Source organism: Lepus europaeus, chromosome X, assembly GCF_033115175.1.
Source record: "Lepus europaeus isolate LE1 chromosome X, mLepTim1.pri, whole genome shotgun sequence".
NCBI classification, from domain to species: Eukaryota; Metazoa; Chordata; class Mammalia; order Lagomorpha; family Leporidae; genus Lepus; species Lepus europaeus.
The window spans coordinates 126,858,121-126,965,186 of record NC_084850.1 but is presented as its reverse complement, the minus strand read 5'-3'; the positions used below and the strand labels follow the sequence as shown (position 1 = coordinate 126,965,186).

General features: G+C 45.1%; 1 protein-coding gene across 1 annotated transcript; it reads left to right on the top strand.

The window, feature by feature from the left end:
* Positions 1–48,113: 48,113 nt before the first annotated feature.
* Positions 48,114–97,911, top strand: SMS (spermine synthase). Its single transcript, XM_062183796.1, has 11 exons — positions 48,114–48,263; positions 70,258–70,378; positions 72,524–72,617; positions 73,501–73,565; positions 77,677–77,852; positions 79,837–79,991; positions 82,179–82,268; positions 89,212–89,326; positions 91,159–91,238; positions 96,263–96,378; positions 97,399–97,911. Exons 1-11 carry the CDS (start codon positions 48,215–48,217, stop codon positions 97,436–97,438), a joined length of 1,101 nt encoding a protein of 366 aa, XP_062039780.1. The 5' UTR covers positions 48,114–48,214; the 3' UTR covers positions 97,439–97,911.
* Positions 97,912–107,066: the final 9,155 nt, after the last annotated feature.

Sequence of the window (107,066 nt, the reverse complement as noted above, 5' to 3'; positions counted from 1 at the left end):
CGTTCGTTGCATGAGCAGGTGTTATTCCGGCCACAGGACCACAGACTGGCTGAAAGAAGGAAAAAATATCAAAAGAGGACTTTGGTTGCTCCCGAGCCAGCAGGCTTACAGGTCAGAGGGGACTGACAGGCTCAATCAAGCTAGCATTGAATAGCCAGGCATGGGCAGGTCCAAATAGGGAGCAAGGGGAGGTCCAGCCAAAAGGGAGAAGCAGGTAAGAGCAGAGACCGTTCCCGCTGGGGCCACAGACGCCCAGCTCTGGGAGCTTTTCTCGCAAATAAACTTGTTTTCGCCTCCACAATCTCCCAGAGTTTTCTCTTTTCATTTCTTTACTAAGCAACAAGTCACGGACCAGGGGTTGCCACTCCCCAACTGGGACGCCTGAACTGAAATTGTCTCTAGTTTGAAAAAACACTTGGGGCTGGCGTTGTGGGTTAAAGCCCTGGCCTGAAGCACCGGCATCCCATATGGGCGCCGGTTCTAGTCCAGCTGCTCCTCTTCCAATCCAGCTCTCTGCTGTGGCCTGGGAAAGCAGTGGAGGATGGCCCAAGGACTTGCACCTGTGTGAGAGACCGGGAAGAGGCTCCTGGCTCTTGGCTTCGGATTGGCGCAGCTCCCACATTGTGGCCAATTGGGGAGCGGACCAGCACATAAAAGACCTCTCTCTCTGCCTCTCTTCTCTCTGTAACTGTCTTTCCAATAAATAAAATAAATTTTAAAAATAGTTTAAAAAAAGAAAAAACACTTGTCATTTACAAAGGAGGCTGTTATTATTTTACTTTTTCAATTTGGTAACATAGTGAAGTGAGTCTACATCTCATGAACTAGAGTGTTTCAATAATTGACTAAATTCGAGTGCTTAAATCATTTCTGCCCATAAGGTAGTTTTTTTCCTGTGGAAATGGTGTTTTTCTGCATGAACATATGCCATTATCTCAGGGAACTGTTCTTGTCAACTTCCTGATTGAATTTCTTTTCTTTTGTGACTCATAGATTTTTCAAGCATTGATTTCGTACATTTCTTAAGATTTCTCTTTAAAGGCTAAACACATTCCGCCTTGGGACAAACATCCTGATTTTTGAGAGAACCTGTCTTCCGCTCCCCTCTCACACTGTGAGGCCCCAGGTCCTCCCTCCCAGAGAACCAGCACCCGTGCGTGTTGTGTGTGAGCCAGTCCGTGAGTGAGGAAAATAAAAAAACCCACAAAAACAAAAAAAAACCAGCAAAACTTCATCTGTTACCTGACCACTAACTGTGGAACACTGTGTTCCGTGGGAACTTGTTCTGAAACAGTCATTTTTATTGTCATAATTTAAACCATGGACGTAAAGGGGTACTAAAGATATTGTGAATTTGTATTTTATTTCTTACAAAACCTTAGCAGATTTTTCTATTCATAGTAAATGATGAGTGAAAAAGAAATTGACTAACTGTGTTTCCCACCCCATTTCAAATGGGTTCTTTTGAAAAAAAAAATGTTTAAGGGCTGGCTCTGTGGTATAGGGGGTAAAGCCGCCACCTGTGGTGCAGGCATCCCATATGGGCGCCGGTTCAAGTCCCGGCTGCCCCACTTCCAATCCAGCTCTCTGCTATGGCCTGGGAAAGCATTGGAGGATGGCCCAAGTCTTTGGGCCCCTGTACCCATGTGGGAGACCCAGAAGAAACTCCTGGCTCCTGGCTTTGAATCGGTACAGCTCCGGCCATTGCGGCCAACTGGGGCGTGAACCAGTGGATGGAAGACCTCTCTCTCTCTCTCTCTCTCTCTGCCTCTCCTTCTCTCTCTGTGTAATTCTGATTTTCAAGTAAATAAATCTTAAAAAAAAAAAAGTGGAGCAACCAGGACTTAAACCCACACCCATGTGGGGTGCCGGCACTGCAGGTGGTGGTTTTACCAGCTGTGCCAGAGTGCTGGACCCTTAAATGGGTTCTGAGCTCACTGTAGTTGGATTTGAAAGTTGCCACATTTGAGAGCATGACTCTTGTAAATATGTTACACTATGGTTAAAAAAAAAAAAAGCTGCTTTTGTCTTGCTCATCCGCAGTCTTCAAGTCACTGGAACTGATAGAGTTTTTAATTCATTTAGCAGATACCTAATAAACATCCATTGTATGCTGGGCACTGATCTAGGCTCTGGGAATGTGGCAGTTAAAAAAAAGACGATTTTTCTCTTTTGTATTTTGTAAGAAAAAATAGCATTTATTTTTAAACTAACAAATGTATCTTGGGCACTACTAAGTGTTGCAAACATGGAGTGGCAAAAGGTTAAGCCAAAAAAGTTAGCATAAGTCAAGGCTTAGATTCGTGAGAATGTGGACTTAAGCCTCTTCCCAAATGGAAAGTTATTGAAAATTTCAACCAAGAGAATACCATGATAAGACTTGCATTTTGGATGCACCACTTTGGATAAGGGTAAAGCATGAGATGGGAGTGAAGTGAGTTTAACAGCAAAGAATTTGGTTAGGAAACCATTTCAGTAATCTCCAGCAAGATGTTGGTGCTATAGACTAGCAGGAGAAATCAAAAGAGAAGAGGACAAGCTCAAATGTAGAGTCTGCTATATTTGATTGTTAAGTATAGATTAGGTTCAAGAAAGAATGAAGAGAGCAAATGATGGCAATGTCATTAACAGGGCTAGGGGATGCCAGAAAAGGAGCAGTTCAATTTGTAACTCTTGAGTTTGAATGCCTGAAAGACTTCCAAGTGGAGATGGTGAGGAGCCGGTTGGATGTACAGATCTAGAACTCAGTTGCGGATACGATCTATGAGCTAATGCATTCCAGGTATACAGCTGAATCCATGAAAGCAGATACAGTTTGGAGAGAATATAGAAGAATGAAGAGAGGGGAGGGGAGGGGAGGGGAGGGGAGGGGAGGAGAGGAGAGGAGAGGAGAGGAGAGGAGAGGAGAGGAGAGGAGAGGTCTTGAGATAAAGATCTCAAGGACATCAGCTTTTAGGAAGAGGAAGAGGAAACTGAGGAGCACTAGCAAATTAAAAAAAAAAAAAAAGAGCCACGAGAGGCAGTGCGGTATTAAAGAAGGGAGAAAGGAATATCAATAATGTGAGATGTTGCTGAGAGAGAAGTGGTGGAGGATGAGGACTGGGGACTGTCCCTGGGATTCAGCAGGAGAGGTCATAGAACATCCTGGGAGAGCAGCCCTAGTGCAGGTGAGGAAGCTGATCCAGCTTAGAGCAGATGGAAGAGTAGGTGGGTTGTATGCAGGTGAAAACTCCAAATACAGACATGCCATCGAAGTAGATTTGGAAGGAGAGGAAAGAGTTCATGGGAAATACGTATTATGAGAAAACTGCACATGGATTTCAAAAAAGCTTTTGCCCCAAAATAAGCATATCTTTTTAAAAATATTTATTTATTTATTTGAGAGGTAGAATTATAGAAAGTGAGAGGCAGAGACAGAGAGAAAGGTCTTCCGTCCGCTGGTTCACTCCCCAGATGGCCACACCAACAGGAGCTGGGAGGGTCAGGTGCATGCTTTTGGTGCTGATGGAAAGGACTGGAGATAAAATGATCAACAAAGGAGATGGGGTCCAGAGCACAAGTAGAGTGGCAACCTTGAGTACGAGGGACTCCCTCACTGGGTGCATTTGCAATTGTCTGTAAAGGTGATGGAGACCCTCACATGGGTCTCCATCAAACAAGCATCATTTGAGTCCTAAGTGCCTAGCACAGTGCTCGGCAAAGAGGAAGCTTGTGGGAAATCTGCTGAGAGGGAGATCTCACAGGGCTGCGGGCAGAAGGCTGGCTGGCACCACTTCCAGATGAGAACCGCCAGCCAAGAGGCACAGGAGGAACAAGCACGGGGTGCTTAGTTCTGGTATAATCCCTCCAAATCCTGACTTTGAGAATGTTTTGTGATTGCCTTGGTTCTCAGGAAATAATAATAATCTCCAGAATAAGCCATTGTGACGTAAAACATACTTTGAGCTGAAAGCATTTGAGCTCCCTTCCCCATCCCCTCTAAGAAGTCATTTCTTCTCTCAGAAGCATCCCCTGCCCCTCTCCATTACATCCTAAGATGATATACGAGGGCCTTTAGGAAGTTCATGGAAAATACATGAGAAAATTGCACATGGATTTCAAAAAGCTTTTGTACCAAAATGAATGTGAATGTATCTTTTAAAAATATATATTATTGGCCGGCGCCGCAGCTCAATAGGCTAATCCTCCGCCTTGTGGCGCTGGCACACCGGGTTCTAGTCCCGGTCAGGGCACCGATCCTGTCCCGGTTGCCCCTCTTCCAGGCCAGCTCTCTGCTGTGGTCAGGGAGTGCAGTGGAGGATGGCCCAAGTCCTTGGGCCCTGCACCCCATGGGAGACCAGGTGAAGCACCTGACTCCTGCCATTGGATCAGCGTGGTGCGCCGGCCGCAGTGCGCCAACCGCGGTGGCCATTGGAGGGTGAACCAAGGGCAAAAAGGAAGACCTTTCTCTCTATCTCTCTCTCTCACTGTCCACTCTGCCTGTCAAAAATAAAAAAATATATGTATTATTTATTTGAGAGGTAGAGTTACAGAGAGGGAGAGACAGAGGGAAAGGTTTTCCATCCGCTGGTTCACTCCCCAAATGGCTGCAATGGCTGGACCTGGGCCAATCCGAAGCCAAGAGCCAAGAGCTTCTTCCAGGTCTCCCATGCGGGTGCAGGGGCCCAAGGACTTGGACCATCTTCTACTGCTTTCCCAGGCCATAGCAGAGAGCTGGATTGGAAGAGGAGCAGCTGGGACTCGAACTGGTGCCCATATGGGATCCCAGAACTGCAGGCTCTGACCCCCGTAAATGTATCTTTAAATTTGTTCTACACAATATCTAAAGTCCTTTTGTACTCAATTCTAACTATCTCCTAAGTACCCAATTCTAACTGTCTTCTACGTGACATTTAAATGACCTCTCAGACCTACGTGTGTAATTAAATTTGTTTCTTGCTGATTTTTTAGAAGATTTCTTTATTTATTTGAAAGTCAGAGTTACACAGATTGAGAGAGAGAGAGAGAGAGAGAGAGAGGTCTTCCATCAGCTGATTCACTCCCCAATTGGCTGCAACAGCTGGAGTTGTGCCGATCGGAAGCCAGGAGCCAGGAGCCTCCTCCAGGTCTCCCACGAGGGTGCAGGGGCCCAAGGACTTGGGCCATCTTCTACTGCTTTCCCCGGCCATAGCAGAGAGTTGGATTGGAAGAGGAGCAGCCGGGACTCGAAGCGGTGCCCATATGGGATGCCGGCACTGCAGGCAGCAGCTTTACCCACTACGCCACAGCGCCAGCCCCCGTTTTATTTTTTATTTTGTTCTGTTTCCAAAGTCAGCACCTTTTTTGTTCCACAACTTCCTATGAGTGGAGAAGATGAGAAATTTGAAAGAGCTGCTTCTTGGGTTTGGGCAAATTATATCTCTTAATTCTTCCTGTGTAAAGTGAGCATACATCTGCAAACTTTTGCTATGTAAACTGAGATGATTGTACAGTAGGCACTCAATCAATCTTACTCCCTACCCTTCCAGGACCAGTTCAAGTCCCACGTCTCTTAAGACAGTTTCCCTCATCACCCCCATGACGACAACGTATTTTCTGTCACACCATACCTTTAGCTCAAGGCCTTGCTCGTACTTTACCTGCATTAGTTCCCCACAGTAACCTTCCAAGTGATTATTTTCTTTATGCTGCAGGTGTGGACATTTAATGAAGTTGAATGATATGACGACTGTTACACAGTCAGTCCATAGAAATACCAGGATGCAAACTCGGGCTCTGTTAGCCAAATTCTGTTCTTTGTGTTGCACCATGATTTGACATTTCTTCTCAGGTAATTGTGCTAACATATACAAACATGAGTGACCATGTTAATCAACGTCAGTGGGCAGTTCAGTGGCCTCAAGTGCATTCACAGTGTTGCGCACCCATCACCATCATTCCTCAGCAGAGATTTTCATGTTGCAAACCTGAAACTCTGTATGCAGTAAAGGACAAGTCCCCACACCTCCTTGCTCCAGCCCCTGGCACCTACCCTTCTACTCCCTGTCTCTGTGACTGTTCTACTTGGCTCATATAAGTGGGCTCATACAGTATCATGACCACTTTGTAGAGTCATCCATGTTGCAGCATGTATCTGAAGTTTTATAAACATGTGCCTATGATACTCACATGTACCCTCATGTGGCCTATTTCTTTTCCTGGTTTTTAAACTGCTTGAGGGCGGAGATGCTTTGCTGTTCTTTGGCATCAGCTCCCTCATAGTGCCTAATTCACAAAGTGCCAATTACGGCTCCTCAGTGAATGGGCCCAGGTCACTCACTCTGAAGCACAAAACGATCCCCCTCGTGTGCTGTACTCTCCAGTTGCATCCCTGCTCTCAGCTATTGCGGACAAGAAGATGGACGAGCATCATCGTTCTCTCTAGTGTGTCAAAGAGAGCCTGACAAGAAGAATCCCAGGTTGAAGCCTGGGAAGCCCATGAAGTTTAGGCATGGAGAACTAGCTCTCTGCCTGTGTAAAAAATGTCTGCGATATTCAAAGTGGGGAAGGGACCTCATCCTTTGTTAATGTGAGCTGGATGAGAGTTTGATCATGTTTCTTAGCATCCCCTGAGAAAAAGAAGAGAGATTTGTCACATTATGGTAAGAATGACCTTTGGATTACCAGTCATCAATCCTTGATGGCATCTGAAAGATCAGAAGATCTATTTATCTTGTCATGCTATTTGATGGGTATATAATTCCTGTAAACATTACAGGATAAATGGCAGAAGAAATATTTGCAGTACAGGTTTTAGCTCTGCCACCCACTTGTGACTTTGAGAAGGTGAAAACTTTTTGCATCCCTTCTCACTGGCAAAGCCATGCTTCCACTCCTATGAGGCAGCAGAGCTTCAAGGGCAAATCTAAGCTCAGCCTAGGAAGAAACATGACCAGATCAAGGAAGCCCCAAAGGAACTCAACATTCACTTCTCTGACTGGCAGGAGCAGCTGTTAGACCGCGTGAAAAAAATTCCAAAGAGCGTGTCCAAGTGCAGAAGCCACTTGTTCGCAGGAAGAAAGGCCATGCTGCATTCAAAGTCAATTTCAAGCAAGCAATAGATGCTACTGAAGGGATTCAGCCCAGCTGTTTCTGAGCAAGGACCTCTAGCACATTTTGGAGAATGGTGATGGGAATTGCTTTCCAAATGGAATAACTGGACGGAGCCTAAAAAGTGAAGTTGTTTAATGATTTCCCTCTGTGTCTGCAAAAATATTAGCACATCTTTTTAAACATGCAAGGTTTGCAGAGATAAGGTAGCACACAGGATTAAGGAGAAAATCAAGTAGGTTGTTACTTTAGCAGCCCTCATACAACTTTAACATACATACAGTTGTCTTACATAGTATATAATATTTCTGATACTGGCTTGTGTCTCTTCAAAGTTCATTTTGTATTTTTTAATCAAAACAAAATCTAAAGAAGAGGTAGCAATCTAGAATGCTCATAGAACTTTTGTGGTATTATAATTTATTAAACTGAGGGATATTCTCCAAAAACGAATTGCACACATGTTTGGTTGTCCACCCCAAAGTCATTGCTCACCCTCTTCCCTTTTGGCAGGGTCTGTTTCCAATGATAGAGGCCAAAAATGCCAGATATGCACTCTTCCCACCCCGCTCCCCCTCTCCCCGCCATCTCTATCTCTGTATCTCTCTCTCTCTCCCCCCCAGCTTCCTTTTCTTCTAGAAAGATTTGCCTTCCTGATGAAAGTGAAAGATATCCAAGGAGAGCTTTCTCCCCTTTCTCCCTTCCTTCCTGTTATTTCACAAGTGTTCCATTTCGTGGGAACTGTAAAGGCCAGGTTGCAGCTGTTAAGCAGGAGCCCGAAGTGCACATGCTGAGGATGGCATCACGCAAGCATGGATACCATCTTGCCTGGGACTATTGACCTCTAAACATGTGATAGGCATGACAGTATGACAGCCTGTTGCAAATACCACTTGTCTTTGGCTATTGTTCACAGCTGAAGGTATCTTAACAGATTCAACATGATTTTAAATACGGTACATGAAGAAAATATTTCCCACCAAATTGGCACTAATTTTCCCATAGTCATTGTAAAGGTTTGTTCCTGAGCATAAGCATATGAGAAAATCCTCAGAATGCTGAGATGAAGGGAGTCAGCCTGGTTAGACCCCCCAATGGTTACCCTGGCAAGTCTCGAGTACTGCAGGCCAGGAAAGAGTTACTCGTGAAGTATGAGGGAAGACACACAAGAGTGAAAATACCTTTTTGGCCAGCACAGTTGTTAGCATGCAATCTAGAAATAATTGCTTTGCCTCTTAAGGGCAGAGCAAAACTGCCCATCTAAATTAGTCAAGGCTTTTCTTAAGGATTCCACTTTAAATGTGCACTTTATTCTGATTATAATGGAAGTTTTAAATTGTCCTACTTGAAATGTCAGGTAAATTGTTCAGATTGAAAGTAGAATTCCTAAACACAGTTTCAGTAATGCTTGAGAAATCCCAGACATCTGACCTTGTATCTTACATGTTCTATTAAGAAAAGCTATTTGCTGATAAGACTTTGTTATTCATGGTAATTACTTAATGAACAAATCCATTGTTTACACTCAATACTTTGCAAGAAAAACATCTTCATTAAAACTTTAGATTAGGGCCTTAGCTGTGGCATAGTGGGTAAAGCCACCACCTGCAATGCCAGCATCCCATATGAGTCAATTCCAGTCCCAGCTGCTCCACTTCTGATCCAGCTCCCTGCAAATGCACCTGGGAAAGCAAGGAAGATGGCACAGGTGCTTGGGCCCCTGCCACCCCCAGGGGAGATCTGGAGGAAGCTCCTGACTCCTGCCTTCTGCTTGGCCCAGCCCCTGCTGTTGTGGTCATCTCTGGAGTGAACCAATGGATAGAACATCTCTCTGTCTCTGACTTCCAAATCTCTTGTTAAAAAATAAAATTTTAGATTATTGTATGTACACATTTAATTTACATACTTGGAATACTTTATACTTCTCAAATGACATCCTTTTTTTTCCATTTATTTGCTGTGACATCAGTTTTTCTTAAAATGTATCATGTTGAGTTGGTTTATTTATTTATTTATTTGAAAGAGTTACACAGAAAGAGGAAGAGAGGCAGAGAGAGAGAGAGGGAGAGGTCTTTTATGTACTGGTTCGCTCCCCAATTGGCCGCAACGGCTGGAGCTGCTCCATTCTGAAGCCAGGAGCCAGGAGCTTCTTCCAGGTCCCCCACATGGGTGCAGGGGCCCAAGGACTTGGGCCATCTTCTACTGCTTTCTCAGGCCATAGCAGAGAGTTGGATGGGAAGTGGAACATCCGGACTTGAACAGCGCCCATATGGGATGCTGGCACTGCAGGTCGCGGCTTTACCCGCTACGCCACAGCACCGACCCCTCAAGTTGAGTTTTAAAAAGTGAAGTTTATGTGACAATAGTTGTTAAAGGACAGTGGTGTCAAGAGCTGTGTCATTTGGATGTAACTAACACTTATGCAACAAAATGAAATATCCCCTTTGTAGCATACCAGGCATTCTCAATTGGGATGACTGTGTCACCCAGAGGACATTTGGCAGTGTCTGGAGATATTTTTGGTTGTGTTGGGGCTCAGGAAATGAAATTCCAAAGTGAAGGCTTCAAAAGCAAAGTTTCTTTCTGACCTTCTGCCCTCTTGTTTCTCACCCCTCATTCTTCCCGTAGGCAAGCCACAGAAAGAATTCCTCTTCCCCAAGTCAGAGCATCTAATCCAGAGGCTCCTTTCCCCAAACCAGCCATAAAACCTACAGTTATTAATCTAGCTTTTACCCATCTGGCCATGAAGACGTTTTTTGACCCTTCTTGTTTGATGATGGGTCCTGAGACCTTTGCAGAAAGCGACGTGCTCCATACTCAGAATGAAGGAATGCTGTGCTGAGAGGCCGGGAAGAATCTGAACATTGCTGGGGTCCCCGCTTAATATATTTCCACGAAATCCTGTCTTTCTTGTCCAATCATATTTCTCCACATCTGTCAATGCTTCATCAAGACTAAGCATGAAATTAGACGGGTCACCCTGGGTTTTGGGTCTTCACTCTGAAGACTCCTGTGTCACATAAAACTATGATCAAATCAGTTTGTTATGCTTTCCGTCCTGTTGCAGAGGTCTCAGGATTCTTTATGACACACAGAAGAGGCATCACCCCATTTTCTGCCCCTGCAGTTGTCATACCTTGAGTGCGGTGGTGCCAGTAGCATCCACGGGTAGAGACCAGGAATACTGCTAAGTATCCCGCAGTACACAGGACAGCCCTGCACAGGAAAGGATGCTCTGCACCTTGATGTTTAAATTACAACACAACCGCTTTTCAGCCTTTTGGCTAAGATCAGGTGTAAAATACAACATATTGGGGCCAGCAATGTGGCGTAGCAGGTAAAGCTGCCACCTGCAGTGCCAGTATCTCATATGAGCGCTGGTTCGAGTCCTGGCTGCTCTACTTCTGATCCAGCTCTCTGCTATGGACTGGGAAAGCAGTAGAAGATGGCCCAAGTCTTTGGGCCCCTGCACCCACATGGGAGACCTGGAGGAAGCTCCTGGCTCCTGGCTTCAGATTGGCTCAGCTCTGGCTGTTGCAGCCACTTGGGAAGTGAACCAGCAGCTGGAGGATCTCTCTCTTTCTCTCTCTCTCTGCCTCTCCTTCTCTCTCTGTGTAACTCTGACTTTCAAGTAAATAAATAAATCTTAAAAAAAAAAAATAGGGCCAGTACCTGGCTCACTTGGTTAATCCTCCTCCTGCGGCACCAGCATACCATATGGGCACTGGGTTCTAGTCCCGGTTCCTCCTCTTCCAGTCCTGCTCTTTGCTGTGGCCCAGGAAGGCAGTGGAGGATGGCCCAGGCTCTTGGGCCCTGCACTCCCATGGGAGACCAGGAGGAGGCACCTGGCTCCTGGCTTTGGATCAGCGTAGTTCTAGACGTAGCGGCCACTTGGTGGGTGAACCAACGGAAGGAAGACCTTTCTCTCTGTCTCTCTCACTATCTAACTCTGCCTGTCAGATAAATAAATAAAATTTTAAAAGTAAAAAAATACAACAAAATGAGTAGGCATTTGTCCTAGTGGTTAAGATAAGGGTTGAGAGGTCTGTGTCCCCTATGTTAGATTCCCAGTTCTGACTCCTGACTCAAGCTTCCTTTTTTTTTTTTAAGGATTTTAAAAATTTATTTGAAAGGCATAGTTACAAAGAGAGAAAGAAAGAGAGAGAGAGGGAGAGAGAGAGAGGTCTTCCATTCACTGTTTCAGTCCTTAGATGGCCGTAACTGCTGGAGCTACGCCCATCCAAAGCCAGGAGCCAGAAGAGAGCTGGATTGGAAGTGGAGCAGCCAGACTTCAACTGGCACCGATATGGGATTTGAGCACTGGCGCTGGCTTTACCAGCTACGTCATAGTGTCAGCCCCTGAAGCTTCCTTTTTATGCAAACCCCGGGAAGGCAGCAGTGATGGCTCAAGTAATTAAGTTCCTGCCACCCACGTGAGTGATGTAGGTTGCGTCCCCAAATGCACAAAGCATGGTGGTTTAACTTGCTGTGCCACAACGGTGCCTTCCCACCCCTACCATGAATTCTGCTCACTAACGTGACAGTATGTTCACAATTTTAAAAATACTGTATTTATTTGAAAGGCAGAGATAGTAAAACAGACTGACAGAGAGATCTCCCAGCTGCTGGTTCACTCCTGAAACGACCACAAAAACCTGGGTGGGGCCAGGCTGAAGTTGGGAGCCAGGACTCAATCCAGCTCCTCACATAGGTGGCAGGGACCCAGCTATGTGAGCCATCATCTGCTTCCTCCAAAGGTCTGCATTAGCAGGAAACTGGAATCACGGGCTGAGCCAGGACTCAAGTCCAGGCACTCAAAAATGGGCCTGGGGCATCTCAAGCAGCATTTTAACCACCATGCCAAACACCTGCTCCTTCACAATACATTAAGTGGGGGGAAAATGCAAGTGAAAAGGAGAGACACAATAAAAACACCTTGAAAAATAGGAGGTAAGACTGTGTCGATACCTATACATATATGTAAGTACGCCTGAAAGGATATTGTCTCCAAAGATAACCGGTTATCTGGAGTAGTGGGATTACAGAGGGTTTTCCCCCCACTTTGTTTATACATATTTTTTATTTCTATAGTAAGTATGAATTACCTGCATTTAAAAATGAAATATTAAAATGTTGGCAATGCCTACAGAATCAAACTATAGATCTTACTTTGATTTTGGTTTTTGTTTTGTTTTGTTTTGCATGTTGCTTCTTGTATTGTTCGATTTGAATTTACTTATTTCACAAGAAAAATGATGAGCCAATAGAAGAAAACACCATCCAGTGTCCTCTTCAGAAGAAACATCTTAGGTCAGTTTACTTTCCTTCCTTAAAATACCTGTCTCAAGGACAGGACTTTAGCCCAGCAGTTAAGCTACAGGTCAAGACCCCTACATTTAATATCATAGTGCCTAGATTTGAGTTCCTGCTCCACTCCCAGTTCTAGCTTCCTGCTAATGCGCACAGCAGGACACAGCAGGTTGTGGCTCAAATACTTGGGCCCTGCCGCCTACTTGGGAGACCCACCTTGAGTTTCTGGCTCCTGGCTTCAGCCCTGGTCTAGCCCCAGGCATACCTGTCACAGACAGAATGGGCCAGAGTATGCTGTAAGAAACAAGCCCAAACAACAAAGCCGTATCTCCTACTTGTGCCACGAGTCTGCCACAGGTTGTCTAGCAGCTCTACCTATCATAGTTAGCCAGCAAGTTCATGTGTGGACCAGCCACCATGTCAGATTTTGCCAGTTGCCATGCTAAAAGTAAAAGAGCTCTGGAAAATCACACATCAGCAGCACAACTTCCCAGCCTGCAGGTTATGCTCATTTTAAAGGCCACAATTATTCACATGGTGTATTCAACAAGAAGGGTACCATGCAGTGGTTATAACAGCTTTGTGAAAATAAAAGGAAAAATAGGATCAAAACCACATTGAAAAAGCTTTTCAAAATGAAATCAAGAAGCCATCAAGGGAGAAGGTCTAGGCACGACTCCAGCTGCTGCCTAGGAATGTGAACTTTAGTTACCTTCTGACTGCAGGCATCTAGAACATAATTACATTAGGTTCAGAGACTCAAGCTATCTATCAAGAGGTTATCTGATTTCTACTTAATGGACATTTTTACTAAGTACAAAAGGACTTCAAAAAATTCTTGGAAAGATGGAGTTAAAAGATAAAAATAAGAGGCCAGTCTTGTGTCATAGCACATTAAGCTGCTGCTTATGGTGCCACAGCCAAATGGGCACCAGTTTGACTCCTGGCTGCTACACTTCCAATCCAGTTCCCTGCTGACAGCCTGGGAAAAGCAACAGAAGATGGCCCAAGTGCTTGGGTCCCCTGCACCCATGTGGGAGACTTGGATGAAGCTCCTGGCTCCTGGCTTCTACCTGGCCCAGCCCTGACTATTGTGGTCATTTGGGGAATAAACAAGTGGATGGAGGATATCTCTTTCTTTCTTTGCGTTTCAAATAAATCTTTCAAAAATAAGAATAAAAACTTTATTTCTCAACAGAAACTCCATCAAACTGAAGACACTTTTGTAAGTGATTATATCCATGATTTAGTCTGCCCCTAAAGAACCAAGGGTCCTGGAAATGTAACCACATCAATGGAGGTTTTTAAATGTATTAATGAGAGAAAAATGGGTGCCCTTTTCTTAAGATTATGACACAAAAGGAAATCAAAAGGAACCAAATCATCACTGTAAGGTGGATGCCTAATTTTTTCCTATTGAAACTCTTGCAAAATCACCCTTGTTTGATGACAGGAATGAGCTTTGTCATGGTGGAGATGGACTCTGATAAAGCTTTTCACAAAACTTCTGCTAAAGCCTTGGCTAACTTCCTCAGAATACTCCCATAAAAAGGGAGAGGTTATCATTCTTTGCCCTCTAGAAAGCCAGCAAGGAAAATGCCTGGAGCATCCCAACATCTCTTGCCATTACTTTCGCTCTTGACTGGTCCACTTCCACCTCTTGGTAGCCACTGCTTTGATTGTGCTTTGTCTTCAGGACTCCACTGGTAAAGTTGTGTTTCTCCTCCCGTTAGAATTCTTCAAAAGAAATGCTTCAGGATCTTGATCCCACTTATTGAAAATTTCCATTGAAAGCTTTGCTCTTTGCAGCTGATCTGAGTGCAACAGTTTTGGTACCTGCTAAGCAGTAGATTTTCTCTACTTTAATTTTTTGGTAAGAATTATGTAAACAGAACCAGCTGAGATGCCTATGATGTTGGGGATTATTTCTGCCATTAATTGTCAGTCCTCTTCAATTGGGACACAAACAGAATTCATTTTTTTCCTTGTAAATTGATGTGAATAAGTCTGCTGCTGGGTGCTACATCTTCAGTGTCATCTTGTCCCTTCTTAAGACAAGTTACCCATTTGTAAACTGCTGATTTCTCTGGGGCCTTGTCCCTACAAACTTTTTATAAAGCATCAGTGATTTCGCCATTGTTCCATGCAAACTTCATAAATTGGATACTTGTTACTTCAGTTTTAGCAGAGAATTCTGCTAAATTCTGTTGTTCTGATAAGGGCTCTTTTTAAACTGTTCCTTGGAAGTGGCTGAATCAGAGATTCTTATTTTCCCATAAGAAAATAATTTCAGACGTGTGACAGAAATTGGCAGTAAATGAGCCAGTGAGGTTTAATGAAGAGAACACACCTGGAAGCCAGGCAGGCATCTCAGTAAAAAACAGGTCCCAGTCTGCTTTCAGCCTGGAGTTTTTGTGAGTATTGGCCCACTGTTTCTCCTTCCTTCTCCCTATTCTTCTGGGATATTGCTGAGGGGAGGACTTTCTGGTGGAGTCCCTGAAATTACTCCCATGGCTTTATCAATGTGTGTTATTGGCCCCAATAATCCCCCTGGCTCAGAGCTGGGAAGATGTCCCTGAGGTGTCCCGGGGGAGGGCTGGGACCCACCTACAAGGTTATTAGACATAGAACTTTCAGTGTGTAAATGCTGGGCTGCTTCCAAGACATGCTTCTCTGTTTCTTCCCTCATTCAACCCCAGGAACTTCCTTGTCTCCCTCCTTCACCCTTGGCCTCTCTCACCCACATAGGCTAATGTCTACCTTCGTCTCTAATGAAACTGCTATCCTTCTTATGGCCCCAGACTAGATCCTGCTCGGACATGTTGTGAATGTTAGTAAGTTTCTTTTAGTGCAAAAAAATTTTTAAATCTCTGTATAGTTTTTTTTCATAGCACACATCTAAATACATTCTTTTCTTTATCTTCTATCGCATAGCCCCTATCACACAACACCTGTTATTTCTTAATTTCAGTAGAAGTTCCCAAGAAAGGAATTTTTATCACTTTGTATTGCTGACTCATTTAAGCTCCCAGTTTTCCTGCTTTCTTTGGAATACTGATTGAGAGATAACTGAACCTGTGTCTCCCCAATTGCAATTCCTAAGATCCCCAAATAAAATCCTTTTTAATTTTGTAGTTTCTGAGTTTGGAATGATCAACAGGTTATATTTAATGAATGAAACCAAATAACTCAAAATACAGTATTGGCAGAACTGTATCAACAAATCTGAAATTACAGTGGTCACTTTTTTAAATCCTTATTTATTTATTTGGAAGCCAGAGTTACAGAGATTTCCTATCCATTGGTTCACTACCCAAATGGCCACATTGATCAGGGCAGCACCAGGCCAAAGCCAGGACCCAGGCACTTCTTTCAGGTCTCCTATGTGGGTTCAGGAACCTGGGCCATCTTCCGCTGCTTTCCCAGGCACATTATCAGGGAGATGGATCAAAAGTGGGGCAGCTCAGACTTGAACTGGCACCATCTGGAATGCAGGCATCTTAGCTGGCGCTTAACTCAATATACCACAATGCCAGCCCCCACAGTGGTCGTATTCATGGCACCTGCTACCCTAGTGTGGCCAACTTTGTCTTGTTAGATACAAGCATTACAGAAAATACATGGATATATCAGTTGGAAACCGAAAACCATGAGCACATTTGGGATGTGTTCTTTGCACAAATAGTACTGATGCTTTTGTTGACCGTGTATGACAAACAAAAGGTTAGAGGAGCATGCAATACATACTCATACACAGGTAGCAGTGTTTCACATTTACTCCAGATATTTTCTTCTGGACAACAAAAATATAGCTTTTTTTCTTTCTCTCTGTTTTAATCTACCTTGTAAACCTCCATCACCCCCTAGGTAGAAATGAGAAGGGGGACAGAATTGATATAAATTTATTAACCTCAATTCAATCTTATAATTTAAAATGTCTTTGCCTGTAAATAGTCTACTTGGATGAATGAGTTGTGTTCAGCCAGTAAGAGTTCTACTCCTCCCTCTAATCCTCTCCCAAATGGCATCCTGGTGTGTGTCCTCCTAGCAGCAAAGGGCTAATGTTCATCCTCCCAAAGCAAAGCAAGAGCCAGCCCATCCCCTTTCTGGTCCTCTGCTTTCTCATCAAGCTAGCTACCATACTTCCTGCCCTCATACTCCAACCTGGAAGGAGGATGTGAGGAAAACTGTGTTTCACCACCTGCCTCCCAGCCTAGCCTGTCCCTCTCTTTTCCCTACAATTGCATGCAGAAGGGAGCAAGGGTGCTGTTCCCTCTCTTCCGATGGTATGAGGGACCTCCCTTCTAGCTTGCATGCAAGGCCTGTGTATTAAAAGGCTGCTTTGTTATTTAGAAAGCCTGTTCCTCAAGAAGTCTAGGTTTTATGTAAAAAGAATATCAGGAAAATTAGCTTTGAAGCAAATGAATGGCCTCTCTGTTTTAGCCAGCACCTGTCTGTTCTTTCTTCCTTGGGACACTAAGCTTGATGACTGCCGGAAGGCTACTAAGAAATAGAATTAAAAGGCAGAAATCAAAATGTGTTGACTTAGTCCTTATAAAATGTGCTCACCAAAGAGACAAGATTGGATGAACTAAAGCAATTAGGCACTCATCTTCTTGGGTGTCTTATGAGATCTTTTTTCTTCTTAGAGACAAAGTATAATTTTCAAAAATATGACCCCGGCCGGCGCCGTGGCTTATCAGGCTAATCCTCCACCTTGCGGGGCCGGCACACCGGGTTCTAGTCCCGGTTGGGGCGCCGGATTCTGCCCCGGTTGCCCCTCTTCCAGGCCAGCTCTCTGCTATGGCCCGGGAAGGCAGTGGAGGATGGCCCAAGTCCTTGGGCCCTGCACCTGCATGGGAGACCAGAAGCACCTGGCTCCTGGCTTCGGATCAGCACCGTGCGCCAGCCACAGCGGCCATTGGAGGGTGAACCAGCGGCAAAAAGGAAGACCTTTCTCTGTCTCGCTCTCTCTCTATCCACTCTGCCTGTCCAAAAAAAAAAAAGACCCCAACGAAAAAACAGAATAAATGCATCACAGGCTTTATGCAGCGATGAGGGAACCAGCACGATGATAAATCTGGTACAAAGGAGAATTCAAAAGACAGAGGTTTATATGTATGTTAAAAATGGAGAAGCATACCAAATGTTTGCTAAGTTAGAGGCAAAACAGGGCAATAAAATCATAATCCTTGAGGATATCAGTCCTACCACACAGAAATCGTTTGCGTCTCCACTGGATCAAAACCTCCAAGTTAACATGTCTGGGCCTTAATGAAGGAACAGTGCATTCTAAGAACTGGATAATCCCTGGGTGGGCTCTTTAGTTAAAGGTCTTTAAATAAAGCTTCAGTGCTGAGGTTAAAAGGACAAGCAGTCATCCTTTCGCCTTGTTTCTAAGTGTTAGGTAGTTTTTCTTAACACAGTCAAACACAGCACATATCCCACCCACCTTAACTGACATAAAACTGCTCTGGGAAAAGCTGATAAAGAGCCACGAATGGATTTATAAAGAGCCTACAGAAATCAAAGCTGAGGATTTAAAGCAAGGCCACGATTATGCCTCAGGGACACAACTGTGAATAGGAATCTTTAAAAACCTTCAACTGTGATTTTTGCTCTAAGCCTACAGATTTTCAAGACGTTTAAATTATATTTTCCTTAAAATTGTAACCTAAAAAGACCCAACTGGGCTCGAACAATTCCAGTACCTAATTAGATTATTTGGTTAAATGAAACCATATGGGCATAGAATATTTATTTTTTGATTGCTATAGGTTATGTAGGTTGCCACAGCCAATGAAATTATGCTAACCTACTTGGTTATTGAAGTGGCAAACACTATTGCATCAACAAGGCATACTCAGAGTTGGCTTAACTTTCAGGAATTTAGCACGGTTTATATGTAAACCACCCTCCAACTGATAGTGTTTTCCAAAATCTGATTTTTTTAAAATCTCATAGCAGCTCAGTTGTAATACCATCCTCCCTACTCAGATGGTTTTGAAAAGTGTTCTCTTGGATAGAGAGCAATCGAAGAAAGTGAATATTACAATAGAACAAAGTCTACTCTGAATAGCAGGTTCCCCGTGGAATTTTGTTTTCTGACTAAAGAGCAGGATCATCTGATTAAAGAGCTCAAATTTTCTGAAACTTTCTATTGAAGTCTCTGGTGGGTAACATGAGCACATTTCCCTATTAAGGGTATTCAGCTGTGGAAAACACCAGAACGCACACAAAAGTTTTCTTTTAAAAGTTGGATACGGTGTAAGACACTGTATGTTAATGCAGACATGAGAAATCTAAAGTGTTGTGCACAGACTGCTGGGTTCCATGTTTTTCCTGCAAGAAAGCAAAGGCAAGCATTTAACAAAGCATTGTGACTCCAAAGCACGAACACAGCTAAGAAATGTAAGTAACCGTGTCGCAGCGACACAGGAACATAGGTTTCTGTTGGCTAATCCAAATAGATAATTAATCATGTTCCTGACAGTGTGGAATGCAGATTTGCCTGCTATGTGCAGACACATTAGCAGGCAGGCCCAGAGCTTTCTGGAAGATTGGAATCTCAAGTGGCTCGAGCAGATGTAGGTTAGTAACTCTGCGATCTACAGATTTCTTGGACCAGTAAAATTTCAAAATAATATTGAAAAGCAGCATGGTATTAACAGAGTTTCACTTTGACAAATGAAAGTGTTGGGAAAACCACTATTTATAATTGCCATCATTTCCTAAAAGAAATGGTTTCAGACTCTGATTTCTTTCTTTTTCCTTTCTTTCTTTCTTTCTTTCTTTTTTTTTTTTTTTGAAGCTAGTTCATAATTGATTTCTCCAGTGGATTTGAGGGTCAAGATACCTTTAGATAACTGCTTTCTCGAGCTTTTCATTAGTAATTAACAGGCTCAGTGAAGTACCTGCCTTGGCCAATTAAAATGAACTTTACTCCTGAGACTCGGCAATGTGGCTGGAGTAGACTTTGGTTCTAAATAGGAGATTGGTGCCCGAGAAGTTTTTCTTTGGGATCATCTTGTCTTAAGGAGGATATTTTCAAATGGCAGGGAGATTCCAACTCAGGCATGTTTTCAGCTTTCTTCTGCCCTACCTGATGGCTAAACAATAATTAAATGAAATAATAGTCTCCAACTGCCTGTTGCTAAGAGTGCTGGGCCAAGCTGTAGGGGAAAATTTCTCCAACTTAACTCTTCATATAGTCTGAGAACCTATCAAAAGGATAGATTTTCCTGGGCTTTTGTGCCTTAGGCTCTGAACGAAGTCAGAGATGCCAGCCCTGGAATCTCAATTTTTAAAAAGCCACGCCCGCCATGGCTCAACAGGCTAATCCTCCGCCTTGCGGCGCCGGCACACCAGGTTCTAGTCCTGGTCGGGGCACCGGATTCTGTCCCGGTTGCTCCTCTTCCACGCCAGCTCTCTGCTATGGCCCAGGAGTGCAGTGGAGGATGGCCCAAGTCCTTGGGCCCTGCACCCCATGGGAGACCAGGAGAAGCACCTGGCTCCTGGCTTCGGATCAGCGCGGTGTGGCGGCCATTGGAGGGTGACTCAACAGCAAAGGAAGACCTTTCTCTCTGTCTCTCACTGTCCACTCTGCCTGTAAAAAAAAAAAAAAGCCAAGCCTGTGATCTTGATACACACAGTTCATGGACTCAATCTTGGGAAAAATGAGTCTAGGAATTGTAAAGAAGTAACATTTTCAGCTTCAGTAGTGACATACCAACTAATTTAGATCAGTTTTCCAGATGGATATAATATATGAAACATCTTAAATACATCAACAAGTTAACAGAATATTGATAAGTTATTGGGTTGAAATCCAGAAGAATTGTGGAAATCCAGAGCAGTAAGCCTGGTACTCTGGATTGTTTCTGCCTTGAAGTCATTAGCTGACTTTTCAGCAACCTCTTGGGACAAGGAGGACAAATGTCATCGATTAGAATTTGTCAAGGTTGGAGACCTGGTAAATCAGTCCTCACTCCAACCCACTCACTACATATACACCCTAAGAGTAATGGTGAATTGGAAGAGGTTTACTTAGAGAAATCTCTGTTCATGATCTTGGACTAAGGTGACCCTGGAAAAGTAAATGGATATTATCTCTAGAGGTAGATAACATCAACTTGTGCCTCAAATTATTTTGAGAAATAATGTTTCATATGATGTGTCCAGCACACAAAGATAACCAGGTCTAATAGAGACAGACTACTTGGCGAAATGAACAACAAAACAAATTCACAGACACTCCAGAAACTGGATAAATTTAAATAAGCATTGAGTATGTTAAAAAGTTATTATAATGCTCTGGGTAGATAGATAAATAGACAGATAATTTATTTAAAATGCCAGACGATCATAGTATGAAGATTTTTGGAAGGGATTAAATGGGGTTTCATGTTCTAAATTCTTCACATTATCCAAGAGGAAAGAAAAGGTATCATTAACCTTATGTATTTATAAGTAAAGAGTATATACCGTGGGCCGGCACTGTGGCGTATCGAGGAAGGCTGTCCCCTGCAGTGCCAGAATCCCATAGGGGCACTGGTTCGAGTCGTGGCTGTTCCAGTTCCAGTCCAGCTCTCTGCTATGGCCTAGGAAAGCAGCAGAAGATGGCCCAAGTGCTTGGGCCCCTGCACCCACGTGGGAGACCTGAAGAAGCTCCAAGCTCCTGGCTTCGGCCATTGCGGCCATCTGGGGAGAAAACCAGAAGATGGAAGATTTCTTTTTCTTCTCTGCCTCTGCCTCTCTGCAACTCTGCCTTTCAAATAAATAAATAAATTTTAAAAAAAGAAGAGTATATACTGTGATCCTAGAATGATCAGAGAAAGAATAGCAAATTAAATTAAAAATAAATAGTAATTTAAATTAAAAGAAAATTTTAAAAATCGAATAGAAATTATCAGTCCCAAAAAAGGCAAGGAAGTAAATAAAAAGGAACACAAGAGAGGAAATAGACAGGAAAAGGTAAAGTATGTAATAAGATAGTTCATTTAAATACAGCATCAGTTATACTGAATGTAAGTGGACTAGATTTTCCAGTGAGTAAACAAACTGTGAAATGAAAAACAAAGTAAAACTCAGTTATGTGTTGTTTAAAGAGGCACGCTCAAAACAGAATGAAGGAATAGAGAGAAATGACAAATACACTACAACTGCCAGCTAAAGGAAAGTTGACATAGCCATGTTGGAATCACACAAAACAGACTTGAAGAAAAAACATTATTAGAAATAAAGTAAGTCACTTTTTAATAAAGGTTCAATTTACCTGGAAGATAGAACAAATTTGTACATAACTAATAACACGGCCTCAAAGTACATAAATAATGATTGATTATGCATCAAGGTAAAAAAAGGCAATCCTCCATCATAATGTAAGATGGTAGTACAACTTTCTTAGTAACCAAAAGAACCAACAGACAGAAAATCAAGAGACACTGGAGCACAATCCAGAGCTGATTTCAGGTCTAATCAAGGAGAATACCAGACGAGGTCTAAGTCCAGTGGGACAAAGCTGAAGTCCAAGGAGGACCCCGCCCAAGTGAATTCCTCCCAGAGAGATGAAGCAAGTTCTGACACGAGAACTTGCTTCACTGCTGGGGCAGGAAGTTTGTGTACATCTTGCCCAACATGGTTTCATGTTTTCTAAGGAGCAGTGAGTGCTGAGTGCTTGGGAGTTTGGGGACATTTTGTTCTTACTTGACATTGTATTCTGAATGTGGAGAAGTGCTAACAAGTAATGTTCTATTATTATTTAGAGTAATGGATCATGAAACATTGGATTTAGACTTGTTCGCGAGGACTATGCACTACCTAGAGACTAGATTTTATTTTGCACTCCATAAGTGGATTGTACTTTTAGTTATCTCTGAAAGGGAGGGTTGAGTATATTCACATAGAAATAATGTATATGGAAATTCCGATGACCAGGGGTTTAGAAGTGTCAGAGGCCACTGATTACTCCCTGAATCCATTTTCCCTTTCTGTTTTTTCAGTAATAGAGCCCCCTTGAATGTAAGCTCCTCACTTGGTGGCTCAGCAAGATATTACACGTCGCAGGCTCCCTTGAAGGCAGATGCGGCCACGTGACCGAGAGTGAGTCAATGTGATGTGAGCCTGTGTGTTGTGGAGAAACAAAGGCTAGTTGAAAAGGTGAGGGTGAAGAAGGAGCGGTTGTTGCCAGTCTTGATAGTAAGCTCAGGGGTCATTTTGACAGTCTTGATAACATGAAGCATCACAAGAACCAGGCAGACAGTGGTGGTACCACTGATAGCTGATGAAGTGGCCTGTTACCTTGTGTGTGATGCTTACAGTTCTTTATCTCTGGGTATACCTCCCTCTGGAATTCCATGCCCATATTTCCAAGGATTGGCTAGAATCTCTCCTCCCTCTCTCTCTCTGGAGATCAATGGGTTCCTCAAACTCAACATTTCAAAGTTCTTCTCCCAAAATTTCTTCCAGCATTCTCTATTCCTTTATCATCATACAGTTTTTCATAAACATGACCTACATCCAAGCTTTGCCCTCTCTTTTCATCACAAGTGCTTGAATCCAGGTCTTCGTTGCTTGTTACCACAAATATTGTAATAATCTCCCTTCTAATGTGTTTCTGTGATTTCGATGCCCTTCATGCGTTACAGTGTGCTCAGGGTACCTTCTCCAAAACACAAACTTGATCATGTCAGTTCTGCTGTTTCTTCACTTTCTCTGACTTCTTGATGCTAAGGAGCCTAGGCTCAGAGCAAGTCCAGTCGCCTTTGGATTCCTATCAAGCTCCACAGCGTGCTATGGGCCCTGGGAAAACAGGGCTTTTATAGGCACAGCTCCTCTGCCTGGAACATCCTTGAACTCTTCACATGACAGACACCTGCTCAGTCTTCAAAGTCCGGCTTATGTGACTCAATGGAGTATCTTCCCAGTATCCCTGGCTTACATGTTCATATGTGATAAATGAATAACTGAATTAAACAGCACTACAAACCGAATGCTAAAGAACACATGCAGCAGAAAATTTCGCAAGTGTAGAATGTTACAGCTGAAAAGAGAGTTTACAGATTTTAAAGATCTCCTAGGGGTTGGCGCTGTGGCGTAGCGGGTAAAGCTGCTGCCTGCAGTGCCGGTATCCCATATGGGCACCTGTTCAAGTCCTGGCTGCTCCACTTCTGATCCAGCTCTCTGCTATGGCCTGGGAAAGCAGTAGAAGATGGCCCAAGTCTTTGGGTCCCAGCACCCACGTGGGAGACCTGGAAGAAGCTCCTGACTTCAGATCAGCCCAACTCTGACTGTTGTGGCCATTTGGGGAGTGAACCAGTGGATGGAAGACCTCTCTCTCTCTATGCCTCTCTATAACGCTGCCTTTCAGATAAATAAATAAATCTTAAATATATCTTTTAGACGTTTTTAAGATGAGATTCAGAGATAGGAAATGGCTTACCTGGAATCAGACAGCAGAACTGGAAGTAAAACATGGGTTTTCTGTTTCAGTTTGTGGTTATATTTTTCTTACACTTTTCTATGAATGCATTACAATAATTTTTTAAAAGATTCATTTATGTATTTGAAAGGCAGATTTACAGAGACAGAGGGAGAGAGAGTAAGAGATATCTTCCATCTGCTGGTTCACTCCCCAAGTGGCCACAGTGGCTGGGGCGTGGCAGGCCTGGAACTCCATCCAGCTCTCTGACATGGTTGTGGACCCCCAAACACTTGGACCATGTTCTGCTTCTTTCAAGTGCATTAGCAGGGAGCTGGACCTGAAGCAGAGAAGCTGGACTCAAAGCAGTGCTGATAAGGGATGCTGCTGTTGCAGGTGGCAGCTTAATCCTTTGTGCCACAAGGCCAGTGCCTTAAAATAATTTTAATGGAAGAGTTTGTTTGGAAAGTTGAGTTTAACAGCCAAATGTGAAAATTTAAACTCAGGTCCTTAGGGGATAATTTTTTCTTTTCTGTGGCTCAAGGTTGTTATGTTTCCTCAGCAGAATCCTACTATGGATGTTTCTGTTACTATTCCTTTGAAAACTTGGCTGTTTTAATCAAATGTAGTATCTGAGAGCTAGGGTCCTGATATTGGCAGCACTGCTCACATTCTGGGAAGCTTGTGTTCAAGAATTCTAACTTGGGGCCCTGACACTCTGCCTGTAATTTGACTATATAATGTCTTACCAGATGAAACCAATATATTTTCCCTTATGGACATTACAGTTTTAAGAAGCTGGAAGATTCATGTTAAGTTCTTAATTCTGAAGGTGAAATCTGTGCTGTTAGACAAATTTTCACATTAAAATTCTCTTTGAAGAAAAAAAAAAAAGAAAGTTGAGTTTAGGAGTTTGGATGCTTCAGCTTACCAACGAGGTTTCACTTTATGCTATATAAGAAATGATCAAAATGAGATCTTGTCACAGAGATAATTAAATAATTATGAGTCGTGCTCCCAGAAAGATTGATAGAGATCCTGTGTCCACACCAATGTGAGCATTAAAAATCATAGATCATCCACTCCAAGGATAGTAAACATTGTTTTTTTGTTTTGTTTTGTTTTTGACCTACAGGTATTTTGGTAGCCTGCCTTCTCAGAATAAAAATAAATTAATTGCATTGAAAATATGGTTATCAGAATATTAAAAATTATAAATGTGTGATGTCATAATGTGTTCCTTTCTAAAATCTTAACAAGATTTAGTAATAAGTATAAATGATATTTCAATATATCCACAGCAATTGTCATGCAATATAAAAACATTTGTGCTTTCTATTGGTTACGAGTCATCGGTCTTGCTAACATGACTGTGGTTTAATGCTTATATTTTCAGTTAAAGAAAACACTTTTGTCAGAGATTAGTGAAAATAAAGAGGAAATCTCTTTCTCTTTCAAGTTCACTGATGTGTTAATCCCCATGTTAAGAATCCTTGGGTTAATCCAATCCTTTTATTTGAAAAGTGAGACATCTTTTATCTCAGATATATAAAATGGGTTCACAGAAAATTAATTCAAAGAAAACCATTGACAGGTCTGTGAAGTTTGCCCTTTCTCAGCTCAGCACAGTTCCCACAAGGAGCTTGGATTTAAAAACAAACAAACAAAAAAAGATTTGGAAAGAGATTCTTTTCAAACAATTTCTGCTTTCTGCTCAGTGCCCATGGTCCCTGATGCCTGGCTGACAACACAAAGGCCCTTGAGCACAGGGAGAAGAGATTTAAGAACTAAACTCAAACTATCCTGCCACCATACTAACAACAAAAAGAGAGCTGATGCAATGAATCTTTGAAGAAATATTAGCAATATGATGTCCCAATCTGTTCTAAGGAACAGAATGCCCAGCACTGGGTTGGACTGATATTGGGCGGAGCAAAATCTGGAGCAGCAGAATCTTTCAAACCTTTTAGATTTTGAGCCCTGGTAAAAAATAAACTTTTCATTGGGACCCATCTCATGCATGCATGTATACACATACATGTGATTCAGACAAAAGTTTCTCCAAACTTACTTTTCTTAGTAAGTGGTGGAACCCACTGATATTTTTTATTCTGTTATTTCTGTTTCACCCAAGAAATGCTGGTCAGTGACTCACTACTCATGACCAAGGACTGAGTTGCAACTCATAGTTTGATAAACATCGGGCTGGATAAACTCCAAAGACTCTCAATTTCCAAGATTCTATGCTGTATGAATGGATCATATAAATAAGTACATTGTTATAAGAGAGACAAATGTTTTCAAGAAATGGCTTTCTTATTTATTTTTTATCTCCAACTCTTTATGTTTTGAAAAAATTTAAAATTATAGAAAATTGAAACAGTACAATAATTGTCCAATATTGTTCAAGGTTGACAATTACTTTACCGTATTGCGTTTTTTCTGTATTCACACACACACACGCACACACAAGTTTATCCAAGTTACTGTTGCTAAGTCATTTAAAAATAAGTCCCAAGTATTATGATCCTATAACCTGAGACTAGGGATATTCTCCTACAAAGTCACTATATTATTATTATATCTAAGAAATCTAACATTAATCTAACAATACTATTTAGTGTGCAGCTCACATTCAAATTTTCCCTATTTTCCACAAATATCTTTTATAGCTGCTTCTTTTGATACAATCAAGGACCATGCAGTGCATTTTTTTAAACATTTGTATATTTATTTGGAAGGTAGAGTTATGGAGAGGCAGAGGCAGATTGAGAGAGAGAGAGAGAGAGAGAGAGAGGTCTTCCATCTGCTGGTTCACTCCGCAGATGGTCGCAATGGCCCCAGAGCTGGGCCAGGCTGAAGCTAGGAGCTTCTTTCGCATCTCTCACACAAGTGCAGGTGCCCAAGGACTTGGGCCATCCTCTACTGCTTTCCCAGGCCATAGCACAGAGCTGGATCAAAAATGGAGCAGCCAGGACTGGAACCAGTGCCCATATGGGATGCTGGCACTGCAGGCAGCAGCTTTACCCGCTACGCCACAGCACCACCACCTCCTGCCATGCAGTACATTTATTAGCTGTTTCTCTTTAGGATACTTTAATCTTAGTCTTTTATGACACTGATTTTTTTTAAGTCCACTCTGTCTTGTAAAATGTCCCACAGTCTAGATTTACCTGATTGTTTCCTTTTGCTAAGGTTCAGGTGAAATCTCTTGGACAAATACCTGTGTGATGCTAAATACGTACTGTATGTGGTAGCTGATCCCCCAAAGAGATCTTTATGAATTCTTTTCCCCTCTGTACACGCCTGCCTATTTCCCCACTCTCTAGAATCGGGCGTAACTTGTGCTTTGACCAATAGGAATGGGGCACAAGTGACATTGTTGTAGTTCTGGGAGTTGCTTCTTGGAGGACTGGCAGATTCTACTTCCTGCTTCTTGGAGCTCTAGGCCACAAAGAGAGATCTAAGGCATCCTGGTGAAGAGAAGACCAGCTGAGGGTGACTGCAGCACCTTCCCTGAGACTGCACCATCCTGGACGTCCAGTGCAGTCCAGTGGAGCCTTCGGCTGACTCCAGCACCAGCTGCCATCTCACTGTGCCATATGAGAAACCCGGAACAAGAACTGCTCAGCTGAGCACAGTCAACTCACAGAACAGGAAGAGACAACTTCAAAAGATTGTTGATTGACATAATTTCAGACTCAGAGAAAAATTACAAGAATAGTACAAGGATTTCCCAGATAGCTGAAGTCTCCAAACATAGATGCTTCACTATACTCACTTCATTCTTTTCTCTCAAGCTCTGCCCATCTATCATTATCTCTATATTTCTTTCTTATATGAAATAGTTAATTAACATTGATACAATACCACAGTCTAACCTACATATCCGATTAAGATTTCATCAGATATCCCAATAATGTCTGACAGCAAAACAAAACAGCATAAAACATAAAATCGCAAGATACGTGTTGCCTTCAGTTGTAAAATCCCTTTAGTCTCCGTTCATCTGGAAGAATTCCTCATTCTGTGTGTTTCAGGATATTGATATTTGTCCAAGAAGTCAGCCAGTTCTTCTGTAGGCTGTCTTGCTTTCAGTTTGTCTGATGGGCCTCATGATTAGGTTCCGCTTATGCAATTTTTTTTTGTAGGAATTCCACAAAAGTGATGCTGGGTCCTCACAAGTGCCTCACATTGGGAGGCACCAGCTGTCAGTTATACCCATTATGGACAATGCTAACTTTAATTTTTTGGTAAAGTTAGTATCTGCCAATAACTATTTATTTATTTTTATTTTTGACAGGCAGAGTGGACAGTGAGAGAGAGAGACAGGGAGAAAGGTCTTCCTTTACCATTGGTTCACCCTCCAATGGCCGCCACAGCTGGCGCACTATGGCCGGCGCACCGCGCTGATCCGAAGCCAGGAGCCAGGTGCTTCTCCTGGTCTCCCATGCGGGTGCAGGGCCCAAGGACTCAGGCCATCCTCCACTGCACTCCCGGGCCACAGCAGAGAGCTGGCCTGGAATAGGGGCAACCGGGGTAGAATCCAGCGCCCCGACCGGGACTAGAACCCGGTGTGCCAGCGCCGCAGGTGGAGGATTAGCCTATTGAGCCACAGCATCGGCCCGCCAATAACTACTAAGTTACAGGTTTTCCCTTTGCAGTTAGTTATCATCTGCTGAAGAGATACTTTGAGACTGTACATATATCATTACTATTCAAAACTTTTATACACTAGTTTTGGCAGGCATTAATGATTCTCACCTGAATCCTTTATTATTTTGATGGCTGCCAAATAGTGACCTTCATATTTCCATCATTCTCCCTACATTTATTATTTGGTTTTCTGCTATAAGGACAACTTTTCTGTTCTTATTTATTTATGTACTTGTTTATTTGTTGATTAGTTTATTCATTAACTTGGACTCATGGATTCTTTATTCAATAAATTATAACTCTTAATGTTGTTATCTCCTTTTATTATCAAATTCTTCCAGAGTTGGCTCATCTTGTATTTTCCCTGTCCCAGCCCTAGAACCAGACATTTCTTTAAGGATCCCTGGTTCCTTTCACTGGAGGATATCATTTAGAAATTAAGGTCTGGGGGCCAACATTGTGGCATAGTGGGTAAAGCCACCACCTGCAATGCCAGCATCCCATGTGGGCGCCAGTTTGCGTCTAGGCTGCTCCACTTCCAATCCAGCTCCCTGCTAAATGGCCTGGGAAAGCATCACTTTTGATGGGTCAAGTACTTGAGTCCCTGCCACCCATGTGAGAGACCTGCAAGAAGCTCCTGGCTCCTAGGTTCTCCCTGGCCCAGGCCTGATCATTGCAGCCATCTGGGGCATGAACCAGTGGGTGGATGATACTCTCTCTGTAACTCTGACTTTCAAATAAGCAAATAACTTTCTTTAAAAAACAAAATGAAGGTCTGGGTTCTGGGTGCATTCACTGTTACTGGTATCTCATTGCTTCTAGACAAAGCTGGGAAGTAAATTTTTGTACATATGCACATACACACAGGTGCACACACACATGCATACACTTATGTATTGAATGCATTTACAAATATGTTAAAATTCATGACTTTTTACTGATTCCTACAATTCTATTCTAAAACAGTGGTGTTCAATCTATTCTTCCCCCTTGCCACAATTGTAACTGCCTTTTCCAACAATGAAAAATTTGGATCCCATTTCCACAATATATTTACTTATTTACTTAATCCTAGAATTCATAGCCAGTAGTTACAGAATTATGAACTCACGTGTATGAAAACAAAGAAAAGAAAAAGAAAGAAGGCTTTCTGACGAGAGTTCAGTATTTGTTTAGAATTCTTCTCTTTAACCTGAGGGCATGTGGTCTAAATGCTATGTATAAAAATTACCTGGATTAAATGCCTCCTTTCTGGTGCGTTTTATGTGCTTAAAAAATGCTTCAGTTCATTTGTTTCTGTTTGGATTCTACTTTAAGTTCCCTTCCAACTCCCCACTGTTATTTTAAGTCACTAAGTGGCGGCTTATCTTGTAGCAAAGGAAAACCCCAGGTCCCACTGCATCATATCAGAAGGCGTATAATGTCAGTTTTTAGTGATGGGAGTTGGGTCCTTTGGATAAGGTCTTATCTACCAGACCTTTTCATTATAATTAATAACTAATCTGCAGGAGGTCTCATTTTTTTCATTTACTCATCCTATATCAACTTATAACTATAACTACCACAATTAAGGAACCTTAATTCAGACTTACCTTTTTCTTTGTGGAAATGGCTACTTTGATGCCACAGGAATACAGAGAGAAAGCAAGCTTTTATTGACTGATTACCCAGTGGGTGGGCTCCACAGCTGGCAGGGAGGGTGGGGATCCAGCTGTGATGAAAACGATTAATTCTATTTGTAGTTCAACCGAGTCTGGGCTAAAACAGAATGCTACAAATTCTGTCTAGGTTTGTCAAAGTGTGATTCTGATCCCAAATCACAAGATTCAGAGAAAGAAAAAGGAGAGGAGAGCAGTCTTTTTAAAGTTTTTCATATGGAGTTAAGATTGGGTGCCCACTGAGAAAGAAGTCTGTTAAGGACACAGTTTTTCATTTTAATAGTAATGCAATGTTTTCCTAGATGGATGAACATCCTAGTGTATAAAATTAGTGGCATTTATGCTTCCTCTTGGTTCCATGTCTTTTATTTGTTTTAAAAGATTTATTTATTTATTTAGAAACTCAGAGTTACAGAGGCAGAGGGTAAGACACAGAGAGAGAGAGATCTTCCATCCACTGGTTCACTACCCGGATGGCCACAATTGCTGATGCTGGGCCAGGCAGAAAGCTGGAGCCAGGAGCTTCATCCAAGTCTCCCATATGGGTGGCAGGGGCTCAAGGACACGGGCCACTTTCCACTGCTTTCCTAGGCCATTAGCAGGGAGCTGGATCAGAAATGGAGAAGCTAGGACATGAATGGGCACGCATATGGGATGCCAGCACTGCAGGTGGTGACTTTACCTGCTGCACCACAATGCCGGACCTGGTTCCATGTCTTTTAATTTCTGCTTTTAAATATATTACTTGAGCATATTCAAGCAACTAAATCACATCTTTTTTAAGATTTTGTTTTTATTTTATTTATTTAAAAGAGTTAGAGAGAGAGATCTCCCATCCACTGGTTCACTCCTCAAATGGCCACAATGGCCATGGCTGGGCCAGGCTGAAGCCAGGAGCTTCTTCAGGGTCTCCCATGTGAGTGCAAGGGTCCAAGCACTTGGGCCATATTCTGTTGCTTTCCTGCATTAGCAGGAAGCTGGATTGAAAGTGGAGCAGCCAGGACTTGAACCAGTGCCCATATGGAATGCCGGCATCAGAGGTGGCAGCTTGACCCATTATGCTACAACGCCAGCCAGCCCCCTGAATCACAGACTTATAGTCCAAACTTAAAGAAGTTCATGGCTATATTCCCTGTGCCTAGGATGACACACAGTAGGGAATGAGTGGAAATTCCCCATTTTTTTTTCATTCCTCACAGATTTATAGCAAGCCCACTCCACTGTTTCAATGATCATAGGCATCAAACTACATTGGACTAGTCAGTTTCTGTAGACTGATTGAATTCAAATGTTTGTTTCCTATGCACTGATTTAACATTGAAACGTGCTCATTTTGGGCAGCCAGTGTCTCAGCATATTAAGCCACCGCCTGTGACTCCAGCATCCCATATCAGAGTGCTGGTTCAAGTCTTGGCTACTCTGCTTCTTCCTTTTATTTATTTTTTAAGATTTTATTTATTAGAAAGGAAGAATTAAAGAGAGAAGGAGAGATCCTCTGTCTGCTGGCTCACTCTCCAAATGGCACTAAAGTCAGGGCTGGACCAGGCCAAAGCCAGGAGCCTGGAAGTCCATCCAGGTCTCAAGCTTGGATAGCACTTGGGTCCAAGCTGGGCCATCTTCCACTGCTTTGCCAGGAGCGTTATTAGCAGGGAGCTGGATCACAAGTAGAGCTGCTAGGACTGCAAAGGATGCTCATATGGGATGTAGTGTGCAGCATAACCTGCTGCTCCCCAACGTTTTCCCCAATAGTCCGCTTCTGATGAAGATTCCCACTAATGCATCCTAGGAGGCAGAAGAACATGGCTGAAGTGCTCTGCCCACTGCCATCTATGTGGGAGACCTGGATGGCGTTCTGGGCTCCTGGCTTCAGGCTGGCCCAGACATAGTTGTTCCGGTATTTGGGGAGTGAACCAGGAGACAGAAGATTCATTCTCTCTCTCTCTCTCTCTCTCTCTCTCTCTCAAAATCTCTGTCAGGCAGCCCTTGAAATACATGAAAATAGGGGCCAGCACTATGGTGCAGTGGGTTAAAGCCCCAGCCTGCAGCGCTAGCATCCCATATGGGCGTCAGTTCGAGTCCCAGCTGCTCCTCTTCCTATCCAGCTCTCTGCTATGGCCTGGGAAAGCAAGGGAAGATGGCCCAAGTCCTTGGGCCCCTGCATGCACGTGGGAGACCCCAAAGAAGCTCCTGGCTTCGGATCAGCGCAGCTCTGGCTATTGAGGCCATTTGGGGAGTGAACCAGTGGATAGAAGACTCGCTCTCGCTCTCGCTCTCGCTCTCTCTCTCTACCTTTCTCTGTAACTCTGTCTTTCAAATAAATAAAATACACCTTTTTAAAAATTACAGGGCAAATACTAAAAGGTATTTCGCAAAAAAGAAAATCTTCAATTAAACCACAAATTGCCTGTGGAATACAAGATCAGTATCTATGATTGATTAATTGATTCAAAATGTGAGAAATTGAAACTATTTCTCTTTCAGTTTTAGATGATTTATGTGCTATATGACACTGCCTAATTAATAGTCTGTGTAGGTTTTGACACAAAGAACTCCCATATTTACAATGAAATGCCAACACATAGCCTTAAAAACATATAGCATAGATATTTTCAATTTTCTACATCTGTCAAAGAAGAACTTCAGTTAGGACTGATAAAAAGCACCACAAGGGAGTCTGGCTTTTGGCTGAAAAGTGAAGGCGCCAGTTAAGAAGCCCGCATCTGGCACTGGAGTACCTGCTTCAACTCCCGGCTTTGGTTCCTCACCCCAGCTTCCTGCTGATGCAGCCCCTGGGAAGCAGCAGTGATGCCTCAAGTACTTGGGACCCTGTCAACGATGTAGGAGACCTGGACTGTGTTCCTGTCTCGTGGCTTCAGCTCTGGCCCAGCCCCAGCGGTTACCCACATTTGGAGAGTGAACCAGCAGATGGGAGCTCTGTCTCCGTCTGTGTCTGTCTGTCTCTCGGCCTCTCAAATAAAAAATATCTATATATCTGACTATTAGAAAATTTTAAACTGAATCTGGGGCTCTATGGGACAGCACTGCTGTGCGTCAGCCAACATAGACATTCTACTTTGGCAATACTCCAGTAAAACATTGAAAAAACAGGAAGTAAACTTCTTATAGCTTAATAAATAATCTTATTTTCCAATTGGGATAATTTTTCTTATTATTCACTCATGAAAGACCATGGTGTGTCTGAGACTTGCTTGTAACTGAAGGGTTTAGAGCCATGTATCTTTGGAGAAAAAATAGCAGTTCAGTGAGAAAAACCAGGTTAGGACCAGAAAAATCTTTAAGCTGTATGTGGCATTTGATCTTTATCCTGTAGGCAACTGGCAGCCACTTTAGAGTTTTATCCAGGAGTTGTTGCATCATTAGATCTGTATTCTGGAAAGGCAACTATTGAAGCATGTAGGTGGGGTGTGCATTGTGGGAAGCCAGTTATTACTGCACAAGATATAAAGAATAAAGGCTCAAAGTCAGATCATTGGAAAGAGGAGGTGGTAGAAGTGATGAGCTGGACTGAAGGAAGATTTGGTGACAGATGGGGCGTGGGAAGGAGGCAACAATGAGTCCATAGTGTGTGATGTGGTCAGCTCTGTGGGCACTGGTACAGTTTGTTTGTATTCAGTATTTATGAGCATATAAATGTCTCAAGTTGGAGATTACACAAAGAACATCCAGTTGGGGAGGAAGGTAAAGAGCTCAGTCTGGTTGTTTGGCTTTGAAAATGTACAGGTGAAGATAACGAGCAGACACACCAAAGTGCTGGGGCAGAGTAGGAGTCAGAGAAGGAGACCTAGAAATGTTCAGCACACAGGTGGCCAGCATGGCAGACATGGATGAGATCCCCTGCATGGAGGTTGTCTACCTGGCTGTACCTTGGAAACACCTGGGGAGATTGACAGCCTACAGTGCCCCATCCCTACCACTGAAAGGCAAATCAAGGACGGGACTCAGGGAGCTGGTCAGGCAATTTTTTAAAGCTTCCCAGGTTTCTCCAATATGCAGCCAGATTTAACACCCATTGGTACAGGCTAAGGAGAGAAGACCTGCCAAGGATGGAACTCTGGAGAAGCACAAGAGTTAGAAAACATAGACAAGGGTGAAGTTTAAGAAAGCCCTGGCAAACCGAAGCAGGAGAACCAGAAGACAGTGTGTCATGGAAGCCACGAGGAGAGGAGGAAGCAATGAAGAAAGACAAGGACTGAGAAAAGGTAAACAAGGATTGCTGAATGGGGTGGAAATCCAACTGTGTTGCAGAAACATGTACGCGTGTGTATGTGTACAGTCCACGTGAGTGGGAGGTTTGTCCCATGATCCTGAGCAACAAGTGAGGAGGAGGGGAAGAAGTGAAAGGCTGCACTGATGCAGGGCAGGGAGTCTGAGACACAAACGATGAGGACCTGGGGAGTTGAGGACGTGATGAGACGGTGGCTGAGGTGACGCACCAGGGGGACAGCCCTGAAGCAAGCAGGTGAGTGACCAAATGAGGACACAGGGTGACCTGATCAAAGGTCACCTCCTCCACACCCGGCTGCTCCCACATGTGTATCTGGAATGACTGGAGCCGAGAAGCTCAAGGAAGTGCGCTGGGGCGTTGGCCCCATCATCTGAAGAGACGCTGAAGCTGCACCCAGGATTAGCCAAGCGTTGGGGTCATGCCAGGGCCACAGTTGTCGGTGAAGGTGAGCAGGCACCTGGGGGCCAGGGCAAGAATAATGGGGCTGAATGAGGCATGGATCTCCTGAGGGAGGAACATGTTGAGGGTTTTTTTTATTTATTTAGCATAAGGATTATTAAGTTTGTGAACAATGGGCTGTACGTATCCTGTTTTCTCCAACCCTGCAGTTTAAAAGGCAGAACGTTCCCTCTAACTCAAGCTTGCTTTAAACATGTCTCAGGCTTGGCTGTGTCACATCCAACTAAGCTTCAAGAACATTGCCTTTTTTCCCTTTTCTTTTGTAACATTCTTATATTTTCTACACATTTGCTATTTTTGATAACTTTTAATTTTGATATAAACAGAAGCACAGAAAAATTGCAAAAATAATACAAGTGACTCCTTTATATTCCTTTTACCCAGACTGAATCATTGTTGACATTTTACTCCATTTGCTTTATCGGTCTTTCTCTAGATTTTTATTTGTTTGTGCATATTTTTCCCAAACCATGTGAGAGTAAATTGGAAACATTATACCTCTTTGCCTAAAATGTGTAATGTGGAATTCCTAAGAGCAAGGACATTCTCTTATTAATCACAGTACACAGTGAAAGTCAGAAAATTTCACATTTACACAATGCTATCGTCTAAACCATTTTGCTCACTTCTCCCAACAACACCTCTTATAGCTTTTCTTCTTTCCTGGTCATTGTGACTTAGTTATCACATCCCTAATTGCTTTTCATTCAGAATAGTCCGTTAGCCATTCCTGTTGTTTCTTGGCCTTGATAGTTTTGAAGAGTAGAGTCCATTTATTTTGTGGAAAGTTTCCTAGTTTGAGTTTGTCTGATGTTTTGTCCAGATTGGAATCAACCTGTTCATTTAGGCAAGACCACTGAAAGGATGTTGAAGTTCCTGTTGTATCACAGCAGGGGCCCACATGAGGCCAATTTGGCCTGATTGGTGATCATATCATTGCTCTGCATTAGCAAAGTTCTTTTAGCTGCCTTTTCTTACATTTGGCATGCATCTTTGCAGTAAAATTTTCTTTTTTTGCACAAGCAGAATAATCCAAACTTCCTAAATTATTTATCAAAGAGTAATGACCCAGTTTTTTTTAAAGAAGTTTAAAATAAAATACATTCATTTTTACTTGTAGAGTTTTCTCTTTATTTTATTTTTTTGACAGGCAGAGTTAGACAGTGAGAGAGACAAAGAGAAAGGTCTTCCTTCCGTTGGTTCACTCCCCAAATGGCCGCTACAGCCAGTGTGCTGCTCTGATCTGAAGCCAGGAGCCAGGTGCTTCCTCCTGGTCTCTCATGCGGGTGCAGGGCCCAAGCACTTGGGCCATCCTCCACTGCCTTCCTGGGCCACAGCAGAGAGCTGGACTGGGAGAGGAGCAACCAGGACAGAATCCGGCGCCCCAACCGGGACTAGAACCAGGGTCTGCTGGCGCCACAGGTGGAGGATTAGCCTAGTGAGCCGCGGCGCCAGCCGAGTTTTCTCTTTAAGACTTCTTTATGTATTTGAAAGGCAGCGTTACAGAGCGGGGGAAAGAGGAGAGCTTCCGTCTGTTGATTCACTCCCCAAATGGCTGCAATGGCCAGGGCTGGGCCAGGCCAGAACCAGCAACCAGGAAACAGGAACATCATTCAGGTGTCCCACATGGATTCACCTTCCACTGCTTTCTCAGGTGCATTAGCCGGGTGCTGGATTGGAAGTGGAGCAGCAGGAAAATGAACCGGTGACCTTATGGGATGTCAGCGTCGTGGACAGTGGCTTTAATCTGCTCTGCCACAGCACCGGTGTCTTAGATACACTAAAACAAAATGTACTATTTTCAGATAATCATGAGAAAATTATACATTTGTAACCAAGTTTTTAAAAAATGTAATTTAAGATTCTTACAGCACAAAGTTCCTGACACAAGGAATATACTTTGAAAATATTAATATTGATGGTCCAAGTCCTTGGGCTCCTGCACCTGTATGGGAGACCCAGAAGAAGCTCCTGGCTCCTGGCTTCGGATCAGCAAAGCTCCAGCCGTTGCAGCCAATTGGGGAGTGAACCATCAGATGGAAGACCCTTCTCTCTCTCTCTCTCTCTCTCTCTCTCTCTCTCTCTCTCTCTCTGTCTCTCCTCTCTCTGTGTAACTCTGACTTTCAAATAAAAATAAATAAATCTTAAAAAAGAAAATATTAATATTGGAGCCAGTACTGTGGCACAGTGGGTTAAAGCTGCAGCCTGCGGTGCCAGCATCCCATATGGGCACCAGTTTGAGTCCTGGCTCCTCCACTTCAAATTCAGCTCCCAGCTAATGCGCCTGGGAAAGCAGCAGAAGATGGCAAAAGTGCTTGGGCCCCTTCACCCATCTGGGTGACCTGGAAGAAGCTCCTGGCTCCTGGCTCCTGGCTTCTGGCTCCTGGCTTCAGTCTGGCCTAGCCCTGCTGTTGCAGCCATTTATGGAGTGAACCAGCTGATGGAAGATCTCTCTCTCTCTCTCTCTCTCTCTCTATGTAACTCTTACTTTCAGATTAATTAATTTAAAATATTAATATTAATATTAATACATGCTTCAAGTGCAAGGCTTCTGCGATTAACACTGTAATATGCCAGGCAATATACAATAAGAAGGTGCTTCAAAAAGTTTGTTCAACATGTAATTAAAAGATAAGTTTATATTGGTACAAAATAGTTGTGAAATCCATGCATAGTTTTTTCATGAACTTTTTGAAGAGCCCTTGTATTATCTGAAGACACCTATGGCTTAGTAAAGAGGAGTGAAATATCCGTTGCCACATCAATCCCAGTAGTAACAGCTCCATGATGATTTTAGGCAGATACTCAGAACCTTATTGAGAGGGGTGTCATGGGACTGGCTGTGCCAAGGGCATAAAGTTGAATCTGGAGCCAAGAAGATTTAAAAACATGAGCTGTGTCAGCACGTATAAATTCACTTCTTTGAAGAAGCTGAAATGGGATCCAGGAACAGGAAAAAATAATATTTATTGTTTTGCCTTTGCATGCCAAAATATAATCTTGCTCGTTCTTCTACCCTTTCCTTAAAATAACAGTTGTCTGCATGGAGAATGAGCATGCTTTAAATGAGCCATTCAGTGCTTTTTGTTTCTGTGAGTGTTTCCAGCATGAGAGGTCACCAATTCAGCTGACTTTGAGTCAGACTGACCCACCAGCCAAGTCTCATCTGCCACAGGCTGACTGGAGACCTTGAGCAAGTCACTTGGGCTCTGTATTTAAATGGGGGAATAAACTTTGCTGGCTTGGATTAGAAATAACACAGATACAGAACGCACAGAATATTTTACAGATTCCTTGGGGCCATGCTGGGCCTTCAGTCATGCCAAATGGACGGAGGACAGTCTTACCATAAGTTTTAGTTTAATGAAAAGATCCCTGGCCTGGGAACTGGGATAATAGGGTTCTGGTGCTTGAGCCTTCATTGAACCAACAAAGTCCTGATCTTGCCCTTGTCCCTCAAACTCAGGTGACTGTAGCCTCAGGAAGGAAGGAGTGTTGGCAACAGAGGAAAGGTCAAGTTCTCAGGGAGCTAGCACAGTGATGCCACTACAATAGCATGCTGTGGGACCCCAGGGTGAGTGAGGGAGCGAGTGAGTGAGCCTCTCTTCCTGTGCCAGCGCTTGCACTTGAACTGGGCCCTGAGGGCTCGCATGTGGATTTTTGCCACTGGAGACAGGAGGGTGTTTCAAGCCAGGACAGAAATCCAAGATCTAGCAGGTGGAAAGGCAGGGTGCTGCCACCCCTGCCAAATGGTGCCTCACATCCCATCCTACCACAATCAGCCTCCAGCACTGCCTGGAACTGGTGAGTTGTATCAGATACATGTTTTGTTTGTTTGTTTATTTGTTTAAATTCAGAGTTACAGAGAATGAGGGAAAGACAGAGAAAGAGAGAGAAGTCTTCCATCTGTTGGTTCACTCCCCTCGTGGCTGTGACAACCTGCCAAGCCAAAGCCAGGAGCCAGGAACTCCATCCAGGTCTCCTACTTGGCTGGCAGAGGCACAAGCACTTGGGCCATCTTCTGCTGCTTTCCCAGGCACATTAGCAGGGAGCTGGATTGAAAATGGCACAGCTGGGACTCAAACCAGCACCCAACAAACTGGGTGCTTGTGTCACAGGCGGTGGCTTAACCTGATATGCTACAACGTGGGCCCCTCAGATACATGTTAAGATAAGCGGACCCTCTGTGGGATTGAGAAACGTTTTAGCTCTACTGTAAAGAAAAGATAACTGAAATGGAAATAGCACTGTAAATCCCCAGGTAGCCATCATTAATAACACTAGCTGCTCTTTCTATGGGGTTTTCTCTGTGCCAGACACTGTCGTAAGTGCCGTACTTCTATTATTGCACTTAATACTCAGGACAATTGTGTGATGGAGGTGCTGAGGTGCTCTTGTGCTTCTTTTACAGATGAAGAGACTGAAGCCCAGAAAGATGAGATCATTTGCCAAAAGGTCACCAGAGAGCCGATGAAAGAATCAAGATTAGGACCCAGGCTCTGAGCCTAACCGTTCTGCCCTCCTGAATCTCTAGAGACTGAGGAAGTAAGGAGTCAATCTTATAGAAAAAAAAGCAAATACATTCAATCAGCACTGAGAATGTAGGCACAAGTTCAAGTACAGCTGTAGCTCATGCTGCACTGGGACAAGAAGCTAAGGCTGTACCCTTGGGTCCACAACATGCCTGATTATTTGCTTTCCTAACAATTTTGATTGCACGATTACTTGGACATAAGCTCTTCGGTAGGACATCACAACACTTGTCTCCCCCTGCTCCGCCCCCACATGCCATTCTTTGCTTGAAGTGAGAGGCAAGGAGGAAGAAGTGTGAGCTGGCCGCCATTTCTTGTGCAGAAATGAGGCCGTCCTAGTGTTCAGCGGAAGTTCTCTTCTTTGCTTCCCGAGTGTCTTCTGCGGGCTGAGTGGTTTCCGGTCTTCCCTCTAAGCCGGCCTTCTTCAACCTGGAGGACCCCCTGTGGGAGTGCTGACATACCTCTGTGAGTCTGCAGGGCTGAGGGGAGCCACGGTGATGGTGGGGAGGGACTTCTCCTCCTTGACATGAGTCAGTGGAGGTGCACAGGAAGATTGCCATCAGTACTCCGAGTGCTGACTTGAAATGCCTCAAGGAAAACCGACTTTGTGTTCTCAAATGCTCCTCCAGAGAGCTCTAGCAAGGAACCCCTGAGAGGCTTCAGAGTGGGCTGTGAAGCTCCCAGCAGCCTTGCGGGTCAGGCTTCTGAGTGCGATGGCGGAGAACAGAGAGCAGGAAGTGACTGTGACTCAGCTTCTGTTGGAAACATGAGGTGGCTCACGTCCCTTCCCGAATGCCCAGCCCTGGAGAACCGAGTCTGTGGTCACGGCCCTGTGGAGTGTTGAGAAGAGTGTTTTACTCCTCAGTTCACTTCAAAAGACACAGGTGTTAGGGCCGGTGCTGTGGCATAATGGATAAAGCCGCCGCCTGCAGTGCTGGCATCCCATATGGGCGCCGGTTCCAGTTCCAGCTGCTCCGCTTCTGATCCAGCTCTCTGCTATCGCCTGGAAAAGCAGTAGAAGATGACCCAAGTCCTTGGGCCCTGGTACCCATGTGGGAGACCCTGAAGAAGCTCCTGGCTCCTGGCTTTGGATGGATACAGCTCCAACCATTGTGGCCAACTGGGGAGTGAACCAGCAGATGGAAGACTCTGCCTCTCCTACTCTCTCCGTGTAATTCTGCCTTTCAAATAAATAAATAAATCTTTAAAAAAATAAAAAGATTAAGACACAGGTATTGAAGGCCAACAACACGCCAGGCACTGCGCAGAGCATGGGGAACACAAGGCTGAAAAGTAACGAGTCTGGAATAAGACAGCTCACACCCTCTTCATCATAGCTACCTACCATTTGCTGACTACTTCCCATGGCGGACACCGCCTTCAGTGCTTGTCATGGGTCTGTTTCTTTAATCCTCACAACAACTCTCTGAGGTGTGTGCTATTATTAGCTGCATTGTTGAGAAGGGGAAAGAGGCACAGAGAGGCTGGTGAACCTGTCAACTCTCATCTCCAGCTACAAAGCAACGGAGTAGGAATTTCACCCTGGAAACTGTTTGGTGGAGTTAAGCAAACAATTCCTGCTTTCCCTAATGGGGAAGGAGTGGCAACTGGGGGAGGCAGATAGAGTCACACAGGGGGGGTTTGAGAAGTCACAAAAAAAGGGGACACCTGGACAACTGAGCCAGGACTATCAGAGGCAGCACAGCAAGAGGGTGAAGAGCCTGACTCCCAAGCCATCTGCCTGGGTTCGAATCATGTCTTTACCGCGCACTAGCTGGCTAAGCTTTCTGTGTTGCCGTGAAATAGGGATAACCACACAGAACCTCTCAGGGCTACTGTAAGGATGAAGCAATGTCCCATTTGAAGCTGAAGAAGCTTTCGAAGCAGATAGGTGTTAGGGGAGGCGACCCTGCAGTCCTGGGGGCACGAGAGAGAGGTTTACCCCAGGGGCATTTCATGGGCTACACTCCTCTTGGGCCCTAAAATATTTCAAATTTTGGGGATGTGCATTTAGACTAGCAGTTACATCTCTGGTTAGGACAGTTGCACGCCATATGAGAGTACTGGTTCAACAGCCAGTTCTGGCTCCTGACTCCAGCTCCCCACTAACGCACACCCTGGGAGGCAGCAGATGATGGCTGAGGTCTTTGGGTGGCTGACACACAGGTGAGAGACCTGGATTGTGTTCCCAGCTCCTGGCTGTTGCAGGAATCTGAGGAGTGAACCAGCAGATGGGAACTCTGCGCCTCTCTGCCTCTCAGATAAATAACATCTTTAGAATGTTTTGACTTAAGAAACTTTTCTGTTAATAAGCAGGAAGATGTGAAGTCAGGGGTGGCCTTTGGGTTAAGACAGAGAGGAATATTTGTGCTTTGAGGGCTGTTTGCTTAAGGGGTTACAGGATTCCCCATTTTCTTATCTCAGGCATGAGGACAGTTTCCCAGCAGCCTTCATTTTCCTCTCTATTTTGTAAACATCTCACTTTAGCTCCCTCTCTTCAGGCATTTACTGTACTTTTAAAGAATGATTTATTTATTTGAAAGTGTTACAGAGAGAGAGGGAGAGACAGCTTCCATCTGCTGGTTCAAACCCAGATGGCCTCAACAGCAGGACTGGGCCAGAGTCAGGAGTCAGGAGTCAGGAGCTTGTTCTGAGTCTCTGGTGTGGGTGCAGGGCCTCAAGTACTTGGGCCATCTTCTGCTGCTTTCTCAGGCACATTAGCAGGGAGCTGGATCAGAAGTGGAGCAGCTGGGACTTGAGGCAGCACCCAGATGGGGTGCCAGGGCCGCAGGTGATGTCTTTACCCACAATGCCACAGTGCTGGTTCCCATTTACTTGAAATGTGCTTGAGGTGTTTTCTGTGCAGCTTTACCTTACTGACTTAGTGAGGCTGTGCTATAGTGTGGATGTGGTTTCTCCCTGCCAAAGCTCATGTTGCTGCTTGATCCCCAGTGCCACCGTTTCGAGGGGTGGTGGATTTTAAGAAGTAATTAGGGGTGGCCAGCACTGCGGCATAGTGAGTTAAGCCACCACCTGAAACATCTCCATCCCATATGGGTGCTGTTCCTGTCCTGTCTGCTTCACTTCTGATCCAGCTCCCTGCTAATGTGCCTGAGAAACCAGCAGAAGATGGCACAAGTACTTTGTCTCCTGCCACCAATGAGAGTGACCTGGATGAAGCTCCTGGCTCCTGGCTTTGGCCTGGCCCAGCTCCAGCCCCAGCTGTTGGAACCATTTGGGGAATGAACCAGCAGATGGAGCATCTCTCGCTATCTCTCTGTCGCTCTCTGTAACCTGCCTTTCAAATCAATCTTTTTCTTCCCCCCAAAGTAATTGGGCCATGGGGGCTGCACCCTCATGAAAGACTTAAATTAGTTCCCAGGAGGGTGCATTTTTGAAAAGGGAGTTGGGATTCCTCCTCTTGCGCTCCTGCCTCCTCTCTTGACAGCCATGGGGTGTCTACTTGTTTTTCTTCTTTTCCACCAGGCATGGAGCTGCATGTGGCCATCTGGTGTCACCTGGAATGGTGAGCCAAAAGACTTCTCTTTTCTCTAAGGGAGTTTATTCTAGCAACATGAAACAGACTAAAGTAGGTTACAAGGTTCTTTTATCATTAAAAAAAATGGAGGCAAAATTCACATAACACAGAATTATGCATTTTAGAGTGAACAATTCAGAGGCATTTAGTACATGTACAGTGTTGCAACTACCACCTCTTTCTACTTCTAAGAAGTTGTTTTCATTCCCAAAGGAAACTCGTGCCTGTGAGCAGTCACTCCTCTCGTTCCTCCACTTTGTCTCTGCAGATTTACCTATTCTGGACGTTTCATGTAAATAGAATCATAGCATAGGTGGTTATTTAGGATTGACTTCTTTCGCTTAACAAAATGTTTTCCAGTTTCATCCACACTGTAGCACAGATCAGGGCTTCATGCCTTTTCATGGCTGAATAATATTCCCTTGCATGCTTAACTACATTTGGTTTATCCATTCATCTATTGATGGACATTTGGGTTGTTTCCACCTTTTGGCAATTGTGAATACTGCTACTATCAGCATTTGTGTTTTCATTTCAATACCTATTTCCAATTCTTTTGTGTCTATACCAAAGAGTGGAATTGCTGGATCCTGAGGAGATTCTGATGAACCTTTTGAGTACCTGCTAAACTATTTTCCACAGCAGTTGTACCATTGACATTCCCACCATCAAGTAGTGAAGGTTCCAATTTCTCCACATCCTCACTAATACTTGTTCATTTCAAGTTTTTCTCCCTTCTTTAAAAATTTATTTTATTTGAAAAGCAGAGTTACAGAGAGAGAGAGAGAGAGAGATTTTCCATTTGGTGGTTCCCTCCCCATATGGCTGCAACGGCCGGAGGAGGGCCACGCTGAAACCAGGAGCCAGGAGCTTCTTCCGGGTCTCCTATATGAGTACAGGGGTCAAAGCGCTTGGGCCATCTTCCATTGCTTTTCCCAGGTGCATTAGCAGAGAGCTGGATCGGAAGTGGAGTAGGTGGGAAATGAACCGGCACCCATTTGGGATGCCGGCACTGCACACAGCAGCGCAGGCTCCTATTTGCAAGTTTTGAAAATGCACTTCTATATTTTCAGCCATCCTTGTGCAAGTGGACTACAGGGGTATGTGTTGTGTTACAGACTGTCTTTTGACTTGGCAGTGGCACCCTTGCCTTTACAGTTGGAATCTCCTTGGTTTTTATTTGCTTTCTTAAAAAACAATCTCAAAGCCCAAGCTCGTGCCTGGGGCCAATTTTCTTAGATGCTCGGCCTGAGGCCCAGGCAGCAGCAGGACACACTAAAGGTCCCCAGGTGATTCCAGCATGCAGCTGTCATTGAGAGTCCCTGTCAGAGACTCTGGCCGCTCTCAGTTACATGCTCGTTTTAATCCAAATTTTAAATCCTGTAGTGTTTCAATAGCTGGGTGAGTCCCAGATTCATCTGAAAAAATGGCGGGGGAGTGATCCAGATTTTTGTCAGCCATTCTAACCCGAAGAGCTAATGCCAAGTTTTGAAGAGAGGAAATGATTTCATCACAGCTGCACACAGGGGCAGGGGTAAGGTCTCCAAGGGCCCCAACTGGTGGAAAAGCAGAAAACAAAACAGTAACATGTTGGCTGCTAGCTTTGCCGGTCAGGGCAGCTGCTGAGGGCTGACGCACCCCCTCATTGAGGCCACCTTCACAAGGCGACTTGGGGCAGCAGTGTAGTGGGGAGCCTCCTCAGAGTTCCTGCAGCCTGTGCTCGCTTCCAAATTAGCACTCTTGCCCTCCCTCCACTCCCATCACCACCATCACTGCCACCACTTGCGCCTTTTAGCAGCGGCACCTTTTCTGCTTATGACTTCCTTCTTCCCAGTTTGTAGGAACTGTCGCTGACTGCAGTTGGGTGTGGCTTATCATCTGAGTTCCAGAAACTACGTTGCTGATGTTCAAATTGGCCAAGAGAGTTTTGGATAGGAGTAACATCCAGCACTACACAGTGTTTTGCCAAATGGGTCACCCATGGCTTACCACGCTCAGCTTTGTCACTGCCCTCCCTCCACCCAGTCCCAGGAACACACTTAGAGTTCAACGAGAACAGTTTTCCCCCATGTTGCGGGGAGGGAAAATGCACACATTGGGAACCAAGGGGCAGCTCAGCGAGAGGGTGCAGGAGAAGCTGATGTGTACAAAAGCTGACCTGGGGGCCGGCGCTGTAGCATAGTGGGTAAAGCCGCTGCCTGCAGTGCCAGCATCCCAGATGGGCGCTGGCTCAAGTTCCTGCTTCTCTGCTTCCCATCCAGCTCTCTGCTGTGGCCTGGGAAGGCAGTGGAGGATGGCCCAAGTGCTTGGGCCCCTGCACCCGCGTGGGAGACCAGGAGAAGCACCTGGCTCCAGGCTTCGGATTGGCGAATCTCCAGATATTGTGGCCAACTGGGGAGTGAACCAGCAGATCAAAGACTCTCTCTCTCTCTCTCTCTCTCTCTCTCTGCCTCTCCTTCTCTCTCTGTTTAACTCTGACTTTCAAATAAATAAACAAATCTTTAAAAAAAGAAAAAAGAAAGAAAAGCTGATCTGGAGGCTTTGCCCCTGGGTGGGTGGTGCTGGGGAGCATTTGGGCAACGCTCTGGATCGAGTGCTGAGGGGTGGTTCCATGCTTGGGAGTCTTTTGTTTTTAAGATAAAAAAGTTATTTATTTGAGAGGCAGAGTTACAGACAGAGAGAGGGAGAGACAGAGAAAGGTCTTCCATCTGCTGGTTCACTCCCCAGATGGCTGCAACAACCAGGGCTGAGTCAGGCCGACGCCAGGAGCCAGGAGCTTCTTCCAAATCTCCCATATGGGTCCAAGGGCCCAAGCACTTGGGGCATCTTCTGCTGCTTTCCCAGGAACATCAGCAGGGAGTTGGATTGGAAGTGGAGCAGCTGGGACTCAAACCAGCACCCATATAGGATGCCGGCACCACATGGGGAGACTTAACCTTATAAGCCACAGCCCTGCCCTGTTGGGGGTGTTGACAAATGTTCTCTCCCTAGAACATTTTGTCTCTGTCCCAGTTTGTCCAAATTTGTCCATGATCATCCAGGATTACAGAGAGGTCTTGTTTGTGTCTTGTGTCGTCTTGGGCACAGGGTGGCCGCTCCTGATGTGGACATCCTGGGCAATTGTTTCTGTTCAACAGGGCACCCAGGCCCAGCTGTGAGTGCCCTGCCAGCTCCAGGGCATGGCAGGGGGATGGGGTGGAGACAGGGTCTCTTTTCTCTTCCCTTTTGGGAAGATGAAGGCAGGCTGGAGGATGTGAATTCATGCATTTAGATGTTTGCCATTGGCAAGATTTTGTTTCAAGAATGGAACTTATGGGGGAAGTCTCTGCTGCGTGTTTGTTGCAGGCTGCGTTGCTGAACTCCGAGATGTGAATGGCTCTGTAGTAAGAGTTAAGATTCTGCAAAGAATACACTGGTTGGCTGTAACACAATCAGTGCTGACAAAGGAAGTGATCATTAGTTCTGAAACAGGCCTTCATGCCAGGAGCCTAGATTATGAAACTCAAGCAATGAGAACCAGTTCCAGATTTGCAATAGATACTCATAGCCTAGTTGGAGATGTTTAAACAAGCTTCAAGCTTTTGGTTCTTGTCCATGTCCTGCCTTTAACAATGCTGCCAGGCTATGTCTCTGGGAAGTAGGACGTTCATTGGGAACATCCTTGCAATAATTGCTAACATGATCACAACGGTTTTGGTTCCATATCGAGGCCCCTTTCTGTCTGACACTATGCTAACTTCATGCAGCATTTTTGCTAAGCTCCACTTTTGTCATGCTATCTGATCACTCCACGGCACAGCATCTCAAGGGTTTCCGTCTCCATTTGTTTTGTAGCTGGCAGGGAGCAAGGTGAAGCACAACAGCTGAGGATGGGGTTTCAAGTCGGAGCCTGAGGGAACCTGCACTGTCAGACAAATGCCAAGGTACAGACCCAGTGCAGAATGAACTCCTGGAGCCCTTTGTTCAAAAATGTGTCAGAATTTCAAGATGGCGCCAGCCGGGAATTAAACCAAGCCCAGGGCTCTTCTGAGCAGGCGGACCTGGCTACAGTTAGAAGCCTGTGAAGTTCACTGTGGTGCTGAGGTCTGTGGAGACCTACTGACCACGAAGTGCAGTGTCGCAGGGGAAAGGAGGAGTGTACTCCAGTGCCCTGGGATCCACAGGAGGAAGACATGCAGAGAAACAAAGAGGTGGCTATGCGTAGTAAAAGATTAACGTGGGTGCTAAACAGGAACCCTGGTGTTAACAGAGAATGAGCCCAGAGAACCCTGAGGGAGCCAGCAAAAGGGCAGGAGGAACTGCCCAGGGGAGAGACGAGTTTCCTGTGCAGGTTCTTTGTGCGCTGTTCGTGGAGGTACAGGAGTTCATCGGTGTCAATTTTGTCTAGCCATTGCGGCAATTCCTGTGGTCTTGAGAGGCACAGAAGCCTGAAGGGATGTTGGAAGCGTTTGCACAGGGATATTATCAGTGCGAGGACAGAGGGTTTAGCTCGCAGACGCTTCTGCTCTCTCCTTTGCCATCACCTTATTGAGCACCCGCTATAACCTCAACGTCAAAAATAAGCCCTTCCCGGAAAGGTTCATTGCCATGACTAGAAGCACCAGCGAGCTCCATCCAGATCCAGTCAGGGGAGCAACTCTGGAATCTGCAAAATTTCCCTTTCAACTAGTGTTATCCTCTTGCTTGCTTCTCTCGAGTTGCTGTTCCGTCTGAAAATGCAGATAACTTAAAGCCCAGAGGCTTTCTTTTATGTCCTCAAATGCAAAGGAGCCCCTTGATAAGAATGGTAATAATGCGAATGGGTTTAACGGTGGCGTTAAGAAAAAGAAAAAGGCTGACAGGATTTTGAGATTACAGGGGTGGGTCCCAGCATTTTATTTTCTCGCCTTGGCCAGGAAACAAGAGGGGCCTCGGCTAGGGGGAGGTCTACGGGGAACGAGTATGGGGTGGGGCCCCCCGGAAGTCGTGCTGTGCTGTTCAAACCTAAGGTGACCTAACGGATGGCGGGAGCGCCCGCCCGAGCCTCAGCGCAGGGCGCGGCCATTGGTGACGCACGCCGGGGAGCACGGCGCCCACGTTTCCACCATTAGCGAGGCCTCACACCCGGCGCTCCAAGTTCGGGGGCTGGAGGCGGCCGCGCTTCCTCCCTCCCCGAGGCCGGCGGCCCCGCCCCCGCGCCCTGGGTCGCTCCCGGCGGCCCCTCCCACCTCCTGCTCCTGGCCTCCCCCGGCGCAGCACACTCCCCGCCGGCCGCAGCCTGACACGCCGCGCGGCCCCCCGTCTCCCGCAGCCGCCTGCCCCAGGCATGGCACAGGGCCTCGCCTCACTATGGCAGCAGCACGGCACAGCACGCTCGACTTCATGCTCGGCGCCAAAGGTGAGGGCGCCGGCGGCCGCCACCTGCCCGGCCCTGGCGCCGCGGCTCCCACCGCCCCGCGGGCTGCGGGCTGCGGCCGGGCGGGGCGCGCGCCGCGGGCTGAACAATGCGGGCGGCCCGTGCAGCGCCGCCGTTTCCCCGGCCGCCGCGCCGAGCTCGCTGCGGGGCCGCGTGTACCGGTGACCGGGCGGAGGCCGAGCTCCTGCTCGCGCTGCGCTCCCTCCGCGGGCCACCGTGCGGGGCCTGGAGGAGCCGTGCTGTCCTTCTGGGCCCGGACTGCCCACTAGGACACGCTGCTCCCGCAGCCCCGTGGGGAGAGAAATAGCCTTCAGCCTGCCTGGCGCGGGCGGATTCACGCCCTCCCCGTCCCCGGTCCCACGGGGCGGGAGGGTAGGGCCCGCGGCGGATCGAGGGGTGGACCCGCACGGCGGGCCCGGGCTGGGGGTGTGCGCCACGCGGAGCCGCCCGCGAGACCTTTTCCTGTTCGTGCAGGCGGGTAAATTTCCCTCCTGGGGGTGGGGGTTCCCCCTCGGGAGGCGTTCGGGCTGGGGAAGGACCGCCGCCGCGCTGCGCTTGCAGGATTCTTAGCTGACTGCGTAGGAGACGGATCCCCCGGAAAGCGACGGGGGGACGGGAAAAGGAAGCGATTATTATTATTGGGGGTGGGGAGGGATGAAGTCTGGGCGCGGGAATTACAACTCCCCGAATCCAAGGGGCTCAGAACGCAGGGCTGGCCAGCCCAGAGAGGACGAGAGTCACCGCGGCGTGCTGGAATTTGGAAGGGGAGGGGTACTTCGCGGCATCCTTTCTTTGGCCGCCTGTACCATGCGGTCGGGGAAGGTGGGAGTGCCCGTTCTTTATAGCTGATGCCGTTTAAACCTGGGACTGCTGCAGGCTTGAATCCGCTTCGCCTTCGCCGCTCCTGGGTGTCTCAGCCACACAGAACTTTCTCACCGTTCGCCTCCAATTAGATGGAGCATCCTTTTCTATTACCATTTTTGAACATTGAATTTTCTCCTTCTGAACTTCTAATTAACTTTAAATTGCCTCCCCTGTATTTAAAGGACTTTCGAAGGCACAAGATTTCCTTAAAAAAGAGTGAGGAGCTGGAAAACTGGGTTTGAGTCCTGCGTTTTCTGATCGCCTCCACATGGGACCTTGGGTTTTGTCTCAACCTTTCTGAGCTGCATCTTCCATCCGTAAATTAATGGAAAGACGTTTCTTTTAGTATTAAGGGAGTAGCTATAAAATACTATAGGGATGTTAAGCACTGGCAGTGTATTTGGGTAGTTAGAAATGACTTGGGGCCGGCGCCTTGGCTTAACAGGCTAATCCTCCGCCTTGCGGCGCCGGCACACCGGGTTCTAGTCCTGGTTGGGGTGCCGGATTCTGTCCCGGTTGCCCCTCTTCCAGGCCAGCTCTCTGCTGTGGCCCGGGAAGGCAGTGGAGGATGGCCCAAGTGCTTGGGCCCTGCACCCGCATGGGAGACCAGGAGAAGCATCTGGCTCCTGGCTTTGGATCAGCGAGATGCGCCGGCCGCAGCGGCCATTGGAGGGTGAACCAGCGGCAAAAAGGAAGGCCTTTCTCTCTGTCTCTCTCTCACTATCCACTCTGCCTGTCAAAAAAAAAAAAAAGAAAGAAAGAAATGACTTGGAAAAAAAGCTCATTTTAGGTTCCAGGTTTCTTAGCTGAGGCTGGAGGGAAGGGGAGACTGCTGGGGGAGAATCCCAAGGTAGAAAAGGTACTTGGGTGGTGGAGCTGATTGGGTAAAACAGAGCTCAGGTTTTCTTGAGTAACTATCTTTCCAGTTTTAGGTCTGAATGTTTCATGAAATGTCTAGCATAGAGAGTTTGGTGATGAGTCAGACATGAGGAAAAATAGTGCCTGAGTGTGGTTCAGGGTCACCCAGCTGATAAGGGAAATGGTTCCTGGTGTGAGCGCCCTGTGAATGTTCACTTATCTTTATTGAGCCTGGATTTTCTTCCACACTTAGAAGGAGAGCAGTCTTCAGATAGGGCCAAATTTCTGGCACTTCCCTCAGTCTTTAAACCTCCTTAAACTTAATTCCACTATTGCCTCCTCAAATGCTGGGTCACAATGGACTGCTTCTCTAGTTTGTGAAAATGGGGGAAAAACATTCACTTACCTGTAAAATGAAAAAGCGACTGAATTGGCTAATACTGGCTAGATAGGGAGAGAGAACCATGGAGGCATACTTTGGAAGGGAGAAGAAGCCGGCAGGTTCTGAATTGTGGGAGTGGCATCTAACTTTGGTGCTGCCTAGAGGAAGTAAAAGGGAGGATTCCAGGGGTATGTGTAGAGCAGAATAGAAGTCTGTTAGGAGGGAAAAATGAAGTATTAGCTATTACTCTTTCAGCTGCCAATCTTCAAGATGAGGATGCTTTGATGGCAAGGAGGCAAGGAGAAGGATGTTCTAGAAAGAAAGAAGTAGAGAGATGTGTATATGTATCTGTCAGCTCTTGGCTCCTGACAAGTGTTCTGATAATAAGAATTCTGGGTCTTTCTTTTTTTTAAAGATTTATTTATTTGAAAGTCAAAGTTACACAGAGGAGGAGAGGCAGAGAGAGAGAGAGAGAGGGAGAGAGAGCCGGGGGGGGGGGGGTCCTTCCATACGATGGTTCACTCCCCAGATAACCACAACTGCCAGAGCTGTGCAGTTCTGAAGCCAGGAGCCAGGAGCTTTTTCCGGGTCTCCCACACGGGTGCAGGGGCCCAAGGACTTGGGCCATCTTGTACTGCTTTCCCAGGCCATAGCACAGAGCTGGATCAGAAGTGGAGCAGCCAGGACTAGAACCGGCGCCCATATGGGATGCCAGCGCTTCAGGCCAGGGCTTTAACCCACTGAGCCACAGCGCCAGCCTGAGAACTCTGGGTCTTAACATTCTTCCCTGTCACTTCATCTGGAGTGAAGCATGTCACCTTTGCTATCTGTGTCCTTGTTTGAAGAAAGGGGGCATCTGGCTGGACTGGGATCTTCTTTTAGCAAGGGGCACTTAGTGAGAAATCCATGTGTGAGGTCTCCAAAAACATTTATTTTAATGATAATGAGTCAAAAGGCATTTCTCTTGGCATAAGTGAGTATTGGATGTGACTCAACAGTGAGTCAAATGCCTGTGGAGCCAGGATGCTGCTGCTTTTTTTCTCATTTGTCAGAATCCTCGCTAATGGTACAGTTCCATGGTGTGATTTTAGTGTAATTAAACTTGAACCACATAGTTATGTTATTTTGCCATTCTGTGTAAGTTATCTACCAAATGCAAGCCAACTAGCATCCAGCAGCCACCAAACCATGAAGAGCAATTGTAGGTTGGGCTTGGTGGTGTTCATTTAGTGTCTGGTTGATGAGGTAACCCAGGAAGTTTGTATTTTTGCTTAAAAAATTTCATCTTTGGTCATCTTGTAGGTGAAATACTAGATTCTGTTGGCTCTTGAGTCCAGAAAACATTTTGATTTTGGCATCTGAGGCTAACAAGAGCAAACTCATCCCTTGTTTAGTTGAGGCATCTCTGGGCTGGTAGCCTCATAGCTGGTTCTTAGTCTTATGTGCCAGGCAGGGTCCTAGATACCCAGAGGTGAGTGAGACATCATGGCCCCTACCTGCCCTGTTGGAGCAGACAATCTAGCAGGCCAGCCAGCCCTGGAAAGGCCTAGCAGTCCTCCTTTCCATGTCCATTTCTTGCGCTGGGCTGAGCATGGCTTTGAACGGAGATCTCAAAGATCTATTTCCTGGGGCCGGCACCGTGGCTCACTTGGTTAATCCTCTGCCTGCGGCACCGGAATCGCATATGGGCACCAGGTTCTAGTCCCGGTTGCTCCTCTTCCAGTCTAGCTCTCTGCCGTGGCCCGGGAGGGCAGTGGAGGATGGCCCAAGTGCTTGGGCCCCTGCACCTGCATGGGAGACGAGGAGGCACCTGGCTCCTGGCTTCGGATTGGCGCAGCACCGGCCGTGGTGGCCATTTGGGGAGTGAACCAACGGAGGGAAGACCTTTCTCTCTGTCTCTCTCACTGTCTATAATTCTACCTGTCAAAAATAAAAAAAAAGATCTATTTCCTGGACACTGCTCTGATACCTGGTAGATGTTTGTTAAATACTGATTAAGTGGACTAAATATATGGAAAGGTTATGGTGGAATGTTGGTTCACACCCATTAGGGGAGAGCGATGCGTATCTTTCTCTTTAGAAGTATGAGGATGGGTCGAGTTTGTAAATATGACTGCTGTGATTAAGTCTGTCTTTTGGCCCCTCAGAGTTAGAGAGAGGGAGAGACAGAGAGTTCTTCCATCTGCTGGTTCACTCCCCAAGTGGCCCCAATGGCTGAAGGAAACTAGGAGCCAGAAGCTTCTAACGTGGGTAGCAGGGACCCAGGTACCTGGGCCATCTTCCGATGCTTTCCCAGGCACATTAGCAGAGAGCTGGATTGGAAGTGGAGCAGCTGGGACAAGAACTGGTGCCCATATGGGATGCTGGCATTGCAGGCGGTGGCTTTACCCTCTGTGCCACAATGCTGGGCCCCAGCAACATGTGCTTCTTAATTAACATGCTTACTAATAAGATGTGGCAGCAGGGCTAATAACATTTTGAAGCAGTGCTGAACGAAATGGATGTTTGAGCTGTAATGTGATATGAAAAGTTTAGTTTTATTGGTGATAATAGCCAGGAGTAGGTAATTACGAATTGTTTTTGTCCACAGACCCACCCTCACTCCTGCCCCAGGTTCATACTCTCAGGCTGGAGAGAGAGAACCGAGACTGCCATTTATTCTAGTTCTTTTTATTTATTTTTTAAAAAGATTATGTGTATTAATTTAAAGGCAGAGTTACAGAGAAAGATAGAGAGAGATAACTTCCATCTGCTGGTTCACTCACCAGATGGTTGCAACCGCTGGGGCTGGGCCAGGCCAAAGCCCAGAGCCAGGAGCTTCTTTTATTTTCCCACGCAGGTGCAGGGACCCAATACTTGGGTTATCTTCTGCTGCTTTCCCAGGCGCATTAGCAGGAAGATGGATAGGAAAGTGGAACAGCTGAGACTGAAGACTTGAACCAACACTCTTATGGGATCCCAGGATTGCAGGCAGTGGCCTAACTCACTCCTCCACGCTGGCCCCCAATACTTTTTTTTTTTAAAGATTTATTTTATTTATTTGAAAGACAGAGTTTACAGAGAGAGAGAGAGAGAGAGAGAGAGAGAGAGAGAGGTCTTCCATCCGCTGGCTCACTCCACAGATGGCCGCAGCGACCAGAGCTGTGCAGATCTGAAGCCAGGAGCCAGGAGCTTTTTCCGGGTCTCCTACTCGGGTGCAGGGGCCCAAGGACTTGGGCCATCTTGCACTGCTTTCCCAGGCCATAGCAGAGAGCTGGATTGGAAGTGGAACAGCTGGGACTAGAACCTGCGCCCATATGGGATGCTGGCGCTTCAGGCCAGGGCTTTAACCCGCTGAGCCACAGCGCTGGCCCCTGGCCCCCAGTTCTTGAGTGGGTTTGAACCCAAGGCCAGCACTGTAGGCAGAACACAAAGGCCATCACCTAATAATTGCCTCAGGGGCTAGGAATTGCACATTCTTTTATGTAATCTCCAAAATAAAGCTCTGAGTAGGTCTTGTTATCACCATTTTAGTGAGGAATAAATAGACCCACAGAGGTTTTTCACCCTTTAAGTGGTATACCTGGAGTTCAGGATCATATTTATTTGATTCCAAGAGTTGGTGCTTGCACAGTTGTGAAACTTGTTAGTCTAAAGGAATGATTCTCAGGTGACTGCTCCCGGCCCGCACCGTGGGAGACGTTTGGGAGTTTCTGAGTTTCTGGAGACGCTTGGTTGAAACAGCTGGGAAGGCACCGCTGGAACCTAGTAGGCAGAGACCAGCGATCTGGCTGAGCACCCGTAATACACAGGACAGCCTCCCACAGCACTGGCTGCGGTTCAGTTCTCAGAGGGAGAAGCTGGTCTAAGTTCTAAGTAGGCCATTTCGGCAACCTGGGTGATGAATCCTCAGCCAGATCTGCCTTGTCCTTGTGGAGGTTTCCATTATGCACACACGTTGTTGGGGAGACGATGGTTTACACCGGCCTCAGTCTTGGGAACGAGAGCTTGGCCTGTACTTTCTATGCAGCTGAGCCTGTGGCTTGTGATCCTTCCTCCTGGCTATGTTCAACCAAAGGCCGCCACATGGAGCTGCCACTCCCCTGTGTACTTGCTGAGCTACTTTACATGGGAGCATATCTCTGTGTGTTTTGAATAGCTTTAACTGTCTAAGTATAAAACTTAATCCAGCTTTCTTTGCATCTAAGTGCTGTTGAGAAGTAGGAAAAGCTTGTTTCCCCCTGTTCCACCCTGCTTTATCTCCCTGTGGGGGAAGCCACACTGCTCTGCACAGGCCCTGTGGCTTTTCACAATGAAGCCTCGGGGGCTGATGACTGGGAGTGGGAAACGCCTGCTTAGGCCCTACTCTAGGTCACCTGAATTTGCATTTTGGGGCCTCTCCTTGCTAGTAATTCTAATGCAGATTAAACTATGACAACCACTCCATTGGGTTCCTCTTAAAAAACAAAGAACTTGCCTGGGGAGCCACTGACACACCCAGGGCAGCCTTAGTCCCATCACCTAGTTCTCTTCTGCCTGCTGAACACTCAAATTCCTTGCTCTCCTGTTTTCTGGCTTCAGTTTCTTGGCCCACAGTCTCTCCATTTGTCTTCCTTTTGGAGGCAGCTTTGGTCTTCAGGAACCCGCTGACGGTACCACTGTCTTTTTTCCCATTTAAAAAACCTTCTATGCATCACCATCGCTGCATGGATAAAGTCTGAGTTCCGCATCAGCACATTCAAGATTCATTTCTACCCACGGCTCTCACCTCCCTCAACGTGCACCTGAGCCTCACTCACGGGCCTGTGCTTCCAAGTGGCCAGAAGGCACCTACACTCAGAACTGATGAGCTTTGGGGAAGACATTTTGTGTGTTTCTCCTAGGTATTTTCTCACACATTAATTGTGTTTGAAAATGTTTTCGAGATTGCTTGGGGGAGGTCTCTAGTCGGAGATCACCTTCCTTTGCTATGCCCTTTGGCCTTGTTGGGATTTTTGTTTTTCTTTTTTAAGCCATCTTTCCTCCAGTACTGTGAAGGATTCTTAATTGTGGTGCCTCTCCTCCATATGACTCCACCGTGAACCATCTCACAACGCTGGAAATTGGTTTTGTGGGCTTGCCGTTCGAAAACTGTGTAAGCCATAATGATTCTTTTTAGAGTGCAGTTCCCAAGTGATACCCATTTCTTTAAACCTATAAAGGTAGCATATGGTAAAATGAGTTTGTACTTGGTTTTGAGAAGCCTCCTTTTAGTTCTCATTGGGCACTTCTCTGTTGTTTTAAATGCTTTGGAAGGGATGCCGACTGCTTAAGAAATTGATGCCATAATAAAAGCACTAGGGGCGACTCCTACCCTGGCTAATAGGGGAGAAGTACTTTTTTGAGCAACCTGAAGCCCTGCGTGAGACATTAAGAACACATTTTCCACTTAAATAACTGGTAGACATTTGTCTTTTTTTTTTTTTTTTTTTGAGGGGAGAGAGCTCGTTTGGTTTTTGCAGTGGGAGAGTTACGGGTTTGGAATCTTCTCAGCCCTTTGGTAGATAATTAAATCGGCTGAATTTGCATCGAAAGTTGCAGGCCTTAGCCATTTTTTCAGCAGATTAAAAACCCTGAAAGAGCTGGATTTATTTTTTTTTAAAGATTTACTTATTTATTTGAAAGGCAGAGTTACAGGGAGGCAGAGGCAGAGTGAGAGAAAGAGAGGTCTTCCATCCGCTGGTTCACTCCCAAATGGCTGCAACAGCCGGAGCTGTGCCTATCTGAAGCCAGGAGCTAGGAGCTTCTTCCGGGTCTCCCACATGGGTGCAGGGGCTCAAGGACTTGGGCCATCTTCCACTGCTTTCCCAGCCGTAGCAGAGAGCTGAATCGGAAGTGGAGCAGCCAGGACTTGAACCTGGTACCCCATATGGCTGGCACTGCAGGCATTGGTGTTACCCTCTGTGCCACAGCACTGGCCCTAAGAGCTGGATCTTTAACAGTTCTGGAAAGTTAGAGCTTTTGGTTTTGAACTTGGTACCTAAAGACTCAGAATTAGTGGCCTTTGTTATTTGAATTGTGACAACTGTGGTAATCTTTTCCAGGTAAGGACTGGTTATAAAGTTACTAGAATGTAATTAGGTATTTGTAAAAAAAGTGTTTAATAAAGCTGATATTTCATTTTGGGGGCTAACACATGTTCCAGACGTTTTAATCCACCATTTCACTGCAGACGTAACGCTATCCTGTTGGTGTGTGCTGCAGCTCCAACCACCATTTCATGGTAGTTTAATTACAGGCTCTGTTCTTTTGAAAAGTTGGGAAACCTCTTAAATTGATTCACCAAACCAAGTATGTAAACCATGCGCAAATGCGCTTTTAAACCCTTACAGCTAGGCACTTTTCCAGACCCCAGGAAAACTAACTCTGAAGCCTTAAGGTGTGGTGGGTCTGGATTTCTTGAAACTGACACTTTTATCTGTGTTCCTGAAGGAGCTGTTGAGCAAGTGGCCATACTAGTGATCAAATGTTAAGGCCCAAACTCCAAAGGAGCTGGTCAGAGCCAGTAACATGTTCTGGATTCCTGAGCTAACTTGATTCTGGTAGTTGAACATGCACCCTAATTCCTAGCTCTTCACAAAGGCGCTAATGATACTAAAAATCCCACACACTGCGTTGTTGGGTGGGATGTCCAATAAAATGTTTGGAAGCATGTCAAATGATACATAAAATACTTAACACTGCTTGTAATACTTGGGGCCTAGTACTTTGAAACGGTGCCAGTGGATAAAGATGCGCAGATAGAAAAAGGTGTGAATTTTGCTTACTGAAAAGATAAGGAAAGTTCTGGCAAGAGAAGAGGGAGAAAATAATGGGTTGGTCTGTGCTTTGGAAGTTGGTCTACTTTACTAAAAGGGTCTCCCTCAGTTATTACAACAGAATTTTTAAAGGATACTTTGATGTACATGATTGCATTTTCCCACTAGCATGAAAATTTCTCCAGTGAGAACAGTGAGTGATTTCTAGGATATTGTTATTTAACACCAGATTGTCTCTTCACAGGGACTATAGAATATCATAGTGGTAGAACCAGACTGCAGTGTGCCGGCGAATTTCTCTGCTGGTCTCACAGGGTGGAGGTGAATAAAGAATGTGTCCCAAATGTGTACAGGGGATAATTTTTGTAGATGGGTGTCTTGGATTAGGCTTTGGGCAATAGGAGTGGTATAGGTTTTATAGATGGCTTGACATTGAATCTTTGAACTGTTTAGTGCTGCAGTAAGTGGCCAGTCAGTTCTGGGGTTTGGAGAAAAGTCATAGGATTGTCTGTTCAAGTGTTGGATGTTCTGAGGTGGTATTTGTCTAGGCTGGAGCATGTTGCCTGGTGTTGGAGAGAAAGAGCTGTTAAATTGTTAGTGGAGGTCCTGTCCCTTTTTTTTTAATTAATCCCTTTTGCATAGAAGAATATGGCTTTCTTTGAAGAGGCTGCAGAAACTATTCAAATAGTAGTTCATAATTTGTCTTTTTGAATATAGTTTTTAAAGTTATTTTCTCATTTTAGACTGTGTACGGGGTAGCAAAATATAGAGGGAACTCTGTAATCCTGTTACAAGTAAATAATCACTTTGATGTGTGGGACAAATGGCTTATTCTTGTATACGTACTCAGGAAGATGCTATAATGTTGTGGTTAAGAGCACTGGATTTTAGAGCGAAACTGCTTGGGTTTGAATCCTGGCTACACCACTTGCTGGTGTGTGACCTTAGACAAATTATTAACTGCTCTGTGCCTTCCTGAGCTAGCCACACTTCATTACTGTGTTGAACAGCAGCTGTGAGAGCAGTCATCTGGGCCTTGTTCCTTATCTGAGGGGAAAACATTTGGTCTTACCATTGAGTATTAAGTTCCCCTCTGTAATTATTTTTCTGTGTGTTTTTATTTATCTTGAATGGTTGTTGAATTTTGTCAAATTCTCTTTTTGCATGAATTAATATGACCATCTGATTGTATGGTGGATTACATTGATTTTCAAGTATTTAACCAGTCTTGTGTACTCTGGAATAAATCCCAGTTGTTCATGGTATATAAATATTTTTCTGTGTTGCTGAACCTTATTTGCTAAGAATTTTGTTAAGGAGTTTTGTGTCTATATTCATGAGGCATGTTGGTCTATACATTTCTTTATTTAGACTGTGTTCATCTGGTTTTGATATCAGGATAATACTAGCTTTATAAAATTAGGAAGCTTTCCCTTCCCTTTTCTGTTTCCTGGAAGAGATTGATCTGCATCTTCAAAGAATCCTTTTTGCTTGCTGTGTTTGTTTCCCTGTAGTTTTTCTGTTATGGATTTCATTGACCTCCCGATCCTTGCTGCTGGGAGCACACAGATCAGTGATTAGAAACTTTGAAGTGGAGACTGGTGCTCTCAGATATTCCCAATACTCTAGAATAGGCTTGTTTCTCTTGGTTGCCAATGTTACTTCCATAGTACTCTTAAAAAAGCAGAAGTCCCAGTTATGTTATTAGCTGTTCTGATTTTTGCAGTATTTAGTAAGCTGCTAAAATTAAATGTAGGAAGTATTCCTCAGATTATTCAGGTCTTAAATTTTGAAAAGTGACTTCTGGAAATTCAGGTTATAGAGTTACAGCTGACTGTCCTTGTTACTTAGGGATTTAGAGCTAGAAAATACCTTAGACCAAGGACTTACAAACCAAAGCCTTTGGACCAGATCCTGTTCTTCTGGCCTGATTTTGTATGACCTTCTAGTGGAGGTTAAGATTTATTTATTTGGAAGTCAGGTTACAGAGTTAGAGAAGAGACAAAGAGAGAGGGAGAGATGTTCCTTCTGCTGGCTCACTCACCAGATGGCTACTACGGCCAGGGCTGGCCCAACTCCCAGGAGCCAGGAGCTTTATCCAAGTCTCCCATGTGGGTGGCAGGGGCCCAAGCACTTGGGCCATCTTCCGGTGCTTTTCCCAGATCATTAGCAGGGAGCTGGATCAGAAGTGGAGCAACCTGGACTCGAACTTGTGCCCATATGGGATGCTGATGCTGCAGGTGGCAGCTTTACTCACTATGCCACAATGCCGACCCCCTAGCTGAGCAATTTTAAAGGGCTGTAAAACACATACACAAACACACGCACACACACACACAGAAGAATCTGAGACTTGATTTGGTCTGCACAACCTGACCACTTTACTATGTGGCCCTTTATAGAAAAGGTCACTTTTCACTGCCTTTTATGCCACCTAGGTCCAGTGATGGTAGTTGCCTGTCTTGGAGCCATCTGGAAAAACGTTGAAGTACAGATTCCCAGGCCCCCCACATGGCTCTGTTCTCATCTGGAATCCATCTGTAGCTCACAGCCCTCTCTGTGTTTGGGTAGAGTTTTGATTGGTGGACTTTGTCTTTCATCCCCAAACTGCTCTCTAGAAAGATGCACTTTTCTCCTGTTTCCCAGCACTGGGTAATCTCCTTGGAGGTCTCTTCTGAAGGACCCCCTGGAATGTAACTTTGCTGGTGCTGCCCTGACAGAGCCAGGGGGAAGGCTGAGGGGTCTCCTCAGGGACAGCTCTGAGAGAAATGTGATGTAATCCAAACTTTTACCTTTCAAAAATTCATGCTATCTTTCAATTTCATTTTTGCCACAAACTTTTTTTTTTTTGACAGGCAGAGTGGACAGTGAGAGAGAGACAGAGAGAAAGGTCTTCCTTTGCTGTTGGTTCACCCTCCAGTGGCCGCTGCGGTTGGCGCGCTGTGGCCGGCGCACCGCGCTGATCCGATGGCAGGAGCCAGGTGCTTCTCCTGGTCTCCCATGGGGTGCAGGGCCCAAGCACTTGGGCCATCCTCCACTGCACTCCCTGGCCACAGCAGAGAGCTGGCCTGGAAGAGGGGCAGCCAGGACAGAATCCGGTGCCCCGACCGGGACTAGAACCCAGTGTGCCAGCGCCGCAAGGTGGAGGATTAGCCTAGTGAGCCATGGCGCCGGCCTCAAACCTTTTTTTTAATGTTTATTTTTTAATTTACTTGAAAGGGTTATAGAGAGAGGGAGAGAGAGATCTTCCATCTGCCGGTTCACTCCCCAAATGGCTGCAATGACCAGGGCTGGGCCAGATTGAAGCCAGGAGCCAGGAGCTTCTTTTAGGTCTCCCAAGTGGGTGCAGTGGGCCGTCTTCTACTGCTTTCCCAGGCCATAGCAGAGAGCTGGATCAGAAGTGGAGCACCTGGGACTGGAACCTGTGCCCATATGGGATGCCAGTGTCGCAGACAGAGGCTTTATCTCCTACACCACAGCACCAGACCCCCCCCCCCCCCAAACCTTTTGAAATATTCTTGAAACCTCACCGCCCTCCCACCTCTGTGCAGGTCTGCCTGCTTTTCTTGGTGCTTGCTTTGGTTCCCTTGGCCGAGTTAGCTCTTTTCTTTTTCTGCTAATGTGTTCATTAACCTGCTGAGGCCCATGGTGCAGTGTTGGACACCTTATGTTGCTCCCCTGATTCTTTCCAGAGAAGTCAAGTGGCTTGGTCGGTCACTGTCTCCAGCACAAACAACAGTATTGCCTTCCTTCCAAATGCAGGGCATAATCTCCCTTTTTGGCACCTTCTTTCCTTTTCCTTTTTTTCTTTTTAAATTATTTTATTATTTATTTGAAAGTCAGAGTTACACAGAAAGAGGAGAGGCAGAGAGAGAGAGAAAGAGAGAGATCTTCATCTGCTGGTCCACTCCCCACCTGGCCGCAATGGCTGGAGCTGCACCGATCTGAAGCCAGGAGCCAGGAGCTTCTTCCAGGTGCCCCATGTGGGTGCAGGGGCCCAAGGACTTGGGCCGTCTTCTACTGCTTTCCCCAGGCTACAGCAGAGAGCTGGGTCAGAAGCAAAGCAGCTGGGACTCGAACCGGCACGCCCATATAGGATGCTGGCACTGCAGGCTGCGGCTTCACCCGCTACGCCACAGCGCCGGCCCTTCCGCCTTATTTTCTAAATTTTGACTCACATGGGGGTGAAATCAGAGGGTGAGGACAGCCTGGTTTGGGTCACTCGGCAACCCCAGCCTTGTGCTGCTCTCTGTGGTACAAGATGGTGAATCAGGAACTGGGATTTGTCTGTCTCTTTTGAAGACTCTCCTAGTCTTGCGGGGGACAGAGGCATGCTAAGAATGAGTGGGTGCAATGTTGGATTAGAGTTTTGATTTCCAGACCAAAAGAGGGATTAGGATTGTAGGATTGTGTGTCACGCATATTTTTCTTAGTCCTACTTTAATCTGCAAGGAGAGTGTCTCATGGATGACATAGGTGGGTGTTACTTTGGAGTGGCCAGTTCCTGCCCTCTTAGGGAAAGGTGACATGAGGTGGTCCTGCATGTCCGTGAGGGAGTGCCTCTTTAACAAGTAGCAGTGCAGTCACTTTATGCTGTAACTTCACATTGTGCTGTAACTTAGTGTTGTGTGTGTTGTAAGAAATAGTCATTGTGGGCAGTGTTCTCTAAACATTCCCATCTGGCTTTCCTTAATGCGTGTTTGCGTGGAAAGAGCTTGGGTGTTAACTTCTGTGTTGGTGTTGCATGGCCACTAATCTGGGGCTTGTTTTTCTCTCTCTGTAGTTACTTTTTCCTGGTTGCTTTGCTTTTTTATGAACAGCAGAAACCGTGCTCTAAAATAAGCCCTCCACATGGTGTACACCTTTGTCCCCTTCTGCATTTTCCAGCTATTGAAGTGAGACCCGAGGCTGTGGCTGTGTGTATGTGGGGTAGCAGGGCCCTGCTGCCTTCTGCTGCGGCCATCTCCCAGGTCTGGGCCAGCAGCCACCCTGACACTGGGGAGGCTGGGTTGGTTGGGGCAGAGCCGGCCACCCCTTCCAGCCCCTTTGTCTGGTGCATGTTGTAGCTGAGGCTCTGCCTCGGCTGAGGCTTGTGGTGGTCGGAGGAGGTGAGAAACTAAGGTCTGGGGTTTTGTCTCTGTTGCCTGTGTTACCCCAGAGTTTGAGGGACTCTCAAGGCTCAGATTGTTTGGAGGTGTTTAGGACAGCTTTGCTGATGTGAGTCCCATGACTTAACTTCTGTTGTTTAGTGTGGGGAATCCAGTGGTTTTCAGTATACTCACAGAGTTTTATGACCATCACCACAATTAATTTTAGAACATTTTTGTCACCTCAAAAAGAAACCCCGTTCCTCCTGCCCCGCCTCCCACCTCCCACCTCCCGTCAGTGCCCTCTGTCTCTGGATTTACCTTTTCTGGCCGTTTCATATCAATGGAATGATTCTGTGACCGCTCCTTTCACTTAGCATCGGCTTCTCAAGAGCGCTCCACCCTCCGTGTTGTGTGTGGCCTGTGTCAGTGCTTCGGGCCTTTTATGGCCTGTGGTCCGGATATGCCACATTTTGCTTAGCCATTTATAACTTGATAGGCATTTGTGTTGTTTCTCCTTTTTGGCTGCTATGAGTCACGCTGCTCTGAACGTTCCTGTTGGTGGGCTTGGGTTTTGTGTGATGAGATTAATCATCTTGCAGCTGTTGTGAAAGACTGGACTCGGGAATGTGAGACCAAGCTGTGGAAGCGAGGCATGCCCAGAGAGCACCTGCTGCACCTCCGCTTTAATCCCTGGGAATTCTTTAGGCTTCTGGGTGTCTGAGAATTCTCCTCCTGGATGGCAGACTGCTTTTGAAGGCTAATCAGTTAACTTGTAATAGAACTACAGTTTTCTGACTGAGAAATACAAAAGGTTTTTCTTTGTATCAGTTGATTTTGCTAACCTGGACTGCTGCTGGGCAGAGAAGGTGCTCTTGATCTGTCAGGCAATGCCGAGCCACCCCCTTGGGTGAGAGCAGCCCACTAGAGATGTTGTGCTCTTGTGTTGCTCTTTACAGAGGAGTCAGGCCAGTGGTGTGGGCGGCTCCCGGACACATGTTTGTTTTTACACTTGAGATATAATTTACGCAGAATAAACTCGAGTTCTGAGCAAAGGCTGCAGTGAGCCTCAGCGTCCGCATCCAGATGAGCACACCTGCTTGCAGTTTGAAAGCAGCTCTCAGGGCTTCAGACAGGATTGTGCTCCCATTTCTGTTTCTTCCTCTTTTGGTTGAGGATTCTGTTGAGGGAGCACAATGCTGGTTTTTGTGCAAAGGGAAACTCCTCAACCTAACCTGGAGTCTTGGGTTCTTCTGACTCTGGGGTTTGGGAGAAGGATGCCCATGGCTGCTTTCCCTCGCAAGGAGCTGCAAATAGGCTCCAAAGACAACCAGCCCCGGGCCATCTTTGGAAAGGAGTGCGGATGCCTGAAAGGAGGCAGCGGCAGGCAGTGGGGATAGAACTGACTCTGGTGGGCCTTGGGACCCTGGGTGGAAAGTGATAAGCATGGCAGGAAAGACAGGGCAGATGTAAGCGAGAATAAAGTGCGAGTGAGGGCGTGGGGCTATGGAACTATCGGGATCTGTGGGTGCAGGAAGTGGGCTAGAACAGGTTTGCCATTATGTGATGTGGAGGAATGAATGATTGACTGCTTCTTGGGGCTTTAAATAGCTTCAGCACATATGGAAGAGGAGACAGAGCAATAGCGGGTGGGGTCTAGATGGGGAGGTATGGAATTTCCAGCTTTAATTTAAAAATATGGTTGGCGAGAGAAGCCCCATGCTGCTTGAATGTGAGAAAGCCAAAATGAAGGTGAATGTGCAGCTTCTCCCCCTCATTTTCAAAGGGTAATCTTCACCCATTGGCTGATGGCAGTGTAGGCCAGGCCCCGTGGCGCTCTCTGCACAAGGCCTGGCATCTGAGCACAAGGCATGCAACATCACATAGCCTTTGGAAAGCCTGCACACCCCCCAGGATGTCACTGCCAGAGCCTTCTTAGCTGAAGTTTTTGAGGTTGAAAAAACTTAAAGCTGCAAGCCTAGATCACATGTAGAGAGGGGCAGGGTTTCTTCCTGGATGGTGAGAATTGCATTATTTGTTTTGGGCAGCTGCTAATGGAATTCAGCTTATTAAGGAGTATTTTTGGCCCTTAAGCTGAAGAAGGGCCGGGAATATAACCAAAGCATATTTTCCTGTCTTTTTGCCAGGTTGCGTGGAGTTGTCATACGTTGTTATTCAGCACAACTTTCTGAACTAGGAAAGACGGGTACAGATAATCTACTTAATTTTCACACACAGGGCTGTCCGACGCCAAATGGATCAGTGATTAAATAGCAGGACCTTGAGGGATGGAAGGAACTAACATTGGTTTCACTTTGTGGTTGAGGAATTTAGGTCTGAGAAGTATCTTGGCCAGCTGGTTGGGGGGAGGTGGAGAGGCTCTGGTGGGGGATTTATGGGAAAAGCTTGAAGAGGGGGACCTTTTAGGGGGAACTTAAGTGGGCAATGGTATACCGATCTGTGGGAAGTCACCAGCCTGACTGATTTCCAATTTAGGATTCGAATGGTGCCAAGGATGGTTGCACTGGAGCCAGGATTCAGCCGGATGTGCAGGTTGGGGCCTCGGCCATCTGCAGCTGACGTTCAGGGTCAGAGGAATGAAGTTCTTTAAGGGAGACCTATTCATGGATCCGTGGAGGAACATGAGGCAGGGAGATGAAACGTGGGCTTGATTCTTTTTTTCTCCTTCCTGTCATCTTTTGGTTGTGGGGTATTGAATTTGGACCGCATGATGTGTTCCAAGTTTTTGTTGAATGAACTAAGCAGACAGGGGTCTAGAAATGGGGCCAGTTCGTTCTTCGGTAGACAAAGGAGAAGTGTTGCTCTGGAAGGGGCCAGTGTGTTGCAGAGCACTTTGGAAGGCTATGAGTGAAATACTAGCTACAATATGTGTCACAACATCCTTCTTGTCTGACCTCAGTGGAAATGGGTTTTCTAAGAACTTCTGCCAAATAGCATTTTGTTGGGCTAGTTTGGATTATGGTTATCTACTTTAAAGAAGTGTGGTTATAGCTCTTTTAGTATTTAGATCTGCTTTTAAATTTTCTTCTGATTTGTAGACACTTAGGATGTTGTTATCTTGTTCCCAGATCCGGGTGTCTTCTGCTCCCAAGCTCATTTCAGCCACACATAGCACACATAACAGTTCTCAGACTATATTGCCCCCATTTCTGTATTTGGAGCAATAGAGATGTGAAGTCTTGACTAGCTTTACTGACACTGAGTAGTTTTGACTGGAGTTGCCTGAATCGGATGAGAACAGTGCTTACACTATATAGAGCAACTGTGATTCGTTTCATCATGTTACGTGCTCAATACTGGACAGGCTTGCAGGTTAAAATTTGAAATCATTGCGAAGCATTTTCTGGGGAATGTCATGGGCTAGCTGTAGTTTCAGATAGTGAAGAGTTCGGACTTTGATCAGACTTGTTTTGTTGAACCGCTGTGACTTTGTGATGACTTGGGTGTAATTAGTATGGAGATTATATTATAGGGGATTTCTTTCTCTTTCTTGTTGGGAAGTTTAGACGAGCCCTTCTCAACCGAGGCTGCACATCGGAATTTCCCAGGGAGCTTTTAAAAATACTGATGCCTGAGTCCCACCCCCAGGTTTTCATTTAATTGCTCTAGCATGTGGCATCAAAGTTTTTGAACTCCCCAGTTGATTATGATATATAGCTAGGATTGAAAACCACTGATCTGTATGTTCTAGAAACCCTGCATAGAGAAGGTGCTAAGGATGATGAATTCAGCCAAATGAAATAATTTTTCATTTACCTACAAACCATTTATTAAGCACCTGCAATGAAGATGACTAAGCAAGTCACTTCTCCAAGCCTGGTGGAGCTCATAGCATTGGCTTCCAGTTTTCTCTTTCAAGCCCTGGTTTCAGAAAAGACTAAAGCTCCCATTTCCAGAGTCCTCCACAAGGGCTGGGAGCAGCATGGGTGATCGGGGAGAGACCCCAGATTAGGAAGAAAGTGAATACCAAGTGAGATAGACAGTGGGCAAAATGGTGGTCCTGTCACTCCTGCAGATAGCCTCTTAGCAGGGCTGACATTCCCACATGGCCAACGGGACCACACGGCCCTGCTCACCAACTGGGCATGTAGGGGAATGAACAGTTGGTGCTAGAAAGAACTATGTTCAGACTTGGCCCCGTTTTTACTGACCTGGGGGGTAAGCCCATAGTGCAGAAACAAGAAGGAACACTTCAAATTGGATTTCTTTCATATCCGTTTTTGTCTTCCTTTTAAAACCTAGCTGGAGGGCTTCCTTTAGCCTCCATGGTTCCTTTCTGCTAATTGTGCTAGTGAGGAAAGGGGGGCGGCTGCCATGCTGGGCTTGGCTGGCAGTCAAGGCCTTTGCGAGCATCAAAGACCCCCCCTTTCCTTGGCCCAAGGGACCGAGTTTGGTCCAGCTCAGCCCCCAGGTCCTCGTTCACCGCACAGCCTGGTGGGACACCTGCAGAGCGGCCCTGCCTGGGTTGTCCCCTTCACCAGCATGGGGGATTTGTGATCTGTTTTGTTATGTGCCAACACAACCCAGTCTTGAGGCAATTTACCAGGAGTGATGATTTGTTTTATACACTTTGAAAACAGAAAACATCTGGTCTAGCCAAGACGGGATTGCATAATTGCACAGTGGCTTTCTTTCCCAGGCAGGCTGAGCTCTGCGGGCTAGGCACACTTTCACCTACTGCCCCCACCGAGGTTCTGGCACTTGCTCAGTGGGCTGACCTCCAGACAAATACAAATCGAACAGCTTAGTTCATTTTGTCAAGTTTGAAATCAGAAGATTTTTTTTATTTTTTAAGCTGGGTGGCATTCATTCTGAAACACTACAGTTCTAGGATATAATTCAGACCTTCTTTTTTAATTTCCGGAAACCAATTTCGGAACAGCAAAGCAAGCTAGATTATTTTCTGCCAAATGAACTTCTCAAAGGTACATTTTTGTTAGAAATACATGAGAGTTTAATGATTCATTGGGGTGCTGCTGCTGTGTTGCAGTGGGCATGCAATGTGGATTCTGCTCCTATAGTCTCAATGGGCTGTTTCCTGGAAGTGGCCTCAGTTCATTCTTTATTTCTTATTTTTTCAATTTATTTGACAGGTAGAGTTATAGACAGTGAGAGAGAGAGACAGAGAGAAAGGTCTTCCTTCCGTTGGTTCACCTCCCAAATGGCTGCTACAGCCGAAACTGCGCTGATCAGGAGCCAGGTGCTTCTCCTGGTCTCCCATGCGGGTGCAGGGCCCAAGCACTTGGGCCATCCTCCACTGCACTCCTGGGCCACAGCAGAGAGCTGGCCTGGAAGAGGAGCAACCGGGATTAGAACCCGGTGCCCATATGGGAGGCCAGCGCTGCAGGCGGAGGATTACCCAAGTGAGCCACGGTGCCAGCCCCCAGTTCATTCATTTTGATGATGGGTAGGGCTATGCTCTCTGGGCTCTCTGGCTGTACTCAGGTCCCATTTCCTACCCCCCCCCCCCCCACCACCGCATGGGTTCAGCTGCCTGCAGAGGAAAAAAACCCCTTCCTTGGGGGTGGACACTTGATGGATTTTTACTTACTTTTATTTTAGGCTCTGCCATCTAAATATTATCCGGGTTTTGATTCTGTCCTGACTGCTCTGTGTTTGCTAATCTGGAAGCTAACAAAAATTAGGATTCCACTGCCTTTTTTACCACTCTGTTTTCTGTTGTGTTGAAAATAGAGTTGTGTGGGTAGTTTGCTAGGACTGCTGTTAAAAATCCTACAATCTGGGAGGCCCAAAAAAACAGAGATGGGCCAGCGTTGTGGCGTGGTGGATTAAGCCACTGCCTAAAATGCCAGCATCCCATATGAGTGCTGGTTCGAGTCCCTGCTGCTCCACTTCTGATCCAGCTCTCTGCTAATGGCCTGGGAAAGCAACAGAAGGTGGCCCACGTGCTTGGGCCCCTGCACCCATGTGGGAGGCCCGGATGAAGCTTCTGGCTCCTGATTTTGACCTGGCCCAGCCCAGGTCATTGTGGCCATTTGGGGAGTGAGCCAGAATGGAAGGTGTCTGTCTCTCTAACTCTGACTTTCAAATAAATAAACTTTTTTTTAAATAATAGAGATGTATTTTTTCCAGTTTTACAAGTCAGAAGTTTGAGATTTGGGTGTGGCAGGCCCATGCTTCCCCTGAGGGCTCTTCCTGGACAATCTTTCCTGCCTTTCCTAGCTTCTTGTGGCTCCTGGTTTGCCTTGGCTTGTGTGCTGTGCCCAGTGCCCACTTCTTGTGGCTTTTATTCTTAATGTGCACTAGAAAGGTCTTAGTAACACAATTCCAAGGGTAACTGGAAGTAGAGTATTTATTAATTCAAAGGGCAGAAAGATCAGGGATGGGGAGGCAGGGGGCATAGGACAGAGAGATAGTGATAGCTTCCATCTGTGGATTTAGTCCCCAAATAGCCATGACAGCCAATTCTGCACCAGGCTGAAGCCAGGAGCCAGGAGCTCCATCCTGGTCTCCCACATGGGAAGCAGGGACCCAAGCACTTGGGCTATCTTCTGCTGGCTTCTCAGGCTCATTAGCAGAGAGCTGGATCAGAATTGGGGTTGCTGGGACTTGAACCAGCACCAGGAATGAGATACCATTGTTGGAGGCAGCGGCTTAATCTGCTGTGCCATAGCACCAGCCCCTGGAGGTTGACTCTTCATGCATAGTGAACAAAATCAATCACATCCAGGTCCAATTTCAGCCCTACTTAGTTAAGGCAGAAATTTTAATGTATTTTTCTTGAGAAATCACACTAGAGTCAGCTGTGATCCTTTCTCTCTCTCTCTCTCTCTCTCTCTCTCTCTCTGTGTGTGTGTGTGTGTGTGTGTTGCCTCTGTTCAGGTCATAGAAGTGCTTTGTTTTGATACTTTGTGATTTTTCCCTCATGAGGAGCAGACCTGCAGAATAATTCCAATCTTCTTCTCACACGTTGGCTCTTCGTTATGCTGTTTTGCACATGGAGCTATGGAAGAACAAACTGCATTTTGCCTTTGTTCCCCCTAAGTATTGTAATGTTCAATATTCTTGAGGAAACTGGCTTCAAATGAGCCTGCAGAAGCTAGTGCATTTTAACTGGCGATGCTGGGCTCCCTTTGGGGGTTGAGGTGGGAATAGGCTTCTGGATTGGGAGCGGGTGTCCCCTCAGCACAGCAGAATGGTCCATGGGATTGTTCAGTACTACCATTTAGAACTCTATTTCTGAGCATTAACATTTGATTTCTTTTTTTCTGATTTCAGAAGCAACACTTCCACTTTGTAAAATATCTGAAAAATGAAAAATTTTGAGTCTTTTTTTAAAAGATTTTATTTTATTTATTTGACAGGTAGAGTTGTAGACAGTGAGAGAGAAACAGAGAAAAAGGTCTTCCTTCCATTGGTTCACTCCCCAAATGGCCGCTACGGCCAGTGCTGTGCTGATCCGAAGCCAGGAGCCTCTTTCTGCTCTCCCATGCAGGTGCAGGGGCCTAAGCACCTGGGCCATCCTCTACTGCTATCCCAGGCCACAGCAGAGCTGGACTGGAAAAGGAGCAACCGGGAACAGAACCGGCGCCCATATGGGACGCCGACGCCGCGGGTGGAGGATTAACCTAGTGTGCCGCGGCACCAGCCCCTGGGATCATTTGTAGTACCTGTTAACAGTGAATAAGCATCCCCTTTCTAGTAATGTAAATCTTCATTCATTTAACCTAAACTGAAATACTCTTGTTGTATTTACATGTCTTTGGTTTTTGGTTATGCTATCTCTAGATAGGCTGAATGTCTCTCTGTATCCTGGGTATAGCTATTTATGGTCAGTTTTGTGTCCTTTCATGTACCCAGGTGATCTGTGTAGCCTTTCTTTGCAGTGTGGAGATTGTGTGTAACTCTTGACACAGGGCCTAAGTGACACTGGTAACTGTTCAGATTTTCTTCGAAGATTCAGTCGTCAAACGGCCTTCCTGAATGGGCCTTCCTGAGCACCTTGCCTTCTCTATCTTGTCTTGCAGCTAATGGCGAGACCATTCTGAAAGGCCTCCAGTCAATTTTCCAGGAGCAAGGGATGGCAGAGTCGGTGCACACCTGGCAAGACCATGGGTATTTAGCCACCTACACAAACAAAAATGGCAGGTGAGACGGCCTCAAGGGCTCTTCTTCGAAAGTGGGCTCTGAAGGAAGACAGAGAGGGGGAAGAAGGGTGAGGTGGTGGTGGTGTCCAGGTATTCTTTTTTCTTCCTTTGACGTCTTTTAGGATGGAAGCCAGAATTCAGTGCTTCTCAACCCTAGCTGTACCTCAGAATGTCCTAGGAAAGCTATTAGGAAGTACCCGCCCCTGGGCATTTCTCCCAGAGATCGAGGCCACCGGTTTGGACATCTGTTTGTCCAAAGGCCCCGGTGATTCTGCTGTGTGGCCTGGCAGCATCAGCAGTGTGAAATGGCGGCAGTGATCCGGAGTTGGGTGAAACACACATTCCCCACCTACCACCCACCCAGTGTGCACTGCAGTAGGTCTGTGGCAGGGCCTCAGGCACGTTTCCAGTGAGTTCCAAGCTAAAGCAATGCTGCTGGCCACCTGACCACGGTTATGAGTGCTTGTCAGTTAATATAGACCACAATAAAATGCACGGTGATAAAGTCTGCAAGGAGCTTGGCAGGAAGCCGAGATGATCCAAGGACTCAAGTCTTTTGGGTTACAGACTATATATATAGACTTTCTGTAGTCAACATGTACTTAGACTGAATTTGTTCACAGAGGAGGAAAGAAATTCTAAATCAAGAAATGACAGATAAGAGAAATTCCTTTCTTTGAATTCTTTGTATTTTCTTAACTATAAGTATGTGTTGTATATGTAGACAGACTTAATGTGCACAGTCATTGAGATTGTCAAATTTGCACTGTTAATTAATTAATTAAATAATTTTTAGACTTTTATTTTTATTTATTTGAAAGTCAGAGTTCCACAGAGAGAGAAGGAGAGGCAGGGAGAGGGAGAGGTCTTCCATCCGCTGGTTCACTCTCCATTTGGCCTCAACAGCTGGAGCTGTGCTGACCGAAAGCCAGGAGCCAGGAGCTGCTTCTGGGTCTCCCATGTGGGTGCAAGGGGTCCAACTTGGGCCATCTTCCACTGCTTTCCCAGGCCATAGCAGAGAGCTGGATTGGAAGAGGGGCAGCTGGGGCTAGAACTGGTGCCCATGCGGGATGCTGGCACCTCAGGTGGAAGATCAACCCACGGCACTGCCCCCCCCCCCCCCCCCAGTAATTTTTTGTCTTTATTTCTGGCCCCATTACTGACTTTCCCTCTGTTCATGCTAGAACCAGTCTAGCGCTTCAGGGGTGGCATTTTCTATCCTTCCTTCAACCCTGCCCCTCCTTTTAGCTGCTGGTATGGATGGAAAGGAAAGAGCGGCTGCTCATTCAGGTGTACAGGAGTTTGTGGTGTCTGGGCCTGAACCTGATTTTGGAGCCATTTAAGGGCACTGCCTGTCTCCCTCTGTGAACAGAATTCCTCTTCTAATTTAGTATTTTTCAAATGTTTCTTTAGGCACAATTTTGTGATAAGAAGTAATTTCATATCATAATCCTGAAAATACACATCTGTGTATATGCAGTATACATAAACACATACAGTGGAAACAAGCTTCGTAAAGCACTTCTTAGTGCATGTAACACACTGAAATATTCATTTTATTCTAAAAAATGGGCTGCTTATCTACTAATTGAGGTTAAAAAGTGTTTTTTAGAGGCACATATGGTCTGTCACTTACTATTTAACGTATTATTAAATGTAAACCAGTCTTAGTCTGCACATGTTCCCGAAACAAACCATAGGGCTGGAGTTGACCCACCCCTACTGAATTAATTTCCCGCCTGCCGGCAGCAAAGCTCAACTCTTCTTTGAACTCTGGAGGGTAATTGGGAGAAGCCAGGCTGCCCTTCGCTACCCTCCTTTCCTCTTAGGTCAGTGCTTAACCAGACTTAGAAGAATCACCTGGAGAACCTTTTAATCAAATTCACAGAACCGCTCCTAAGTCACTTCCTGGGTGCAAGGCCCAGTTTTGAAGCTGTAGTATTTTGTGACACCCTCTAAATCTCCCATTAAATGATCGATAGCTTCTGCCCTCCACAAGCAGCCCTAATAAGAATGCCAAAGAGTTAGCTATGTGACGTAGGACTAGAGCTGTAGTCTTTTCTCTTAATTGGGGTACTATCTTTTTTTTTTCTTTTTGAGTGCTGTGATACAATTCCTAACTTTAGAATTATACTTTACTTTGCAGCTTCGCCAATTTGAGAATTTATCCACACGGATTGGTGTTGCTGGACCTTCAGAGTTACGACAGTGATACCCAGGGCAAAGAAGAGATCGACAGTGTCAGTTTCTCATTACTTACTTACTCATGTGTTTAAGGAACATAAAATCTGCTTGGCTTAATGATAAATTTGTTTTCTCTTAATTGCTGACTTTACAGTTAATTGTAAACTCTCCTCCTTCCAGATCTGTGCTTTTAGAGAAGAGATAGTTGTTTTTAGGAACATGGATGTCAGCCTTCCTGTTTTTCCCCCTGTGTTTACAATACTTAGTCTTTTTTTGTCTGCTTAAAAGGCAGAGCATGAGAGAGACAGAGACAGATACACACGCACAAGCACACACACACACACACACAGAGAGAGAGGTGTACATCCTCTGGTTCATTCCCCAAATGCCTGGCAATAGTTCGGGCTGGGCCAGGCTGAAGCCAGGAGCCCGGAACTTCATCCAGGTCTCCCACCGGGGTGGTGGGTGTCCAAGCACTTGGGACATCACTGGTACCTTCCCAGGTGCATCAGCAGGAAGCTGGATAGGAAGCAGAGCAGCTGGGCCAACCAGCACTCTGGTTTGGGATGCGGGCATCCCAAGCAGCATCTCAGTCTGCTGTGTCACAGCACTCACCTTTCAGCTTTCCTTTTTAACTGCCTGAGTCATGATTTTGCTTTTCCCTAGAGGCAATAGAGAAGCTCTGATTACTATTTTATACTGGCAGTATCAGGTAGCCTTCCTCCCATTTTTTGGTTGCTAACTCATGCTAAAGTTGGATCAGCACCATGTGTGATAGTTGGCAGGACAGTGTAGACTTGAACAAGGTCTAGAAGCTCATGTCGCGATGGAGGGGGACAGGTGTCTATGTCAGTATCACACAGCTATCAGCATGACCCATCTTCTGGACCGTCATTTAGCTGTTCTATAAGCCCACTGATTTCTTTTCTTTAACCGTAGCTTTTGAACAAAGTAGAAGAAAGAATGAAAGAATTGAGTCAGGACAGTACTGGGCGGGTGAAGCGGTAAGTCCACTCTTGAATGTCCTTTTATATTTGTTTAATTGGTAAAGTAATCAGAATGGCAGTATTGTCCTTGGTAGTATCTATTTAAGATGTGGAAAAGATATATCACCATTTGTTTCTGGCAAGAAGCTACACTGAGCTACTGGGCCCCTCCCACCGAAGCAAGACAGAGTGTATGGAACACACACAGAATTTCTGGGTAAAATGAAACAGCGGCTGTAAGGCTCTGCACAGTGATTCCAAGGAGCTGGAATTCTACAAAGCAGAGTTAGGGCTGCTGTCTCCCGACCTCCATCCCCTCCAGGAAAGAGAAAAGAACACTTGTTTCTGCTCAGAGTTCTGGGCCTCAGAGTGGAGTTGAGCAATTTTAAGATGTCTGATGTGGTGGAGTGATAAAAAAAAAATTTTGCTTCAAAGCTTTCAACTAAGAAAACTTCCCTTGAGTGGCCACCCACCTTGAGCTGCTGCTGGTAATGAGGGTAGCTCATTAACTAAACAATGCAGTCCCCCAGTTACTTGAGGCTCATGTCAGTAGCTAGAATCAGTGACTGCCTTGTGTGCCTGCACAGATAATAGGGCATTTCCATTAGAAAGTTCTATTGGACATCAGTGAAATGTTTGCCATTGGCTTTAGATTTTTAGAAGTAGCAGTCTCGCCATTTGTCACAAGGGATAGGGTCTGGTAGGTCCTGGGAATTCAGAAGTGCTTTGCATTCATAGCATGTCATCTCCGAGTTGGGTTTTTGCCCTGCCTCACTGGCTCCTCCTCTGGCCTCAAGACCTCAGGAAGTTAAACTCACAGATGGGAAGACAGTCTCTAGGAGGGTTGCTGCATCAGAGAAATAGAGAATACAGGATACAGGTTTCTCCAGTTGATGGCACCCTCCAGAAGAGGGGATCCTTACTGGCAAGAGCTAGGGTTTTTAAGTACTCGGTGACTCACCACGCTAAGTTTGATCAGCCCATAGGGAAGCTGCAGGGCAGATGTAGGATAACAAGGTAATTATTTAACCTCGGTAGGTAGAAAGGCAAGCAGGAAACTTGGTGAAAAGAACATAATGCAGTCCACAAGTTGCCCACTTTTTTTTGAAATCTTTCGGCGTACCCAGACTTTCTTAACTCCACTCACACTCAGTTTAGTAGTCCCTCAGCCATGTCTTTCTCCTTTCCTCATCCTTAAAAAGATGTGCACACCCACAGAACTTTCTGTACACTTCAGCTTTTCCCGCTTTGGCCCAGTGTTCCTTATCTCCATCCACTTGAATTTGTTGGAAAGTGGCCCAACTGTAAGAATGAAGGGGCCCACATCAAAATGCAGCCTGACTTATCAGGCCTGTAACTAGGTTATGCATTTCTGGGCTTCAGCCTTCATAGGAAATCTGGTTCTTTTTTTTTTCTTTTTGGTAGAAGTTCTCTAAATGAGAGTTAAGCTTTAGATGCTCTGTTCAAAATCTACAACTTGTGTTTTCTTGTCTCAGTTTTTACATATTTTCACAAAATAAGTGTGAAAAAATTAAGCAGTTGGTATTTCCTTGTTGTATTTCCCTAACAGAAAACTTAGAAACACTATCTGAAATTATTCTCCCTTGAATGAATTAAATTGGAATTTTTGATTAAGGAGCCATGGGATGTATTTGTATTGTATTTGCACATGAAGAGGAGGGAGAACACTACCCCACATGTTAGTTTAAAAAACGAATTGCTGAAGTTGACATAGTGTTTTTGAGGCCTGACATGTTACTCGTGTTCTCCCCCACTTGCTATAGTCTGGTTTTGACTTTGAGCAGTAGAAGTTGAAACTAGTTCTATAGGACTGCACAACGACCCCTAGTCACCCGTATGTGAGTATTTCATCCATGTAATGGCTTCCACGTCCTGTTAGAGATCCTTGTGGTTCTTTGCCAGTCTTTAGAAATCTTTATGTTGCAATGAAGAGCTCGTCACCTTAGCCAAGGTACTGTTGACTTAACTGAGAATAGGCGTTGTTTATTTGCAGAGTGTTTGTGCTTAGTTCATTAATTGGTGGTAGTTGGCTGTCTGTCAACCAGGGGTTGGGTTTCTTCCACTGAAAGAAGGTGACTTTGACCCTGCCACCCTCATCCCATACCATGGGCGGTTCACTTCGCTTCTCGCCATCCGCCAGGGCTGTCGTAAGCTTCCTTCAGGTCCTAGGGGTTGTCCTGATTGGGACTTCACATTTTTAAAGGAAAATCTCTGTTCTCCAACATTTTGCAAGCCGATGTTGTTCACATGGAAGATGAAGTGATTGGATCAGGAGTGGTTAGGGTTAAGTGAAAGTGTCTGAGAAGTTGCTTTGTCAATCCCAGTGCTCTTTATAGATGTTAGTATTTCCTCATAGAAAGCCTTGTATAACGAGACTAAGAGGCAATCAGAGGCAGTGTATCCCAGCATTTTCTGTGTCTATGGCTGTACGTCACGCTGTTTTACTGCTGAGAGCACACCACTAGCATGTGGTTCTCTTAGATGTGGAATGAGCCCTCATTTCCTTTGTTTGGGTTGGCTTTGCCAAACCGCGGTTCGGGGTTTGTTTTCTTGTCATTTAGTGTCCTCTGCTGGCAGTTTCTAGTATACTCATCCTATCAAAATTACTGAGCATTTAAACAAGTGGGATGAGGACATCCATCATTTTGTAGCCACCCCAGTAATCACTGATTCAGACAAGAATCTTTTTGCTGCAGAAGCCATTGGTAAAGGTTTCTTTTAGAGTCAGGACCTTCACCCAGTTTGAGGACTCCCCCATAGTCTGCTTACTAATTGCAAAGGGGGAGACCATACCTTTGCAAATGGAGAGATCCAGTGACTGCCACTTTAAAAAAAAAAAGATTTTATTTATTTGAGAGGTAGAGTTACAGAGAGAGGGAGAGATAGAAAGGTCTTCCATCCACTTGTTCACTCCTGAAATGGCCACAATGGCTTAAACCAGGAACCAGGAGCTTCTTCTGGGTCTCCCATGCGAGTGCAGGGGCCCAAGCACTCGCACCATCTTCCACTGCTTTCCCAGCCATAGCAGAGAGCTGAATCGGAAGTGGAGCAGCCGGGATTTGAACTGGTGCCCATATAGTATGCCAGTGCCACAGGCAGAGGCTTTACCTGCTACGCTACAGTGCCAGCCCAGTGTCTACCACTTGAACCAATGGATGCCACAAAAAGGTTAGATGCACATCTTATGTTCCTGATGTGATGTCTGGAGGACATGAAGCAGTGACCAGGTAAACCCCCCAGAACACCTAAGGTAGACTTTTCAGAAATACCGATGTCATGAAACACACCAGGGGAAAAAAAGAATGTTTAGGCTAAAAGAGAGCACAAAAGAAAAAAACAGCAAAATGCAGTGTATGAACCAATATTCAAAAGCAGAACAGCTATAGAGGATGTAGTTGGGATACTTTGGGATTCTTGAAGATGCCTTCTGAAGTAGAGAATGCCTGCATATGAACTTGAAGGAGTGTGATAATGGTTGTGTAGGAGGTCTTAGGAGAGAGATACCTGTAAGTATTTGCAGGAAAGTGAGATAACTGCAGTGGCCATTTTTTTCTTTCACATTTTCATTAAGAAAAATTTAAAATGTACCAGAAGGTGTTTTTTTTTTTTTAAAGCTTTTACTCATTTATTGAAAGAAAAAATGAGACAGAGAGAAATCGTTCATCCACTGGTTTACTCTCCACATCCTTGCAGCTGGTGCAGCTGGGCCAGAACATCTCCTATCCAGGTCTGCCAGGTGGGTGGCAGAGACCCAACTACTTGAACTGTCATCTGCTGCCTCCTAGGGTGTACATGAACAGGAAGCTGGACTTGGAAATGGAGCTGGGACCTGAACCCAAGCATTCTGGTAGAGGATGCGGGCACCCCGAGCGGTGTCTTAACTGCTGCACTGAGAAGTTTCTGAAACAGTGTACTGCTATTCACAAAGGTTGTTCACATGAGGTGTAGCCACGAGGTTATAAAACTAAAATCCCGAACTTTGAATTCATTTTGTGCTCTTAGGATTGTGCCTGCAGTTAGCTATCACTCTTTCACCCCCTCTTTTCCCAGGTCCACTTGTAAGGCAGTGTTGTAGTAAGGCCTCATTCCTATTGCCCTCTTTTTCCAGATTGCCGCCCATCGTTCGAGGAGGGGCCATTGACAGATACTGGCCCACCGCTGATGGGCGCCTGGTTGAGTATGACATAGATGAAGTGGTGTATGACGAAGACTCGCCTTATCAGAACATTAAAATTCTACACTCGAAACAATTTGGAAACATTCTCATCCTCAGTGGGGATGTTAGTAAGTATTCCATCCCTGCCCTAATGCATCACTGGGTGGCAGTGTGTTTTCCAGACAGGTACTTCCATTGTCTAGGTTTGTATTTGACATTGCTGTTGTTTGAGATGCACATTTTCTGGGCTTTCATGTAAACTTTGTCTTGGCATAGCTTTTTCTTAGTAGTAACATTGCAGAAGAAAGTGCCATTGCTTATTTAAATACTTCTTTTCATATGGAAAGAGTCAAACCTAAGCAGACCAGCTAGCATCATAAAGAAACCAAGAACTCACCTCAGTTAGGTTGCTATGGTTTCACCTAAACCCCAGGCCACTTTGTCTCCTGTTATTTTGAAGCAACCCTCAGATAGATTATTACATTGGTTGAGATGAAGTTGAGTTTTCACTAGTCAGCATGTCAGAACATTCTGAGGACTTCATTTTCTTCCCAATGACTGCTGTCCATTTGTATTTTGTCAGATGAGCAGTGTTGAAAGTTACTTAGCCACACTGTGGACAGTCTTTTTTTTTTTTTAAACTTTTATTTAATGAATATAAATTTCCAAAGTACAGCTTATGGGTTACAATGGCTTCCCCCCCCCCATAACTTCCCTCCCACCCGCAACCCTCCCCTTTCCCGCTCCCTCTCCCCTTCCATTAACATCAAGATTTCCACAGTTTGCCCCCATATAGCAACACAAAGTGAAAAAAATATTGTTGGAGTACTAGTTATAGCATTAAATAACAGTGTACAGCACATTAATGACAGAGATCCTACATGATATTTTTTTAAAACAATGATTACTTTTCTATGTAATTTCCAATTTAACACCAAGTTTTTTTTTTCATTTTCAATTATCTTTATATACAGAAGATCGATTCAGTATATACTAAGTAAAGATTTCATCAGTTTGCACCCACACAGAAACACAAAGTGTAAAAATACTGTTTCAGTACTAGCTATATCATTACTTCACATTGTACAAACCATTAACGACAGATCCCACATGGGATGTAAATACACAGTGACTCTTGATGTTGACCCAACAATTTGTTCATGGTGTCAGTAATCTCCCTAGGCTCTAGTCATGAGTTGCCAAGGCTATGGAAGCCTTTAGGGTTTGCCGACTTTGATCTTATTCCGATAGGGTCATAGTCAAAGTGGAAGTTCTCTCCTCCCTTCAGAGAAAGGTACCTCCTACCTTGATGGCCCCGTTCTTTCTACTGGGATCTCACTCGCTGAGATCTTTCATTTAGGTCTTTTTTTTTTTCCAGAGTGCCTTGGCTTTCCATGCCTAAAATACTCTCATAGGCTCTTCAGCCAGATCCAAATGCCTTAAGGGCTGATTCTGAGGCCAGAGTGCTATTTAGGACATCTGCCATTCTATGAGTCTGCTGTGTCTCCCACTTCCCATGTTGGATCCTTTTCTCCCTTTTTGATTCTATCAGTTAGTATTAGCAGACACTAGTCTTGTTTGTGTGATCCCTTTAACTCTTAGATCTATCAGTGTGATCAATTGTGAACTGAAATTGATCACATGGACTAGTGAGATGGCATTGGTACATGCCACCCTGATGGGATTGTATTGGAATCCCCTGGCATGTTTCTAACTCCACCATTTAGGGCAAGTCCAATTGAGCATGTCCCCAATTGTACATCTCCTCCCTCTCTTTTTCTCATTCTTATATTTAACAGGGATCACTTTTCAGTTAAAATTTAAACACCTAAGAATAATTGTGTGTTAATTACAGAGTTCAACCACTAGTACTAGAACAAAAAAAATACTAAAAAGGATAAAGTATTACATTGTACATCAACAGTCAGGACAAGGGCTGATCAAGTCACTATTTGTCATAGTGTCCATTTCACTTGCTGTGGACAGTCTTTTAAGATGGATGAAAGGCTTGTATTTGAGGTTACAGCCCTGCACTACCTAGTGTGCTGAGAGCTCAGGGGGTTTGTGTGTGTGAGTGGAGTTGCCATCTTGGGTCTCTGTTTTTCCCTCTAGACTTGGCGGAGAGTGATTTGGCGTATACCCGGGCCATCATGGGCAGTGGCAAAGAAGATTATACTGGCAAAGATGTACTGATCCTGGGAGGTGGAGATGGAGGCATACTATGTGAAATAGTCAAACTGAAACCAAAGATGGTCACTATGGTGGAGATATCCTTTGTTGTATAAGACAGCAAGTTCACTGGGCTTCTTTGTGTCTTTTTACAAAACATTTTTATTGGAATACAGTGTACATGCCAAGAGCTTTTGTGTCTAAGGCTCAAATTAATGCTAGAGTACACAAATATGCTATGTACACTCACTTAAGAAAAACATTTCAAGGTGGGCACCTGGCACACCATTAACATTAAGATCTGCCTGGGACACTCTTAGCCCATATCCGAGAACCTGGGTTTGAGTCCCGGCTCCATTTCCAATTCTAGCTCCCTGCGGCTATGCACGCTGGGAGGCAGCGGATGATGACTTCTGTAGTTGAGTCGCTGCTACCCAACTGGGAGATGAAGCTTGCGTTCCTGCTTTCAGCCTGGCCAGGCCCTGGCTGTTGTGCACATTTGAGTAGTGAACCCGCATATGGATGGTCTCTCTTTCCCTTTCCGTGTCTCTATATGTGTATCTACCTTTCAAAAAACTAAACATTACAAAAGAAAAGGTTTCAGTTTACTACCAGTAGCCTTTTATGTGGCCACAAAGAAATAGCCAGTCATGTAGTTGAGAATAAAAGAGCAAGTGACTTTGATATCATGTTTACTCTCAGCAGTTGCTAAAATTGCTTTCTTAAGCACCTCCCCAAATTGGGATCAACATACAGCGTCCACCCTATATATCCTTGGACTCTCATCCAGGGGTTCAAACAATCATGGATTGAAAATATCTTAAAGAACCCCTGGTGGATAGCCTAGTGATTAAGACGTCCATGTCCCATGCCTGGAGTGTATCAGTTCAGTTCTAGCTCTGGCTCCTGATTCTAGCTTCCTGCTAATGCCAGCATTGTGGGTGGTAGCTTAACCTGCTGTGCCACAATGCTGGGAAAGGTTTCTTTTTCTTCTTTTTTTTTAAGTTTATTTATTTGAAAGTCAGAGTTTCACAGAGAGAGAGGAAGAGGTCTTCCATCCGATGGTTCACTCCCCAAATGGCTGCAATGGCTGGAACTGCGCTGTTCCGAAGCCAGGAGCCAGGAGCTTCTTCCGGGTCTCCCACATGGGTGCAGGGGCCCAAGGACTTGGGCCATCTTCTACTGTTTTCCCAGGCCATAGCAGAGAGCTGGATCGGAAGTGGAGCAGCGGGTCTCAGACTGGCGCCCATATGGGATACCAGCGCTTTAGGACAGGGCATTAACCCACTGCGCCACAGCGCCAGCCCCAAGGGGATGGTTTCTAAAACAAGATACAATAAATATAAGCCATAGAGGAAACTTACTGACACAAATGACTACTTTGAAATAAATTCTGGACCAGGGCAGGCATTTGGCAGAGTGGTTAAAACACTTGAGATGCTTATGCCCCTTATCCGAGTGCCTAGCTTTGAGTTCCAGTTTTGCTCCTGCTTGCAGCTTCCTGCTAATGCACACTCTGAGAGGCAGAAGATGATGGCTCGAGTCGTTGGGTCCTTGCTAACCTGGGAGACCTGCATTGAGTTCCAGGCTCCTGGTGTTGGCCTGGTCCTGTGCAGCCACTGTGAGTATTTGAAGCATGAACCAGTGGATGGAAGATCTTTCTCCATGTCTCTCTGCCTCTCAAATAACTTTTTAGTAATTAGAAAATACTCAGGCCGGTGCCGCGGCTCAATAGGCTAATCCCTGTGGCGCCGGCACACCAAGTTCTAGTCCTGGTTGCTCCTCTTCCAGTCCAGCTCTCTGCTGTGGCCCGGGAAGGCAGTGGAGGATGGCCCAAGTCCTTGGGCCCTGCACCTGCATGGGAGATCAGGAGGAGCACCTGGCTTCTGGCTTTGGATCAGCGCAGTGCGCCAGCCTTAGCAACCATTGGGGGGTGAACCAACAGAAAAGGAAGACCTTTCTCACTGTCCACTCTGCCTGTCAAAAAAAAAAAAAAAAAAGAAAAGGAAATACTCAAAAAATTTGCATCTTTCCATCGTGTTTATTCCTTAATACAGTTTAACAACTATTTGCATTTTATTAGATATTATAAATAATGTAGAGGTGATTTAAAGTATATAAGTTGCATGTATACACTATGCTATTTTTTTTTATGAGATTTTGGTATCCACAAGGGATCTTGGGCAAAATGTATTATAAAACCTCTGTGTTAACTTTTTTTTTTTAAAGTGGTACTGTTTCAGAGTTCTTTGACATGTCCAAATTCTCCTTAACCATTTTTGTACATTGACCAAATGGTGATTGATGGATGCAAGAAATACATGAGAAAAACGTGTGGTGATGTTTTAGACAATCTTAATGGAGACTGCTATCAGGTAATTATATTTTCTGGTAACAGATTTTTATGTCAGTTGGTGATATAATTGATATGTTATTAATTGGAATTGTGCCTTAAAACAGCTTTCAGTATAATGATGAAGATAAATGGCTTGTCTTTTCATGCATGTTATAGTTATGTTTTTATTTACTATGGAGGTGTCCAGGTAATAAGGAAACTGCCAACTCCAGATGTCTGAATTGAATAGCCTTACATTTTCTAGGAAAGATGTCATGTGCCTTCTTATGACCTGGTCCCACCATTGTGTCTGTATTCCGAGTAATCTCTTTGAGTTTTGTTCTTTCAGAAGGAATTTGGATATTTAATTGGTAGGTATATATAATTAAAATGTTTGGGGTAGGAATAATTACTTCCTGCTAATGAGCAATTAGTTTCTCTCCTAAGTTCTACTGTGCCTTAAAGTTGACCAGTAATTACATTGTGTGCGGTATGCTTTGTATTGTATTTTGGGAATGTATGTGTTTGGTGCTTGTCAGTGCCAGATATGCAAGCAAATGCATGTTGTGACAGAATCATACATGTATGGGGGCACTTGAAAATGTTCATGGAAATTCAATTAAAAGGTTATTTTGGTTCAAAAATCATTAAATCAATGCTTATGAGGGGTCTTAGCTCATGGAAAATGTGTATTATGAAAAATCTGCCCGGATTTCAACAATTTTTTGCACCAAAATAAGCTTACCTTGTAATTCCTTTTTTCCTTAAACTTTTTGAAGTACGTTTTTAAGTGGGAATATTTGTCATTGGCTAGGAAAGCAATCTGTAGACCTGAGAGCAGAGAGCCAACCTGAAGTCAGAGCACCAAAGGCAGATGGTGACTAACACAGTCAAGGAAAAAGGTGTGTGTGTGTGTGTGAGTGCACACGCGTGTTCTCAAGAAGTATGTATTGTAAGAATATGTGAATGAATAGCATTAAGCCAACCCATACCATGAACCCCGTAGTACAAATCCCAGCTTGAGGAATTTGGTGCATCTTCCCCCTTCTCTCTGGAACAGCACAGCCACCAGAGGGAGCCTGGAAAATTCTTTTGAGGCTGAGAGTTCTCCCTTAGCTGTCAAGACATGGAGTGGCTGGCTGGCTGGCTGGCTGGTTTTGTGTGTGTGTGTGTGTGTGTATAGGGGGGGAATGGTCCTTGTCTGTGCGATCAGGAAATACTGGTCCGCCTGCCCTGGGGGCATGCAAGCCCCTTAACCATTAAAGTAGATAGCAGGTTTTTGCAACTGTTCATTATATGATAAACAATTATTCTGCTTAACATTTTTTAGAATAGTAAATATTCTGTGCCCCTCTATTTGTTTTATGATTAGAATAACCTTAGTAGAATGAAGTTAGTACATCAAGAAAACTAAAAATTTTTGTATGTACATACTTTCTAAATAAAAGTCTAGTAACTTATAAAGAATTCTGTACTATACCTAAGTAGAATTTAGCTCAGAAATGTACAGATGTGAGTTTTAAGAGATCTGGCAATGTAATGTATTATATGAATGAACTGAAGGAGAAACAGAACGAGTATTTGGTACAGCAGTTGATACCTCTTGGGACACCCTCATATCCTCTGAAATAGTTTTTTTTTTTTTTTTTTGACAGGCAGAGTGGATAGTGAGAGACAGAGAGAAAGGTCTTCCTTGTTGCCGTTGGTTCACCCTCCAATGGCCGCTGCGGCCGGCGCATCGCACTGATCCGAAGCCAGGAGCCAGGTGCTTCTCCTGGTCTCCCATGCGGGTGCAGGGCCCAAGGACTTGGGCCATCCTCCACTGCCTTCCCGGGCCATAGCAGAGAACTGGCCTGGAAGAGGGGCAACCGGGGTAGAATCCGGCACCCCAACCGGGACTAGAACCCGGTGTGCCGGCGCCGCAAGGTGGAGGATTAACCTGTTAAGCCACGGCGCCGGCTTGAAATAGTTTTTTTTTTTAAAGGAGAGACAATAATAACAAAGAATTTTTTAAAAAATATATTTAGTTATTTGAATGTCGAGTTATACACAGAGAGGAGAGGCAGAGAGAGAGAGAGGTCTTCTATCCGCTGGTTCACTCCCCAATTTGCCACAGCGGCCGGAGCTGTGCTGATCCGAATCCAGGAGCCAGGAGCTTCTTCTGGGTCTCCCATGTGGGTACAGGGACTCAAGGACTTGGGGCATCTTCTACTGCTTTCCCAGGCCATAGCAGAGAGCTGGATAGGAAGTGGAACAGCCAGGACTTGAACCAGCACCCATACGGGATGCCAGCACTGCAGGCAGCGGCTTTACCCCTTATGCCACAGCACCAGCCCTCAGACAAAGAATTGAAGGATATTTAGGTAGTCATTCAATTAAAAAAAATTTTTTTTATTTGAGAGGCAGAGTTAGATTGATCTTCTATTCACTAGTTCACTCCAAAATTGGCTACAGTATCTGGTGCTGGGACAGGCTCACGCCACCAGCCTGGAGCTCTGCCTGGGTCTCCCACATGGGTTGCAGGGGCCTGGATACTCAGGTCATCTGCTGCTGCTGCTTTCCCAGGTGCATTAGCAAGGAGCTGGATAGGAGTAGAGCAGCTAAGACTTGAAGCAGTGCTCATGTTAGATGCCAGTGTTATAGGCATTGGCTTGATCTGCTGCACCATAACATTGGACCTGATAGTTAGTCATTCACAAACTACCGAAATGTATTATAATAGAAATTTAATGATAAAGCTATAGTAAGTCATAAAATACAAAACAAAGGGCAAATGCCATTTCCACTACTATTAGAAACAAGATAAAGATTCATTGCTTATTTTCACCATTGGTTTTGAGGTAGGAAAATGAAAATAGTATAAAAATTATTTATAAATGATAAAAATGTTTAGAAAATGTAAGAAAATCAGTTTACATTGTAAGCACTTGGTCAAGTGATTGGATAGGCTCAAACTTTTTACTGCTATGCTCAGTACCAGATAGTTTGGGTGGAGGTAAGAGGTGGGCAGGAAAGCCGTTCAGAGTAATGATCAAGTCTGAAATGCCTAGGAATAAACATAAGAATGGTCAGACTGATAGGAATTATGTTGTTTTCTTATTGAAAGACACCAAATAAAGTGTGAATATGTGGAGAGGCATGTTAGGTTTCTTGCATGGAAATTATAGCACAATGTTTATTTCTTCCCAGCTATGTGATTCGAATCAGAATCCCAAGCCAGTGAGTGTGAGTGTTAGAGGTTTTAAAGTTCATTTGTAAAACTGTCTAAGAGTAGCCTAGAAAACTTTAGAAATTAATCGTAGTGAAGGGAGACGTGTTAAATTTTGTTAATTTACTATAAGGTTCAGTAATGAAATAGGAAATACAATGCGGGAATAGACTGCTAGATAAGAAGAATATCACAGGAGCTTGAATACATCTGAATGTGTATTCCTACACACATACAAATAGATGGCCTAAACTGTATTTCAGTTCATCTGGGAGCAGGGTGTTTTGTTGATTCAGAAGCCATGCGGGCGTACTAGATGATCCATCTGAGTGAGAACTTGGTCATCTAAGCGTAGAAACCTTAGAAACGGGAATTTCTGTGACTTCAGCTGTAGATACAAAAACTAATGCATTGAGCAAAATTTAGAGTGTTTATTCTTGGAGTTGGGAAATGTTCTAAAGAAAGCCAAGACACTTAGACATTGTTTATGGTGTTGGGTGTCATTACCAAGCCAGAAGGCAGAGTAGACAAAAATGGTAACAAACATGACAGGGCCTTCATCCCCTGAGTAATACAAAAAGCCCTTATGACTCAAGATTTTAAAATGAGGTTAGTTCCATTTAAAGAGGGATGTAAAGGCTATGAAGTGATACTCTCAGATGAAAGTCGGCCTGTAAGAATACCACAAGGTGCTCACCTGTTTTGGTGGCCCAGGAAGTTCATGTGTTCAAGTTCAAGCTCGGAAAAATTTAGAAGGATGCTGTCCTGTGCTAGGGAAGATGAGAGGAAACAGGTGCTTGTATACACTGCTGGTTGGAACATCAGTTACTGCCAAAGCTCAAAACCAAAACAAACGTGACTTTCACCTTGGCAACCACACAGAGGCATCAGTGCAGGGAGATTTGTTAGAGCTATTCTTGTAGAGGTCAAAGCCTGGCATTGACCAGGGTAGAACATTGTTAGTGGAATAGTATTAATTTTAAAACTATATTTTAAAAATTTATTTGAGAGTCTGAGAGAGCTCCCATCTACTGGTTCACTCTCCAGATGTCCCCAATGGCAGGGGCTGTGACCAAAGTCATGAACACAGTCCAGGTCATTCATGCAGGTAGCAAGGACTTAAATTAACTGAACTGTTACCACTGCTTCTTCAGGAACCTGCCATCAAGGTGGTATAAGGAATCAACCCAGGGATTCTGATAGGAGATGCAGGCATCTTAACTGGAGTCGTAGCTGTTTAGGCCACTTGCCCTCGTATAATTAAAAATTAAAATATATATATATTCATTACTCAGAGATGTTAGGGGAAAATGTCCACATTCAGAATAATATGTGTGATCCAAGTTTCACAAAAGAATATGCAAGTGAGCATAAGAATATATGAGAAAATGGAAAAATCAGGAGCATAGCAGATAGGATTAATACCAGATTAATGTAGATTGAAGGCAGCTGCGATATTAATACTGCTGCATGTTTGTATAATTTGAATTTCTGTGATGCGTTAAGTGAAGTAAGTTATAAAACAATAGGACAATTAAATTCTTGAAAAAAATAATGGCTGTGAAGCTAAGTAAAAGAACATTCATGGAAGAAAAATGCAAGATAGATTATCTTAGGGAATTGTGGCGTACTTGATTTCTGACTTGTTATTTTTTTTTTAATATGAGTATGTTTTCTGTAATTAGAAAAATAAAAGAATATCTCCTGCCTAGTTCAGGCTGTTGCCTAGAGTTGTACGTGTCCTCAGCGAATAGCGTTAATACTCAAAGATGAGGCTGACCCCAACTTAGTTCCTGTACAGGAGTCCTTTCTTACCTGTTCAAGATATGGTCCACGTGGCTCCCTGAATCCTTGCACAGTGCTGAATCTTCTGTAAACTTTGCTTTTCCCTGTACTTATATATGTGTGCTAAAGTTTAATGAGACAATAAGAAATTATCAAGTTATAGTGAAGTAGAATAATTATGATTGTGTACTGTAATAAGATCACCAGCATTACTTACTACTCTTGCACTTTGGGGCTGTTATTCAGTAAAATAGGGGTTGTTGCACATTAGTCCTGTGACTCTGGCACCATAACAGTTGATCTGATGACAGCTACTGAGTGACTTAGGGCGAGTAGTGAATACCGCTTTGGGATGCAGCAAGATTTTGGTGTGTCATTTAACATAGGATTTATTTCTTGGATTTTTCTTAATTTTTTTAAAAAAAGGATTATTTAAAGGCAGGGTCACAGAGAGAGAAAGACAGAGACACATTGATCTGTATCTACTGGTTTATCATTTATCCCTCAAATGGCTGCAACAGCAAGGTCTGGGCCATGCCGAAGCCAGGAGCCTGGAACTCCATCTGGATCTCCCAAGTGGATGGCAGGGGCCCAAGTGCTTGGGTCATCTTCCAGTGATTTTCCCAGACACCTTAGGAGGGAGTTGGATTGGAAGTGGAGCTTCAGGGACTCCAGCTGGGACCCGCATGGGATGCCAGCATTGCAGGCGGTAGGTTAAATCGCTGCACTACAATGTCAGCCCCTTTTGAAGCTTTTATTTATATATTTGAGAGGCAAACATGGAGAAAGCTCCTATCTACTAGTTCACTCCTACATCTGGACTGTGTTGAAGCTGGGAGCCAGGATGTTGATCCAGGTCTCCCAGGAGTGTGGCAGGGATGGAAATACTTGACCCGTCTCCTGCTACTTCCCAGGAAGCAGAAGTCAGAAATGGAACCAAAACTGCAGCACAGGTACTTTGATCTGGGATGCTGGTGTCCCAAGCAGTGTCTTAACCATTAAGCTGCATGCCTGCTACTATTTCTGGAATGTTTCACTCGTTGGTTTTGGACTGTGGTTGACTGAAGGTAATGAAGCCGTGGAAAGCAGACCACAGACAGAGGCACTGCTGTATTTACTAAAGCATCTGTATGTGAATCCCAGTCCTTAACTGCCATACTCCTCTCCTCGATGACCTGAGATAGTGGATGCTATTACTTTATTATCAGCAGTATATTAGAGAAAATTGAAAAACTGGAGGTTACAGTTTAAAAAGGAGGGGCTGCCGTTGTGGCACAGCACGTTGAACTGCTGCTTGCAGCGCTGGCATCTCATGGAGCACCAATCCAGGTCCCTGCTAATGCACCTGGGGAAGCCCAAGTGCTTGGGCCCCTGCTATCCATATGGAAGGCCCAGATGGAGTTCCTGGCTCCTGGCTTCAGCTTGGCCCAGCTCTGGCTGTTGCGGCCATCTGGGGGTTGAGCCAGCAAATGGAAGATCACTCTGTCTCTCTCTACCTTGCCCATAAATAAGAATATCTTTAAAAAGTTTAGAAGGCTGAGGTGCAAAAATAAATCAGTAAACAGCCAAGTTATTTAGTGCTTAGTATAATAGAAAGATCAGAATGGAGGTAGTAGTAGGAGAAGCAGTATAGATTAGAATTCAAAGTATAAACTTGACTTTCAGATAGTTCCTTGGTATATTTCCTGGCTTATTTTTCTTATTAGGTGCCTTTGGGCAAGTTGCATCTTGTCTTGTTTGTTTCTCGGGAAAACGGGATAATACTAGTACCTTTAGGATTGTTTACATGAAGTCAGAAGATGAATCATCTCTTCCTTTTCAGCATCATAGACATGGATGAAAGTCTTTCTTGTTGCTCCTGTGACAGGTGCTGCGGATCTAAGCCCCAGCTTACAGCTTCCCTTTCTCTACTATCTGTTATTTGTCTGCTATTCGTTAATGACAACTACATGTGTTTGCTTACATGCTAAATTCCTGTTCTCTCTCGAAGGTTCTCATAGAAGATTGCATTCCGGTACTGAAGAGGTACGCCAAAGAAGGGAGAGAGTTTGACTATGTGATTAATGACTTGACAGCTGTCCCAATCTCGACTTCTCCAGAAGAAGGTAGATCCCGTTTCTGCTCTGTTGACTAAGAAACTGCACAGAAGTGTTTGTCTTGGCACCGTGTGAGGGCGAAGGGGATGTTAGAGATAGGTGACTCGATGAAGTTCATCATTCTTCAAAGGGAGTTAAACTGAGGCCCATGGCGGAAAGAGGCTGGATTTGGGTTTACTTTAACTGCTAGTCCACCACTAAATGAGTCAGTTAACTCAGTCACTTGAAACAAATGTTAATGTAAAAATGGCTCACTGAGACATTAAATTATTTTATAATTTTTTTAAAGATTGATTTATGTATTTGAAAGTCAGAGTTACACAGAGAGAGAAGGAAAGGCAGAGAGAGAGAGAAAAGTCTTCCATCCACTGGTTCACTCTCCAATTGGCCGCAACGGCCGGAGCTGTGCCAATCCGAAGCCAGGAGCTTCTTGGTCCCCCATGAAGGTTAGGGGCCCAAGGACTTGGGCCATCTTCCACTGCTTTCCCAGGCCATAGCAGAGAGCCACATCGGAAGTGGAGCAGCCGGGACTAGAACCGGTGTCCATATGGGATGCTGGCACTGCAGACGGTGGCTTTACCCACTACGCCATAGCACTAGTCCATATAAATTTATTTAAATTAGGTGATTGTTAAGTTTCTTTTGGGGACAAACTGATGACTTTCCATGTAAAAACTGAGACGTTTGCCTTTTCAAACCACATGCTTCAAATCATTTCTGGTTTGTGTTTTCTGTGTTAACACTAGAAACTTGACTTCCTGCTGAGTTTACAGAATCTGATCCCAAGCTGATGAGCCTTGCCTGTTCTCTCAGGATGGTGCTCTTCCTTACTTAACGCAATTTTTTAAAGGTTTATTTAATTATTTGAAAGAGTTACACAGAGAGAGGAGAGGCAGGAAGAGAGAGAGAGAGAGAGAGAGAGAGGTCTTCCATCCGCTAATTCACTCCCCAATTGGCTGCAATGGCTGGAGCTGCGCTGATCCAAAGCCAGGAGCCAGGAGCTTCTTCTGGGTCTCCCATGCGGGTGCAGGGCCACAAGGACTTGGGCCATCTTCTAATGCTTTCCCAGGCCATAGCAGAGAGCTGGGTCAGAAGTGAAGCAGTCGGGACTCGAACTGGCACCCATATGGGATGCTGGCACTGCAGGTGGCGGCTTTACCCGCTACACCACAGCACTGGTCCCTTAAAGCAGTTTTCTTTAGATTTCAGCCACTGCCTTTGTGTCATATCTTTATTGATGTTGTGAAAGTAGTCCTAAGTGGACATAGTTTTTTTTTGATGGACATACATTTGATTTTGACCTTGCTTTTGTGTGTGTGACTCTGCGTGTGAGACATCAGCTATATAACTGTATCTTTTAAAAAATGTTTATTTTCTATTTTCTTCCTGTACTTGAGAGAGAGAGATTGTTCTTTTGTCTGCTGCTTGACACCCCAAATGGCCCTAACAGCCAAGGCTGAGCCAGGCCAAAGCCAGGATCCAGGAACGCCATCTGAGCCTCCCACTTGGTGGGTGGCAGGGGCCCAAGTACTTGGGCCATCATCCGCTTCCTTCTCATGTGTATGAGCAGGGAGTTGGGTTAGAAGCAGAGGAGCTGGGGCATCCCAAGCAGCTGCTCAACCCATGGCACCATTACCCCCACCCAGACTGAACTTTTCTTGCCACTCAGGAGCGAACTTTCGGTATTGGTCTTAAGCTCCTCGCTCCTCTTGCTCCTTTCTTTCTCTTCTCCCGCACTCCCTCCCTCTCTGTTGTTGAGTTTAGAGTGGATATTTGTCTTTAGATGCTGTTGTTGGGTGCGAGCTCATATTTATGCAACCTAATGTCTTTTTACCATGCAGATTCCACATGGGAGTTTCTCAGACTGATTCTTGATCTTTCTATGAAAGTGTTGAAACAGGATGGGAAATACTTCACACAGGTATGTCACTGACCCGAGTTTCCTCAAAAATCTCAACCAGATGTTTTCAGTTTGAAGTTTCCATGAAGATTATTGATATTTATGTCTGTTATAAGGACAAAATGGCAACATCGAATTAGGTTGTTTCAGTAGGTGAATTTGAGTTAATGACTTGGGACTCAAGATTTATCTTGGAGTTTAAAAGTTTCAGACTCATAGAAATGGTGAAATTTGCGGAGGCGGAAATGCTCGTTACCCTGATTTATTATGCACTGTATACATGCATCAAATTATAACACTCTATACAGAAGTATAAATAGTGTATGCTAATAAAACATACCTTACAAAACACTTCAGGGAAAGCTGTAGTATGAACTGCTGCCACTAGATGGAGACAAAGACTGTGAAAAGCCCATCTAGCCACATGTGGTTAAAAACCTTTGGCTGTAGTATGAGCTCCTGCCACCAGATGGAAGCAAATTGTGTTTTTCTCAATCTGTAGAGCATTTTTTTTTTTTTTTATTTAGTTGAAAGGTACAATTAGAGAGAAGGAGAAAGGAGGACAGAGAGAGAGGTCTTCTATCTGCTGGCTCGTTCTCCAAATGGCTGCAATGGCCAGGGCTGGGCCAGGCCAAAGCCAGGAGCCCGGAGCTTTCTCTGGGTCTCCACGTGGGTGCAGGGGCCCAAGCACTTAGGCCATCTTCTGCAGCTTTCCCAGGCCATAGCAGAGAGCTGGGTTGGAAGTGGAGCAGCCAGGACTCAAACCAGTGCTCATATGAGATGCTGGCACTGCAGGCTCTCGCTTTACCCTCTACGCCACAGCGCTGGCCCTGAGCATTCCTAGTTTTAAGAGAATGTTTAAAGATCGTATTTCTTAATGTATAAAAATATACATGTAATCTCTTACAAAACCCTCAGCAGTCCTGGCAACAAAGGCTGTGACAATCCAGCCTCTATATTTGGTGTCCAGATTCCTCGATTCATAAGCCAGTGGTAAGCGCTCCGGCAGTATTGCTGTTTGGTTTGTACATGCTTCTGAGTTTACAGAAGAATTCAACTCCTGCCGCCCCCCCCCCCCAGTGTTATTTTTTTTAAATGAAGCATTACTGTATTTAATTGTCACAAGCCAGTAGAGATCTTCACTTCATCCTCCCGAGGAAGAGTTTGCCAGCCGAACGTACGCTGGATGTTTCGTGGAATCTGAGATTAATAATCCTGAAAACTGCATAGCAACTCTAAGGCCCTTGACTGGGCCTCCAGCCTGTCCTGGTTTTCTCCTCGCAGCCGTGGCTTGGTGAAGGTGCTGGGACGCTTCAAGGAGCACAAGTGCAGCAGCTGTGTACGAATGCACAGGTCTATCCTTTCATCCTTAGAAACAATTTTTAAAAATGTGTGCTGGACTTGACCCTCTAATGCAGGGATCTGCAAGTCCCGCCTCTTGCTTGTTTTTGTTGAATTCTCTTGGCACACAGCATGCTCAGTCATGACACTGTGGCTGTGGCTAGGTCCTCACCAGCAGTGCTGGGTACTTGCAGCGGCTGCTGTGTGTTCTGCAAAGCCAACACTCTTTTCTACCTGGCCTTGTCATAGACAGTGGGTGCAACTAGAAAGTGTAGCCATTTGCTTTTGTCCTAAATGTTTGCCTGGTAGACTGCCTCCTATGGGGACCTATTACCTTAGGGTGCAGGGTGATTAGTGGAAACACTTGCTTAGAATAGCACCACACGCTGTTCCTGAACATTAGTAACTTAGGCTTTGAAAACTTGACTTTTACCAACAATAAATATGTAGATAAGCCCGGGGCCATGGTCTTTTCCATGAATTGCTCCACTTATGAGCATGCTGATAGCTTTTCTATGCTCACGTTTGTAACAGAAACAGAGAGCAGTCTCCTAACACCCAGGAATCCCATGGTACATTTGCCCATTTAGTGTGTGCCACGCTGAGATCCATATGGAGTAAGGTGTGTCGGCCTGGCCAGGAGAGGTGGTCAGGGCAAGAAGCAGGTAGCTGGACTCAGAACATACGGATGGAGACAGCACTACCTTTTTTGTAACTGCCACTTGACACACTCAGGAGCTACCCAGGATTCTTGCCATGCCCCGCCCCCTCGCCTTAGTGAGTAGCTCAGAACTGGAGTAAGGTTAATGGTAGGATGAAAATGTTCTGTGGTGATTCACAGTTCGCGAAAGTGAGATGTTCCCTAAGGGACTGCCTGCCCCCCAGTGGCGAGTTTGTGGCGTTAGCAGTGTCACCAGGGCCACTGTAGGCAGCCTTGGCAGTGTGCCACAAAACCAAGGTGTGGGTGATGGGATGCGAGCCAATTGCTGGCCCCAGTGAGCTGCAAGATTTTGAATTGGGGAGGAATTGTCTCCTTGGGATTAAGAGATAGGTCCTAGGACTTGATTTCCTCCTTTCTTTTTTAAAGATTTATTAATTTTATTTGGAAGGCACAGTTACAGAGAGAGAGGGAGAGACCGAGAGCCAGAGATCTTCCACCTGCTGCTTCACTCCCCAAGTGGCCACCAAAGCCAGGAGGCAGAAGCTTCTTCCGGCCCTCCCATCAGGGTGCAGGGCATTTTCCGCTGCTTTCCCACGCTGTTAGTAGGGAGCTGGGTCAGAAGTAGAGCAGCCTGGATTTCAACCAGCGCCCATTGGGACGCCACCGATGCAGTCGGTGGCTTGACCCGCCATGCCACAGTGCCGTGACTTCCTCCTTTTCTCTCTGACATTCTCTATGAAAAAACCTGTAGGTTATCTGTTGTGTACAAAAATACAGGTGTAACATACATGTAAGTTATGGTGCAAAACACCCCAAATCCCTGAGCCCCCCAACCCGACAATGGGCCATTACCAGTACCCTTGATCCGTCTGTTCTGTTCTAATTCTGCCTGCCTTCTAGAAGTAACCCCTCCTTAGTATCATTTCTGTCTATGCATGTGCTTTCTTTATAGGTGGTTCACACAAGTGTGATTGCCTAAGTCATTATTATTTACCTTGGCCTGCCTTTGAACTTGATGAAAAACATGTCCTTATAGATGTGCTCTTCTCTTTTAGTTTTTACTTATAAAGAAATAATATATGGCAACTAACTTAGATTTAAAAGATGCAACCAAATACAGATAGTAAAGTTAAATAAGAATGTCTACCTACACGTAATGTGGGTGTAGAACTTTCTAGAGCTGAAGTTACTGAATTGGGGTTTAGCCCCTGCGTGTGTCCCACTCCTTGTTGTGTCCTTTCCTCTCATGCCTCATGGGTGCTGAATTCTTTGCTGTTAGATTTTTCTCTTGCATCCCCCATGACTGTTCTGAAAATGAAAAGAAATATTGTCATTCTATTTAAATACTATCACATTCCTGGGTTTTTTTTTAGTAGATCTCTATTTCTGGTAAGCTTTTTTTTTCTTTTTTCATACTGCTTATTGACAGTGTTGGGAAAGAACAGATTGAAACTTTTACCACAGTCTCTGTGATGAGGTCCTCCTATGTACTCTATATAGAAAGACAAAGCGTGGTGTCAGTTTTAAGATGGTAAGGAAAACATTTAACCGTGCACCTTGGTGGCATTTGCAATCTATAGCTTCCCCAGTGGTGATGTGTTCCAAAAACAACCAGGCAATGTTTTCTATTTGCGAAGCTTAAATTACACGTGTGGTGTTTATATGCTCTCATGATGAACTTGGTGTTGAAACCAAATTATATGCTGGCCAAGGGCACTTTGGCCAGATCCCACTGCAGGACCCTAGATGATGGGTTACTAAACAGGCTGGCATTGAACGACGACGACGACGTCATGCTGAGAAGTTAAAACTAGTCCAAGGCCAGCTTGCAATAGTTCTTAACCTCTTGCCCGAGGCTGGCTGGCTGGCTGGCTGGCTGGTTTTGAAATGCCATTCTTAGGAGTTCTTACATCGCAGCCTGCCTTTATTTGTAAATATTCTTACTTTGTACCTGGCTGATTGGAAGCAGATTAATAGGAAAGTTCTTAAGACATAGTGGAATCAGCTCGCAGGTTCAGTAGTTTCTTGATTGTTAAGAGCGGCAGAGGTTAAAAGGCAATAGGTAGTAGTAAGTGTCCATTTTGTTTTCTGACTCCATGATGAAAGCACTTGGGGATGGGATTGCATTATAATGATGTTACACTCTACTCCGATCCTGCCTGAATCAAAATCTGCATTTTAACAAGATCTCCCATGACTCAGATGCTCATTAAAGGTTGAGAGATGCAGCTCTGCTATATGTCTTGGCCAGCACCTCTGGTTCTTTTCTCCTTGTTTTCCTCATGGCCACAGGATGGCTGCTGCAGCCCCAGGTGTTACATCCAGGCTATAGGCTGCAGAGAAGTTGAAGGGGTGGAACACTGTCTATCTCATTCATTGTTCAGTATGAAAAGCTTCCCAGAAGCCCCCAGCAGACTTCTGCTGTATCTTATTGACCACCCCTAGCTGCTCAGGAGACTGAAAAAGTGACTGGAAAAGAAGAAAAGTTTAAAAACAACGAAGTCAAGAAAAAGTTTTTGATAAGGAGTGCAAGTTGGTTGATACCCTTGGCATATGTGTTCCGAGTCAACTTGGATTTGTTTATGCTTTGACCAGAGACTTGGGACAGCATGGAGAGTGTGTACAGTTCTGTGGCAACATTTTAGATTCCTAGGATTGCTGTTTAAACCGTTCTGGAAGTCAAGAGCATTATCTTTTTGACACTTGATTTTCTACACAATGGTGACCATTATTGAGGAAATTCATTGAATGGGTTATGTGTATGAATCCTTGCTGAATCCTTGCATGGTGTTGATACAATGAACTGTGTCGCTAATGAGAAATTGGTCTCACTGCCTTCTACCGCTTCCTACTCTAATCGTTTGAAACGGCTTGGCAAATGAGGGAGAAGGATAATGACCTAACGGGTCTGTAAATAGAAAGCAGTGCAGAGCCGTGTCTCATTTTCGAGGTGAACTTTTATCAGAGCTCCAGTTGTTCCTGTGAGGGCCCTCCTCGGTGGGACTCCAGCCTCCCATTGCTTGCTCCTCTCTCTCTGATTTAGGGCAACTGTGTCAACTTGACGGAAGCGCTGTCGCTCTACGAAGAACAGCTTGGACGCCTGTATTGTCCTGTGGAATTCTCAAAGGAGACGGTCTGTGTCCCTTCGTACTTGGAGTTGTATCCTTTCACTGTGACCTTGTGTTGCCAGTAAATCCTACGCCAGGTTAACATTGAAATGCCAGTAATAAGTGGAAGCATCTGTGTAACACATAAACGACAACCTGAAACTCGGCGGCACGTTGGAATCCTGACACCGCCAAAGAAAAACCGCCTGATTCTGTGGCCCTGCTCTCAGATTCTAGGGTGTGGCCTGCCCCAGCTTCCCAGGTGCTTTTAATGACCAAGCACCAGCAGTCAGAAGGCGTCTCCTGGCCTGTGCTGGGAACTAGCTAGGCAGCCAGGCGTACTGCTTCTCAAGCCGCACCTTGACCTGCAGCCCAATCAGAAATGCCGGGACCGGGGCCTGTTCTCCCTGTCTTCCTGGGGATGTATGTGCATACGAAAGGCTTGAGAAATCCTAGTCTAAGACATACCGCCCCACCTGTGGCAGGGCAAAGTTCTGAAGAACCGCATTCTGCTCTGATGTTAGAATGACCTGGCTTGCCAGGTGCAGTGGGAATCAAGACAAAAGTCAGGCTGGGGCCTGCCAGGTTCCCAGGAGTGATCGCCGCTGGTTCCACTCAGTGAAGTTAATCCAGAGAAATCAAGAACGCGGGGCAAAGCTGACACGAGGGCCTTGCTGCAAGTCTGTACTGCATTTCCTTCTCAGAGGCAGACCGCAGCCTGCGGGTCACACCTGCCTCTTCCGCAGTGGCTGCGTCCGCTTCTCCTTGCTGTGACACTGGGACACAGCCTGGCACCCTGCAGGCAGCAGAGACGAGAACCTCGTCTTCTTTCTCTTCCCTGCTTCCTCCTCTTCCGCTCCCGTACCTGCCTGCCTCCCCTGCCCCTCGCGCCCTTCCCTAAATCTTTTGAGACTTAGGAAGCCATAGTGTTACCTGAGAGAATCCTTGCCTGCCTTTGGCCTTTTAAGGTCTGCTGAGAACCCCCGCCTTAGGGCATCCCAGGCTGCAAAGAGGCCAGCAAGCAAATGTGTTCTTTGAATTTCCTGCTGTGAATCCTTGACTCCCTCCCCAGGTGGGTATTTTATACTGTTTGGAAGAAAGCGAAACCTTGAAGACAAATAGTATCCCCTACTCATGTGTGCTGCAACTCGCGTTCCTGACCGCCACACGCTGTCCATGCCATCGGAACGAGTCAGGCAATTGATTGTGAATTCCTGCAAGTTTTCTTTTTTTTTTTTTTAATTATTTTTAATTTAAAAACAATGGAAAATGTATATTTTGATGAGCTAGGGTGTTATTTTTTGAAAGTCAGCTGAAGGATGATGAGACAGCACAGCGAAGACTATGAAATGCACTGACCCCTAGAATGTGATTTTTGTTACTTTTTATTTCTGTGTGGGCTTTTTTTTCCCCCCTTGGTTTTGCTAGACCTTCCATGTTTAGAGGAATGAGCATCATTGTTTCGTTTCGGAGGGAAGTTCTTGATGGTGTTTCCCCCAAAATTGACTTAGATGTTAAAATTTGGTGCTTATAAGAGAGAGTTAAAAAATGAATAGCAATGCTTCAATTAAAATTACAAAACAGACATTTCATGTGTTCTGTTGTTTTATTTCAGCCCAGTCCCCTCTTCTGATCTCAAGGAACAAAGGTATCTCCTGGTCTGTTTTTACTTCTGTCCCTCTGTGTCATTTATCTCTCTGTAATGGCATGGCCTTGAGCAGTAGCGATGACTTCATTTCCACCGTAAATGATACACAGCCTATTACATTTCTCACCTCGTCATTATGAAGTTGACCTGAGGAAAGCAAAAAAGTTGTTTGTAAAGTTGCAAGTCCGAAGCTTTCTTCTGTTCCCACTCTGTAGTGTGTTAGATGGGGGAATAAAGATGATTTTGCCTAGCTTCCATGAAACTTTATAGAAGATTCTTGGATACACAGCCTGTGGAATGGCCCGTGGTAGAAGAACAACTTAAATTCTCTAAGAAACTGGATAACAGCTTGGTAATGTATCTGTGGGTAGCATTCTAAATCAAAGGTGAGCTTATATTGACTAGAATTATAGAAGAGAGATCTCCTGGTTAGTTATTCTGTTGCTTTTATGAAAGGCTTCTACTTCATCAGGGAAATGAGTTCATTTATGGTGAGTTTGTAATAAACAAAACATTAAAAATGAAATACACAGTGTCCATTTCGAGGTACAATTTGTGTCAACATAACATTCTTCCTGCAAGGTAGGAACAAGCGGTATGAAACCAATGTTCTTTAATACGCTTAATTTTATTTTCCTTTTGGATTGGCATGTAAGAAAATCAGTAAGTAAGGTAGAATAAAAGGAGTTATAGTCATGTTGGGACTAGATAATCTTAACAAATATTTCTCTTGGGTATCTAGGTTAAAAGCAGCATTAATAGACATGAATTCTCCTCATCCTCTCAAACTGTTTGGTGATGCTTTCTTGTGTCTGATGTGAAAAATAAAATGATGGTCCCATTATTTTTTATTATTTTTTTAAAGAGTCTTAGAGCAAGGAACTCAAAGATGCTGCAATACAATTCTGTAGCTCTCTGGGGCTTGGCCAACCCCACAGATTTTTTGTTTTGTTTTGTTTTTTTGACAGGCAGAGTGGATAGTGAGAGAGAGAGAGAGACAGAGAGAAAGGTCTTCCTTTTTGCCGTTGGTTCACCCTCCAATGGCCGCTGCGGCCGGCGCAGCGTGCTGATCTGAAGCCAGGAGCCAGGTGCTTCTCCTGGTCTCCCATGCGGGTGCAGGGCCCAAGCACTTGGGCCATCCTCCACTGCCTTCCCGGGCCATAGCAGAGAGCTGGCCTGAAAGAGGGGCAACCGGGATAGAATCCGGCGCCCCAACCGAGACTAGAACCCGGTGTGCCAGCGCCGCAAGGCAGAGGATTAGCCTGTTAAGCTACGGCGCTGGCTGGTCCCACTATTGTTAGAACACTATTTTAATAGGTCAGTAGAATTAGATTTTTCCCATTTCAGAAAAGAGACCCAATATAGCACCTGCTGCCTGAACCTGGTATTATTATTTTTTAAAGATTTATTTGTTTATTTGAAAGAGTTACACAGAAAGAGGAGAGGCAGAGAGAGAGAGAGAGGTCTTCCATCCGCTCCCCAATTGGCCGCAATGGCCAGAGCTACGCCGATTCGAAGCCAGGAGCCAGGAGGGTCTCCCACATGGGTGCAGGGGCCCAGGGGCTTGGGTCATCTGCTGCTGCTTTCCCAGGCCTTAGCAGAGAGCTGGATGGGAAGTAGAGCAGCCGGGTCTCGGCGCCCACATGGGATGCCAGCACTTCAGGCCAGGGCGTTAACCCACTGCGCAACTGCGCCGGCCCCTGAACCTGCTATTATTAATATGTGGGCATGACTTTACACTTGGAAAACTAGCTTGAGGCCAAGGCAGCAGACCCACTGACAAGTGTGGTGACACAAGGCCTGCTAGCAGAGGACAAGAAGTGAAGCGGGTCAGGTAGTGTTGGGCCATGGGAGGTACATTCAGGAGTGACAAAAGGATGTGGGAGTGGTAGGAGAGGATTGGAAAGAAGTACATTTTTTAATTTTGGGTGATGATAGTGAATTCTTTGAAATAAGTAAATCCTTAAAAGGCAGGTGAATTGCAGGGAGAGAGAGAAAGATAGATCTTCCATTCACTGGTTCACTCCCCCCAAATGGCCAAAACTGCCAGGGCTGGGCCAGGCCAAAGCCAGCCAGCAACTGGGTCTCTTGCATGTGTGGCATGGGCCCGAGCACTTGTGCCCTTTTCCACTGCTTTCCTATGTACATTAGCAGTGAGCTGGATCAGAAGTGGAGAAGCCAGGACTTGAGCCAGCCCTCACATAGGATGCTGGCTTGTAGACAAGTGTTCAACCTGTTGTACCACATAGCTGGTACCAATCTGAGTTCTGAGCCCGCTCATTTCTTTGTGTCAGAGAAAGGATGATGTCTGGGCATTTTGAACATTTTTGTGACTTTAAAACAAAAACATACAAACTGTACATCAATAATTAAAAGCTACCTCTTGGGACTTGTATTGTGGCGTAGCAGGTAAAGCTGCCGTCTGCAGTGCCAGCATCCCATATGGGCACCAGTTCTAGTCCTGGCTGCACTACTTTCAATCTAGCTCCTTGCTAATGGCCTGGAAAAGCAGTGGAAGATGATCCAAGTGCTTGGGCACCTGCACCTATGTAGGAGACCCCTATGGAGCTCCTAGCTCCTGGCTTTGGCCTGGCCCAAGCCCAGCCCTTGTGTCCACTGGGAAGTGAACCAGTGGAGGGAAGACCTCTCTCTGTTTCTTTCTCTTCTTCTCTCTCCTTCTCTCTTTGTAATTCTGTCTTTCAGATAAACAAATGAATCTTTTAAAAACAAACAAAAGCCAAAACTACCTCTCCTTTGACTGCCTTTTAAAGAAATGATAGATCTGGCATTGTTGTTTTACTTTAATGTTTGTAGTGTTATAGTCCCCTTCATAATTTAAAATGGAATATCCTGTAGCTGCTTTTAAATTAAAGATAAGACAAATATGGCGGTAGTTTAAAGTGGACACCAAGAATTAATTAAAAAATAAAATGCTATATGCTCTTGGAAATGTGAGTGAATATTTGAAAAACTTGATTAGTGGTGATTCCGCTGAGCTGGGGGAAGGCTGAGTTGACAGTGTTTTTGACAGGCTAGAGCAGTGCCGATGTCAGAAATGTGCTATAACTTGCATTGCAGTTTGAGTCGTCACGTCCTTGCTTGCATTAATTGTTGCTGAATCGGAGCTTGCATTTCTCTGTTGCTCTGTATGATCAGTTTCATTTGTTCCGTGACTCTTGGGAAAGGGTGGGGAATTGTGTCTCTGTTTGGAGTTCTAGGTCATTGGTCTCCATTTGAGGCTCAAGAGCAGTGATCTTCAAAGTATTGTCTGTCAATCAGCTCTATGTTTTCTAAATTCTTTTTTTCAGCTGACCTTTTCTTATGGTGAGACTTTCTCATTGACAGAAGTGGTGGTATGCTGGTTTTCTTTGTGGTACAAGCTCCTTATCTTGGGACAGCATTTTGAGCAGCATTATTCCCGAGGCTAGTTAGGCAGTATTATTTGTTAGTTATTAGGTACATGCTGCTATGTGACCTTGAAGCAACACTTCACCTCCTTCCATCAACCTGTTGCCAAATGCCTTTGTACCAGATAGTCTTTAACATACCTGTGCTGTGCTTAATAAACCACTTTCATTTATGTTATCTTGAACAGTCTTTTTTTTAAAAAAAAAGATATATTTATTTATTTGAAAGTCAGAGTTACACAGAGAGAGGAGAGGCAGGGAGAGGTCTTCCATCCGGTGGTTCACTACCCAGATGGCCACAACAGCCAGAGCTGCACCAATCAAGCCAGGAGCTAGGAGCTTCTTCTAGGTCTCCCACAGGGTTGCAGGGGCCCAAGGACTTGGGCCATCTTCTACTGCTTTCCCAGGCCATAGCAGAGAGCTGGATCGGAAGTGGAGTAGCCGGGACTCAAATCAGTACCCATATGGGATGCTGGCACTGCAGGCAACGGCTTTACCCCCATATTCCACAGTGCCGGCCCCCTTGCACAGTCTTAAAAAACAGCTTTTTGTTACTGTCCCTGGGTAATCCATGACAGTCAATTTGAATCTAGGTTCCAGCATTGTCAGATTTTTAATCTGGAAGCTTCTGTCAGGGGGTTCTTAACCTTTTCTGTGCTTTGAACTCCTTGGGGAACTATCTGGCAAAATTCTGTGACCCCATTTTTGGATGATTTTTAATTCATGAGATAGGATTACAAGGAAACAAGTTACATTTTTTCCAAAGTGTTACCTTTTAATATTTGTTCTTATTTATTAGCTTGTTACATGCTGGAGAAGATTACAAGGAAACAAGTTATTTTTCCAAAGTCTTACCATTTAATATTTGTACTCGCTTATTATTTTATTACATGCTGGAATGAATGGTGGGCTGAATACCATAATTCCAAAGTAACAATAAGCACAAATATTTATAGATCTATAGCAACTGAAATGTGCTAAGACATTGGATTTCTCTTGTTGCCAGAGTCATAGGACCTGTAAATATTAACATGGTTTGTCACGTACATTAAATTTCAGGGAGAAGTGAGTGAAAATAAAGGTGGAAATTTTCCCCATCCAGTTTATGGATGCACAGAGTTCTTTGTACAGATCCCAGGGTAAGAACCCTGGCATGGAGTTTTGGCTTACATTGTTTGATTGTAATCAGGCAGTAGGGAAGGTAGGTGGGTGCCTTCACCCTTCTGTCCGTCTCACAAACCAGTACTGGCAGGGCAGTTCTCCTCGGCCAGAACCGTTTAAAATCTCAATTACCTGGTGCAGTCATTCCACTGATTTCTGCTTTACTCGTTATTTCAAGCAATGAAAAATAGAACACGAGCAAGAAATAGCCCAGTGCTTTTGGAGAGCTGTTTGAATACTCTGGACTGTGATTTCCCTGGGAAGTCAGATGATGAATGTGACTGGACAGGTATACTTATCTCCCGTATCTGGGGGTCCTGGGGATGCCCAGACCGGCTTATTAATGTGGACAGCTGTGCTGTGTAACAACCAACCAGGTGGTGATCATTTCAGTGAGCAGTTCCTTAAGGGTGAAGCATTCGGGAAAAGGCCCTTCTCTCCAGCTTTGGGCAGGAATGTAGCAGATGAAATGACTTGGGCTCTCCTGAGTAGAGGCAGGCAGAAGCAGCTAGGTAGGTTTCGACGTGAGACCTCCAGTGTCCAGAGCACGAGCGTTGAGGGCTTACACTACCCCACTTCCAGAGGTGGAAAGCTGCTCATAATGAACATTGGCAGGTGGTATGCCTCAGAAGACCTTGACTTTGGCTTTAGAGCTATCTTATTAGGCGTCATTCCCATTTCATCCATTAGGAAGTCATTTTTGTTGACTTTGTTCTAAAATAGTTCTACATCTTGGTTAGTGATTGTGGTGGTAGCTTAGGTTCTTGATAAGTGATTCTGACTCTTCTTCTCCATTCATTGCTGAGGAGCAGAGACACCCCTTGGACTCTGCACTAAATTCCATGTCCTTTACTGCCTGCTTTCAGTTACATTTGCAACCTGGGGGCAGGTGTTTTGGTGCAGTCGGTTAAGGTGCTGCATGCAACACAGGCATCCCACATCAGACACCGATTTGTGTCCTGGCTCCTCCACTGCTGATCCAGCTCCCTGCTCATGCTCCTGGGAAAGCAGCAGACAATGGCTCTAGTGCTTGGGGCCCCGCTGTCCACATGGGAGACCCCGATGGAGCTCCTAGCTCTTTGCTTTGGCCTGCCTGTTGTGGCCATCCGGGGGGTGAACTAGTGGATGATAGATCTATCTCTTTTTCCCTTTCTCTTTCTCCCTCCCTCTCTCCTTCTCCCTCTCTCATTGTGCCTTTCAAATAAATAAATGTTAAAGAAAAATTTAAAAAATTTGAACTTGAAATTTTTTCCACTCCACCCCCCACCCCCAGAGTTAAGGAACACTGCCATCAACATGTCCTGCAGTCCCTTCACACTTAAGGTTTGTTTTTCTCCTTGGTCTAATAAAGTCTTCATCCCCCTTCCACTGGCCATGTATGTTTAAGTGTCGAATGTCTGAAGAGACTGTCATGGTGGGCAAGAATGTAGATGCCTCCTGGGTTTAACTTTTTTTAAAAAAGAAGAAGATCTGTGTATTTGAAAGGCAGAGAGACAGAGAAAGACCTTCCATCAGCTGATTGACTTCCCTGATGGCTGCAACAGCCAGGTCTGGTCCAGGGCAAAGCACGGAACACTGTCTGGGTCTGCTGCATAGGTGGCAGAAGCCCAAGTACTTGAGCTATCATCTGCTGCCTTCCCAGGCTCATGAAGTAGCAGGAAGCCGGATGAGAAGCAGAGCAGCTGGGACTGGGAACGAGCACTCTGCTGTGAGATCCAAGTGTCACAAGCTGTGCCATACCACCAGCCCCCCAGATTTGAGCTCTGACTCTGCCACTAGGAGTTGCAGGCTCTTAACAGAAATGTGGAGGGAGCAGGAGAAGCCAGAGCTACAGCTCAAGGCCAGGTGACATCAGCTAAATGTGAGCTCTGAAAGCAGGCACCACGGCCTCTTGCTCACCTTTGTCTGTTCTGTGCAGGCAGTGTTTAGAAAGTAGTTCCCAGTTCAGAAACTGATGTGCACTGTAAAAGGGGATTCTTAGAAGGCCACTTGTTACAATTTTTTGTTTATTAATATAAAGAGAACAGATTTCATATATTTCATAGGTACAATTCTAAGGCAATAGCCAGGCTTCTCTCCTTCCCTCTCTCCCTCATCAATTCCCTTCCTTCATTCCTTTCTTTTTTTTTTCTTTAATTCTTGCAAAGAGCTACTTTTTAAAAATTTTATATAAGGTGAACATATTTCATGTATACAGATTTAGGAGCATAGTGATACTTCCCACCCTACCTTCTTCCCTGTCCATGCTCCTACCTCCCACCTCCGTACTCCTTCCTTCCTTATACTTTCTTTTAACTTTTACAATGACATACTTGCAATTTAATCATAAGATTGACCCTCCACTAGGTAAAGAATTCAACAAATAGTAGGAAGAAAAACAGCACTGTTCCTCAACAGTAGAGAGAAGGACTGTAAACAATTCAAAATGTCAGTTTCACTCATCTACATTACATTATTTTGTACTCTGAGTTACCAAAGATCAGTGAAAACATGACATCTGTATTTTGGGGACTGGCTTAGTATTTCACTAAGTATAATGGTTTCCAGTTGCATCCATATTGTTGTGAAAGATAGGATTTCATTCTTTTTTTTTTATGGCTGAGAAGTTTTCTGTAGTGTATATATACCACATTTTTTATTATCTAGTCATTGTTTGATGGACATCTGGGTTCATTCCGTATCTTAGCTATTGTGAATTCAGCTGCAGTGAACATGGGAATACAGATAACTCTTTCATATGCTGATTTCATTTCCTTTGGGTAGATTCCCAGGAGTGGAATCCCAGGAGTGGAATAGTGGTAGGTCTATATTCAGATTTCTGAGGTGTCTCCAAACTGTCTTCCACAGGGGCTGCACCACCTTACATTCCCACCGACAGTGGATTAGGATACTTTTTCTCCACATCCCTGCCAGCATTTATTGTTTGTTGATTTCTGTATGAGAGCCATTCTATGAGGATGAGGTGAAACCTCACTGTGGTTTTGGTTTGCATTTCCCTGATGGCTCGTGATCCTGAGTGTATTTTCCTGTGTCTGTTGGTCATTTGAATTTCATACAAAGACATCCTTTCATACAAAGACACCCTTGCAGTCCATGTGTAATCCCAGGCTTTCTAAGCAGAGCATGGAGGAAGCAGGTTGCCCTGAAGAAATGATCCTAGGGTTGGGCGTGTTCAAGAAGAAGAGCGTCTATCGCTGGAGAAGACCCTGCATTTTCTGGCACTGGAGGAGCAGGAAGGTCCCCAGTACTAATGAAGCACTGTGTCTGTGAAGAGGGACCGCAGAGCCCAGGGCTTGCCTTTTCTCTTTGCCTTTCCCTCACCTTACCCTTCAATCGCTCCGTTCTCCTCCATTTGGAGTGCAGTTTTTGGACCAGGCTACCACTTAGGTCTAGTCAAAGACTGTCTTTGACTCAGGTTCTGACACCACTCCATGGAGACCAGGCTGGGAGGCCATGAATGTGACTCTGATCCTGGCTGCTTGTCATTTGAGTCTGATCTCTGGCTTCTACTTAATAAATCTAGAAGAGTTGTGCACCAAAACAATTAAGCATAGTAACTAAGCATAGTTATAAGTTGTTTAAAAAAATGGACATGTGGCACATCAGATTAAAGTGCTACCTACAATGCTGGCATCCCATATGAGCTCTGGTTCAAGTCCTACCTGTTCCACTTCCAATCCAGTTCCCTGCTAATGCACCTGGGAAGGCAACAGGGGATCGCTCAAGTACTTTGGCCCCTGCCACCCACATGGGAGACCTGGATAGAGTCCCTGGCTCCTGGTTTTGGCCTGGCCCAGTGCTGGCTATTGCAGCCATTTGGGGAGTGAACCAGTGAATGAATGGTGTCTTTCCCTCTCTCCCTTTTTGGAAAAGTTGGAAGTCATGATGAGTGTGTGTGTATGAAATACAAATGAGTGGGAGGATACAAATATTGAAATAGACAAGGCCCTTGACACTTGGCACTATATGGTAAGCGGGTGGTTAGGTGGAGGAGGTGATGGAGTTGAAAGTTAAGATTTTGTAAGCAGTGAACAGTGAGTCAGGCAAGAATCATCCAATGAGTTATATATTAATTTTCTACTACCCCTTAACAAATTACCTAAAACTTGGTTCCCGAAAATAATACAAACGTATCATCTTAAAGTGCTGTGGGTCAGCAATCCGAAATGAGTCTTATAGAGCTAAAGTCAAGGGGCTGGTAGGACTGATTTCTGCGTACTACATGAGAGAGTCTGCCTGCTCTAGCTCCTAGAAGCTACCTACATTCTTTGACTCTTGGTTCCTTCCTCTGTTCTCATAGCTAGCATTGTAGCAGCTTCAAATCTCTGCTTCGGGGGTCACGTCTTTTTTTTTTTTTAAAGATTTATTTTATTTATTTGAAAGGCAGAGTTACAGAGAGAGGGAGAGACAGATGGCCACGACAGCTGGGGCTGGGCCAGGCCAAATCCAGGAGTCAAGAGCCTCTCCTTGGTCTCCCACATGGGTGCAGGGTCTCAAGTATTCAGGCCACCCTCCATTGCTTTC

What these genes read in the sequence shown, in the direction of transcription:
- SMS (XM_062183796.1), top strand. Translation starts at nt 48,215, where the DNA reads ATGGCAGCAGCACGGCACAGCACGCTCGACTTCATGCTCGGCGCCAAA. An exon ending in CTCGACTTCTCCAGAAGAAG is followed by an intron (nt 89,327 to 91,158) that starts GTAGATCCCGTT and finishes TTTACCATGCAG; the next exon opens with ATTCCACATGGGAGTTTCTC. An exon ending in GTCCCTTCGTACTTGGAGTT is followed by an intron (nt 96,379 to 97,398) that starts GTATCCTTTCAC and finishes CTCCCTCCCCAG; the next exon opens with GTGGGTATTTTATACTGTTT.